This window comes from Pseudopipra pipra, chromosome 15, assembly GCF_036250125.1.
Source record: "Pseudopipra pipra isolate bDixPip1 chromosome 15, bDixPip1.hap1, whole genome shotgun sequence".
Classification (NCBI taxonomy): domain Eukaryota; kingdom Metazoa; phylum Chordata; class Aves; order Passeriformes; family Pipridae; genus Pseudopipra; species Pseudopipra pipra.
The window spans coordinates 11735147-11857042 of NC_087563.1; the positions used below are offsets into that span (position 1 = coordinate 11735147).

At 41.2% G+C, this 121896-nt stretch overlaps 1 protein-coding gene across 1 annotated transcript; it reads left to right on the top strand.

Annotated features, from left to right (window-relative positions):
- Window positions 1–66258: 66258 nt before the first annotated feature.
- CLINT1 (clathrin interactor 1) lies at window positions 66259–112799 on the top strand. The gene is made up of 12 exons (XM_064671921.1): window positions 66259–66404; window positions 90465–90569; window positions 91208–91304; window positions 92761–92869; window positions 93757–93921; window positions 96965–97139; window positions 101571–101811; window positions 102337–102418; window positions 106702–106779; window positions 109466–109746; window positions 110175–110376; window positions 111077–112799. The coding sequence occupies exons 1-12, from the start codon at window positions 66364–66366 to the stop codon at window positions 111436–111438; spliced, it is 1938 nt and encodes a 645-aa protein (XP_064527991.1). The 5' UTR covers window positions 66259–66363; the 3' UTR covers window positions 111439–112799.
- The last annotated feature ends 9097 nt before the right edge of the window (window positions 112800–121896 follow it).

Below are 121896 nucleotides of genomic sequence, written 5' to 3' on the forward strand. Positions count from 1 at the left end.
ATTAAAAACAAAACAAAACAAAACAAAACAAAACAAAAAGCTCTTGAAATGATTGAAGTGGGTTTTGCAATGGTCAAAGACTAATATTTTGGTAACACATAACTGTGCTTAGCCTTAAATGGTGGGAAAGGTGGAAGACTCTAACCCCAACATTAGGAAACTTCTGACATTTAGAGTTTCAGAAGTCTCTTAGCTAGGAACAACTTGTTTCCTTTTTTTTTTTACTGTAGTCCCTCCTCATTTAAAACATATAATGAATGTGAACAGTCATCAGTCTGTAAATACTGGTTTTAAGTTCACTAGAGCTTTGTTGAGATATTCCTCCTAGGTAACAAGTCTGTGGCTCATTAGTCCCTCATTAGCAAGATAGAAATAAAGACGCAAAAGGAAAAAAAAAAACCTTTCTCCAAAGATATTGTTGCAGTCTAATTGCCTGCAAGGAATTCTTAATAATGTTTACTAATGCCTTTTCAGCATTGCCAATTTTATAATGTTCCAGATGTGACGTTGCTGTTCCCTGCTGTGATATTACTAAGTCTGCTAAGGCACCTACAGTACTAAGTTTGCAAAGATTTTAGCCCCATCTTATGTCACTGCCATGAAACAACATCCATTGGGGCTTTCCAGCATCACATTTGTACTTTTGAAAAAAATTATCAGAAAACCCCTCTCTGATCCACTGTTTATACAGAACTGAGTAAGTTCAGTCACAACCCACACTGGCTGCAGCCAACAGCCTTACCCTGGACATCAGCAGGACTATCAGATACTCACAGTTCAGCCACGTTTACTTTTCTCTTTTTCTTTTTGTTTTTCTTTTAATATATTGGTTTAGCCTTTATGACATTAATTGGTTCCTTATTTATAGAGAAATATCTTTTGTTTGGGATATGATTTTATACTGTAAGCAGCATTTGGAATATAAAACAAGCAGATGTTTGCAAGGATCTGAAAGCAAGGCTCGCAGCATCAACAGCGTGTTATATTCTTGCTTTACAGTCAAGCAAAGGAACAAAGTAAGCAGCAAACATGCAGTTTTGAAACAACAGAGCTTTTAACCTAAATTTCTCTGAAGTTTCTTGGTGTTATGGGAACAAGTAGGCTCTCCACCTGAGTCAAATTTGTATGCCACTGGGAATATGTAAATAAATGTCTCTTTTGGCTGAATTTACTAAGGAAAGAAAGCTTGTGAGATCATCATGTTTGTCATTCTTTCCGTTTAACAACTTGTGTACCTGCTGGCCGACTTCAGCCAATCTGAAAACAGAGTGGAAATCTCCATGATATCAAATTCCTGGAAAGAAATGGGTAGAAAAAAGGGTAAGTATTAGTGCTTCCAGGAAGAAAGATTCTGTGGTGTGAGCACTCTGTCCATATTTGGAAGGAATAATAGAATTATAGAATCATTTAGGTTCAAAAAGACCTCTAAGGTCCTATATCTGACCTGGTTCATTGGCTGAGGGATGCAAAACTTGTTTCTTTTAAATTTATCGCCCTGCTCCTAAAATGGTGGCTCTGTCAATTAATGCTAAGGAGTTCCTTATGCCTGTCAGACTGGGGTAATATCATACCCACAAGGGCACCCTGCACTCCTCTCTTTTCCCAAACCCATAGAAGAGGGACACGCAGCAGTCTGACCACCTTGGCTCATGATGTTAAAAAGCTCTTGCTTCCAACTCTGAAGGTCCCCGGTTCATTTTCCCAGTATGTCAGCCAAGACGGTGGTCCTCACATTTGCACTCTTTTAATAGTTTCAAGCTTACATCACATTCCCCTCTATTTACTCTTTTTTCCAAGTTATATATATATATATCCTTAGCCTTAATCACTGCTCAGCCAAGGGCTCTTCAAGCAGACCCAAATCTAGTGATCAGTGGAGCCAGTGGGAATCTTCCTACGGACTCCAGCCGACTCAGGATCATGAAGTCCTGAACCCACATCTGCAAGATCTGGAGGCATTCCAATATGGATTCAGATTGGACATCAGCCACTCAGGCCCATCTTAATTCGTAAATCAACATACCCAACTGACTTTCTCTTCTCTGGAACCCCTCCAATTTGTTAATACGTTTCTGTTAACGAGGTGCTTAGAACTAAGCACAATATCCCCAGTGCAGTCACATGAGAGCTGTTACATTCCTACTTCATAATGTTATGTCTCCACATATTCCAGGCCAAAATTGCACTGACTTCACCAGCTACCATGTTTTGTTGCAGCCTTGAAACCCTTGCCCTGTCACTCTTACCCGCTGGGAGCTGCACTTCACCCCACAGGTAATCGTGGCACGGTCAGCAGGACTCCTCACTCAGCGCTGGCAGGGCGGGCAAGGAAAGCAGAAACTGGTCCCAGAGAAAGAATTCGTGTCTAGATTTTTGAGCTGATAAACTGAGACAGCAGAATAATTGTAACAATGCCATCCTGCTGCTTTCCCGAGCAATAATCTATTTTCCTCATTGGGATAAATGATTTGGCCATCAGTCTCCCGGTTTAGCCATTTGGGAACTGGATTATTGCTTCATAAACTGTGCAACGCACTCCTATTACTGTTTAATTGCACTGGGCAGAGAAAGGGGGAAAAAGATTTTGCAATTTCAAATGGAAATCTCCCAGAAGCACTCTCTTTCTGTGTTACTTTCCTCAATAGTTAAGGCAGTGAACTGCATTCCAATCCCAAATTTTCCTTTGAACAAAGAACATAATTTCTCTTTATACACTTCTGCCAGTGCAGCTCCTTTTTCCAGCACACTGCTCCTTTCCTGGACCTGGATGCCCAGTGTTCCTTACCACCTCCTGTAGTGAGGCAAACTCTAGGCTTCCAGACAAACATTTGCTGAAAAATCTCAGCTACATATTATGGCCTGAGTTTATATGCCAATTTCCTCTCACTAACAGCAGAAGCTGTCCTTGAACCTCTTCATTCCTTCCATTCTTTCTGTTTTGCTTGTTGCCTGCAAGCTGTTCAGAGCATTCAGTGCCTCCTATTACACAGGGAACCTCCATCCAGCACTTCAGCAGCGGGCGCTCCTGTAATTGAGGCATATCCTGTCTCCCAAAGCAAGAGCTGAGGGGGGAAAAAAAGGGTCTGGTCTGCAATTTTTTTATTCTTAGACAGTGCAGCATTCACTCCTGTCTCTAGCATGTTTTCCAACACTAATCTCCTACTCTGACACAGCATCGAGAAGTCAAGATGAGTTCAAAGAAACTCTGTTCAGTTGTTTGAGAAAAGGCTGAGTCCCTGTTTTCTAACTATCTAACACTGACACTTGTTTCTCTTTAGGAAGCTGGAGTAAATACATTTTAATAATATTTCTTTCTAATTTCAGGAGTTAGTGGTTGAAGTGTTTTCATCAGAATGATTCTCAGCAAAAATATCTTTCCAAAAAACATGGAAATTTTTGCCAGCCAAAGCATTTAACCTAGTCAGTTCTTTTTACAGACTTTTTTTCCCTATGAAAACCTGAGTTTCTGGGTGAAATGTTTTCCCTTACCAAATTCAATGTTTTCTTTTCAAAATGTGGCTTTGTAAGAAGTCTGAAAACTGATATCGAAAGATGAATTTTAAAATTTTGATCACTGTAATTTTCATAGGAAATACAAAACAAATAAAAACAAAGTTAGGAAACTTCTCTGAGCACAAATAAAAAGGAGTTTGATGGAACTAAATCTTAGTGTTTTAAAAATAAAGCTATTTTTTACCTCTGCAGGAAAAAAAAAAAAAAACCAAACAAAAACAAAACCAAAAAACAACTAGGAATTTCCTGGGCTTACTGTGTCCCAGACAAGCCTGAGAAGCTGCAAGCCAACTTCTCCCTTAAGCATTGCCATGTGTTCTCCCGCACAGGTCCACCTCTTTGTGCCAAAAACCTGTCCAATTACCTATCCCCTGGTAAACCACATCTTATCATTGACTCAGGCTTAGTGCTTACAGATTGTTCCCATTGCTTTCTATTAATCAGGCAACCAGACGACCTTTCTGTTAAACTCTGTGCATCCGATTGCAGTAAGTTTTCTCCAAAACACATCTGCCCAATTTGTCCAGTTGATCCATCACTACATGGTGGCAAAGAGCCTGTGAGCTCTCTGGGGCTGCACCTGCAGCACCTGGCCAGGGAGCTCCTGTCCCTACAGGGCTGCAGGTCTTAACTGCACTTCACTCTTCTAATACCAATAAAAAAAACAACCAACGAATAGGGGGAATCTGTGACCATGGACAGCTTGAGCAGAGGAACTGCAGACAACTTATATTTTGATTTTCAAAGCTGGCAGTGCCTTTCTACAGAATATTAAGCTGTTATCACAATGGAAGGGAAAATATTTGGCATTGGCAGTTAATTGTTTGGAGGTGTTGATTTTAACATGCTGCTACACTGTGACACACAGAGTGTCTTTAATCATAGACCAGGTTGGATGATCGTGGAGGTCTTTTTGAACTTAAATGATTCTGTGATAATGTGGGGAAGCAGATCCCTCTGAAAGGAGGCCCTGAGGTGGATGGAATTGCTGACTGCGGTATGGTGACAGCCCACTGTGCACACTGTGGTGGCAGGGATCTCCATGTGTTTCAGCTCCCTGGGATACCAAAGCTCGCTGGCAGGATGTCCGGCCAACAAGGAAACATGCTGGTATTTTTAACAGGAGGTTAGAGGGGTGAGAGGCCGAGACAGCAGCAGGTCAGATGAAAGGCTTGGCAGGCCAAGTTATCAGACATGCTTTCCTCCAGCGAAATTCCGGCTGGAGATCTCCTGTCAGGCTCTCTTCTCCTCTCCGCCGTTTCTGGGACATGCCCTCCTGCCTCCCACACAACTTTGCAGTTTCCAAGGAGACCGCATGCTGCTCACCCCGCACCTCGGCACCGGTGACCGAGTGACTTCACTGGGTCAGGGAGCCCATAAAGCAGCGCAGCCGAAGCGATAGCGCGGCCGCCTGACTCACGGCGGTGTTAGCGAATCCTAAAGGACACGCGAACCCAGTGATGGGCTGCCCGGTTTGCTTTTTCATTAGGGCTGTTACGATGAGACCTAGACATGGTGTCACTGCTTGGAGACAGCCTGGAGGAGAAAAAAAAACCTACCGAGGGATCGCAGGCTTCAAAGAGCCGATTCCAATAATCGTGTTGCTCAGTTTCCTGAAGGAAGATAAATATGAGAAGTAGATTTCATAATCGTGACGGTATAAAAATACACTAAAAATTCAACATTTATAACATCATGTAAGTTCACACCAAGATCAAAGATTAAAAATTGGCTACATTCCTACAAGTATGAAACGTATCAATTAGGTAGCGCAGCTCAGTGTCAGGAGATGTGAATCTGGTGCCTTTCTTAGTCGCAGACTTCCTGAAGGGTTTTGGAAAACCCATACAGGACATAAATTTCATAGGGTTTTTTTGCAAGGCAATACTTATCTCCACCTGAAAATTAGGCTCTGAAAACAGTTTTTCAGGCTTCAGTCCATAAAAATATATCAGCCTGTAAATTCTCTCTAGGAACCAAATAGAAACTGAATTTCTGGATGTCTCCATGTATGTAGCCCTAACTGTTTCTGTAGTCTGAATTCCCTACATCTTAAGTAAGAACAGTGGAGTTTGTCTGACCAGAATGGAGTCAAAATAGGAATTTTAAAGTAATTATGAAACACATATAGTAACACAGAAAACAGCTAGATAATAGAGTTTCTGTTGCAGCAGTGTTGGAGAAAGTCCTAACTCAGGACCATAAGAGAAGGAAGCAGAAATAACACATGCATGCAGCAGGATAAATCACAGGTACCAATTGCAACCCAGCTGATAAGGAGTGCTGGACATGGTATCCAATTTTCCCTTGACATTGTATCAGCCACGGCTACAGCGAGCAAAGGAGCAAAGGATGCCATTTACCCCAAGTAAAATCCACAGCTAGTTAGAAATTAAATACTTCAACATATCTTCCTGAAAAGTGCAATAAAAAAAACCCTTATATATCCAATATGGGAAAATTGAACATTCATGTTCAATCATGACAAATATGCTCCTTTCCTGCCGTTCAGGTTTTGTCTACACTGATGGTTGTAGGGAACCTTGAGTTCATCTTGCACCAGCCTTGATCACAATCCTCATCTACAGAACAGCTCACAGCCCTTGTCAAAATCATTCTTCTGCTGCTTCTTGTCTACAGATCAGGGCTGGTTTATGAACAGCCTTCCGAGCTACTTCTAGGCATGTCTTTATGGGGTGTCTGCTATAGCCCAGCACACTTTGACATGTCCCAGACCAAGAGATAAAATGGAAGCAGCAAGAGGCAGAAATTTGATAGAATTCCAATTCATCTGCCTGAAAACAGTGGCCAGCAAATTTATCTGTTCCTTAGGGTAATTTTGTAGTGAGTCCACACTGTCAATGTAGGATTGAAGGTGTGTTGATGGGCTATATAAACAAATATCAAAATTTTTTAATAAGTGATTGCAAGAAGCAGATCACAAGTGCTTCCATTTGCCCTTTAAGAGCTGTTTCTAGGTATTGCCCAAACACAAACCCTAAATGAATATTTCTCCCGTAACTTCAATCCTGACTGACTTGTAATCTACATTTTAATATTTTGATTGTTGGACAACTGCAACAACTCACAGTGGAGAAACAGGTGAGCAAAGCATGTCTACAACATCAATACTCCTTAGCTGTCATAGTAAAGGAGGTGGTTACAACGAGATATTGAAGGAAAAACACCTATTTTGAACTTAAATAAATAGAGAGTTGAAGAGAAAAACAGTAAAGACGATCTACTGCATTGACATAAAGACTAACCCGAAAAAAAACCCCTCCAAAGTATTAATTTATTCCTTTCTTCTCAAAGGATTCACTTTAAAAACCTATATCCTACACTAAAAGTAATGAAGAGGAAAATCCACTTCACTCTTCTGCCATTAAGGAAACAGTTAATGGGTTCAGCAAAAGGTGGCAGCCTGAGACCTCAGGAGCTCCGTTTACTTTGCTAGTGACTAACATGTCCTTCTCAAATTTGTTGGAGGAATTGTTTTTTTGAAGATAAAATACTTTTCTTTCCACTCTTCCAAATGTTGCTCCAGGAGTAGAGATTACCCAAAAAAATGTGCTGGATGCATTAGAAATTGCAGCCCCAGGAAAACAGCCCTTGATAGAGCAGATTTTCTCTCTTACTGTGAAGTTTCCCACGCTTCCCCAGCCAGATTCTGCTGGCCACGGCTCAGAGCCTGACTCTTGCTGTGAAAGTCCGGGAAGCTGGTTCATCCTTACAGCTCACTGACCTTGGGTGCCTGAGCTGGGAGGGGGTGCAGTGCACATCAGAAGACAGAGCCTTTCTCAGAACAGCCCCCCATAAGAGCTGGCACTGTAAGGTCCTCAGTCTCCTGGCACATTGGCCACTTGACAACCTGTAACACACCCATCGCTGTCATGCCTGTTTGAGGAGAGGAGAAATCTCACTGTCTGGATGGGGAATGAACACAAGGTCACAATGGAGAAGGCACAATGAAGAAAAGGGAGCCCTGTGGCTTGGAGTCCCACACTGTATCCAGCTCCCTCTTTTGTACATCAGTTTGCTCCTCCTCTTCCATCCACAAAAAATGACAGTGCAACTCAACTGCTTTGTCTGTAGGAGTCTTTCTGCTATGGCAACCAGAGGTAACACACAGTTATTCAGTTCTCACTGGCTCTGGAATCTGTTATAACCTTGTGGAAGAAACACGTCTTTATAGGGCACTTACATACCTGAAGGCACACGGTGCTACCAGCCAGGAGTGCAGAAGATGTGATCCTTGTCCTGCATTGTCCCTCTCTAAGAAACCAACTCATCCTTACTTTTAGGTCTTCTACCTATTCAGTGGAACCTTGTGAAATTTTATTACTTAGCTAATATCTTGCAAATTATTCTGGGCATTCCTAATGTTATCTGTGTAAGGCAGAACTGTCTGGAGCTCTTATCGTGAATCAGGATCCCATTGTGTGCAGAAAAAAATAAGACCCTATAAACAGCAGCACAATGGAACAAACACTGGCACATCTGCAGATGCAGCAGTGGATACCATTTGAACCTCACTTTTTTCTTAAGTCTCCCACACCACATTCAAAATATTCTGCAAAATCCCTCTTCCTGTCCTGACCCCATGGCAAGAAGGAACACGGAAACCAGGGAGAGCAGGAAATTCCACTCGAATTCCAGCTGCAATCATTTCTGTGAACAGGAGGGACAAAATGCAGCAGAGATCACAGCAGATAAATGTCACATGCCCAAAGAGGCAGCTAGTAAAGAATAAGCTCTGGGAGAGGGTGCAGGTCACACATGGAAGTGGAAGCAGACAGCCCTGTTCCTTGCCTCATAGATTGTACATCAATATTAATTAGGAACTGTCTTTACATAAATAAGACTAATATTGCCAAAGGTGTCTGGTTGAATTTCTTGTTCCCAATGACAGCTGGATAGACCTTCACCCCAGTTTTTAGGAGGTGGGAGGAGAGGCTGGAAATCATTCAAAGACTTTTTTAATCATTGCTGTAGATCTTACTGTTATAGTTACCAGAATGAAGTTGAGAATGCAAACCACATACACTTCTTGAGCACAGAAGAGGAAGTATCACAGTTTTGCTTTATGTCTTTCCTGGGCCCCTCTTGACCCACGAAGCTGCCCTGGAATACTTAGCCTTCTTCAAATGCAGGAAAAGTAAGCCCAGGAGCTTGAAATCAGTGCCAGCAGAAGACAATGTGTATCTTCTGATGTCACTAGAACGCTGATTTAACTTCATGGTTGCCTTCTGATATTTTAAACTCAGACTCACAAATATTTAACTTCTGTTGGTGAGCATGTGTGTGGAAGGCAGAAAGAGAACTGCCTGATTCTTGAAGTGATGTTTGCATGGGGGTTTGCCATGTTTTAAATAGGTATCTTATTTAAATCAACACAGGGGAATGGTGCAAACTAAACACATATGCAGGTCTGAGAGGGAGCAACCACCCTGACTGCACAAGAGATAATAAAAAATCTCTTACCAACTCTTCCAAGGCTGCTCCTTTGTAAACTGAAGGCAATGGAATCACCAATACCCCATGGTCAATTTATCTGCTGGAAGACAACCTTTTCCATCTGGCAGGGGATGTTGCCGGGTTTTCCTCTGCCCTTTCCATTTGCCATCTCCCCAAAGGACTTGCCAAAACAATACAAAAAAAGGAGTCAACATCACTCTGACAAGTTGTCTCCTGCTACTATGCCAATAAAAATTACCTTCCTTACACCACACTTCCCTGAACCTGACATCTGTCCTAAATTTCGAGTCATACATCCCACTCTTCCATTAACATGAGTCATCCTACAGACGTCCTTCTGCTACTCTTAGAGTCATGTCAGAAAGAATCATTGACTTATTGTCAGTAGATTCATCCTACCATGTTAATGGTGTCTGCAGAGCCCTCTTCTCTGATCATCTTGTTCTTTCCTCCCCAAAAATGCTGGAAAATACCTACTGAGCTGTAGGATGTCAGAAGCAAGGAAAGAATTGCCTGTCCTATACTGCTACTCTGCCTGGAGCATAAAGGCTAATTTGCCACATTTTGGAGTTCTCTACCTTGAAGCAAAACAGATAAACAGCTTCTTCTCAGGAATTCACACAGCCTCAAGCTGCCTAAATAAAAGACCTCCTGCTAGTGATACTTTTGAGAATTTCAGGAAACACAAACGACTTTCTGTACAGAGATTGTGGGCATTATATACAGGAATCCTAGTTCCAGATGTTTAAGGGTAAAATACCAGGAGTTCAGAGTGGACAGTTGCATAAGAATAGAAAAGACAATGAATGTCTTCTGCCTTCAATCATATGCTATTTACAACCCTTCTGTTTTTAAAGCAGAGACCAAATGGGGAAGAGGCTTCCTTTAAGGGGCAGGGGCCATGGCAAGTCCTGGTAGTTGTTTTCATTATTCCATCAACTTGGTGTCTTGAAAGATTTATTAACTCATTCTCTTTCTTGGTCTTTTATTTCTATTTTTAAGTCTCTGATGTTGCCTCTATTCTCATGCACTTCACAATGCCCTTTCTGCAAAGTCAGTGGAGATCAGTCTCGGCCTTCATCTTTTCCACAAATGGGAACCTAAATGTTTGCAGAGAGAGGGGTGTCTGTGGTTGTGCTAAGATCCAGGAAGTCAAGCAATTAAGCCAAATGTTTTCCTAGTGTAAATCAGCACTGAGACTTTACCTAATTTCTGATGGGAATAAGGAAATCCTTACAAAATCAGACTGCAGGTTAATATTACCCATTTTCAGCAGGGAGCTAATTCTGTGAGGGAGGTGCAAAAAAACTTTCAAAGTCTGCTTTTCCTCTTAGAATCATAGAATAGAATTTAAGTTTGAAAAGACCTCTGAGATCATCAAGTCACACTAACCCAGCACTGCCAAGTCCACCACTAAACCATGTCCCTAACTGCCACATCTATGTGTCTTTTAAATATCTCCAGAGATGGTGACCCCACCACATCACTGGCAGCCTCCTCCAGCGCTTGACAAATCTTTCAGTGAAGAAATATTTCCTAATATCTAATCTAAAGATTCCCTGGTGCAACTTGAGGCCATTTCCTCTAGTCCCATATGCCCATAACTCCTTTCAGTCAGAGCAATCTAAACACCATAAGACTGCCATGCTTTCTGCCTTCCCCAGTATCAGGGTTTTCTTTCTAGGGTGTTACCTTGGGGTAGTGGAATGCAGTCATACTGTATGCACTGGAATTGCATACAATAATCCCAGTGCATTGAGGAAGGGGGCTGCTGGAACCCCTCTGCCCTGTCTTGGCATTCACAGCATGGAAAGCAGCAGCCTGGAATCTCAGGAAGTACTCAGATGTGGCAAAAGAGGACCCCACTCAAGAAAAGCTGAAGATGGATGGCAGGAAAGAGGTCTGTGACTGCTGGGGAAGGATAAAATAGAACAATACTCCCAGCACACCTCTGCTCACCATGGCTCATCTTTGCTTAGGAGGCAATGATCCCTTACAGTCCTATCCCAGACACAAAAGCATATGGTTGGGGCAATCACTGTGGCTAATTGCACACACACACAGAGCTCAGTGCCCCGGGACATGCCCTCAGCCCATCCTCAGCCAGCTGGGGACTGAGGTGTCAGCAAGGTTCAGATGAACCAGTTCATTCCAAGCCCTCACGGCAGTGGACAGCAGGCTGCCACGAAGCAGTCCCGTCTCTGAGACAGACAACCACCTCGGCTATAATTAAAGATAATTATTCAAAGGCACCCTGTTCATGTAGCACTGCTCAGAAGCTCCCTGCATGAGCATGTAGGCAGCAGGGCTGTTTCTCTTCATAAAAACTTATGAGGAACGCTGAGCAGATTAACAGCTTTAATGACAAAAATTACCGCTTACAACACTGACTTCAAATCAAAGAACAATATCTGCAGACAGATATTTTCATGGTTTTCATAACAATTCATTATAGGTGGCACCAAGGGATTATATTTTTATTTCCCTTGTGTCATTTCTCTCAGACTCAGGTTCATTTCTCTTAATGAGGCAGTGGAAGATAAAGGGCAGTGAAGGCTCCTCCAATGCCTCTGCAGAATGTGAGGAGTTTAGGGGCAAAGTGATAACTGATCCTCTAAAGGAAAAGGGAGGGCTTGGAAGGGGAGGGGGAGAGGGAGAGTGATGGGGTGGGATGCTCTCTGCCATAATGAACTAAAATTAAGACATAAATTTTCCTACCTTTGTTCCGGCCAGATCTAACAAAAGGGAATCAGCTCTTTAATGAAGAATGGATCAGTAGCAAAATTATTATCTAATTAATTGTAAAGGAAAGGGAAAGAAAGAGGAAAGAAAAAAATCTTCTCCTTAAAGGACAGGACTGAAAGTTCTTCTCATGAGCTCCCAGAATAGGAAGGAGGACCCTGAAACCTGGAAGCTTTCACTCAAACAGCAAGGCCATTCTTCACACATAGTTCAGGATGGCAAGGCAAAGGTCCAAGCAAGAAGGAATAAGAACTAAGCAGAGCTCAAAATGGGGTCCAGGATTCCCCTGGTAGTACCAGGTTTATTAGGACTGAGCAGAGGTTCCCAGTGAAACTGGATGGAAACTCTCCTGTGAAATAGTTTTCTGCTGTAAAATAATGTGGAGACAGAACAAAAGGGTTCCTGGGAGAGGGGACTCCTGGCACAGACTCAGAAGACCAGGAAGCTGTTTTTTTTCTAAACCAAAAACATCAACCCAAATGCTTTAAAGTCTTCTGAGAACTAAATAAACTGGGGACTGGCATTTCCAATCCATGGAAAGGTTTCTCATTCCTGAGTTTTGTTCCAGCATTTGTTTCAACAATTTTGGTTTCCTGTGAGTGGGGTAATCTGTGTTTCAGCAAGTTCTGCCCATCAATTAGGGCCTCGGGGCCCCAAGCATTTGTGGGTCAAAGGGACCAAAAAAAAAAAAAAAACATAATTCAGAATTTCCTCTCTTTTGGGAATTCCACTGGAGAAAAAGATTCTATTTGAAAGTACTCAAAAGGGGACAAAAGTGAAATTGGGGCTATCAGAAAAACTCCAGTAAAGGGAATTTCTTTCTTTAGATTAATCTTAATTCATATCCTCCTTCTGTCTGCTCCAAGTAGTGCTTTCCTGAAAATCAGCATTTTAACCATTGCTAGAGCTGGGCAAAAGCCTGGGAGCCTGGATGGGTAACTATATCTGACAAGCCATAGAGACAGGAGACAAAGGGGCTAGACAGGGAAAGGAGAAACCGAGGATAAATGAGATACAGTTAGTGGCATTTGTGTGTGTTTGGCTGTGGGGGAAGACAATCTTGAGAAAGAGGAAAGATGTATTTTTGTCATAACCCTTTTCCCTCTACTTATTATCAGCTCCCAACTTTTCACCCTCTAAATGAAAAGGGAATAGCCATCCTTTCGAGATGAGTAGGCTCGACTGAAACAGATCATCACTATATGAAGTAATTATATATGGAGTATTTAGCCCACACTCTTTCTGCCTCCTTCAAATTATGAGGAATCTTTCATGCCTTGGCAGGGCCCTGAGTCACACAGAAAGGTGTTTCACACCTGCCTTCCTGTTCTGCACTGACATTAGGGAGCACAGGCTCACAGACTGAAAAACATGGGGCTGAGGACTTCCAAGATCCCTTCCTGCCCTGTCTCCAATGAACTCCAAGAAGCTACAAAGTTGACCTGCAAAAAAAAATTTAAAAAATTAATATATATATGTATTATCCATATATATCTCAAGATATATTTGCCTTCTTCCCATATTTTTCAGACTTTTCACTTGAAATCAACAGGGCTTGAATCATCTCTCTCATTTAATGAAGGCTGAGCTTCTTGTGGACTCACATGACAGCAGGAGGTGCTGCTCACTGAAAAGCCCAGGATGGTGGGAGACTTTGATAATATCACGAGAGTTGGTAACATGGGCAGAAGACTTTGAATAAAGCTGTCTGACCTCCTTGGCCCAAGTGCTTTTACAGCCAAGCAAAACAAGTTCTCTGGACTCTAATGAATAGACTTCTGTCATTGTTCATCATAATAATGCCCCGATCCTGGCAAGATTACCTAGATGCTACCATAATCCTGCTAATAAGTGATGATTATAAAACACACACTTGAGGAAAAGGAAAGGTAGAATTTGGATCTTTTGCCCCAGTCTCTTCCCAAAGGAAAGCAGGATAATAAATGACTTCTGACTGTGATATATGACAAAGAATCTTGCCACATCAGAGTCTGCTACAGCAAAATTCAGCCAGCTCACTTAGTTTTGCCCTTAAAAATACTGCTCTATTCAGTGTGAGAGGCCTGATAAATGGGGGGGACCATACTGAAGACAGCTAGTTGGTGTTTTTTTTGTTTCTTGGGGGAAACAGCTGGAGACAGAAAAAAAAGATTAATTGTTTTTTGTGAAATAAGCATTTTTTCAAGCAGCAAAACTTCCTTGTAGTGCTATGCAAATATATGATTCTCTTAGTATGTGTGACTTCCTATCCATTTTCAGCTAGTGACTTCTGTTTTCTGGCAGAGGCCAGGTCCAAATATTTTACCCACAGGCTAAACCAAGTTACTTAAGACAGCAAAGTGTGACTGAGCAGACTAAAAAAAAACCAAATAAATAATTAATTAATTAAATAAATATCAAGTGGGCAAATTCTAACTTTTTTTTTTTTTACAGAGCATATGTAATGCCCCTGACGTTCCACTCCAGCTCAGCTGCTCTTTCTTGACTGTAGAAGGTACTGGAGGCTACTTATCACAGGGGAAAAAAGTCTTGTTGAAAACATGAACATGAGAGTTTTTGTTTCAGAATTCTGTGCATCATAGCTGATGGAGGATGCACAGAGCAGAGTTCTTCATGCTTGCTTTACTACTTGTAAGTGTAACTGCTGCTTCCAATGTTAATGCAAGGGGACTGCTTCATTCGGAAGTGGTGTTATGCAGGTAAAAATCTTGCTGTATTCTGTAGCCTTAAAAGCAGGGGATGAGATACTGGTATATGCAATAAATAAAGGAGACTTATGTTCATCTGACTGGGAGACCTCCATAGGTACAGCATAAGGAGATCAGGGCAAATTCCATCCCAGGAAACATTTAGGTACTCATGCAGGAAATGTGTTTCTACAGCCTTCGTTATTATTCATTCCTGCTAAAAATACATGTCACCTCATTTACACACCAGAAGTAGCTGGTGTGCAAGCCTGCACGAATTCAGAAAGCCCAATATGTATTTGGAAAAAAACCCCTCTACTTTCACAATAAAGTTATCAGCAGCTCAGCTACCACCCGAGCTAAAAAAGCCTTCGTCTTAAGACAAGAGCCTTTCTCTTCCCACTGGATTAGATTTCAGTGGGAGCTAGGCCAGGAAATTGCTTTTATTTATATTCTCCACCCCTGGCAAAGTCAATGGCCTCATTAATCCGCTGATGGGCCAGCACCACGATGGAAACTAGAGATGCAGCAGGGAAGAGTGCCAGAGGAATTGCCGCTTTTCTTGTCTCCCAAGCCTTCACCTTGCTCCCACCCCAACCTCACCTTCAGATCCCTCCTGCCAGCATGAAGAGCTTTTGCCACCACCTCCTCCTTTCCATCTGGATCTCCACCCTTCTTGGAGACAGAAGGAAGATTACAGCCTCAAATTCTGTGGACATATCACAACTGCTTGGATGAATTGGAAAAGGTTGAAACTAGCACATTGCCTCTGGGATCAGGCCCAAATAAACCTTCACTTTCTTAAATATGCAACAGAATTGTAACACAGCCTGTAGAAAATTAATTGTAGCACTGACTATGGTGAATTCAGGGAACACTGACTCCCTTTCAGACCACAGCTTAGATTCTTTCTGCACCCCTTTTGGAGGGGCTGTCACCCTCGCATTTCTTTTCAACACATTTTTTTATGTTAAAAGTGTTTTTAACCATGGACTTTAACACTGTGACTGCCTGTGCTTTGACTTTTATTTTCCATATAATCTGTTTTGCAGTAGAGGGACCATTAACCAGTCAAACAATGTTCTATCCCAATAACATTATCACTTAAAGGGAGCACGGCAAGAATGGGCAGTAAATTTACTCTTCTAATAGGTTCATCTTTTATTAGGTATTTATTTCAGGAGGTTAAACCATAATTAGATTGCATTAGGAAGCTAAAAAAGAAAGGAATGGCGATTCCAGCCTGAGAATTTGTTTTATTTGCTCCTCAGATGTCCAAAGAAATTCTCAGCGCAATCAGTATTCCTCCAGATAGGGGGTTGCACAACTAAACAGCTCCAATATTTCTGCCAGGAGTTTGCATTTGTCTTTCCTGTACAAAAGTTATTGCCAAGCTGTAATCCTTCCCTGAAATACAGTGTGTGGAGCCAAGGCTGAACCCAATTTACTGTGGCAGATGAATATAGCCAAGGTGGTGGTCTGAATGTTTGGCCTAAAGGCACAATCCAATTTTCAACTGTTTCAAAGCTATTATGTCAAAGGCTGTTTGCATAAACATAACAATAGCTGCGAGCCCAGGCAGAGGCGGCAGCAGAGGAGACGCCTGCCCTCTCGTGTCTCCTGCCTGCATGTGCCTGGGAGCATCCACAGCCTCACAGAAACTCCCGTGCGTGGTCATGATGGAAAGAGTCAGAATTACGGGAGAGAAACAAGTGTATGCATGCACTGCTCTACACAGAGCCCATCTCTCGAAGGCAGAGGGGCCCTGTAGAGAGACCCAGACAAACGAGAGGGCTGAGCAATCACCAACCACTTAACAAAGACAAGCGCTGGATTCTGCTCCCGGGATGGGGCAACCCTGGATGTATGGACAGACTGGGGAATGAGATGCTGGAAAGTAGTGCCGGGAAAGGGACCCGGGGGTTCTGGCCAACAGCAAGTTGAATATGAGTCAGCAGTGCTCTGGCAGCCAGGAGGGCCAGTGGTGTAGTGGGGGGCATCAGGCAAAGCATCACCAGATGGGAGAGGAAGGGGATTGTCCTGCTCTGCTCTGCACTGGGGTGGCCTCACCTGGAATATTGTAGCAGTTTTGGGTGCCTCAATATAAGAAAGATATAAAGCCATTAGAGAGTGTCCAAAGGAGGGCTCTGGAGGTGATGAAGGATCTAGAAGGGAAGTCATATGAGGAGCAGCTGAGGCACTTGGTTTGCTCAGACTGGGAAAGAGGAGACTGAGGTGAGGTCAGACCTGCAGCTTCCTCATGAGGGGCAGTGGAGGGGCAGCTCCAATCTCTGCTCTGTGTGCTCAGTGACAGGACCTGAGGGAATGGCTGGAGCTGTGTCAGAGGAGGTTTAGGTTGAATATTACAAAAAGGTTTTTCACCCAGAGGGTGATCAGGCACTGAACAGGCTCCCCAGGGCAGTGGTCACAGCCCCAAGGCTGACAGAGCTCAAGGAATGTTTGCACAACACTCACAGATACATGGTGGGGTCATCTTGGGGAGTCCTCTGCAGGGCCAGGAGTTGGGCTGAATGATCTTTGTGGGTCCCTTCCAGCTCAGGTTCTTTTATGATTCTCTGATTCTCTGATTGTCATGCCTGCAAGAGGTGACTTTGTGCACATGCAGAAACGGGTGCCATCTGCCTGTGCGGAAATGTACACAACCACATGCACTCACTTGAGCTGCAGGAACACACGTGCATATACACAGACAATTTTTTCACATGCACACTTGTCCACACAGCCAAGATGCTGATTAAAAAAAAAAAAAAAAAAAAGAAGTAGATTCTGCCAATGATGGAAATAGGAGAATGTTAATGACTTTTTAAACTTTTCTCAAGCTTGAGAAACAGATGTGATTATTCAATTCATTACAAGGAAAATGTCTTGCAGCAGCATGCATGTGATGAGCTGACTGATGATGTGGGAACCTATGAGAAAGCTGTTTCCCTTATTAGAACTGGAGGATTTTCAAGTTGATGTTCTATTTCTCTTTCCTGTTGTGTACACACACATAGATGCTTTTTTAAATAATAGAAATATGGCCTAAACCTTTAAATTCATGATGAAAAAAAGCAAAATAGCACATTGGAAGATTCTGTAAAACCTGTATGATTTTACACATGGACTGGAACTGTCCCCAAATCTGTCATGTTCAGACAGTGTTTGGACTTGGGGCAAATATATAGACTGGACCCAGTCCTGAGGCTCATCTCTAAATTTAAAAGATGGGAAGAGGATACACTTATCAGTTTTCTGGAGGGTAGCTGGAGCAGGGAAATCGTTAAATGACAGAAGCTGCCAAAAATAAACATCCGTTGCTTTAAAAAATCCTCCTTATATAGAACCATCAATGCACGGGGATTATTAAGACATCTGGCAAATTATTTTTTTTTGATGGTGAGAATTCTCAAGGCCTCAAACACAGAACAGTAGGGAATTTCACAGAGAAACAGATTTGCAGAGTCAATGTCACACATACCCTGGCCATTTCTGGGAGTCTGAGCTCACTGGGGTCCCGCAGTTGAGATGGGGTTGAAGCCAAGGGACACAACCCCACAGCAACCTGAGCACAAAGTCCTTCTCATCCAGTACCTGATTTCCAGTCAAAGCAGGCATTAGACAACACTATCGAATATGATAGTGTGAAGCTGGATGTGTGTGACAGATACTGGTTCCAAAATCAAAATTCTTTCTAAACTCAGATGTCCAGAATCTCAGACTCAGCAACATAAGACTTTCCATTGTTCCAAATTTCCATTTCTGCACTGACTACCGTTAGAAGCACACGTTAGCTCCAGCTGTGACTGGACATCTCTACCACCTTTATACAACATGACCTAGAACTCTACCTTATTTTTGGCAAATTAACGAAGTGTATCTCATAGAAGTGGACTCTATTATCAAAATATCATCAATCTGAAAGAAAAAAGTGCAACTCATCACTATGATAACTTTTTTAAACAACCCAGTGATTAAACAAACAAAACTAACAAACACCCCACCACACCAAAGTGTTTATTCAGTCAAAAATAATAGGTAATGCAGAAGGTGAAGGGCCTGTCAGGGTTAGGGTGGGTGTTCAAACAGGGTATGTAATCAGCTAACAGACAGCAGACCTTGCTCTAGGAAGCCAGTTGCCTCAAAAAGATGAAGCAGATCAAAGCAAAGCAACAAACAGACAAGTAAGCATTAAGTTAGAAACAGGAAAATTGTTCTTTTTCTCTGTAAGTAAAAGCACATGATACATTTCATCATATATTTCCTTCCAGAACCAAGGTAGGATTTATAAATCTTGTCTCATGCTTAAGAGGCACCCAGGTTTCCTGAGATCAACAAAACACAGGTACAATACAGTAAGGTTTCCCCAGGGTTTTCCTTGCCTGTGAAATGGGACAATGACAACTGAGATAATTATATTTTTCATAGGACATCGTGATGATTAATTAGTTATGGAAGGAGCAGAGCATACAGAAATTAAGAAGCAGATATTTTTATGTGATTGAAAAATATTTTTGTATCTATGTAAACACTGCCTGACATTCAGAAGGGAGAGCAGTGACTTTTTGAGCAGTCTCCTCAAAAAGAAATTTTTCCTCGAAGATCCACTCTCAGCCTGCCCCTGTGACCCTCCTAACCCCTTCCACACACATGGAAACCCACCAGCTACAGCTGCTGTGATTCATGTACATGAAACTAAGCATGACCTCGGGCCTTTGGGAGTCAGGGGTGGTAAGAATCACAGGGCAGGCGCTGAAAAGGGAAACGTGACGCTGCTTTTGCCCGACTCAGTAGCAAAATTATGTCTCCCAACTCCCAGCCTGATGCTTCACCCACAAAAGCATCTGTCTTCCAGGGAAGGGCGGTAGGGGCAGACAGAAGTAGGATGCACTGAAGCAGCAGTGGGAACCGCTGAGAGAGACAGCTGAGAAAGGGTTTAATGAAGACCAGCTTTGCTACATATTTTTCTGCATCTTGTTGTTTTAAAGATGTATTCCTGTTTACATTGTTTCAGTTGCTGCTTCGTCCTTGGCTTTCCTGGGACCACTGTTAGATCCTCTTGCAGAGATCAGGATGTTTGGAATTGCAGTTCTGCCGCCGTGATTGGGATGTTAGAAACTGCTTAGGCATAAACAAAGCTTACAACCCTCCCTGTCCCTCCCCCAGAGAGGGCTGTGACAGCCCGAGAAGGACATCCAAAGGCAGTTCCCAGCTCCACCATGTTGCATTGGGCTCACCAACTTCAAACAAGGCATGTGTGTATCCTCAGAGTCATTCTCTGAAGAGATGGGAGATTCTTTGCAGACAGAAGTTTCAGTGCTCTGCTGAGTAAGGAAAGCTCATGTGCAAGTGTTTTGCTGAATTGCAGATTGATTAAATGCAAAGAAACGAGAAACAACTGGATGCAGGAGAGAAAATACACAAAGTTGCATGTTGTAAGGCTGGCATATTGTACTAGAGTCTCATAGAAGTGAGACCCTACAGACAGGCTCCTTCTCTCATGCGTGTCCCTTGGATGGTAGCTCATCTCAGGGGGACAACTCCAGTGAAAGCAGAATTGAAAGGATGTGGGTAAAGCCACAGAGCCAGGACTGGTTCTGTGTAATCAATAGTTCTGCTAAAATTTTCTTCACACTTGCTATCAGGTCGCTACACTCTACATGTTTAACAGCCTTCTGGTTCTAAGGACCCAATTCCTAGCTTTCTGAAGTACAACTATATCCATACCGTAGGAATCAAGAATACCCTTGAGCTCCTTTATCTGTGTGGGCCCTGCTCCAGTCGTACTCCCACACCCTGATTTTCAAGAGTGTGAGTCAAGCAGCAGTTAAGACAAAAAGCAACAGACTCCTATTCTAGATGGTGGAAGAAGGAGGCCCCCAAAACCAATTGCCAGCACCAGAAGGTCAGTTTAACAGTCGCAGAAACTCTGGAATGGAGAAAAGGGAAAATTAGTAAAAACTCAAGGATCCTGCAATCCCATGATATAAGCCACCATAAAATGAGAACAGCATCTGCCAAAGAGGTGCAGGCACTACAGCATCCTGTGTGAAGCCAGCAAATCCTCGCTTTGTCTCATGCTGGTATTGCAAAGCTTCCTTAACATTTGTTTGGAGAGCCTCAGAGGAAAGATGATAGTGGACAGCAAAGCAGCATTGTTCATCAGCGTTAGAATTAAGTCTGCGTGCTGACAGCCAAGTAGATGGAATGAAAAATGTCAAAAGCTCAGGAAAACTGCAAACTTCAAGATGCATAAAGGGAGCAGCCTGCTTTTCCCCTTCCCCCTCCTTCCCATCACGCTCAGATGTAATAACTTTCCCTGGTTCTGTGGCTCTCACATAGCTAATGCTGTGTTCAGTTGCTGGAGTCTTTACAGATGCAATGCATTAGCAAAGCCTGCCAGTCGGCATCCTGTTTTTCCAATCACTCTTCTGAAACTCCTCCACTTTTCTCAGAGGTTTTATCAGAAAGATGTTCCTCTGAAACATTTCAGCCAGGGGATCTGACAGCTCTTCAAACACCAGCTGAAATTCATTTGTTTTCCACTGCTTCCTGTTTTTACAAGTTCATTAGTGTTTCACCAAGATAGACTAAAGATTAGAAACTTTCACTAGCAATGCTGGATCCCTGACACACAAAGTCACGGGAGACTGAACGTCCACATTACATACAGATACACAAAAATGCATGGCCTGGATGCATGGACATGCAGACTGTATGCATAGGCATAAATATACATACAGGAATATAATAAAAACATGTGTGTGAGCATTAGGTATTTTTAAATCTCAAATCTCCTGCATATATTGAGGAATGCACGTAACCGTGATGTGCACACGTAAACACACCCACACACATCCATAGGAAAAGCAAAGGCCCCACTGTGGGCAGCCTGACACTGAGCCTTTTTTTTTTTTTTTTTAAATGGAATTTCTGAGGCCAACAAAGTAAATAAGAGCCTAAAGTATCTCAGCTGTGGTCCATAGGTCAGGGCTGCTCTCAGGACAAGCAGGACGCCGAGCATGTACAGAGACATTCCTGAGGACTCACAGGAGCTGAGTGTTGGAGCTCAATGAAGAAGGCACTGTGTGTGCTCAAGCATCCAGGCTTTTAGCATTATCTGTCTGGTACATTAATATGCTAATTGTAAGAGAAGAAACGTGGAACTAATTCCATGTATCGTTCATGTAAAAGCATCTAGGTAACAGTAAGATAGGGCTGTATGAAAACAGGCATAATCACATTACTTTTGATGTATTCTAGAACAGGAATACACAGCATGTTCTCCTATTTAAATAGGTTAACAGACTGTTTAGTTACAACAGCAGCAAGAAAATTGAAATCTATTTCTAATTTTCACACAGAAGCTGCTTTCTCTTGTATCCCTGAAATGCAGCTGGACAGCTTCTTCTTATAAATTGCAGTTGTGAAGCAAAGAGCAAGGAGCAAGAGAGACAGCTTTCAGATTAGTAAATTTGTTTATTCCAAAGTCATAAAACACCACTTTGCTGTTAATAACGATGATTTAACAGTTGGCTCTTAAACTGTCTCTCTTCTGTTTGGGTTTTATTACTACCTTCTCAAAATCTCCTATAATTGATCAATTCAGAAATGATGAGAAAAGAAAAAAGGTGAAGGGAAGCATGTTTGCTTTGGTCTAATGATTTTAAACAAGCCTGATGTGTCAGCCAACAGAAAGTGCTGTTGATATAATCATGAAAGGTACGGGTAACTTACTCTACTTTCACATTAAACTAAATCTGTATGATCCAGGAGCTGGAGCTTTCTGCTTGACTGCTAAGAAAATATCAAATAATGTCATATTTTTAAACTGAGTTCTGAGGCTGATGGTGATTTACAGCCAAATGTTTACGATAGAATCAAAAAGCCTTTCTTTGTTCATTTTTGTTGCAGGTCAGCTTCTATGATTTCTGAGCTTCATCACGTGAATAAGACCAGCCTCACTTTAAAAATGGTTCCCTGGATGACCGAAATATCAAATTCCTTTAAAATTGTCCTGAGCCCTTAACACCACAGAGCCATATTTAACTTATTGCCAGAGACTATAAAATAAAATATTACTGCTTGGTTACACACCGTACTTGTTGTTCTGTGCTCTCTTTATAAGGGAAGCAAAACAACTGCTGCATATCTGCCCACTTTGGAACTATTTGCCATTTCGTGCTATGATTAAAATTATTAATTACTTTTAATGGCTAATGAATATTCTATTATTATGTAGCTCAAACTTACTACAGTGTTTGGTGTCTCTTTGTGTTTCCCCAAAAGTCTTTGGACCTGCCAAACAGAGTTGGAAATATAATCAGGTGTTTTCATGCTATTTTCATTACTGGTCTCTCCCTGGCCAAACCAACACTGCTGCAGGAGTATTTTATTTGATGTGTTTCACCTTCGCCTTCAAGGTTGTGCTGAGACCACCACAAAAGGACACTGGAGGGAAAAGTATTAAGTAAAGTAGCAGAGGTTTCCTGGGCTGTGAGGAGGAAATGGCCTACTGTCAGTTCAAGCAATGGGTAAAGGTTTACCAAGTTTATGATAAAAGATAAGAACCACCACCATCATGCATCAATGTGAAGGTTTTTTCATCTGAAATCACTGAAAATTTTACCCAAACAGCACAGCAATGTAGCAAACAGACTGTAAAGTCTTTGGCATCCCACAAGCCCTGCAAGAGTATTGATGTTTTTGTTGATCATCTGTGCTGGGAAAAAACTACAAGTCTTTGCAAAGGAAATAGCAAACCTGAGCCTCCTACCTGCTGCCTTTGTTTAGTTCCAGCCAAACTACTTTATTATTCATGAGCTACATAATACAAGTAGCATGTTAGAATCTATATAGACAGGTGGAGAAGAAAGTAATACCAGAGGAAGCCAAGTTCACTGTTTACCTCTTCCTGGCTTTTTAGGAAGGTCTTTACAGAAACAGTGGGTTCCCCCATTAACACAAAGGATAGGATGTGTTGCCTTTTGCAGAATGTACTGGCATGGTTACTAAGAGAAAAAAACAGCCTTCAGCACTGAAGGAGGAGATCAAAATCTGTTCTCAAGTCAAGTTGTTAAGACAAAACTCTACCTGGCAGTTTCATCTGTTCATTAGCTGTTGTAAATGAGCAATGTATCATATTTACTTGAACATAATCTTTTTCAGTCTCCCAGGTTCTTAAGAAATAAGGGTCACCTTGGGGCTGGTATCCTCGAATCTGAGTAAAACCAATAGCAACTTGGGGGAAGGGGAGGGAGAATAGTAGAACTAGAAATGATAGCAAAGTGAGCATGTTTGGAAATGATTTCTACTGTTTCCCTTTGAAAATCCCCAGATATTTAACGTGGAGTGTTATGAGTGTATAAATTACCTTTTGGAAGGAATGAGTTTTAATGATGTACTTGACAGAGGGGAAGCACGGGGGCACAGGAGAAGCCACCTGGGAGCAGAGCACAGCATGAGTTTAAAGAAAAAAAGCCAAGAGCTGAGAGTAGGAAAATTCATCAGGCAACTTGGCCAAGGCAGCGGAAGGCAGTGGAAAGAGATGAGAGAATGGAGACAAGCTTCAGTAGATCTTCCTTCCTCATTGTTTTTCTGTTGCTGCTGACCCCTCCATCTCCTTTCTCTCCAAGCAGCCAAGGCAAGGTGAGACCGTCTGGCGTCTGCAGCCCAATTTCCCTCCCCACCCCATCTCAACACCATCTGGGAATCCACACTCCTAATGGAGTTTCCAGATGTTCATGTCATTCTGGTGTTTGTGTCATTCTGGATCTGCTGTTTCAGTTCTGGTCTCCCGTGTCTCCACCACGGCATTGAACATGCATCAAAACTTCACACTGCACAGCAGAAAGCACAGGAATCTCAGCAGGATGAAAGCCTGATGCAGGTAGGGATAACTGAGCCTTTATGACTGGTGTTCATGCAAGTAGAACTATCTTGCAGACAGCCACAGATGTGCTGAAGTATCTAAGGGATGTATCACCCCGTTTCCTGGCAGCCTTTAATACTGGTCAGCTTCCAGTGCACACCTCAATCATCACTACTGGGATGTCCATTGCCTGGAAGAGTTTTACAACAAGTATAGATAAATCAAAACACGAAATACCAGAAGGAACAACTTCACCACCTTGTTGGAAAAAAATTCATCTAATAGGTTGTTTGCACCTATAACTTCCATGCTGTAATCAGCAAAGTTATTCCACACAACGATATCGTAGGGATCCTTCTCAACTTTGCACTTGCACTGCTTAAGCCAGAGCTTCTCCAAGCCAGACCATATCCTTGTCATGGCTATAACTAACATTTACTGGGTTCAAAAACAGAATGATTACAAATTTTTTTCTTCAGACTTATGATTATTTCCTGCAAGTGTCATTCAGGTGAATGTTCCCATCAAGACCTTGAGAGATGCCGCCTACAAGGCAGGGGTTTTTTGAACCCTGAAATCTCATTGTCTCTTCTACTAAGAGAATAAGTTATCTGCTTTATTCTGGCCTTCTAAAAGAGTAAAAAATGCAAAATTCTCTGCAGCAACTCTAAGAAAGTACCAATGGTGCTCTAGTAAAGCCTTGACCACATAAAAAGGGAGCACAAAATAAATGAGAATTAAAATCGAAAAACCAGTAGTCATTTCACAAACTCCTGAGCCACAAGTACCTTTTCTGTAATTTAAATTAATCCACTTGGAAAGTTGCACAAAGGCACTTTAGTAGAGAAGAACATCTGCTCTGGGATTTAACACAGAACAGTTACAGTGCCTAAAACATACCCCCAAACTTATTCTATACTAACTTCCTGCTCAGATAAGCCCTAAGAGTTGAACTCTTTGCTCCTGATTTCCCCTGTGAAGCTGTGCAAAACCCAGGGCAGTGGGAGCATGTGCCTTGAAGAACAGGGGTCAGAACCAGAGAATCTATTCAATTGTTTTCTCACCTAAATGACAAGGAAAAAAAGGTTCCCTTAAACTCCCAGCCAAGGAAGAAAGTAACTTGGCAAACAGATTTCTTCTGAGTTCTTTTACTGGAAAGATTTATATTTTGCTCACCACAAATATACAGAGCAGACGTATAGCACACTGCGTACATTCCTGTGCTCCTTGTAGCAGAAGTTTTTGGCAGTCCTTTCTAGGGTAAGGCTTAGGAAAAATCACGCTGCTGGGGGCAACTTGGCCATTGTAAAAGCCAAAACCAGCTTTTAACTAGATATATTAGAGATTTAGGCTGTTGTGATTTTAAGCCAGAAGGTACTACTGATCACCCAGCCTTGTCTCCTGCACCACACAGGCCATAGGGATTCTCTAAATTAAATTCCACATTTGAGTCCAATAGCTGCAGACGAACTCAACTGTCCTTTAGAAAGCCATCCAATAGCAATAGGAAAGTATTCCTAACAGAGAACATGCCACATCACAGAATATCATATGTCCAAGATTTCTTGGACAACCCCACTCCATGTGTGGTGTTTACACCCCAAATGGCAACTCAGAAACTTTCAGAAAGCTCCAAGCCTGCTGTTCCCAGGCAGGAGCTACTGCAGCCCATGGCTCTTAAGAGGTCAATCTGCCTTTGGATGAGAGTCCACACCTATCTAGAGGCCCTAGACAAATGCAGCCATCCCTCAGATCAAAAACAATTAGGGTAAATGCCTTCTCTGTCCTCTGCAGAGGACCCTCAGAAGAAAAGATACCCTACTTACAGCCCCTAGTGCTTCCAGAACAAAATAATCCTGCTGTTAGAAGCATCTTAGAGACACTTTGAGGAAAGGCAAATAAAAGCAGAAAGAGAAAGAAAATGCTCACTGTGGTAAAAGAGTTCTGACAAAGCCCTTGACCTCTTTTCTTCTTTCTTTTTTAAGCTGCTTCTCTCACAAAGTCTCCTCTCCATAGGGCAGCTCCAGCTGCCCAGTCCTTCCACGCAGTTGTGAGCAGAGACTCTCCCCAGAGGAACAGTGTTAACCTTTTCTCTACTGACCTACTGGGCTAATTTATTCTTTGGGGTTTGGGGCACATAGAAAGTCTCATAAAGACTTGCAAGAAGTCAGCTGAAAACAGAAAGAAAATCATTGTTTCTCGAGGTTATGACAATATTGCTGGTTGCAATTGCTGGTGGCTATAAATTTTGCAAGTTAAGGTGCATTTGTGTGCACTGTGGGTTACTGAAAGGGGGGAATTTCAACTGCATGACCATGATTTAATTTGTTTTGCACTTCATCATGCCAAGTTTTAGTGCCTCTCCTGAGACTTCACATTCTGCCTTGAAAGCAAAAACCTAATTATTGTTGAGCTTTACCTGTTTCGTATTGTTACTCAAAAGTTTGACAGTGCAACAATCACCAGGCTTTCCAAAATGCATAGTGATCATGGAGACTTCTGTTCTGAGGGCTCCAATCACTCAGTGAGTTCTCAAGCAGAGTCCAGCATTCACTTTCTGAAATGTAGGCATTTTTCAAGTATTTCCAGCTGGACCAGGAAGTCACTTTGGACATCTCTCCCTAAGTCCCTGTCCTCAAGATACTTGGTTCAAGGAAAGGTGGTTCCAATGCTGCTGGTATTGGCATAAAGCTGCTCTCTGTGGGAATTGTTCTCAGCTCTCAGTGAGGGCAGAATGACAGCAATCAGCTTTTGAAAGGGGCACACGCCCACCATATAGCTCAGCTCTTGTGTTATGGTAGCAGCCACACAGTTCCACAACTCCTTTCCCCTTCATATCCCAGCTGCACCCAGCCCCAAGAAGTCTTCTGTTCTGTTATTCCTGGATTTTTAGAGCACTATAGATAGTTATGAGGCCGTGTTTTAGTTTGTGTAAAGCAGTGGCATACCCAGTTTAACTACAGCAAACAGATAATTGCAGAGCCCTACCACACACTATGCTATGGCCTAACACACTCAGTCTTTCAAAAGCATTGCAATGTAAAAGTTACATTATATACTTTAGAGTGAAGCAATATTAGCAACAAGGACAGGAGAGCAGGGTTGGTTTTTTTTTCTCTCCTTTTATTCTGTGTTCAGAAACAGAATTTTACAGGCCAACCAGCCAGCTGGTGCAACATCCATTATTTACTCCTGTTGGACTGGGAATCTCAGCAAGACTCAGCACCAGCGACCTGACACTGGCAGCACAGAGAGTGGAGGAGGCAAGAAAGATGCTCCCCGATGTCCCCAGCAGACTGTTCCTGCTGTCTCAGACAGATGAAGAGCACCGCATGTTGCTCTTGTTTGGAAGGTAAGAAAAAAGAAAATCTATTTATTTATTTATCCAGCAGCATCTTAGAAGATTCATTCCCCGCTCCTTGGGCCTGATTTTTCATTGCTGCCCTGTAAGATGTAGTTTGTTACACCCATGTTGCACTCTTTTTGCAGTGGTTCGAATGTTGTTATTTTATATAAGAGAACCAAAAAAGCATTTAGGTTGGAAAACACCCTTAAGATTATCAAGTCCAACCACAAAAAAATGGAATGGTGTAACACTCACAGAGAACAAAGACATGAAATTCCTCAACAGGAGGCATATGAGCTTTTCCAGTTTTAGATAAGAATTCATCTTCACTTCCCTTCAAGTATTTGACATGTACATCTCAACCTCCAAGGACTCAGAGAGACTTTTGCCATTGATTTGCCTGAGTTCAGTGGCCTATACAGCTTTTATTATTCACAGCATAAGCTTCACAGCCTTTAAGGAAAAGAGAAATAAAAGTAGAGGTTGGTATAAAAATAAAAGTCACTTGTCCATAGAACACTGGTTTTTTGTTTTCTGGGTCCAACTGGTGCCATAGCACAGGTTTTAATTCTCATTTATCCATTCCTGATGAAGGAAGAGAGAGATAAGCACACAATACCCTCCAAGCCAGTGGATATCACAGACTTCTTTTTTGACCTTACCATGGGTGGGCCTGGCCCTGCAGCTGGGCAGGAATCCCAGTGCAGAAACTGCACCCTGCAGGACAGCTCATGTGTGAGGTACCAGACAGCATCACTGGCCTCAGGGCTCAAGGACCCACACGTGCTGCCCAAATTCTTCCTCTGACTTCTTGTTCCAAGCCCACTCCAAACACACAAAGCACAAACTACTGCTGGTTACAGCCACACTTAGGTGTTTTCATTTCTGAAATGCAGAGCATTTATTTAGCAGCAGGATTAATCTGAGAGGGAAATTCAGCTCCTAGTCATAACCTTTTTATTCACTCTGTGCCACTCAGACCTTGGTAAGTCCTAAGGGATCGTCAAAAGTTAACAGCCAAAACTCCACCCTCCATGTACTAAATTCATACCTAGTTGTTTGCACTTCTCCTGAAAAAATTGAGAAGTTCGTGATTCCAAAAATATTTAAAACATGTTGCTTTTGGGAGTAAGAAGCAGAAAGCCCAAACCACAGCCATATACCCCCAATATATAACATGTTAACAAACATACATCCAATGAGCTCCAGAGTAAATATTCTCCTTTTTTTACCCCAGATATTTTGTCTCCCAGCCCCCATTTCAAAAAGGTTTTCTTGCAGAATGTGTCATTTGTGACCAGCTTTGGGTATTTAAAACATTTACAGGGGGAGAAAGACAGATTGATGCCTTTAGTGCAGCCTGCACTCATCAGGTCTAAAGACAGGTCAGGGAGATGACAGGAATGCTAAGCTTAAGGTGACGGGCTTGGCGCCATGCTACATTTGAGCCGAGACTGAGAGACCAGAATTTCTGGACATCATAAAGAATCTATTATCATTGTGGTCACTTTCAGCAACGCTGGTTTCATTACCATCTGTCTTCATCCACCGATGCTTAGGGAATAAATATTAAATATGGAACTTTTCCTGGATTCAAGTCACAGAAGGCACAAGGTGAAGCCACTCTCTAGTAATACAGTCTCAGACCACCTTTGAGTAGGTGGAGGAAGATAAAGGAATCAGATAAGATCATTAGCTCTGTCGAGTTGAAAATAAGGGTTCAGTTTTCAGTTGAGCAATAATTCTCTTTTCAAGGTGGGCAATATTTAAGCAATCATCCCTAGAAAATTGGTCATTACCACTGGCTAATAACCGATTTGTTAGTTAATAGCCCAAGGTGAAACCAAGGGCACTAAATGCTCTGGCAAACCACCACTGACTGCAGTATTAACAGATTTCAAGGGCATCATTGCTATTATAAACCATGTTCATTGATTTATAACAACACTAATATGTTTTATAAAAGAGCGGTGCAGTGTTCTGGAAAAATTAATCATTCCTTGCTAACCCACAGCTGACTGTCCACTGTTCTCAATCCTGTAGTGAACTGGATACCATCACATTTCATTCTGTTTAAGCTGAAGAGCACAAGAACTGAGCTTGAGGAAGACGGGGAAAGGAAGGATTCTTTTCTAGAGTAAGGCACATATATCCGTGTGATCCTGACAATGGCTGCCCAATGTCCACATCCACAACTGTGTATTTTTTCCCTTGATCTTGCTGGTATCACACTCACATCCATTTCTTCCACACTACCCCAAGAGCCATTCACAGATGAGGTCTCCTTCTGAAAGCTTTCACAGTTGTCCTAAAACAAGCAGACAAGAGGCTCAGATACGCTTTCACACCAGAAAGCACTGTGTTCTGCTGAACTACAAGCCCAGCACACACAAGCTCCAAGCAGCATCATCTGTGACGTAATTTGACCCCACTTGACCTCAGGGAAAGGCATTGACACCAAAGTGCACTCCTTAGCTGCTGGAGCGTGCTGGGAGCACAGGCAGGGGTATTACAGAGCTCAGCTGACGGGTTGTGTCTTGTTAAGTGACTGTAACTCCAGCACATCACTGAATCCAAATACTCTGCAACTGAAGAGTGCAGCTATCACAGAGCTAATCAGATCAGAGCAAAGCCTGAGCACGCCCACACACAACACAGGGCTGGAAGGGAAAACCTGCAGCTTCTACTTGACCTGTGTAGCAGTTCCCCCATCAGCATCCTTCCCCATGTCACCCCAGAGGGCTGTAGGTGACACATATGTACATGTAGTGCATATTATTCACTCTTCTTTACCATCAGCTGAAAGGAATCTACAGAACTGTACAAACGCCCACCTGTATGCACTTGACTCCTGTGAGCAAGGAGAGGAATTTCAAGAAAAACATTTTGTAGGAGTTTTACCTCTGGCTTAGTTCTACCTCCTGTCACACTGGTAATTCCAAGTGCTGTTCCAGCCCTGGTTGAGTCTTGACAGAATTCACTCAGAAAGAAGAGTAGTAAAAAAAAAAAAAAAAAAAAAAAAAAAAACCACCAAAAAAACGACTTTATGTTAATCATTCCCTGTGGGCAAAAAGCAACATTTTCCTAATTGCTGTACTGCTTGAACTTAAACTAGTCAGCTCACACAGGAAAACTTCAGGTGGGGCTATTCCTCATTTAGAAGGATACTGAGAGTTCATTTATCCCTTCTGTTTGTAAATCTGTTCCTTCTGCCAACAATGCCCATCAAGCCTGAAGGAACCTCCATGCTTTCAGGGGCAGGACATGGCAGTTCATGCAAGCTTTCCCAAGCTGTAGCATGAAAGCCTCAAAGAGGAAAAACTTGAAGGAGAATGAGCTCTGCTTCCAGATGGCCAGGAAAACTCCTGTGATTTCCAGTCAAGCAGCACTCTTTGAGTAGCTGCAGTACTTGAAGTTTCTTTAGAACTGAAGCTGGGATGCCCAGCTCCTCAGTGCACTTAGATACTCCTAACATTTCAGTGGGAATTTAGTGCCTAAATACCACTGAGTTCTGGAGCAAAGTCTTCAAGCAGACTAGGACTTTACAATCTCTACCTGTTTATTCCCGAAGGAAATTTGAATGTGAACCCAGTTCGGCCAAAAGAAACAGATAGATGAGCTAGAGCTACTATATGTACATACCTGCCTGTATATAGATTAATCATAATAAGGATCTGGTGTGGACATTTCAACCCAGTAATTTTAATGGAAATGAGGCTCTAAATCTGTATTATCACACCAAGAAAAATGGAGCTATTTTCACATCTCAGTTGCCTAATGGACTAGACACACATTTTCCTTTGTCTTGGGGAATGAGCTGTAAGTGACAGGCTCTCCCCTGGTTGTTAATGCTGTTTTTTTCTGTTGCCTGGCCCGTAACAGCCTGCTTGGTACAGCAGGCTGTAAATACCACTCTCTGCCCCTAAGCAGTTGGTGCTCACGTTGGTGCAGGAGGTGGAAAATGTGGACGTGTAGATGCACACCTTGGTCACCAACCCCTTCTACTTCTGAAATGGAAATCTCTGGTGAATTGAAATTTCACTTAAATCCAGCTGTGACCATTTACTCTGTGCAATAGTTAAGGACCCCGTGACTTTCTCAGAGGTGAGTTTTTCCACACAAAAAACTTGTTGATCTCATTGTAAAGACTGAGCAGAAATCAAGTCAGAGTTTTGGGAGCTGCCCCAGTTTTACCAGTCACTGGAAATGTGTTTCCATGTATTACACAGGCTCACTCTAAGATATGTTCTGAAGCTGGCCCTGCCCAACAGACCTAATAAAGATTGTCGACTGCAATAAAACTTCTTTGACAAGTTAGGAAGAACAATTGGAAACATAAATTCATGCTGTGGATCCAGCACCTCGGCAAACATTTACTGCTTCTTTTTTTTTCTTTCCCACAGAATGTTTAAAAAAAAAAAAAGAAAGAAAGAAAAATGACAAAGAATTAGCTGTATGTTTGTGGTTTATTGGTTTTCCTAGAATTTATTGCGATGCCAGAAATTAATTTATGAATAATAGCAAGCATGGGATCACAACGAACTTCATGCAAAGAAAAAAAACACCTAAAGAATGTTCCAAGTTGGCAAGAAAAAGCCCCTGCGTCAATTTGAATGCCAAAAAAGGAGGGTAAATCTCACATACCAGCTTTGGAAATCATTAGGGGTTTGTAAATTATGAGACAATGTTACATTGTCTTCCCAAACATTTTTTCCCATTTACTTCTCTGTGTGCCTAAGCTCACAGTGTCCTGGAATTTTATTGCTTTATGGCCACCGATACGCAGAGATTTGGGAAAATGTCACTTTTTTTCCCCCCCCAACAGTTGTTCTTTCTTTTCCTTTGAATGGAGATTGCTATGTATTACTCACTCCCGTGTCTCTTTGACAAGGATCATTACTTATGTTTATCATAAAAAGATGCTCCATATTACTGTCATATGGTTTCAGGATTTGTTATTATAATGTTGCAGAGTTCGGAAATGGCATAAAACAAAGACCAGTTTTATTTGGCATTTTTGGGATTGTCTTTCGCTGCCAAGCTCCTCCCTAGTTGCCCCAATACAAGCATCTCTAAGGTCTAAAATAGAAGAGCTCATTTTGCACAGGGAAATAAAAAAGGGGCCAATTCTCATCTAGGAAAAACAGGTAAAAAATGGTAAAAGACACATACAGGAGGTTACATTAGTTTATAGCACAGTTCACACTAGTACTGCATGGCCAAATACATCCAGCTGTCCAGGGCTCAGAGCTACTTAAACCCTACAAGTACCAGGAGGTCTGTTTCTCCATCAGGAATCCCCACCTTAGGACTAGGATCCTTGGCAGGTTGCTCAGCAGAGAGAGGAGCAGGAAGGTGCTGCTCTAATCAGCTTAGAGAGCAGAAGCAGGACTGAAAGTCATATGCATGAAAGGACTTTGCAGCCATATGGACTGTCCTCCATCCCACAGCCAGGAAAATGCCATGCACTATGAGGTCCTAAAGGAAGAGGGAATACAATCTCCTTTACATGTCCATCAATCTAAGAAATTCTTTCCAGAGAAAAACTCTCCCATCAATGTTTAGTTACAGAAGGACTGGAAGCTGCCAGTGTGTTGCACAACACTGTACTCGAGAAAAATTTGGGAAAGATACAGGAATTTCCCAAGTGCTGATGTCTAAGTTCTAAGGAAACAAAGAAGGAAAGGCTGGCTGGCTGGCTGGATAGAGTCCATTTGGTTCCTTCATGGCAATGTATCCACTCCAATTTCACCTGATCAGAACTCATAGTACTGGCACAGACACTGGATTGACATGAGATCATTTTGTACAACATGTTCTATAGCCATTAAATTAATATAATACTGACCTTACCTGACTGCTAGTCAGCCAGTGTTTATGGAGATCTTCACCATCACCAATCAATGTTGTAATCCCTTTATTAAAATGGAGTTTCCTCAAGTATTCCCAGATATGGTTACAGGCCAGTAAATGCAATATGAATCTTATTTTAGATATAGTCTTCGTCCTAATCACTAGGAAAAACTCAAGTAGTAAAACCTTGATGTAGATGTCAGTAGAATAAACATTTGCAGCTCGTGGAGAATATTTAAATTATTCAAAGCCTAAAAATGTGAAAAGGAAAATCAACATTTTTTAAGATGTGTCTCGTTCTGAAACCTCCAAACTTTCTGTTGAAATATTCTTCATTTATGCTGCATAAAAATGCTTTCCATCAGAAAGGTCAAAATGTTTTCACACTTTATTTCCTTTTAATTTAATTCATTTATTATAAGAAATTATATTGAAATTGAAATGAAACATTTTGACCCTTTTGGAATTAAAGGCCCTTTTCTTATCAAAGTGAAGCATTTCTACCTTATCTAAGTGACTTTTGAAATATCTTCCCACTAAAATGTTGATGAAGCTCTTACACTTGTGAAAATAATTCAGTTTTTTTAAATGGATCATTTTCAGTGGACTAATTCCAGCGCACTTGCCACACAGAAATATCTTTCATAGTAAAACAGACCTGAAATTGAAGTTCTTCTACTTTTATAAAAGAAAAAAATACACGATGCCTCTGATAATTGTTAATTTGAGAGATGCTTGATTGTATTCAGCAAAACAACAAAATTTGTACTAGACAGCAAAGCAGAAAACTGGTGAGGTTTTGAAGAAGTGTAACAGCAACCTCCAAGCTACAGCCACATAAAAATCCTCCTGTCAAAGCCCTGCACTGCAAAACCTCTTCAGCACTACATCTCTAGACAACTTCTGCAAAATCCTCTAAATATGGCCAAATATTGACTTGGCACGCACAAGGCCAGGTAAAACCCAGCTGGATTTTGAGCTCCACAAGGGCTGAGCTAGAGAGACTTCAGCTCATGTATCAAAATTAGGTTTCAGAGGCTTGCAGTCACTGATCCTGCAGCAGCTCTGCGGATGGCTGCTCGGGAAGCCGGGGTGCTAATGAACAGAGAGCACAGTTAAGACTTCCTGCATTGGAAGTAAATGACAGAGGTGGTTTATCTTATTGTTTCCAATGGGTGCATTTGACAGGAGTTCAGCTGGAGCACAGAAGGAAAGGAAAAAAAAAAAAGAAAAATGTTAGATCTGGACCAAAATAATAATGACTGAGAATCACAGCGCTTTCCTTTCAAGTACTGTCACCTTAAACAGGGATGTATCTTATCAGGAATGGAATGACAGCTATATAGGTGGCTGTAGTTATAAATGCTGGCTATAGAGTCACTGGAGTATAAAAAACACATTGGGAGGATGTTTTCATTACACATTTGCTTTTGTCTTCCTTTGTCAGGTTAGTGTTGCGTTTGCTCTGTTGTGTAGTAGCAGTGACTTTTATCGATTTGTGTTCTTTATACTGTAAATGCTCCTGGTCAGGGGCTGTCATCATTGCTTGGCATGACTACATTCTGTATGGTACTTAGCATGAAATATATCAATAAAAATGGTGAAGCCCCCGGAGGATTCAGCTGTGGAGTGCTGAGCATGTCCCTGACACATCTCACCTCAGGATCTACAAAATAAGGATTCACAAAGGAATTCAAAAAGAACATTTTGCTGCGTGTTGCTTTCTGAATGTGTCTGTTCCTCTGTGCATGAGGACAGGCACTGGCATTTGGGAAAAAAGCAGTCATGATTATATCAGGTTTTTTTTAACCTTCAACTCTAAGAATTATAAGTTTTTTAAAGATAGAGATAGAGATAGATAGAGATGCAGAAACAGAGAGGTTTCTAAAATCCCAGGACCCCGGAGATTAATTTTAAGAAAAAAGATCCATTAGCACAAGAGTGCTACTAACATAATGGAAGCCAGCAATGATCTGTTCAGGGCTTCCCTTATGAATCCTCCTTAGAGAAACTTTTCATCTTTACTACTTCCTCATGACCCACTTCAGGATTTTCACTGTTATTCTCTGGGGGCCTTTACGCCACTGCTACTTGTCTAATTCGGGTCCTGAGTCAGCAAGATACTTTATATCTCTGCCGAGTAGCCCCACTGGCTGTACTGGGATTACTCCCATGTTTAAAAGTAATATCTTGCTAAATTGAAATAACATGCCCTACTTAAAACTACATAAACCAGAATCTGCTGGGTCCAGACCCCAAAAACATCAGGTGTCTTTACACAACTATTACTATTGAAGGTCACTCATATGATCAGCCACAACTCAGGAATCTCATGTCGCTGTCTGGGTGCAAGAAATGTATATATTTAAGTCTATAGCTTTTCACTTTCAGGTCCTTGGGGTACAGAGGATGACAAGATTTTGCTGCCAAAAAGAAGAAAAGGTCTTAACTGCTTTAAATTTAAGAGATTTCAATCCAGTTATTTGTTAGAGTGATGGAAGGATAATGGAGCAATCCTGTTTTACCCAGATGAATTTCCCATGACAAATGATATTGGCTCATCATCTGTGGTCCTGATTGAATTCCAGTATATGGATAGGGCTGTAAAGAGCTCTTGTTTTCCTTGGGACATTTGTTTCCAATTTTGCAAACACTGAGAATGTGGTTATTTTTGTAGTGCTGTTATGAAAGCCTGGCATTTTCTTCTTCAAGTTGGAGTTAATTATAAATCATCAGAGTTGCACTGCCCACAACAAAGTTCTCAGACCCAGAAACCGAATCATTGCTGATCAGTGCTCTCCCACCCCTGCTCTCTCTCTCACTGTCAGTTGCTCTTTGAGGAAGGGAGGGGGCGTTATTTTAAGATGTTTTTATTGGCTTGGGAATATAAAGTGTCAGTTCCAAGGTCTTTTTTTCCCAGAACAAGATAAACTCCTTTGGGCAATATATCAGGGGGCTTTCGCATAACTTGTCAGGACCTCACATTTAAATGCCTTTGCAATACCATATCTGATGACTTATGGGAGGACTGTAGTTTTTCAGGGGATGTATCATCAAAAGCCCCTTTCAGTAGCATTGGGCTTAGTCCCAGGTTTGCTTCTTTAACACTTTCAATAGAAACTTTTCTTCCTTTAAAAAAAAAAAATCCACGAAAAAAAGGGTGCACACAAACACAGTTATACACACACAGGCACAAGTAATATCATCACAGGCTGACTGTGCACGGTCCTAGGTTGGGGTTTTGTGTTTGCTTGGGAGGGTTGTTATTGCTGTGTTGTTGTTTTAAATTAACAGCTTAGGTCTTTTGTGAATTTTACTGTCGGTTTAGGTTCAAGCATGTTCTTTAAAGAAGATTAAGCCTGAAAATTCAGGTCAGAGGATCACATCAAGTTCTGTTAAAGGAAATTTGTTAAAGATCCCCTCCCACTAACCTACTTAGTGTCAGGTCTGATTTGAAAGTAGGGCACTTATAAGTGTAAAGAGTTTAATCAGGTTTCTTTTTTTATTAGAAAAAAATGAAAATCCAGCTTCTCTTTAAAATAAACTGCTCTATTTTTATTTGAGTCTTGGTAAAGGCATTTGTGTTCATTCTTAAGGTTGAATGCATTTGCAGGAGCTGTTTGCTGCCGTCTTGTGAAAGGGGATTGTCTCTGGAAACAAAATAATCATATTTAACTTAATTGGGCCCTTGTTCAGTAAAGCACTTAAGCACAAGTATAAATCTAATCTTACTCAAGACAAGACTTATACAAGCACTTCAACCTGAAGTGCTTAATTTCCAGTGGAGTCAATGGAGCATTCCAAAATCATGACTCAGGTCCTAGAATCATTAGACTGGCATGACACCAGGGGGAGAAAAAAAGCATATCTAGATATTATTTTTTTCCTGTCACTATGGTGGCTAGAAAATTTCTTAAGAATAAAGCTCCTTCCTTCAATCTTAACAGCACACTTAACTTCAAGATATTTTTCTGAATTAGAGATATGAACCATGTCAATGCATTGCAGTCTAATGTCTCCTCAAAGGAAGATCATTTTGAGGCTGGAGAAATACATGTGTCATCAGAAGATGAATGCAGTGTATAAAGACATGTTTGTAGAAGACTTCACTGGAGGTGAGGTCAGAGACCAGAACCATTACATGGAGGTTACTGTGTAGCACAATCCCCAGTGGTGATAGTGAAAAAAACGCAACCTCTCATGTTTAGACTGATGTGTATAGTGGCTGGGAATAATTTACAAATCCACTACCTCCTTTCAAATAAAAGGGAATCAATGTTGAATGCAAATACCAGTACAAAATGCACAGCTATAGATGGTGCATTAAGTTCCCTTTCATTTAAACAAACAGCTCTGTGTTTGTGAAGAGGAAAGACAAAAAGACACATCTATTTTGCAGTTTCAGGTATACTGGTACTAAAATATACCTTCTGGGAAATGAGCCTGTCAGCTTGCATACATTGTGAATTAAGGAAATAATATATTCAGTGTTAAATTACTTACTGGCATAATGTATGGAATCCTACTGCTGGCCATACAGCTGCTTGCTCATTTAACCACTGGGCATATTGACCTTAATCCTACTGTTCAGCAGGCTCAGTTATTCCTATTTAAAAAGCTCAAACTCATGACAGTAAACCTGTGGTTGTAGTAATTATGTCTTTTCCTCACTTTTCCACAAGCCTAAGACATTTAATATTCCAGGCAACTCCCATAAGCTGTTTGCATCTGGGGTAAATCAGCTTGATTCCAGGGAAGACGAACAGGCAACAGCAAGTCCCTCTAGCTGAGAATCTGGCCTACAGTGCCTCCAACTTCTCTAGAGAGGCTAATGGGGAAAATGCCTGTCATTTTGCGGCTTCTTTCTCTCCACAAACACATTTAAGACAAGTTTGGTCAATTATCCCCATGTCTCCTATATCCATTTAGTGTAATTCCTATTAAGTGCAGTTCCACCTACAGCACTAATGGTAGAAATACTGATCAACCACAGGTCCCTCTTTGCTATATTTAGCTCACGCAAGTGCTTGTGATTCCAGCGCATTGCCAGGGGAGTGGGATCGTTATAGACTGTACCATTTCCATTTGACTTCCCGGGAGGATAGACCAGCATGGGTGAAATACAGAAACCTACTTCAACAGACATGCAAATAATAACAGGTGTAAGTGACTGGAGGCTCTGCAGTCACAACATCCTGGAAGCTGAGCTGAACTAACACTAAACCAGGCATCAAGAAAGCTCAGCTCAACTTCTGTCGCTACCCCGTTGTGTGACCCTAAGCAAGCTACTTCACCACTTTGTGGCTTTCTACCTTATTTTTTTCCCTTCTATGTTTTCTCTCTTTGCAGCAAGAACCACGCCCAGCCCAGAGTGTGTTTTCAGTGAGAGTCACACCTTGGTCTTAGTGCTTGTCTCAGCTTCACCCTCAGCTTTGCCTGGCAGGAAGTGGTTTCCAGGCTGCTCGTCATCTGCCCAAGCAGGCAGGTAAATGGGGTGTTGTTTCCCCTCAGGGACACGTCTCCCCTGTCTGCAGGCTCTGCATGTGCACCCAGGGAAACCTGGTCCTCTTTCACAGTGCTCTGGGCCATCACTCCTTCTGTAGAACTGGTGCCTGAGATTCCCTGTGGTTCTCTGGGCTGGGGCACTTTGGGATTACCTCTCTGATGCTGACAGGACTACTATGGTGGCAAACTGAGGGAGAGTTTTCGACGAAGAATCAACACACAATTGAGCTTGCTCCTCCTTGGAATGAGCTCTGGCATGATCAAAAGCACAGCTTGTGTTTTGACCCTTACATGTTTGAGTAGACCTGGGTACAAGTCACTCACAAGAACCTGCCTGAAGGCTCTGTGGCACAGAAAAATGTGGTCTGGCTGCACCCCACAAACACCCTACAATCAGAAGCAAACTAAACACCCCGTTACTCCTGATATCCAGCTTCATTAGGTCTGCCAGGTGGTAGAGTTCTGCTATGAGTACAAATAAATAAGAATACTAACTCAAACTACAGTCAGTTAAATGTGTGCTTACAGCCAGGGATATTTAAAAAGCTTTGTAGAGGTCAGCACTCAGGCACATGTACACATCCGGCTCCAAAAATGGTTTTTTATTGGGCAGGAAGAGGATGTAACAGATAAGCATGTAAAATCAAGGCAGTGGGCAGGAGGGAAAGAGATAAGGAATCAGACCTCTAGAAGGAGTGCAATGAAACTTGTTTTCAAAATCTGTCCCTGTATCTTTAGACCAGTGGAAGGCTTGGACAGTCTGTTCACACAGACACACCAGGATCCTGCACACTCATTCTTCTTCACTCTTACCTTCCCAGAGAGCAGTATCCCTGCTCATACATGCTCATACACTGCTGGGTACCTTCACATTTCCTAATTCACAGTGGGTTTAAGGATAGACCAAAAATCACCTGATGGAGGAAGTCAGACAACTTTGGACAATGTGTTGCTGCTGTTTGAGCTCTTGTAGGTCAGATCTTCTGCAAACAACCAAAGAACAGGACCATTAACAGACAGCATTGAGGGTGGGCAAGAAATCAAGGAATCAGAAACAGCTTTTTAGAGGAGCAAAGCAGATAACGAAGCTCAGTTCCCTGTAGCTTTGTGTTCCACGTCCCCTATGATCCTCTCTCTCCTGTCCCACACAGTAACTTCTACAGTTGCCTCCTCCATCCCCTGTTAGCTGAGCATGAGGCAGCACAAGCTGTGGGTGTTTTGTGGCATCATTTGTGCCCAGAGGTTGGCCATTACATATGATGACTGGCCAGCTGGCTGCTGCCTCTCTGGATGCAGGAGATGAGCTATAAATGCATTTCTCAGTGGTGGCACTATCTTGGGTCTTTCTTCTCTGCCCAGATGTTTTTCTTCATGAAGTTCTAGGAATTTGTAGCTCTGAGTTCAAATGTGATTGAAATTGGCCAACTGGCTCCCAAACTGTTGGGGAGGGGAGGATAGACAAACAGAAAGGCTGTACAAGCCCTGTTTCCCCAGGAAATCAGTCTCTGATAAGGGCTGGAAAGGATCTTGAGAGATCACCTAGACTATCTGGCTGCCTCAAGGCAGGAGCAGCTCTGGCTACATAAGTCTTGACAGATGTTTGTCTGCCTTGTATCAGGCATTGAACACTGGCTTGGGAGCGTGCCCAGGCGATGAGAAAACTAGCTATCTTCAAACTACCTGGCAAGCTTTTCCATGAGCTCGACACAGCATTTCTCAACACCTGGAAACTTGAGAACATCTGCTTCCCACACGGGCAGAGCAGGGCTCAGTTACATCAAATCCTCCCATCCATATTTTAATCTTGTGCGGCTGACTACACTGGGATCAGCACAGCTCGGGAAGACTGGAGCATCAGTGACTTCACAGTCCCTGCAAACATCCCTCAGTTTCTGCCAATGTGGCTGTTCTTCCTTACACCAACTGCCAGTGAACCCAAACGCATTTACCAAGGCAGTTCATTGCAGGGCAATGTCCCTTCTCCCCCACACTGCTGGAGTGGCTCTGGTCTAATGCATCTACTGGTGCCATTTCATCCCCACACTCCAACCCCAAATCAGTTCAGCACACCACAAGACCAATTCCTGTAATGCCACCAAAGAGTCTCTTAAAACACTGCACCTTTCTGTTGCCAGAACAGTAGGAGATGGGAGTTACAGCCAGAGGAAAGGAGGTTTGGCTGGGCTGTCCCTGGGCTGATTTTGGGTTTTCAGCACACCCAAGACAGACCACACATGAGGCAGCTCTGACCTGCCAGATGGAAGTGGCATTAGGATTAATGTGAGGAGAAGCTTTTCCAGATTACTAATTTGCCATTTATATTTTCTATTCTTCTGCACCCTGAAATACAGCTCAGTCCATTTCAGTGCTTGACAATTAAAAAGAGAGGAGTTCAGCCAGGACAGAGTAGTGACCTCTCTTTTTTCATGAGCTGCTATGAGATTGCAGGTCCAAATCCAGTCACATGCTGTGTTAGTTAGGAATCCATTTCAATCCCAAGTCCTCATTATACACATGGGTCACTCTGTTGTCAAAAAGTGACCTGAATAACATGAGTAACTCAGTACATGTCAGAAATATTTCTGACCTTATTAAACAATCTCTGTGCTCAGAAAAGAGGTTTTCACTCATCAATCACCGTTTTATTCACACACGATAACAGCCTCATTAAATCATATGAGAGTTGCAGGAGATTTTATATGCTAATTTAATACCAGTGTAACCAATTACACAAACTTCACATAATATTTTTAAATAATCAAGTGGGTACTCAATTAGCATGCAGTGACCATTTATTAAAATCTCAATTAATTCCTTGTTTAAGACTTGTGCAGTGATCAAACCGTGCAAATTCTAAATAAACCCACCAGGCAAAGCCCTGTCCCTGAGACAGCAGCACTGCTTTAGCAGCAGAGATGCCCCTGTTCTGCAGGAGCTCTCTGACACTGCCTCTCCCCCTACACAATGAGCACTCGGCATGCCCCTGGCACTGAATGGCACTGCCCCATTTGATGGAGAATCAAGTAGCAGACTCAAAGAGTACAAAAAGCTTTGGCTCTGATTCTACTTCAGCTGTCTCAGATCAGACTCGTAAGGTCTAGACACGCAGCCGAAAGCAGGTTATTAAGTTGCCAGCAATCAGCACAGCCCCAGTAATTGTTGGCATTAGAGATGAAGTAAGATGTGCCTCACAAGCAGAGTCAGCTGATGGGCAGTAACTTGTACCATGGTTAGAAAGTCACTTGGCCAGGTGCTTTGAAGCACATCTCTAAGGAGTGCTCCAACCTTGGGATAGAAGTTCCTGGGGCAATTCAAGGCATTCCTGTCCCTTTCTCTGAGCCACTATTGGAAGCCCTGGTGCCCAAGCAGGAGTTAAAGAATGAGGTTTGGCCTTTGTAAAGATCTGACTTGCATGTGGGAGGGCCACTGCCAGCCTGCCTCTGAGCAGGCATAAATCTCTCAGACCTGGACCTTCACAGGGCTGTCTGGCCACGGAAAACCCAGTTTATCTGTGCTGGTGATCAAGCACCACAAATGCACAGTCTCTAAATCTTATAAATAAAGATTCCTGTTGTAACTCAACAACAGCTGCTCATCTCTGTCGTCACTGTCATCGTAATGCTTTCAGCTCCTACACAAAGTGCATCACAAACATTCAACAGCCTTCCAAGAGCAAAAAACCATGTTTGGCCTCTCCAGCTGCAATGAGGTTTTCATGCATTTCCTTATGGAAGACAATTATGTGCATCACTTCCAGCTGAGCAGTTGAAAAATCTGGTTTATATACACAAAATATTTCCGTGCACTGAGAGCTCCTTTCTCACCTGTGAAAACAGAGTAAGGGTCACATGTGCAAAGTCGTACTTACAAGTGGCACAGCTGTGTTCTGAGAAGCCGGGTGGAAAATTTAGCCCATAGCAATTTTGCATTTTTCACAGGGTTTATTATGAGCTCTCTCACAGTTTTACCCTATGGTCTCCTGGGATTGTGTCACAGTTGATTTTCATTTAATGGTGTTAATCAAGAAGTAACTGTGAAACTGATGTTTGTCACTGATTTCAGTGAGACCGTTCACCTGGCAGCAAAGAGAAGTTCAGATTTGGAGGAAAAGATAAAAATGACTACCCAAAGGGTCTGCTCCTTGTTCATGTTGGGACCTCCTTCTTTTTCCCCTCAACAAATCCTTTAGCAGTATTAACTGCAATAAAAGAAATCATCATACAGACGAACGGTGCTCCATCGAGCCTTGCAGGGACGCAAACCCTGATCTTTCCTGATGAGCTCCTGAGATGCTTTGGAGAAACTGTTCCACTAGATGTCAGGGCCGAGCACGGAGCGACAGCCACGACCCGCCTCCCTGTTCTGCTGATTCCTCATCCCACTGGTCCTTCATCCCACACTGCTCACAGGCAGCGCTGCGGGATTCGGGAGTCGGCTCGGAAGGCAAATCTCCCGCTGGAGAAGGGCGCAGGGAACAGGAGGGGGCCCTTCCCTGATGGTGTCCTGCCTTCCTTAATCCGTAGAGGGGATTTGCGTGTATGATTGGCTTAGTGGAGGGAAGCAGAGTTAAAAGTGCTTGTGGAATGTGCTGATGTATTACTCCACGGTGTGCAGCCTGCCGATGTTTCTGAGGGTCCCTGGGAGGTTACTGAGGGTGCAGCTCTGCAGCAACTTAAGCAGATCTAACGAAGCAGGGAGGAAATGCTCCTGGGAAAAGTCTACTTGTCACAGTGCAGTGCAAGGACAGTTCATCCTACTAATCCTGCCATGCAAAGCAAGCTGTGACCTGCCACACATAGGAAGATGTGTGCTGTGTATCAGATCTCCACGTGGTGAATGGACAGAGCTCTCAGCTGCGGTGCAGAGGATTTTAGGGTGCATAAACTTCACTCCCCTCTCCTGACCCTGAGCTGCCACTCACATCCTCAGCTTCCTGCCATGACCACCAAGGTGTGAGGCTGAGAACATACATGGCAACAGGGTCCTGGTGCACAGGGCTGCTTGTGGGAGAGCATGGCAGGGGATTCAGTCATTGAGTGCAGAGCTCCATGCATGAGGCCTTGGGAGATCTACATTGGAGAGCAGTGGCTCAGGGAGTCACAGAGGGGCTGGGAGACACCCTGTGAGATCGGCTGGCTCTGTGTAAGACTCTGAGCACTGAGCTCTGAGATGCAGGACAGGACACTAAGGTTCACACACCTCAGTAGAGCTGCCTGCACTCATGGTGCCTTTAACATTGTGTTACCCTTTCACAACTACCCCTGGATAGGCTGGGAGTTACTGTGCTCCCAGCTGGAATGAGCAAAGAGCCCACACAAGGGTGTGAGGTTGGTTTTTCCTGCTAACTGTAGTGAACACGGGGAGGGGGCCCCCCAGTATGATCAGAGCTCCTTGCCTACAACATCTGGGTCAGGCCTGGGGGTAGGTGTGTCTGCTTGAATACATGAGCTTCTCTTTAAAAGAAAGGCAGAGCCACCCTGACTGGTTAGGCTCGTTTTTCTCAAGATTTCTGACAAATGCTTTGTATTCAAAAGGTCAGCCTAGCAATGGCACCTCACGCCCTGGAGGAAAGAGTCATTCCTCACTGTTTCACTCTGCTCACGGCTGGCTGCCCAAGCTGGCTCTATCTCCCTGCATCTGACATCCAAACTCTTCTCAATGCAGGGGAAATGTAGCCAAGTCCTGGCATAAACTGTCAGCTCAAACAGAGGGGAACAGCACAGTGATATAAAAAATGTGTTGATGGATATTAGCCCGTTACCCAAGTCCTGCCTGTAACTTCCCTGCAAGTGAATTTTTCTCTTTTACCAAGGGCCTTACTCTTTTGCTGCAGCAATAGTCTCACAGTCCTGGGTCTGAAAGGGAAACAGGGAGGTTGTATTGCTTTCCCCTACAAATCCTGTAGTAAATAGCTGCAGATCTTGCATAAGATACTTGTCATCTTTTACATATTATTGTAAGACAGAAGCAAGCAGAGACAGAGTGCTTAGAAAGTGGGTATACTCCTAAAAAGAGACACCTCCCTTCCCTACGGCAGTCTCTTCTCATGGGCTGAATTTCATGTCAGGAAGCACCCACCATGACTTAACTCTTTGCACTTCCATGGAGAAATCATTTCCCCCAGTGACCAGTTTTGATGACTCTTCCATTAGTAGGTGTGAAAGTGCCTCTAGCAACCCTCTTTTCTGTGCAATGGCAACCCTGGGGAGTCTTCGAGGACTCTCAGCTGAAGGAAATGCATTGTCAGCTGTCAGAGCAGGGAGCAGACCTGTCCCAGAAAAGAAAGAGAGGTGTTTAAACAAAAAAGCAAATACGAGGGTGTTTGCGAATATACTGGATAACCAAAACAGGAAAGTCCTAGCCAGGCTGACTCAATCAGATGTATTTCTCGTGCTGACAGTCTCATAGCCTCTTTGTCAAGGTCTGTCCTAGTAGACATTGAACTCCTGTGCACATTTCATTTCATTCTTGGCAGGGGAAAAGACAGTCTTTGGTCTCCCTCCTGCATGACCTGGTTCAGGTCACTAAGGTGGCAGAAAATTAACCCTACAAAAAGAAAAGGGTCATTAGTTTATGAACTCTGATCCAACAGTGAGTGTTGAAGGAATGCACAACTAAGAGCTGTGCCAGTCCCAGGATAGACCAGCTTAGGCTGTTGTGATCCTTATTTTTCCAAAAAGACCTGTCTCCAGACAGAGGTAGGAGGGCAAGTCCAGCCCTCTTGGCACTGTGGTGATTTAGATCAGTTTAAGGTAACTGAGAAACCACTCTCCAAGTATAACTGCTCTTCTATGATATTCAGGATCCTTCCTAAAGCTCAGTATTGGTTCATTCGTTAAAGAGGTATCTAAGCACACAAACCAACTGCCCTGGGAACAGGGAAGTGCCCTGTGTCCAAGCAGAGCTTTTAGAACATGGAAGGCTTTCTCTATAAAACAAAATTACTGTAGCCAAAGAAATGAAGGAGGTTAACCCAGACTTCAACAAAGAGGAACAAAGCTACTCACCCTTTCTCCAGAGGATTAAAGCTGATTGCTTAACAGGAATCCAACTTAGGCAGTTTATTTTTCAAAATAGTTGGCAGCTAGTTTTATTACACAACAGGGTTTGAGACACAGACTTGTTGAAAGAGGGAACCTTGCACCAAAATGTTCAAATGAAACCTTCAGCATCTTTCAGCATTGGCAATATTTAACAGAAAACATCTTATGCCCTTTAAAAATATTTTTAAACATTTTTCATAAGAAAGAAAAAACTCCCAATCTCTTCCTTTCTCTATAACAATACTTATTATACATGTGTTGAGAGACCAAAATAAGGAGAATGTCTTCACCAACATTCTGGTAAAAAAAAAATGGAAAAATAATATTTGTGGAGGTGTATAAGAAAAAAAAGGATCTTTTCAAATTCTTTGAAGTAAAGGATTTCAAATGCTATATTTTTTCACAAGAATATTTTTGTGAGATGATATAATGTACAGTAAGCCTTTCAGAATTTGAGATCAGGAATAATAACTAATGTATGTATAAAAACAACCTGGCATCATCTTTTTATTAAACATACACATTTTGCCCGATACTAAAACAAAACAGTGTAAGTATCACTGTTGTTACAAATTAATCTTATTTGATATTGTAATTAAGCTGCGACTCTCCCCCCCAATTATTATTTTATGTATCACTGAAGGATTATAATTAGAGTGAGATCTTATTTATAGTTTCCAATAACTTATGCTAAAATTTCATCCAGTACTTTCAGATTTCAGCTGTAATATCTATCTGAATACCAAAGACAGGTATAAGGACAATATTATTACAGTGCATAGGAAATTAATCTGGAATTATTGGACCCTTCAGATAAGTTACCACATGGCATTTTAAAATTACCCTAATTTCTCTTTTATATATATATAATCTTAATTGTTTTGTCATCTGCATTGGGTAAAAAGGGCTATAGAAATGTTGGGTTGTGAGATTGCATGAACTTATCACAGAGAACCTCTAGAAACCCAGAGTTTACTGATCCTTTTCTTATCACAGTAACATTACCACTGCAAACATCTAGGGCCACTTTAATTCTCATTAGTGAGATTCTCCTGTAAAACAAGAGATACCAATGGCACTCCACAAACCCACTATTTGAATGGTTCATCTAAACTCTTTTTTGTTTAACACATCAACTTTCTGAATTTAGAAGAAAAAGAAATTAATAAGAATGCAGGGTAGGGGCATACAAAATAGGGCCATAATGCTAGCAATTGGCAAATACAGAACTGACCAGATCTGCCTCTCAGAGCCTGAAATTCAGCCATTGGCAGAAGTCCTATGCATGTATTTTCCTATAGGCAAAACTACCACTCCTGTCCATCATCAAAGATAAAGTGTTGTATCTAGTTTTGTCAACCAACAGTTACTTTCATAAAATAGAGAATATGCATAAGAATCTTTTCTAAGAACTCAAGTTCTGGTCATGATGATGATGGATGGATGAAATCAGCACTTTTCTATCATTCCTAGGCAAGGTTTTCTTGAGACTATATTACACAGAAGTACTCCACCATGTGTCTGGCTCAGCGAAGAATAAACATTCCCATTTCTACTGTTCATCTCAGGCTCTGACGTACATGTGTGACCAGACCATCCTATTGCTTTGGCTGGCTTGGGCTTGCCAGAGTTGACTATAGGGTGTGGGCTTCCAATAGGCTGAGCACAGATGCTTAATGCATTCTTTTTGTAAAAAAATGCACTGTGAACCTCATCTTAGCTCCTTAAGAGCAACTCCTGTAGGTTTTACTGAAGCCAATCTCTGAAGCTTTTACAAATGCAAATGTCGAGGGTTGAAAATCATAATTATTGACATTCTTCATCAGTAAGATCAGTAATTGAACGACAAACTCAGCAGGCCTCCCTCAAATGCTTTAATGGCTTATTATATTTCCAGGCTGCCAATTTATTCTTTCACTCCATACTTCAGTAGTTTTATGTTTGTAGTCCACACATAAAACATTGTACTTCATTTTTTTTTTACAGTGTCTTTCTTTTAAGCAGTTCTAGAGCCATCAGGAACATGCTGCAAATGAGATATGACATCGCAGCGTGGCCACCCTAGGAACATATATTCAATAAATATGTAAATCAGTTCAAGTACATCTCTTCTCAAGTGGGAAAAGGTATGGGAATATGGTCAAGTATCACATTAAATTATCTTCTCAGTGGAAAACAATAACATTCTAAGGAACCAAAGAAAAGAGGAAGCAAGTAACTAAAATTAACTAGGTTTTTTTCTTAAAATGCAATGAACAGGCTGATTCAGTGGGAATTACCAAGAAGCATAAAAAACATCTCATATCTCCATGTTAAAAAAAAAAAAACAAACTTGTAAAACCAGAACAGCTGCACTGACCTCGTCACTGCCCACATGACTGAAATGAGTCCCTCGCTCAGTGGGACTGAGAGGGAGCAAATACTGGGGACTTTTGTTGATGTCCATTATTCCATTAATGGGTGAGATTCTGATATCTTCTTGTTGGCTACAGCTGCAAATGAAAGGCAGCGTTGTGCCCCAGAATTTAATGGATGTCTCAGATGAACTTAGTAGAACACAAGTGATATCATTTGGAAGCAGAATACTTGCTAATACTGCTGAAGAGTCAGTGGGGCTGATCCTGCTTTCAGCTACATCCCTGTAAATCCAGAGAAAATTTCACTCAGATAAATTAATTAGTTCACATTTTATTAGGATAAATGAGACAACTTCTGACAAGTCATTCACCACTCAGATATTTAAATATTTAAATAAACACATAATAAATGTGCACCATCAAGGCACATGGGAACTGAGTGCAGTGTGGTGGCCAACTGACTTGGTTTTCTCCTTGCCATACAGAGAGATGAGGAAGCCACTGGTGGGAACCAAGCAGCAAGGAGACATGCCAGGTCATTGTGCCTCTGCTCCTAATCTGCTGTATAATTTTAGAAGCAGTTTTTCCCTGCCCTGTGCCTCCATGTCCCCTTTTATCATGCCAATGGACTGACAATTATTTGGCATGATAACTTTAGGGACTCAGTTTTAACTCTAACCCATCAAACTTCAGTCAAATAACCTAAGAAATAACGTCCTGTTTTAAAAGAGAGAGAGGCTTTTATTCCTGAAAATCTCTCAGCTGTGACACACAGTTTAGAGCACATAATTTTGAGCAATTAACACCACAGATACACCAAGTCTCTAAGCCAGCATAAACCAGCACTGCTCCTGAAGGAAATGGCCCTTCCTTCCCCACACCCCCAGCCCACATTCCACTTCACTCCCTGCCTTGTGCCAGCACAAGTGTTCTTGTGGCCCCGCAATGAACCACATCAGGGAACTCATCCAGGTCGAAACTAACCTGGGGAAAAGGAAATTGTTTAGTTTTAAGCTGGCAGACTTCCCTGGCCTGGTTCACTGCACAATCATGTGTGTGCTGGTGCCAGCACAGGGAAAGGAGCAGCCCTGGGCCAGGAAGGAGAAGGCAGAGAATGGGAATGGTGGACTGCCCTCTGAAAGAGGTTGTTGCAGAGCTGGCTTATGCCAGCCTAGAGTGTTTGTACAAATGTGGCACATATTTAAAATCTCACTTTTCACAGAATATTTGTCTTCAGAGGATTAATGCTTCCCAGGATCTTCCAGCCTTGGACATCTGTGGAGCACTGCTTCTCCCTCTCTCCCCCCAGCCCAATATACTGGCACGGAATTAAAGCCTTGAGAAACTTGAAAGCGACAGGCCTGGGGATTTTGTGACAAATGCAAAAATGCTCATATTTGTCAAACCATTAGCAAAGGGGCACAGCTGTTGTGAGAGCCTTGCCCCCGTGCCAAGAATGCTCCAGCCTGCTGGAAGCTGCGTGCCTGGATCATACTCACTCTGGCAACTCCCATCGAGATCCCTTCTGTGGGTCTGTGGCAGGTGCCCAGACAAGCACAGTTGACTTCAGGATGTCCAGAGGAAGATTAGTGCACCCTACATGAGCCATAGGTATTTGCTAAAATGCAGGGCTGTTTGGGTGGGGCTACAGCACTTCCAAGGACAACTGGGCTGCAGTGCTGCAGCTGCTCTTGCCCACCGTGGAGCTGAAGTCCTGCCAGGCATGAGCCAGTCCCTGCAGGTCAGAGCAGGGCAGCTCTGTCCTGTGTGACTAGAGCCTGTGGTGCTGGAAAGCCTAACACCAGAACAGCCGAGCAGCTCTGGAGAGCAACAGCCCAGATCATGTCAGGCCCAGTGGTGGCCCTGCAACTGGAGGCTGTGGTTGCAATTTCAAATTTGGAAGAAGACAAAAATGAAGCCACAGCCTTTACTCCCCAGGACTAGGAACCAGGGAAGAAAGAGCAACCTCGAAGGTGTGGAGCAAGAAAAGAGGAGGTAGAAGTTGGTAACTCCAAGGGTGAGGAGCAGATGACAACAGGTACCACTGTGGCACAGTTTCAGGGTACCATATATTTGGTAGCTTCTTTCACTAACCCTGCTGACCCCAGGAGAGCTGTGTAAAGCACAGAGCAAACATCTCAGGTCTGGGTCTGATGGTCTAGGTTGAGTCTGCTAGAGACAGGCATTAGTCAGGCTTCCTGGCTTTGCACAGAGGTGATTGGTGTTCCACTCTCACAGCACAGAGCTCCAAACACTCTGCTAATAGCTAAGCCCAAAGCATTTCATTCTGACTAATCGTCCAAAGTTCAGGGCTGATCCCAAAGTCCTCGGTCAGCAAAGCTGGCTAGAAATGTCATGTGATTTGGCCTCCACCAGATTCCCAGAAATCTTTGGGCTGGAAATGCTATGAGGATTAGGCAAAAGTGAAATCTTTCTTTTAGATTAGGTAGATATTATTTGTCCCTGCTTAGTAGAGCAAATATGTTTGCTTTCCATATTGGCCCATTGCTTTGAGGCTTTTTTGTTACTGCTGCCAATTTTTGGGTACTTTAAAGCCTGACAAATCCTTCCTCTCTTCCATACCATAATATGTTTGCTGGGAACACTGATTAATCCCTTTCCACCTCATTCTTCAAGAGCAACCTTCATTGTATGTGTTCAGGAGGAGCGGCTCCAAGGCTACAACAAGCCAGAGAGAGCAATGTTTGAAAGTGGAGCTGCCTACTAAAAGTAATCAATTCTCATTCTGGCTGGTTTCCATGTTACTGTCCGACCTCTGGTCAGACTCTGCCACTTTCACTATTCTAAAAAGACATAAATTTTTCTTATCCCTGCAGTTTGTACTTCCATAGTATTCTGTTGAGTGGGATGAGTATAGTTTGTGTGCATAGAGAGATAATTCCACAGGTTCTGCTCTAACCAGCCCTGGTGACACAGGAAGAGGAGTAAGGAAGGTTTGTCATGACTTAAGTCAGGGAGAGATTTCCTCTTCTCTATGTCATTGTGTTGGTGTGAGACCTTGTTCCCAGCTATGTGACAATGACTTGCCTACCAGAGTACAGCATCTTTCCCTCTTTAGACGTCCCTCAGGCTCATGTGAGTGTGCTACAGTTTATTTCCTGCAAAATCATTTGGATCAGTTCATCCATCCATCCATCCACCTGGCATTGCTTGAACACAGGATCACCCGTGGGATGTTTCACTGGCAGAATGGCTGGGGCAGTAACCTCTGGCAAGGTAGATGATGACAATCTCCTGGGAACAGCAACATCTTCTACCAGAACAGCTGGATTTGTTCACAGCTGTGTAAACTTTGACTAGCTAAATCCAGCTAGTCAAAAATAGACTTCCAAATCAATCCCAGGCCCCTTGAGCTCAAGTTAAGTGAAGTCTCCTCTCTGTCACACAAGCTGCTGGGAAGAGCTCCAGCAGTTAAAAGCTACTGAACATCAGGCCTTGTAAAGCTTCTCATCTCTGTGCTCCTTTCTCTCTCTCAGAGCAATCTGAGTAAAAAGCATTAAAATGATCAAGAAATGGTGAGTAAAGCTGATAATTACAGATGCCCACACTGAGATCAAAGACAAAGCAGAACTCTCAAACAGCATAAACAAGTAATGTTATCAAACTCTCCCTCAGCCTCTCCAGCAGTGGATTTAAGACCTGTGGATAAGTAAACAGCTCTTTACAGCTACATTAAGCAAGTTTATAAAATAATGGAATGACAGAATTTTTTCCCCATATACAGTAACAAATGTCTTTGCAGTTGTCACTCAATGTGCTGTAATGTGCAGTTCAAACAGCAGAGCCAAGAGAGATGTTTCATGGACATATTACTCTCTACACATACATGTACATGCCCACATTCACACAAAGACACAGACCCTTCCCTGGGACTGGGTGGGCAAATCAACACTTTTTCAAGGATATTTTCCAAATAAAATCATGAAGAAAAACTCAGAACTGAGAAAACATGGGGAAATGAAACTGGGCAGGTTTCCACAGCTGTCAGTTAACTTTTACTAATTAAAGAAGGTGGTGGATTTAAAAAAAAATAAAGGAATTTAGGAAATATCCTAAGTGTGAGGTAAGAATACAGGTAAGTAAGAGGTAAATTCAGTGGGATGATTATAAACCCCTTGTGAGGCAGGAGAATTAGTTCTGTAGTTTGCCAGTCAAGACAGACAAAAGTCAGGTAGAGTGACAATCATTGCTGTGATCATTACAGGAGGGGAAGAGATAAGGTGAAACTAGAACCTGTGTCTCCTCTGTGTTGTGAATATATCTCAGTCAGTCTTGATGGAGTCACTAAGATGATGTCCATTCTTTTCAAGGGATGCTGAATTAGACTAACACTGAAAAGAAAATATACAGAGACTGGAAGGAACATGAACCACCCCAAGTAAAACTCATCTGGAGCACATACAGGGACAGCTGAAATTTCAGAGCCTTTTGTTGGAAAATGTCTACTGAAGGAGCAGGGGGCATTTAGTGGGAACTGTTTTCTCATGACAGTATTCACCCATTATTATGCCAAGGATGATTTCTTTTTATTCAGAAAATGAAAAAGGATCTAAGAAAAATTTTGATGAAACGAAAAAACAAAACTGTAACTGAAATATTTTCCACTGGAAATAAAGGAACTGAGCCATTTGCCTGCTGGCTGTCAGTATGCTCACTTATCCCCCTGGAACTAACTCTCCACATCCCACCTGATGCCTCTTCCCTCTGCTGCAGACTGGCCTCCCAGAGCTGCAGAGCAACTCAGCCCCCTCCCTGAGATCATAGGCAGAACAACCCAGTCTTTCCAGTCTGCCCCAGCTCCCCAGGTATTTTGGCACAAGTTCACTGACACAGGCCTTTTCACTGGCAGAGGAACTCAGAACTGGAAAAACTTGAGATATTTGAGGTCAGAAGCAAACATGTCAGCAAAGCTGAGCTGAAAGGAATCTTGCACAATGTCTGGGTACTCCGTGCCAGGAAGCAGTTAGTCCTAATGCCCCTCCAGTTCATTAGCACCAAATCGACTTACAAGAAAAAAAAGAAAGACAAAATAAAAAAAAAGAAGCTGGCTGTCCTTATTCCTGATGAATTGGCTCCTGTACATACATGTCCCCTCTCCTCCCTGGATTGCTGCATCCCCCTTGCACCTAAACGCTATTGCCTCTGGCAAGGGTGTCTCCTTCACAGGAGGGATTACGCTGTCTAATTGCTGTGAGCTATGGAAACCCAGCGTTCTGCTGGGGCTGCTGTGCTCCTGGAACATTCATCCCAGTGCTCTCTCAAGTGCAGCTGGTGTGTTTCTCAAGAGCCAGTCTGGGCTGATCCCATTCTCTGGAAAAGGACACAGGACACACATTGTTGTTCAGCAATGGGTGTGCTGGGAAGAAATTCTAGCTGTGGCAAGATTTCAGCAGTTGCAGTCTGCAGTAAAACTGAATTCAGTTGGCTACAGCCAAGCCTTGTGTGGGTTCCTGGTGACTGTTCAGACAATCATGGTCCCCAGTGCTCACTGCACCTCAGAACTTGCCCGTTTTCACAGGACATTCAGCTCTTTCTTTGTCTCAAGCTCTGTCAGTGGGCATTACAGCCACATTCAGTGTGTAACCTTTTCTGGTTGATTAAAAAACTATCTTGAACCTCAAGTGAGACAATCCTGTACAGCAGAGTGACTGTGTTCAGCTCTGTGCATGTGTAGATATGCTGAAATTGTAGGAGTTCTCTCCAGGAGATCAAGAAATTCTTCTAAGAATCATAAAATTATTAAGGTTGGAAAAGATCTCCAAGATTGCTGAGTCCAACCTTTGAGCAATCACCCTCTTGTCAACCAGACCAGAGCACTGAGTGCCAAGACAAGTAGTTTCTTGAACACCTTCAGGGTTAGTGACTCCATCACTTCCCTGGGCAGACTATTCCAGTGCTTAACAGCCCATCAGAAATTCTTCCCCATGTCCAACCTGAACCTCCCCTGGCACAGCTTGAGGCCATTTCCTCTTATCCTGTTGTCTGGGAGAAGAGGCCAATCCCTATCTGGCTACAGCCTCCTGTCAGAGAGTTGTAGGGAACAATAAGGTCTCTCCCAAGCTTTTCTCCAGGCTAAACACCCGCAGCTCCCTCAGCCCCTCCTTATCAGACCTGTTCTCCATACCCTACACAGCTTCCTTTACCTTCCCTGGAAGCCCTCCAGCATCTCAAAGTCTTTCTTGCAGTGAGGGGCCCAGAACCAAACACAGTACCATGTAGAAACCCATCCCAGCTTTTCCTCATTCAGACTCTTGTATGCTGACAGCACAACTCTAAGCATGTAAAGTTAAGTGGATAAACAATTATGAGAAGTTCAAGTTGGGTTTAAGGAAAACTACATCGTGTAGAAACCCAGGGAAACCAAGTTTTCACAGCTTTTGCAAAGTTGTATGGATAGGGAAATTTTGGTAATTGTTTGAGACCCAGCCTGACAAGAAAAAGGGAAAGGAATACTGTTGTTTGGTTTAACTCTGCACTGTAGCCTGTGTCTGGGTTGCCTGAGCAAAAGAGGGTAACCAAAGAGTCCTTGTACTGCCCAAAGCTGTAAATTCTCTCTAGCACCAGATGGGACTTAATTCAGTCCACGGAGCAGTGAGAAGATTCCAATGCTGCTCTTTGCAGGAAAAATGAAACCCTTTCAACTGGCTGGTCACAGCCTCTGGGCACTTATGATTTTGTTTACTTTACTACTTTGCTGTGAGTGACCAGAATTTTCCTTCACCAAGTCACTTGCATTTTTCACATGACATACATGAAAGCAAAGCTGACCAACACACAACCCCCTGGGAGCTCTCTGGGCTGGTTGCAGACACAGCAATATGAAGACTGAAGCCCAGTTATTCCTTCCTGACACTTCATATCATATCAGTGGCACACACCTATGCTTGGATTCAAGCAGTTTTTCCCTGAGCCTTCATACCAAGATCAGAGTTTTAGGAAATGAAACCAAGTATAATAATAATTCTATTCATTAAGGCTAAAGCTTGTAATGGTACTTAGCCATGAAAAGATGCAGCCAGTGGGATTTTCAAATTGCCTAAGTAGATTACACATCTAATTCCCATTGACAGCCAATGGGAATTAGGTCCCAAACTCCCTTAGGCACTTTTATAAATCCTATTAGGTGTCTGTCTGCATCTTTGTATGTTTAAATACCTTTGTAAACCTGAGCAAGGCTGTGCTCCCATGCTCCTTAGGTAGTTTTTCAGGGTTTTGGTAACAGAACAAAGTCTGACCTTCTAGCTTTTCTTGTAGATGTCAGGATTTGGAGGATGAACTACAAATCAGGTGATAGTTTTGCTAGCTTTGGAACCTCTAACATTAGAGCAGTCCTGCTGAGGTGTGTTCACAGGCTGCTCACTGGTGTTGACTCACTGCTGCTAGAGCAAGTCTTTTATGATCAGCTGCCCAGCTCAGCTCTGCCAGAACAGGTCAGGAAGCTCAAGCCTTGTGGAGTTGAACCAAAGACAGCTCAAAAAATGCTTCCTCTTTATTTCATGCTGCCATAAACAGGAGATTACAATGATAGCAGTTCACTTGAGTTTTGCCACAACTGTTTTGTGTGCTCTTGTCTGAAGGGCACATTAGAATAAGTGCATAGTGCTAATCAGACTAAGCTGATTCCCTGGAAGCACAATGGTGCAATTTTTTAAAGACCACAGCCATGGTTTTTCTAAGTCTCTGCGAATGCATCCTTTATTGAAATGGCTTTGTCACAATGTGAAACTAAGGAGTCCAAAATGAAAGCAAACATTCCCCCCCCTCTGAAAAGCTCCAGTGTGATCACAACAATACCAGTTGAACTCTACTCTGAGCTAGAGTAGTGCTGAGGACTATTTAGAAAATAATTAACTGAACTTTACGTGACATTCAGATGTTTCTTGGCTCCAATACCAGTCTATTCCTCTGCTGAATTCTAGGGATTCTGCAAACAATGGAAAATATTTCCTAAATGGTAGACTTGCATACTAGGTTCATGTTGTGCTGAGTCACTGTATCAGTGAAGACAAATGATGAAAAGAATGTTTAGATAGAGAAAAAACTTTGCTAGATAGACTTTGAGCGTGACGAAGACTTGTCATAAATATGAAGCAAATATGAGATGTTTTTATGGAAATGTGTTATTGGGTTGAAAGGCAGTTTTTCTCAGTTCCCCAAGGAGATTCTTCAAAGCATGTGGATTTTTCACTTTGTTGGGATAAAATCGCTCATGTCATCACTAGAAATGTTAACCAGTCTTTGGCTGAAACAAGAGTTAAATCCAGTACCCTGTTCATACCCACCTACAGCATATGAATAAAACTGTGCTAAATAGTTTTCTCCAGCTCTCAGCTCTGAGGTTGGGATTATGCAAGACTTGATGGTTTATGATCCTTCATTGCTGTTGCTTGACTTGATAGCTGATAACTCTCATCTTGAGAGCAGGCTCAAACTTCCATCAGGGTGACAGTGTAAACAGATGTACTACATTTTTCCCTGAAAATCTGAATAAGGAGAAGTTTGTTGCTTGGCAGCCCAAAGAATGTCCCAAGACCAAATCGCCAGCTTGTAAAGAGAAAGAGAAAGATGGACAGATTATGAAAAAAACTTGGTTGAAACAATGGGAGTAAGAAAGAAAGAAAGACAAAAAAATGTGTGTAGCTTAGTTGCGAGGACATTTTTCCCTGTATTGATGGGTGGAAGGGCAGATGTCTGTGAATGTCCACATATGTTTGTGTACACAGTGTTGGTACTGGAATTTCACATATCTGAGGGAAACTGCATTCTGAATTGTCATGAAAAACTGGATATTCAATTTATTCTAGAGAATGACATCCTCTGAAAAGCACCATGACAGATCTATGAAAACAGACACAGCACTGATTTAGATGGCTGGTAACAGAGGCAAAGGTTTCAAATCTGGCCATAGCAACTAAGTGGACTTACGAAATACTTGCACATAATATCCATGTTCTTAAAAGCATCTGTTGTCAGCCACTGTTGCCTGTTTTTTGCAAACAACAGTTGCAGTGTTTCAGTTTCACAAAGATGTTTCTGTTATGAAACAAATGCAGGTGCATCCTAAAACAAATGGCTTCGATGCCATTAGTGGAGCTGGCTTTCATTTGCAAAGCAGAAAATAAAAATTACACAAAATAGATCTTTTACTAAGAGGGATTTATTCAGATAATAACTGTGGACCTGTGGAAATCAAGAAGAAGGCAAATAAAAAGTACACAGATTGCACCAGGTATAATGTAATCTCAAAAGAAGAGAGATGGCACCTAGTAAATATTGGTACAGAAAGATAAACTCTGAGCAGCAGATGCACACTAGACACTTGCTCACTCAAAATGGAAGACTGTCTTAATGACTTGCAGCTTGCAAGCTCCTTACTTAATGGAGCCTTGACTGGGTTAAACCATTTAACACAATCCTTTAGGCAGTAAATAGCTTCTATTCCCAGTATCACAAAACATCTCTAAACACAAAAGCATCCTTCATACGTGCTAAATACAAACTGCAATTGAAAAAACTGTGATGTCAGAAAACTCAGAAGGATTTGAGAAATTCCTTTGAATGGCTTGTGCAGGATGGGTTTGTGCTCCAGATTGGCTCAGCGCTCCTGAGCCGCCAGTCGAGGAGCCAAGCGGGTTTGCAGGGAAGTACACACACGTCACTTACAGTGGGGACTCAGTGGCAAAGAGCTAAATAGTTTTTGAAAGATCTGATTACTGAACGGTTCCCTTTTATTGGCCATGTGCTTTCTCCATGGATGGATTCATTGGATGTGCAACAATAATTGAGTTTCATCCCATGGGTGAAGTCCATTTGGCGACTTAAGTGCAGTCACTTGTCAGGATGGATTTTTCCACAAATGTACATTTTTCAAGTTTGCATGTCTTTTGTCAATACCTCGGCTCTCCAAGGGACAGCATGTCAACTTCCTACACTCTTACATTTGACTGGTACTGAAAATCCGTCTGCTATGGTTCTCTGAAGTCTGTTTGATGGGGAAGGCTTTTTGACAACTCCTGACTCTCCAGAGCTCTTACCTCTTTGTTTCTGTTGTAGCTTGTTGGGTTTTTTTCTTTTCCCAATAACAGAACCTTTTATTCAGTCCAGCAGCATTTATACTCTCTTTTTCTGTTCCTGTCTTCCAAAACACCAAGGATTCCCCAAACTGATGAACTCTAATGAACAAGCACCTCAAAGCTTAAGGGCTGCTGCTACCTTCTCTCAACTTAGCCCTCAGCCTCCATCTAAAAGTAAGCATTAAGTTCATGACACAGGGGGACACAGTAAGTAAAAGTCACACCAATGGGAACAAGAGAGGAATTGAAACTATTGAAAATGAAAAAAGCAGTAGAACTAGTACAAAATTAACCAGGCCACTGTATTAAGGTCTTGTGCAACATACCTGTTTTACCAGGTGGTACTGCATGGAAGGCAAAATTTTTAGATCTGTCTGGGAATTATTCCAGAAGGAGGAGACAGGTAGTTGGAAATGAGCATCACTTTGCTCCCAAAGCTATCCTCAAGATCAGAGGAAGAGTAAATGGTAGTTCCCTCTTTCTTTGACATGATCTGAGAACTGAAGGTCCAGACACAGTAAATTCAATACTGAATGAACCTCAGAGAAGAACTTTGGAACTGGAGACGATCAGTATGTTCAATTCACTGTCTTTTACCTGATGGTGGCCAAATAATCCTAAAAAAGAAGCTGTAGTAAATGACTATGGATAAGGCTACTCAATGCTGCAAAAAAAATGTCCACTTGAATCCTAGTGGATCAAATTTGGTTCTTGTAGACAGCATAAGAAATACATGCTGTTACTTTATGATATTTTATCCATCTGACATTTCTTTCAACTTGACGATAAATCTCATCAGTTTCCCCTTTGAGATTGAGTTTGTTCTTTCAACTTTCCTTTTATTTCATTAAAACCTCAGTAACTTTTGTGCTGTTGATAGTGTTTGCTTTTGTAGAACACTAATAGTCATCAGCAGCTTTTAAAGTTCTATTTTTGTAAAAAAAAATAGGAAGAAAAACAACCAGATTCTGTGCAAGCAATGGAAATAGAAAAGAAGGAATAAGGGAAGCAGGGGAGTAAAAGTTGTTAAAACACCATTTTTTTCCCCTCTAACAGAAGTTATTCTGGTGGGAACTCTTCATGACAGGATTTGCATTTGCACTGTTTTCCTGTTGATCATATAAGTTATTATGTGAACTGATACAAAGAGAAGAAACTCATTAAATGGCACTTTTTTAAAGTATTATTTGAATGTAGAAAAATCAGCAGCACGTTCTTCCATTCTTTTCTTTGAAACATGACCTAATTAAAAATTGTGGTGGGGAAAAAAAAGGCAGCATTTTAAGGCATTGTCTCCCACTTTGAGATAGAAAACCAGTTTCTCTGACTAAAACTGGCTGGATAATTCCAGTCCAGAGAGTTCCAGTCTGCCAGTTTGTGAAAATATCTCTATCTACTGTGTTTCGATCCAAATCCAGCTAAACATTCTTAAAAAGGAATTTGGAGACCATCTTGTGATGTGTTACCCCAGCAGTTTTAATTTCCAGCCAGAATAAAATGAGACCAATTTTTGGTTTCTCAAACACTGCTTTCAGATCTCCCCATTTTTTGTTTGTTAGCTTGCATCCATGAAAATATGTACAAATGACCTTTAAGAGAAAAAGCTGCAGGGATTCCATTAACCATGCTTCACCAGCTTACCAAACAGCAGTTGCCCTGGACTACAGCTTGAAGATGATTCTGCTTTGCCATTTCCTTCAGCTGTTTTGGGAGCTATTTAGATGCATCAAGAGGGAAGCATGACCACAACTCTGTCTTCTCCATGTTCACAGCTGATGGAAAACCATAGCAGGGCTTTATCTGATAGGATATGTAAGACATTTATGGTAATAGTAAATCTACATGAGAGTAGCCAGACGAAAATGAAATGAGGTCTTCAGAGAGCAATAAAAGAGACCTGTTTTCCTGTAGTTTTGTGGTCAGATTCTCCTGTGTGTAAGAATGAACAATGTCCCGCAGAAGCAGGAACACTGGTAAGAATGGTCTCTGAGGGGATTCTTAGTTATCCAATGGAACTCCTACTGCAACCTTTCTACTCCTACCACAGATTTACAGGGGCATGCATATGTATCTCTCTCCACACAGCTGTGCATTTTCACAAAAAATAACTTCAAATCCTTAAGCCTGCCATCCCTGTATCTCATTTGATTGAAATTGGCCCAACAGTAATTGCAAGGGGACTGAGAGACACAGAGACAGCAAGATCTCATAAGCTTTGTATCCTTAGGAAATCAGGCAAATGAGACCTTTCTGGCTTGGGATCTGGCACAAAACTGAGTGACTTGGACTACAGTCAAACTGACAATGTAACAAATGGGAACACTTACAGGCTGCATCCATCCCCGAGAATTCTGACCTCACTAGTCTGGCATGTGCTTCTGGTTCAGCCCTGTTCTGCTACCAGTTTTCTAACCCTGGCCACTGTCACAGGCATTTTGGAACTTGAAACCCAGACTGCTAACCAAGACAAATCTGTCAAGGGCTGACTGCTACAAAAAGCAGATGACAGCCTGTCCTTTTCCCCTCCTACTGACAGTTTAAATGCCAGAGAGAGGTGAATTGTTGTCAGTGGACAAAAGATCTTACTGGAACACTGCATAACAGCAAAGATCAGCAGCAATCCAGGCTATAGGTTCTTAGAATATATTGGAGCTATAGCGAAAGACTGGTGAATCTGTAGATGAGTTTCTGTGAGAAGAATAAAGATCATGTGTGCTTTGTATGAGAGAATTCTATCCTGAGGATCAGTTCTCAAATTTCCCATGGAAAGTACCACATCCACTTTAAGGAGGTGTCTAAGGGCATGACAGAGAGAGCTGTGACATCGGGATCTAATTCAGAGGGGGTTTCCCCATATTTTACACTTCTAACAGTGAGAACATTTTACAAACTGTATCTCCAAAGCCCCCCTAAGAACAGTGTCAGATAATGCCATATCATCAGCCTGAAGGAAAGCCCAGGACATCTAATACCATCCATTAATTGGCAATCCCCAAAACCCCACGTTTCTATCCTAATTTGGAGACATACACACTCTGCCAGTTACTAATGTGGGAGAAAATGAGAAACCAAAAAAACCCCAAGTAGCTCTGTAAAAAGTGGAACTAATGAAGACTGCTTCCCTGGGGATATTTGTCTCACAGTTGATTGGTTTGATAATTAAATGGTAATATTTTGGCAGTGGGAATTCACCCCTTTCTAGACATCAGGGGATCCACAACAAAAAGCAATGCTGTGGATGCCCCAGGCACAGGAAAAGCCAGAATTTAGTGCTTGATGGACAATGGAGAACCCCAAGAGGAGAACCTTGACCTTAAATGCGTTTCATTAAAGGCTGAGCACATCTTGCACTTCTTTTTCAGGAGCAGTGACAATAAGGCCTCTCTTAGTCTGTCATTTATTTTCAGGAAACTTGTAAGAATTTTGCATAAATTTGTAATTCATGTGGAGAACAAACCACCTCTTCCTCATCTAAGCAAAATGGTTCAACTGTTTCAAAAGATTGTGAGGAGACAGAGTGAAATCCAGTGTGAAATCAACTTTCATTTCTTCAGGCTAGAAAATAAAGCAGCACTGGGTTGGATGCAACCTGATGTTAACATTCAATCCCTCTCTGCAGGGACTTTCTGCTAAAAACTGTCCGTGTTACCCTGGCAGAAGGAGCTGTCTGAGGGGCAGAGTTGTCCTCCCAGCTCCTGAGATAAATCATCACTTCTTCCTGGCACTCCCAGTCTTCTGCAAGCACAACATGGGCAGTTGTAGCCTTGGCTCTAAAGCTTAAAATAGAGTCATTTTCACTTCTTAAAAGAAGCCAGACTTTGAAGTTTGCTACCTACATTCCTTTGTAGTGAGTCAGACAGGTCCTGGACATGCAAATGCTGGTAGTAAATGGGTGTATCATCTCAGCAGGGCAGCATTAGGAGAGATAACATTGAAACATCACTATCAATCTCCTTTTCACTTCCCCCACACATTCCAGAGGGGGAATTCCCTTCCAGTATTCCCTGTTACTGCCTGCCCCCCAAGATTCTCTCCTGAAGTGAGTGTGATATTGGCTCAGGTGATGGGTAGTGGAAGCTTTACAGGCAGTTCTATGTCCATGGAAGTGACTGGAGGATTTTGCCAAAGGCAGAACAATTCTGTGGCAGAGCAGGAAAACAGTTTCTGAAACAGCCCACCTAGGGACCTTCAGTTTGGAACATGATATGTGTGTGTATCTATGGGATGTGTTACAGAAAGACAGATTTGGATTCGGAGAAGCTGCAATTTTTCAGAAAAGCCTGGATACTAACCAGTCTACAAACAGAGAACATTATCCCAGTGTTACTTCTGCCCTAGTGACTAATTCTTAAAACAAACAAACTTTACGAAATTCAGATTTCAACTGTGCAAGTGGGTAAAAAGTGGAGCTTTATGAAATCATGAAAACAAACACTGCTTTAAATGAAAAGTTTTTCTCAATCTGTGCCATTGCCTCCCTCCCCTGCCACAATGTGATTTTCCTTGACATTCCTCTCTCCCCCCCTGCATTTTAATTTTAAATTAATCACTGACTTGGATATGTCTCTACTGTGTGTTAATATGGTTGATATTAACAACAATATTGCTCTCCAGGTATTTGGAATGTGCAAGACTTTTTGTGCACCAAATGGCCCATATTAACGTCTGGAATAGCCAGGTGCAAACTCTATTGCAGTGTTCAAATTAGTTCAATTTCTCTAACTGCTTCTCCTGTAATTGATGGCTCAAATTATAATAAAGTACAGTTCCTCTACATGATATATGTTACAACTACTACCTGTTATGCTGAATATTGCATTGCTTTGAAACTGCATTACCCTCTCCCTACACTGATCAGATCTCTTTTTTTTAAAGGAATTACTTATGAACCAGAAAGTGTCTTCACATCATTCAGAAATTATACATATGCTCATGCACTTTATCAGTAGCTGACAGAATGGGGATGGTAAAATTACTGTCAGTCATGTTGCATTCAATGTCACATAAAGACCTGCTTTTTACTATACCTTAAAATTGACAATAAATGCCAGTCATCTCTCCTTGCCCCATTACTGCATCCAGACACAGCGAGCAACGCTTGAAAGATACCCACCTTCCTCTGAACTGCTTTTAAATTCCAGCTTCAGTCTTCCTTTCTTCTGCATACAGTGTAATTCTTCTATGCCTGGACCCAAAATACTCTGTACTATTCTCTTTTTTTACTGAAGTGTGCAATTACAGTGGGTCAGAATTTATTTTTTTTCGCATGGAAACAACAATTCCCAAAAACCAAACAAATAAACCAAGTCCTGGTGCCTTATCGACCCCTAACTGTTTCAGTTCAAATGTCATCCCTGACAGGAAAATAGTGAGGAATGGGTGTGTTTGTCTTTGGGGGTATGTGCACCTTGAGGTGTAGCTGAGCCTGGACCCTGGAAACTGCCTCTGGCAGCCCATCAGGAGTTGGCAGGTCTGGTCCAGCATGCAGAACTCTGCAGGTGCTCAAGGAAACCAGCACTAACGAGAACATCAATTCCACTGCACCACAGCAGAATCTGGGGAACTTGCAGTTCATCAGAAACGTATTTAGAAATTTGATTTTGATCCAATATGGACTGAAGCCAAACATTAAAATAACAACATTTCTAGCCAATCAGAAAAGTGTGTTTCTGCAAGCTCCTGTTATTATACTCTAAATTAGTTCTTCATTAAACAGACACTATAAACATCATCTTCTACTCCTGAAGATCAATGTCCTCAATTTTTTCATAGAAAAAAAAGAAGGCCAGATACTAAATGGCAGGAGTCCTCACCCAGCTTGCTTTGCCAGGTGTTACAATATGAAATTAGGGATGTCCCTTCTCCCAGTCCATAATGGAATGGCACATGGATATATTGGGGCAGCAAAACTGGTGCTGAGTTCAGTTACACACAAACCACAAACAGTCACCATAGGCGTTGTGCTGCAGATTAAAATATCACCTCAGTGTTCTTCAGCATTCAAAAGGCAAACTCTGTTAAGAACTCATAAAAGGAACTGAGAAAAAACTCATAAGCTATCGCTAGGCCGGTCAGTGTCTTCAATCCTGCAGGGTCAGCTCCTCCCCTTCACTTTCAGATTCAATACAGCAGAATTGGAAAAGTGAAGCACAATTTCAGAACATACAGAAATTAAATATATTTCAAGTCTTAGGCAGTGAAGAAAACAGTGCAGTGAGAAATCTACAGATTCCTAAATTTGCGACTGACAGGGAGAGGAGCACTAGGGAATTGTTATGTCCTAATTCTCATAATACTTGAACTAGCAATGCTATTAAGCAGACAATTTAAAATACAGAAAAGGAACTATTTTGTCATGTGACAGTTATAACACCGAATTCATTGCCATGAGGTATTGTGTAAGGACTCAAAAAGCAATCAGTTAAACTCTTAAAACAAAAGTGCTCCTAAACAGGAAGCTTTAGGATGAATACTCCAGAACCATGGCAGGGGGTTGGAACAAGATGATCTTTAAAGTCCCTTGCAACCCAAACCATTCTGTGATTTTATTCCATGATTCTATTCCATGATTCTACATTATTCTATTCCATGATTCTACAGGTTAACTACAATACCTGGGCACTCTGTTCATGTCCTGTCATGTACAAAGACATAGCCAACAGACTTCCACTTCTCTTCCACTCCCTATTGTGACTGGTCATTCAAAACTCATATCAAATATAAGTTGCTAGAAAACAAATGTATATAATGACACTCTCGTCAATCCTGATTCTAAAATCACGTCAATGACTTTACTGTTTTCACTTCACTGTTTATAGCCAGGGAGCTGTGATTTCTGTGATTGCCCAATACCCTGCATGAGCAATATTTGAAGATGGTCTTGCAATGCCTGTTGGCAAGTTATGTTAAAATAGGCAATATTCTCCTGAGGCAGTTTTAATGTATGTGATTGTTCCTTGGTTTTTGTCAATCAACCTGGTCTTTCTGGAGAAGTGCAGACAAGTTCCTGCATGTGCTATGCTCCAGCGGACTGTGGGGCAGCCATCAAGCTGCATCCCTTCCACCTCCTTTCCTGTGTGCCCCTGCTGCAGAAATCTGGGTCTTGGATGCAGGAGGAATTCAGGAAGTCCGCTGGAAATTCACTCCAACCCTTACACAGTGACCAGCAAACGGGTAGCCATAGAGACAGAATGCTGCTCTTAACGAGTCCCTCGCACTAAAAGCAGGGTATAAAACCACATTCTGGCCTGACATGCGTTTTACACCAGTGCTTTGACTTTAACCACCTATTTCATAGACGCTTTTCCCTCCCTGCCTCGCCGGGCGGTGGGTCAATGCTGGCTTTTACAGGGGTGTGAGGGCGGGTCTGAGCCGGGCTGTACCCGCCGCTCACACGGGCACGGCGCCCCGGTGCCATCACTGTGCGACAGTGCCCGCAGAGCCCTTACGAGACGGGCGAGCCCCACCCCAACCAATCCCATCCCATTCCCGCCCACCCCACCCTGTCCCCTCCCCTCCCCTCCCACCCCATTCAATCCCACTCCGCCCCCTCCCATCCCATCCCATGCCATCCCACCCCACCGCCCCCTCAGGACACGCCCCCGCCCTCCCGCTCCCGGCAGGCCCCGCGCGCGCAGCCGCGAACTACCAGTCCCGGCAGCCCCCGCGGCTCCCCACAGGCCCCGCGCCTGGCGCGGCTTCCCCGGGACTACAACTCCCAGCATCCCGCGCGGCAGCCGGACCCTTCATTTCCGGGAGCGGCGCCGCGTCCCTGGCTCGGCGGAGGCGGCGGCGGCCGGAGCGCGGCGAGCGGGGCCTCCTGGGGCCGGCGGCGGAGGGAGCGGGGCCGGGCGGGTCTCCGGGCGGTCGGCGCCATGCTGAACATGTGGAAAGTGCGGGAGCTGGTGGACAAGGCGTGAGTATGGCGGCGCGCGGGCGGGGGGCCCGGGGGCGGCTCGGCCGTGGCCCCTCAGCCGTGCCCGCACTCCCCCCGCCCCCCCCAACATGGCCGCGGCCCCTCCCCTGCTGAGGTGGCGGCCTCGCCCCCCCACCCCGTGCCCGGCTGACCCCGGCCCCGCTGCCCCTGCCCGCCGCCGTCCCTGTCCCCCGGTGGCTGCCCAGGGTGGTCCCTGCGCGTCCTCCTGGCGTGGCTGTGTGGCCCCTCCGGGGCTGCAAGCGGGCAGGGGCTGCTTTTCAGGTGCTCTGTGGCCTTTCCATTATGGCTGGCTGCTTTCCCGCCCCACTCGGGCGTATCTGGGACCCTCCAGCTCTTGGCGAGCAGCGCTTCTGCTTTGGGTTCCTCCTCCTCTGTCAGGGCTCCGTGGGGTCTGTGCATGTTTTGGTATGTGACCCCTTGGAATCCGTCTCTGCTGGATTTGCTCCCAACGTGGCCCTTAGGCCCCTTAGGAGCAAACAGAGAAGTCACTCAGAGAAGAAGGGGAGTAAAGAACCACCTGTACATTTTCTGAGTGCTCCCAAAGTCACCACATGCTCTCCCAAGTGTATCCCTGCTCCCTACGGACAGGTTCCCTGCTGCAATTGCCATTGACTTGCTACCCCGGGCCTTTCAGAGGTGGGGCAGAGTAGAGGAGTGAAATGCTCATTCCCACCCCTTAAATATTTAAATAGCTCAGATATTTGCAAGTTTATTTCCTTGACTAGAACCTCCTCACACTGAGAACTTGGCTGTGGTCTTGGTTGTCGTGATCACTGCGTTAGCAGCTTGAGAACATGACGTTGTTACGTGTGTCAACCACTCCTTCATTCTTGGCAGGAGAAAAATTTGACACGATGGAGATCTTAACAAAGATTGGTTTGTGTCTTTAAATAAGAACTCTTTAGGGGCACAGTTGGAGCACTTTTCCATCAGTCTTTTCAGTGGTGCCCAGTGACAGGACCAGGGGCAACAGAAACACACTGAAACACAGGAAGTTGTGTCTGAATATGAGGAAAAGCTTCTTTACTTTCAGGGTGACATAGTATTGGAACAGGCTGCCCAGAGAGGTTGTGGAATCTCCTTTCCTGGAGATATTCAAAACTTGCCTGGATGTGATCCTGTGCAACCTGCTCCAGGTGAACCTGGTTGAACAGGGGGTTGGACGGGATGATCTCCCTTCCAACCCCAGCCATTCCATTATTCTGTGATCTAGCTGAAGATGTCCCTGCTCATGGCAGGGGGTTGACCTAGAGTGTCTTTAAAGGTCTCTCCCAGTCCAAACGATTCTATGAATTGTGGAGTGCTTAGAGGAATAACTGGCTGGAGGTCTGTAGATTAGCATATACCAAATTACCTGACAGTTGTACCTGGATTTAGAAGTCAAAAGTCCTTCAAAACTGAGGTTCTGTTTTAAACATCTTTCAATTTTTGTTTCTCCAAACAAACTTAAACTAGTCTGCTTGATGTATGGGTTTAAAGATGGAAAACTGGAGAGAAATGGCAGCTTATTCATGATAATCATCTGTTTTGCTTATGGTACTGAATACCAGACTGAGACTTTTCTAGGCCAAGAATTGGATGACATTTAAAACCTACTGCAAATAAGACTTGTCCTGAAGAGGTTGTTTACTTTTTACAGCTTCTTGCATGCAAAGTCAGCCCTTGCTAAAGTAGCTTTAACAATGTGACAAATGAGGTATTTAATAGTAAACCCCAAATAGGCCTGTCTTGAGTTCCAGGACCTAAAAGGACACCTTCAGGGAAATCAGGTTTTCCTAAGTTTTGCTTGTGTACTTTTTTGTGTGTAGGTTTAATGATCATGTAGCATTATAACAGTGTCACTGTCTTTAAAATGTTTACTTTTAAGGATATTTCATAATTTTTTAAGTCAAACAGTACATGAAAACCTGGTTTGGAAAACACATTCCATTTCCAAAACAGGTGCAAAAAGTGAACATTTTAAATAATAAAAAATATTTTTTTTAATAGACTTCAGTTTGTGGGAATAACATTATCCAAATAATAAGCAGATTGTTTATTAAAAAAAAAAGGAAGGGGGGGCAGGAGGAAAGTGGAGCCTGCAGAGTAAATAGTATTTAGAGACATCAAGATCAATAGTCCCATTGTGTGTGGTGCAGATTTGTCGTAATGTCTTCTGTTTTAAGGCCATGACTTACAAAATTCTCTGCAGAGGAAGCTAAGTGATATAATCTGCCTCATAAATAACAGCTGATGCTGTGGCAGCAACATACTAAACTTCAACGAGAAACTGCCTTTCTTTCCTTAAAAAAGGAATATAATTATATGAGGATTTTGAAAATGTGCAAATAGCTTGAAATTTTTCTAGTTTCAACTTTGATATGTTTGTAATGGTTGTGAGCTCTGCATCCTGGCTCCGTATTCAGCTGATACTTATCTTAGAATTTCAACTTACTCATCTGGGGGTTTTTTATCCTTATTTGTACTTCAGGTGGCTGAGAGCTTGGTTAGGTCAGAGATATTTCAGTGTGGAGGACTTCTATTAATTTTCACATTTTTTGGTGTGTGAAAGTTTAGTAAGCAATGGTACATAAAAACCCAAGTAAAAATGGTAACCTATTCAAATTCATCACAGTCTTAGAACCTAAAAGTAAGTTAACAACAGCAAAATGCACAGGAAAAATTCAGATTTGTATTTAGTATAATTGAAGTATTTTGTTTTTATGTTTCTTGAGTGTGATTGAAATTTAGCAGTCGAGTTCATGAGGTCAATTTGCTTTGTAGTTCTCTTCACACGAGAATCACCTCTTATTTTTATGGTAGTAACTCCAAAGTATGTATCTGCATCCTGTTGTGCATGCAACAGTTATTTTGGATACTGAGTGGTAGTCCTATTGTATATGAAATTTAGGAGGAAGACTGTGTAGAGTATTAGATTTACTGTTCCAAGCTATGACGAGTTACTTTTGTTGTGTGTCTTGTTTTCCCTTTTGTTAACTTCATTCTTTTTAGATGCTGGTACAACTCTCCCACCTTAAATTTAAAGTGACTTGATCAGTTTTGATTGAACAGCAACATCTTGTTTCTGACTGGGCATTGTGTATAAGTTTGCAGATTAAATCAAATAACTAATAAAACCTGTCTGTGCTTAGTAACACTTGCTTGCCATAAGGTTTATTTTTATAGTTGCTAAATACACGTAAAGCTTCTTCCACCCTCCAATTTCTTCCTGGGTACTGCAGTGTGTTCAAGAGTTCTTCAAATGTATGGAATTATATTGAATTTCTGGTTAGCTTGTAGTTTAGAAGGTGCAGGTCTACATTTTCTTATTTCTTCTGGAGTATATTCTATTTCATGTTATTATGTGAATAAATAGACTTCAGAAGGCAGCTTTTCACTTTTTTTTTTTTTTGATGTTCACTTGTAGGAGTTCTTTCTCCCCAGTAATTCAAAACTGAATTGGAAAGTAAACAAAACAATTGGAAAAGAAATGCAGCCCTCTGTGCTGGGCTTGTTGGCTCTGGAACAGTAAACTGGGTATAAATGACAGAGGTTTCTGATGGCTCAGGTCCAGGGTGGTGCTTGGTGCAAAGTTGGTGAGTCAGGTGTCAGCTCTGAGTCACTCCTGAGGCAATGCAATAGATTTCTCTTTCGATTGAGTTTTGTCACAGACTCGGGTTGGGGCTGCAGTGTAAATGTGTCACCTCAGCATTACAGGACAGTTCTTGTGACCTGCTGAGCTGCAGACGCGGTACCGTGACACAGCACAGAGGCACACGGTGCACACTGGAGCTGGCTGGTGGGAGTGTGAGCTCCAGGAACATTTGGCAGGTGGGAAGTGTTCTGGTCTCCAGCTCTCCCACTGCTCTGCTGCACGATGGGGTTTGCAGCTTTGTCTCTGGATGATCTGGTGACAGTAGTCCTGATATTCTGTGGCTCCCATGGCAGAGGGTTCAGGTTACCCTGTGCCTGCTCTGACAACAGCCCTGTAGTTGTGATGAAACTTGAGGCCAAGTGTTGATTAGAACTGCTCGTGAGCTGCATGAGACTAAGGATCTGCAGGTTGGCTGTATGGAAGCAGCTTATACAAGAAGTATCATATTTTTATTGGTGTAGGTGTACATTGATAATCAAACCACCAAAGGCCCTAAACAAGTATCTCCCTGCTGTGTGATAACAGAACTGGCAAAAGTTATTTTAGTCGCTGAGATAGTTTGGGAGTCGTGGCTGTGGAAATCCAGAGTATTATGCAACTTGGTAACTTCATTTTTAAATCTTTTCAGACAAGTATATATTGTGCTTTGTGTTCCTTGTGAAACTTTTAGGGGAGTTCTACAAAGAAAACCCCATGGCTTTTTCAAAAGAAATCAAGGTATACTAAGAAACTCTGTTAAAACAGTTCCTAGCTTGGCAGAAACAGGAAGGTATTAGCTTGGCCTTGTGACCAAGTTCAAAAGCCAGGCCATCATCTCTCTCTAGTTCTGTTGAATTCTCTCTTTTTGAAGCAGAATCTGCTGATATTTCACTGAGGTGTTCCTGCATGTTAACCTGCATGAGGTGGCTCTGCTCAAAGCAGAGGACAGCGTTTGTGTGTGTTATGTAGTTAGCAAGGCTGGTTGGACTCCTCATAGCAATAATTCCTCTCTTAATATAAGATGTGATAGTAAGTTAACATTTTTGCTGACTAGTTTCCGTCACAGACACGTAGGACATGCAGTAAGCAGGATGAAGACCTTTGGGAATCATTGAGGTCAGATTGCTGCCTGTGTCAGTGTACTAAGACTTCTTGCCCACTTTCTTTAAAATACCATTGCCATTCTTTTGTGATCTTCTACATGCATGGTGTGAGAGAGCTCCTTTTAAGCACCTTCCACATATCAAAGGGTCAGAAACAATCTAATTAAAGATTTGGTGAAGGTGACAGGCCTGTGAGTAGTAAGGACAGTATCATCCAGCTGTTAATTTGTGTTAGTTAAGGTAGTTGTCACTGAGTTTTTGAACTTCTTGGATGTGTACTTAAAAAGAAAAGGAGGGAGCCTGTGAAGTTCTTGCCGGTATTAGGAGTGTGACAGCTGCCATCTTCCTGTTTATTCCATGCCCCTCCCAGTTCAGTTTTGTCCACCTAACTGAGCCCGAGCTTGTACTGCTCTTAGCCACACCTTTCTAGTGACCCAGCAGGAATGTATTTGCACTCCCTCGTGTTGTAGAGTGGGAGTTGAAGCATTACAGAGCTGTTTTCACACACTTTGCAAGCTTGATGAATTGCCCCAGTATGTAATATTTTAATCTGTTTTTAAATGGAGAGCAAATAGTCTTGTTTAGAACTGATTGAATACTTATATGGTTAATAAACGCTGGAAGCAGTTATAACACTTCAGAATTTATTTGCCAAGTAGGCACTTGGGTCCTCTGTTATTTATTCTGATGCTACATCTATGCAAGGAGAAAGGATTTTTAGTGTCTGTGGAAAAGGAAGTATTAAAGGAGCTGTTATCATCAGCTCTAATACAGCTAGGTAGGGGAGAAGTTCTTCTAGTGAATAAACAGTGTGTTTTCTTTAGTGCTTCTAATTGTACAATCTGTAGAGAGAAGGGTAAATTATTGGTAAAATAGAGTGAATTACTGCTTTGACTGCAATTTCTCGCTGTTGTAGCCTAAAGCATCTAAATTAGACCTTGCTCTTCACTCCCACTTCACGGATGAGGAAAACTAATAAGATAATTGTGTCAAGTAAACTAAATCACATTGAGCTGATAACAGTTAAAACTCTGGATTCTCTGACTTCCAGTCTCATGTCGTTGTGTGCTACCTCATGCTATGTCTGCAAGATATTTATTAATGTGGGAGATGTATACCAGTTATTTACCCTACAATTACAGGCCTTACAGTCAACTTTTGGTTGCTCATTGCCTGTAGTATCCTTGTGTTTGACCAGCACATAAACAGGATCTGATGTATACTCAGCTGGAGGTTTTAAGTCTTTCAGTCTAACTGCTTTCTTTTTTTAATATGCCTGGAATTGTTCTTGTTTACAGGCCATTTTCTTGTGGTTCATGGATTTGTCCACCCAGACTATTAAGCTCTTTAATGAAATGCTGTTTGCTGGTTTAGTAATAGCAGGTATTATGGTAAATGATCCATCATATGATGTGTCCAGCAAAGGGGTAGATAACTGTCCAACACTTGTCCATTGCTGTCTGACCTTCCTGTAAACTCCTTTACTTGACTTCCAGGATCATTTAGTTTTCTTTATATTTAAGATTTGTCTTGGTTTGCATAAGCAAGATCTTCAGAGCAATGAACACATCCATTGTTTTATGTAAGGGACAGTTAACCCTCACTGCATGAGTTACCCTCCCATTGCTACTTAAGAGATGTCCTGCTGATAACTGCTTTAAGAACAGCATTTTGTGTCATTATTACAAGCAAGGTGATGATTATTATCTTCAGCCCTCGAAGGACTTGTCCTCTCCCTGGTTACCAGAGAGTGAGAGAAGAAAAAGTCTTGGCAATACAGAGGAAGACTGCATTTGAACATGGCATTTGGCTCTGCAGCCCTGCATGGCTGGGTCTGCCAAGCACTTGTAACAGCTCTTATGTCTTAGGACTTTCCTCCTTCCCTTAAAAAACTTCCAGAAAGTTTATAAGTTAATAAATAATAAAAAGGCTTATAGTCCTTGGGCCATGTAATTTAGTATGGGTGATAAGCATCTTTGAAAGTATTATGCTCTGTTATTACATAGATGTGTCGTTCTCGTTTGAATATTCATCTGGTGGAGTAATCAAAGGTAGGCAAATATTACAAGCTATGGTGTATATTAAGGGTTGGCATGAGGCAGTTGTGGCCAAGCACACAGGGTTCATCAGCACACTCCAAGTGGTGCTTTTGTTAGTGCTCTTTCAAATGTGTTATTGCCATTTTACACCCCGTGGAAGCTGACAATAGTTTGTATTACATTGCGTAAGACTGGCTAAGGTGTTGGCTTTATGTATTTCCAGGGAACCTACATGATGTGTGTATGTGTGACAACTTCTGTGTCCTTCAAGTGTTTCTAAATTGTAGCTTGGCATTGCTCTGCCAGAAATAAGACTGGGCTTCTGCTTGGGAAGTGCATGAAGCTGGTCAAAGATAAGAGCCTTACCTACATCACTGCAGGTGTGGTCAGAAGGATCAAGGTGCTTAGCTCAGTTCTGTGCTAATTCCTCTTGGTTGTGTTGACAGCTACTGTATTACAAAATATTAGCTGATTTGTTTAATTATTTCATATACAAGTATAATTACTTCCAAACATTGTGCAAATGTGGAACACACTACTGCTTTCTCTCCTCAGGCTTTGCTGTTTCAGGGTGCAGCTGTGTAAGCACTGCAGTTGTCCTAAAATAAAATCTTGAAATTCCAATCTGATTCTGCTTTCTCGTGTTTGTCTCTGTTCATTTCATGTATTAAATGAATTTCTGTATTTATGTGAAAATAAAAAGTATTTAGAAAAACAGACTAGACATTGAAGAGTGAGTGGAACCTACATGATGGTAGGTTAAGAACACAAAGATGAATGGTGTGCTTCATTCTGGAACTTTTGGAATTTCTGTCATTGGTTTATTCTCAAGTTTGGGATACAGCTTGTCCCAAGTCATAGTCTCATTTAAACTCATCTCCAACATACAGAATGTGACCTGTTGCTTCAAGCACGTTTCAAATAGTTTGTTGGCATGTGCTTTGATAAAAACCTTCAACTTCCACATTGCCACTGTGTGCTCTGATGGTGATTTGGGTTGCTGTGCAGTGAACCTGACAGGGGTACAGATCCAATGGGGAGTTGTTTCTCTGCCCAAAGGATTTTGTAGTTTATCTGGTTTTTGGGGTAGGTTAGTTCCTTAGACTTTTTTTGCCATATAGCTGTATGTTTGTGTTGCCCATCTGAGGAAGCAGTGTTGGGATGGGAGGGGAGAGGAGAAGGACCTGCAGTGCTCTAGTATAAGTGGACGACACAGGAACACAGGGTTGAGTCTCCCATAGTAGTTGCCCTGAAGTCTGTAACTCCATCAGCACAATCACAATATGAAAACATAACCTAAGCCATGAAATCTTGGTTTGTAGTTTCACAGTCAGTGTAAGCGTAGGCTGATGGTAAAAGAGGTTTCACAGCCTCCCGTCTGCCACAGACTGCACACTTCTCTCCCTTTTGTTGGCACCAGCAGACTTTCTGCTTGATGAGAGAATCTCTGACTAACCAGTTGTTTTTGCCAATTTAGTTCTCCACTGGATCGGTTCCCTGGTATAGTTAACTCCATGGTCACACAAATATTTGTTCTGGCATAAGGGATGGAATGGTATTTGGATAGGAATAAGTGGCTGGGGGCAAAGTACAAGTTCAGTGCTTGAAGTACACCCTTAGCATGTGGTTTCACAAGCAGGTTAAAGAATTCTAATATTATTCTTCCATTAAAAGAGGATGTCCCACTCTTATACCTGACCATTCACTGTCTTTGCCTTCGTTATGCTGCTGTTGTGTGGTTCAGTATTTGCTTGTGCTCTCTTGCTGATATATGTGAAAAACCCCAAGGTTTTAGGGTTAGAACTGATCTGGCAGGTGCTGCATAAGCAGCTGCTGATGGCACCACAAGCACTTGTGCTGATGGGGAAAGGACAGGAAGATGAGCTGTGGGAAACTTTTTAGATGAGAATACATTTTTATCTATTCTTATTTGAAACTGCACTGTTAGTGGTTTGTTAGCTGCAAGTTTAAATTTTTTTAGGTTGCTTTTCTATCTTATATATCACTGCTTGAAGCTCCTCAGCTAAGCTTTCTGTGTTTGTCTCAGTGTTGTAATGGGGAGGGTAAGCATCAGTATTTTGGTTCCATGCTTGGGTCCCAAACTTCGGAGAAATTATGTGGATTGAAATAAAATTTTGTCTCGTATGGCGCTACTTTGAGTGACTCAGGCTGGAATTGATCCTACAGATCTTCATCTGAGAAGCTTTCAATTCAATTTGAAACTGCATATTATTATATTAGAAATGTTTGTGGTGTATATTGTGATTAGTCCAGAGTGGTGAGACTGGTATTCTATATATGCTGTTATTTTAAATAGATTAAATCTTTTGGAGGTGTTTGGTTTGCCACTAAAAATAAAACTTCTGTGACAACACTTACATTGTCAGTGTCTATTTATGTGTTTTAAGGAAACCACTACAAAACTGTTGTACTTTTCCCTCCTCTCATCCAAATAGTGTTATCTTGACCAGTTAAATATTGACTGCATGCTTAGTAGATATTAACTGGTTCATTGGGGATACAATTAGAAATATTAGTGTATATTCAACATGTTTAATGGGACTGACCTGCATTTTTTTTTAATCTCTTTTAATAATAATGAGACCTTTTGGGAGTTAGGGAGTAGGTTTTTTCTCTTCTCCATTCTGAGTCAGAGCAATAATGTTTTCCTCGGTGGTTACTCTCTCCATCCTGTCAAGCTGTTTAGAATCACCCTAATGTAGGTTACAGACTGCTCAGTGTTTCCTCTCAAGACATTACTTTAGTAAACAAATACCTCCCTGTGTGATTCTTGGGAGGGGTGTATTTTGTGTTCTCTGAGACTACTCAGTTCAAGATTTCTCTAAGACCATTTTGAATGTAAAGAGAAGAAAAAGGCTTATGATAACTTTGGATAATTTTATTGGAGTTGCAGTGGGCGGATGCATCTTCTGAAAAATAAATTACAGTCTGGGTAACTTAGGTCTGCAAATAGAGCTGATGTCTTAATGATTGCTGTGTCTTTAATTATTTGTTGTTTTGACAATTATTTAATTATTTAAACTGTTTGTCTGTATGATTGTGCGGGGGGGGGGAAGCCCTCCGTTCAAAGGTATTTATTGTCTAAATGAGTTAACTTCTATCAGAGTGGCTTATCTCTCCTTGCTATCAAACAGATGATTGCATTTCTTGAGACAGCTTGAAAACTTAATGCTAATAGACTCCTAATTGGCAAGTGGAGTCTCTCAGCTTTAAACTGCCAGCATCGTGTTTTTGTTAATTACACGGTAACTGTAACTCATGTAGCTGCAGACATTAGCTCAGAAAAATCCAGTAATCTTACCAGTAGTGAGTAAATAAATAAATAGTGCCTGTATTGAACTATAGTGAAATTGGTTTGTTGCAAATACACGGCGTCATTGGAAATTTATCATCTGTGTGTGGACAGGAACTGGAAACGGGCTCCGAGGCAAATGAAACGGCTCTTGTTACCTTTTTAGGACATAAGAGTCACTTGAGCTCCTGGAGGAACCAGTTTTACAAATGATACCTATGAAAGGAGAGGAAACATCATTATCCTCCACAAATAAACATGCCTTGGTATTTGGAAAGTTAATTTGTACATTATTTGCCAGACTCATTTCACAACAGAACACTTGCTTTGAGTCAAAATGCATGTTCATGAACCTCAGGGGTTTTAGTTTGTCAAGCTACACTTTTTCTATGATGTGAGCTACCAACTCGAAAAGTTTAATGAAAATAACGTTAATATAACATTGCTCTTGTAATTCTTATTCTGAATGGTGTGTTCTCACTGCTTGTGCCCATTTTTGGATACTCTGCTGTGAATAGCTATGCAAAGACACTGCCATCAACTGTAAACCAACGTTACTTTGTCCAGTTTTTTATACAGCAGCAGAGGTATTTCTAGGTTGTCACCTGCCTTCATAGAAAATTGAATGACTAAAGACAATAGGTACTAAGCTATTTAGGATTATGGTGACTACTTTTTATTCTTGGATAGTCTTGTAGCAGGAAAAAACCATGGTAATTCAGGCTTATTAACGGATGAATGATCTGAAGTAGGAAAATATTAGAGTATTTTTTTGTTAAACAGGGTTCTTTGTTTATTTCCTGGCTGCAGTATAATAAGCTGTAAAGTAAATAATTGTGCCATTTGTAGGAACTGGCAATTCAGGACTAAAGGTGTGAGGGCAGAGCAAGATCAGCAAGAGGACTCTATTGCTTGATGTCCTCCCACCCCACGTGGATGGCAGAGAGCTGATGTGGGCAGGAAATGTGATGGCAGTGGGTGACTTTGTGTCCCATGGAGGTTAGATGCACATTGCATCAGCACCTTGTAGTTTAGAAAATAAGATAGTTGGATGATAATGTGGTTTACTTTATAAAAGCCAAGATGAAGATAGTGGCCTCAAGTGTTTCTCAGTCCTCCTGAATACATCCTGCTGAGCAATTCCACTGCAAGACACTTGAATAAATGAAGGAAAATAATGGGTTGTGAACCTGCAATTTGATAACTTTCTCTAAACTGTTGTTTCCTCTTCCTTTCTCCTACTCTGAGCAGTGCAGTACAGCTTCTGCCTCAGCCTTAGGACATTTTCCAGGGCACAAGGCCATATTAAAAGTGCAGCTGAAGGTTTTCTTGTTTAGTTGCTTTGCCTGCTACTTGGACCATACTTCTGTTGATGATAGACGTGTCTCAGGCTTTCTTAGGTAATATGGTGGTAATACTTTGCTACTACACAGATGAAATGTGAAGCTGTACAGAGTCATAGCTCTGGAGTTAAAGGCAGGAGGAAGATGAAAGCCCTTCAAAGGCAGTCTGGGTGTTGGGAAGAGAGAGCAACTTGTGTTTTTCTAAACAAAACCAAGCTTAATGTGTATAATTTCTGTAGGGTTGGGATGCTGCTGCCCTGACTCTGGCTGCCTTGAGCCTAAAGGGACAGGGAGAGGAGCTGGTAGAAATTGGAGCCCTCGAACAGGCTGGAGACAACAAGGGTGACACTTTGAGCGGGACTCCAGACAAATCTGTTACCTTACCTGTACTCTGCCCGTGAATCTGATCAGAGAAGAGCTTGTAACAGGTGTTCACTGCTGGCTTAGAGGAGTTGTCTCTGCTCAGGTTTATTCCTCAAAATGATCGCAGAAGAGGATTGATATTGCAAAGTACAGGGGTACATGGGATGTCACAGTGCCAAAGTGATTATATAGTAACAGAGAATGATCAGTTTGTGTGTTAAAAGCTTCAGTGCCTGCTTTGTTTAAACTTTAATCAGCCCTCCCTGGTGGAACAGCAAGCATGTGTTTAGAGTAATGCTTAATTTGTAATAAGTTTGGAATTAGGGCAATGTTTTAATGGTACTCAACTTGCAAGGAAGGGATAGCTGGAACTATGAGGATTGTTAAGCATGGCCTCCTAATGTTGGGGGGAGTGTTTATGTGGTTTTGGCAATATAAAACTCCATGTTACTGCATGTGCATTCTTCTGTCCTCACCAAATACTCTGCCAGTTGACAAGTAATTGAAACAGTTCTTTGAGTATGTAAAGTTTGGATTATTTTGAATTCAGTGTGATTAGTAGCACTGAGTAGGTCTGTGCTGTCCGAGGTGCACTGACTGCCTGACAGTGTTCCAGCTTTTCCAAGTAAAATCCCTTACCTGTAACTATTTGGTTAATACACCTGAAGCATATGTAGCATCAGGAGCTTTCCTTGACCAGTTGATGCACTACTTAGAACTGTTACAAGTTCTTCATGATGTTAAAAAACCCTGGTATGACATTTTTTGGTGAACGTATTTCACATGAATAGTGAGTGAACAGTTACAAAGAGCACAGAATTCCAGAAGCTTCAGAGGTGAGTGAGGCTTATCAAAGGAGTGGTACATTTTGGGGATCATCCTAAAGCACTAATGCCAGGTCTTCTGACACTGAAAACTTGAGGTGTGTTCTGGGAGTGGGAGATACATCTTAAGTACAGAGGTCAGTACCGTGCATTCTGGAGGGTTTGGAGTATCATATCTACTGTTAGAGTATTATTTTTACTGCGAGGTTGGTTTTTTGTTTTCTTCTTTTTCCCTCCCTATCTTCCTCCTCCATTTAAGGTGACTCTCACAATTTTTTATGGTTAAATATAGGAAGTCTGAGGTGCACATGTGGGTTGAAGTTTCACAGCTTCAAAGCTTACTGTTGTTTCATGGTGAGCGTAGCTACAACTTCCTTGTCCTCTGAAAACTTTTACCCCTTTTATTTGTTGTTTTGAAAGAAGGATAAGACCTTATTCTTCTTGTAAATACTTAAGATATTTTGCCCTAATCCTGAAAACTCAGTGACTGGCAGTACTTGTGAGTCTCTTTATCTGTTGAAGATTTAAAATACTCGAGCTGTGGGCTTGAATGTGGTCTTTTAATTCTGTGTGCATACAAGGAAGGAAGTAGCACTAGATGCTTATTTGTAAGACAGCTTATGCAGCACATTATGAACACCTGAAACCGGCTTTTTATCTTCAGAGAAAGTTACTCTTTAAGTTATATGAATGAAAAAAAGGGCAAAGAAACACAGTTGATTGGAGGCTGTAAGCTGTGGGGAGGAGTGCTTCAGTCTCCTAAAATAACGTATTTAAATTTTAGTTTTATGTTATAATTGTCTACCAGTGTTTATTGGGATTGACATTTTGTGCTGGTATTTTATTCATGTAAAAAGCACTCTAGAGAAGCGTGTCTTTAATTATTAGATTTCACTTGCTCTTTGTCCTCCTTGGTTAAACATTTGTTTCCAGCACAAGTCCTGTTACCTGATTGGATAGCAAACATGGAAAAATTAAAGATAAAACCTGTGACGGCAAATATGCGATGTGGCTCTTGCTGACTCTTGAAGGATGAAGTGCAATCTGAATTCTGTAAACAAATGCAGTTAATTCTAAAAAAAATATTTTTAAAATTGTTGCGGCTTATCTGTTACAGAAGAAAAAAAAAGCTGAAGTATAAGAAGCAGAGTAGCCAAATAAGTCTGAGGATTGAGCAGCAGTAAACTGAGCCATGTGATTACAGAGTACATATGGAAATCTCTTCAGTTCTGCAGTTACAAAAGGTTACCCAAATTTCATAATTCCACTTCTTTTTTGACTGTATAGCCACTATTGTTTGAACATAGCGTGTTGAACTTTGAAAGCAATTAAATCCACAGGAATAGGAGCTGCAAAGCAATGACTCCAATCCGATGTGCCAGATGTAAATTCACATGAGGCAAAGAGACTGAAAACTTGCACAGGGCAGTAACAGTGTTGCCTTTATGTCTGAATCAGAAACAGAGTTGCTGTTTTAGGGTGTAACTGCCCCACCAAAATGTCAAGTGCTGCCTAAAAGGCAACTTTTTTCCACTTGTTTGTGAAATTGGTTTTTATGTTGTTTAATGGGATTTGTCACAAGAATGGCTTAGGTGTACTTGTCCTCTAATTTCAACTAAAATTTGAACTAAAAATATGACCTAAAAACTATTACTGAAAAACAGTGGAAAAACTATTGTGTTCTTACTATGTAAGTTAAAAGGAAATATTTTGATTCATTTTACTTGCTGGAGTGTAACATTTATTTTGGTAAGTCACCTTTTAAAGAATGTTTTTTGAATTCAGTATGCAAAACAAAATGACAAAACATACTAAGCCTTTAAAAATGAAACTCCAAAAATGTGTATTTGAAGGAAAGATAGGCTAATTGGTGAAGATTAGAGGATGGTAACAAGAAGATGAGGGTGGGCACTTGGAATTAAAACTTCCCATAAAAAATGGGGAATAAAGAAATGGGTCTGAGCTTTAGACAAAGATATTTTTTATAGAGAGGTGGTGCAAAACCACAGTCATTAGTATTAGCATGGCAAAATCCTTGGTGAGTTTGAGAAGTTATTTACTGCCACATATTAAGATATATAAAGCAGCCATGTATCTGTTGGTGTAAACCACAAGGGATTGTTTTATACAAGAATATGAAAATATTAACACTGACATACTGCAGGGAATCTGCAGTAGGAGAGGTGAAATCAGTCTTAAATCAAGCGGGGGAGGAAGTGTTTGTTCCTTGCACAAATATGCTTTAAAATTGCCATGTTCCCAAGCTTCATGTTCCCAACATCTGCAAAAAATAATTCAGCTGTAGAAAGCAATTACAAAACCATTTAGAATAAAGCTTGCTGCAATTGGGTCACTTTTGGCAGGGGGAGACTTTGAAAGGAAAGATTTCAGTAAGGTGCAGTGATGGTTTCTGTAAGTGAGAGAGCTTCTGAGTTCTCTAACAGGCTGCAATTTAATTCTTAAAGTCACTGTTGTTTTTGAACGTGTGTGTGGTGGATTTTGGGTTATCTTGTTTACTTGGTAGTCTTTTGTGATTAGAAGTTGTAAGGCACAGGAAATAGCTTTATAGTTCCTTCCTCCCACAAGTTGTAATTCATTTGTGGCCATCAGGATGTTTTTCTTGGCTTATCTCTTTCTATGCAGTTTGCCTTGCACATCTGCCACATAAATTATGAAACTGAACTTGAAAAGCTGAAAATGTATTTCAGATCCTCCTGTCCATAATGCAGATGGTATCGTTGGTCAGAAAGAGCATGACTGCTACTTGCATGGAAGGTGTGGAATAATCCCTGGTATTCATGGACTGAATTGGCTGGTGTCGTATTTGTAATGGTTCTGAGGAGTGACTGGAAAATAAAGAACTTCAAACGGTCAAGTACCTCTAATGTTGTGCTGTTACCTCTCTGTAACCTGAGGTATCTCACCAGGCATTTTGGCAGATGGGTCCCCATCTGTTTCTTCGTTCAGTGTGGACTGCTGGCTTCATATTTGGTATCCATATGTTTCATCTGTAAGGCTCTAAATCTAAGCTGCATGTTTTATAACAAAAGTGACATTACTGACAGGAGCAAAATGAAAATTCATTAAGTTTGTTACATGTTTTTTAGTTAGTTTGTCTTCACTCAGCAAGGAGAGGGATGCTGGTTGAGACTGAATATATGAGCTCACTGAGGGCAAGAACAGCACCATCTTTATTTTGAAGGCAACTAATGTCTTTTTCTCTGAATAATTATTGGTAGCATTAGGTACATAAATTCCTGAATGTCCATTATATTGTTTGGGATAACAGGTGGATAAATGATGTCTTATCTTTCTGCCCTCTGTCTGTGAAACTGTTTGCATGTTGAGCTTTCCAAGGTAGTGACAGACCGTCACAGGGCAGCGAAATCTGGTCCTGAAGTGCATCTTTCTATTTGATTTTCTTAAATCCTTTCAGTTGCTTGAAACACAAGTTCGGACCAGTGATCAGAGCCTGAAGGAAGGGATGCTCACAGAAATAAGTGGAGTTAATAGATGCTGCCCCTGACTATGGGGTACTGCTTGCACCCTGGCCTGGCCTCTGGTGGTTTGGGAGGCGGTGCTGTGTGGATTGGGATCGGTTCTTTTTTAGCTCACCAATTCAAATGCTCTGTTGAAAGTATTTCGTGCCCAGATGGATAAGTATTAAATGATTTTTTTTAATTGGCAAAAGTGTTTCTGGAAACTAATTAACAGTTTAATAGATGCCAAGATTCTCACACCTGGGAGTGGGGGAGACATATCCTGTACTTAGACAAGTTGTGTAGCTTTTTATTTACTGTGTGCTCTCAGTAGTTGAAACTAACTTCTGCACGTGGTTTAAAAATGGATCATTTAATATTAAAGCAACTTTTTTTGTGTTCTCAGAAAGCTTTCCCTCTTATTTCCACTCCTTCACAGGAACCTTTTAATCTAGATACTAAAAATGGTTTAGATGCATGACTCATAGGAGTTGAATGGTGAGGATGAGATGGTGTGTTCACTCTTCTCCAAGGGCTTCATCTTAAATGCACGTGTGTCTGTAGGTGGAGGTCTTCTAGATAACTGTACTGTGAAAATATTCCCAAGGTCTGCCTTATCTCTTCTCCAGATGTTGAATGTTCAGTTGGCTTGTTTTATAGTGCAATAATTAATTCATTTATTCTTCTTTTAAAAAACAATTATGCATACAATCTTAAAAGTCTAGAAGCAAAGCTACACTATACGTTGGGGTTTTTACCTTAAGTTGTCAGCCCCATACTGATTTTTGGGAAATGTGAAAGCAAATTATGGCTGTTGTGTTTGGATAATATTCCTAAAACATGCACCATGGATGGGATGAGCAATAGCTCGTGGGTCCCTGTGTTGTCCTAGTGGGTGACTGCTGACTTCTCAGCTGAGAGGGACCAGGCAGCTGAACCAATTGGAGAAAATGAGCTGCTGGAAGACAAAGCCAGGGCTTGAAGTGCAGGAGCAGGGAGTTGGCTCAGCCTCCAGGTGTGAGTTACTGCTGCCTTTGTTCAGTTTATGTTGGAGCTACCACTGTGCTGGTAACACACCATCCGTACGAGAAAGTACTCCTGTTGTCATCTCTGTGCCTTCCCATAAAAACAGTAGGGATGTGTAGATGGAGAGAGGAAAGGCAAATAAGTCAACCATCTGCATGTGTTCTTCTTTATTCAGTTCAAGTGAACTTTCCTTGTGCTGTAACTTAATGTTTATCTAACTATTTTATGTATTTTATGGTCCTTTCTGATTGGATAATGCAATTTATTAACTTAAATCCAAGAAACACCAGGACAGAGCTGTGCAAGTGTATTCTGACTTGGTTTGTCCATGTGGACTCTAAAGACTGTTACTGTAACAGTCTCCTTTGCTATCTCACCAAGTGAAGTGGTAAGATTTTATTCAGTCTGTAACATCTGTTCTGTCATGGACCAAACTTAAAGTCACAGGAAACATGAAGACTTCCTAAAAATAAGGAAGCTGCTAAAAAAATTACAGAAGGAATGAAATTAAAGTATTAGTATGTGAGAATTGCTTATTGAAAGGATAATGTTAAATACCTTATTCAGAAGATAAAATCATGTTGTGCCTGTTTTGGCATGTTAAATAACAAAAGGTTAAAATATTTGTTTCTTGTAAGAAAACTTTGGCACCAGACTTCAGAGTGCTGTACAATAACAGAGCTTCTCTTCTGTTCATCCAGACCCCTCCTGCTGTAACAGACTAATTTCTTTCTTTAAAAAAAATAATTTCTTTAGTGTTGCTGTTTGTTTGAATAACATTATTGTTCATGCTGCATGTATGGCACATACATGTAGAAGAAAAAAAAAGTTCAAGCTTTACTTACATTTAGTCCTTAAACAGATATTTGCAGAATGGGGTCTCATTGGAAACTCTTAATGGTGGTAAAACGTACAAAGTTTCTCATCTCAGCTTTTAGGATTTTAGCGTTCCCAGTAGTAAAATTAAAAAAAGGAAAACAGAAGGTGCATAATCCAGTGGTGTCCTTGGAGTAATAGTTAAAGGCATAATATTATGCACATAGGAGTCCCATGTATACATGATATTGTAATTGGTTTGAAATATACATTGAAAAATATTTGACTGTGTAACCAGGTTCCTTGCTGCAGCTGCCGAGTCCCTCAGCACAGTGGGCAGCTTCCCAGAGGTTTGAGAAGTGTTTCTAATTAGGCTTCCCCTGTCCAATCCAATACCTTTATCATCACTATAAAGAAACTGCTGTAATGTAGCCTGTCTGTGGCTTCTGGTTATTTTAGTTTTCATAAAATTAGACATGGCATTTCACAAATCTTCTGTGGATCTAATGTCCAGAGATGTACTTGTGTCCTCAGTGACACCACCCACATCAATAGCAACGCTAATCCTGATGGTGCTTTTAATGGAGTGGTCTGACTCTTGCCCCAGGGCTTATTCAGGGCTTTTAAGTTTGTGCAGAAACATAGACTAAGATCTGTTAGGCTTTCTGATTCCTTAATATGCTTTTCAAGTAAGTTCCATTCTGAATGAATGGATGGATAGATATTTATTATTCTTTCATTACCTTTAATGTATAAATACCTTCTTTTCTCATGACGCTTATTTTCTCTAGTGCAGGTTTTCTAGGCACATGCTGTTGAAAGGTTTCTGCATATTTGAGACTGCTGATATTTGAGCATTCATACAAAGTGCTGAGTATGTGATGTTTGAAGGTCTGAAACTTTGAGATATAACTTTATTCCTTTCCCAATGAATGCTTATCTTAGGAATAATTCCTTCATTGCTCCCAAAAAATCTAGCTATGAACTGTGAGCTTCCTTTACAAGTTGTGATTTCCTACTTGAATGTATTGTCAGGCTGATGACAGCAGAGCACCACTGACTATGGAAAAAATCTGAAAAATAGAGGAAATGCTGGGAAGCATGAAGTGGAAGTATCTGTGATGTTCTTTTGGGAAGACCATGGAGACTGAGCTATTTACACTTTCTAGTGCTGTAGGCTTCCTCCAAGGTTCTGAGCAAAGTGTTAAATCACATGGACAAAGACAAAAATTGTTGCATTTTTTTCTTTAGCAGGTTTGCTACCATTGTATTTAAATCACTGCTGTTTGAGGATTAACCTTCAAGTTTGGTGGTTAATTTTAGAGCAGAGATTAGCTGAGAGAATACTATTCCATTTCTGTTGCTGACTGTGCTCAGAGCCTTGCGTTTCCCCGTCCCCGTTTCTGAAGAGTTTCTGGTTCAAGGGATATGATTTAGAGAAATTTAGGGTGGGATTTTTTTCAGTATGGAACCAGCAGTAATGATGTGGATAATCAGTTCAGGCACAACAAAACTGATTGTAATGTTACCAGTTGGAAGCTATTACTAGAAGCAGTACAGTTATAGTTGTGTATAAGTGATTGTAATCTCCTAACAGATAATTGAGCTGATTTCATTTACAGCATATGAATTTTGGTCCTGAACAGTGAAAAGTCTTCACTGTGAGACAAAACATTTCAATTCAGGATGTTGTGTTTATTTAATTTTTTTATTAAAATGTTGGCTGGAAATAAAATAACTTTGCTGGCATAAAAGTAGTTTTAAAAAAAGAATTCCTTAGTCTAGAAAAGTATTCTTTTTCAGTGCTTATTTTGCGACTATTCTATAGAAAACCCACTGAAGAAGTGCTGATGTTGCTGAGAGGAGAATATACCTCATGCTCACTAATACTGTCCTTCTGATCATTAGTAGCTTGATTCATGTGGTGTTGTGTAAGATCAGAAGCCTGAGCAGAGTGGCCGGATACATCTCTCAGAGCCTTACACTGGAGTATGTTGAAATCAAACACAAATAGGAGTTTTCTGCAGATATTTTTATCACTTACTAGTGTTTGTGTGTATTTATGTCCACATTGTGGGTTATGTTCAGTATCTGCTGGTAGGGAGGAGGAAGACAGGACTCCTCTTAAAATCTGTCATTGTTGTATCTCACCTGTGAAGTGCTCCTGCAGTGTGTAAGGTAAAACCTTTTTATTTTCATGCAGGCCATCCACAAGCTGCCTTTCATTTCCATGTATTAAAGATTGCTGAGGACAATCTCAGACCTATAGGATTTTTATCCTCTTATGCCTGAAAGTCCAGGTGCTTTCAGGCTGTTGAAACTGTAAAGGTTGAATTGGCAGGTAATTGGTAAACTTTTTGGCTGGACCTTGATAGCTTCTCTGATCTGAGTTTTATATGGGCAGGTACAGAACTTCTTGTTCCCTCTTGCTCTCCTTAACACCAGCTAAACATCATTCTTACCTCAAATAATACATTGAGGTATGTGCAGTGCTGCTCTCACCCCTTTCATCCCTCTCCTCTCCCTGTCTTGCTTAATTTTCTGTTGGTTTTTTTGGTTTTTTTTTTAGCGTGCTGCAGGATGTGACACTTGGATCCGGGTGACACCTTTATCTCAAATGCACAAATCTCAAAATGTAACTTTGAATAAAATTTGAACTATTTGCAATTGGTTCAGTTCTTTGAAAAATACAGACAAAATTGTGGACAAAGTAGTGTTTTGGAGGTACATGATGCATCTATTAATTTCCAAAATATGTTAAAATATAGTTTATAAAATACGTGTAAAACTTTTTTTTTTAAGAGGAAGTGTGTCTTATTATCTGATGCAGTTGGAGATGATCAGATATTTGCAACTACTACCTACTGACTTTTCATTAGCAAATGTCCATTTATTCACATAGAGGAATTTAGTTTCAGACCTGAGCTACCTATTTAGTGTTGCTATAAATTGTGGATGCAAACATTTAAAGCTGAGCTTTCTCTTCCAAGAAATTAAAAACTGTCATCGTGCTGCCTGTTCCACAAAGATCTGACAGTGCCCTCTCTTGGCTTTTCCAAACAGTTTGGTTTTCTTCAAAAAAAAAAATAATACTGAAATAAAATAATTTGTTAGGGGTACAATAAAGATTAAAAATCATCTGTTGACACTAGTCTGATTTAATAAACTTGAAATAAATGTAACACACAGAAGAATGCAACAGTTTGTGATGTTTGTCAACTCCGTTATTGCTGTGCCTTTATTTTGGATGTAACTTTCACAATATACTTTTCAGTTCGATGTCTTTGTCTGTGTCAGAAGTTCCTGTAAATGTTCTTGTCACAAGATTTCAGTTGTGCAGGTTTCAGTTAACGATTTGGGGTGAATCCAGTTTGTCTGGCAGATACCGGGGTGTTTTAAACACTGACTGCGAAGTTCCTTTCTGTCAGCCTTGACTGTTGTAGTCGATTTGTTTGCAGAGCAGACCGTGTCCATGCAATCCAGCACGATTCCCTGGAAGCTGCCCAGGACAAACCAATCAGAGAGCCCCCCCTGGTGTCGGGAAGTATCCTCGGATATTAAATTTATATCAATCACAGGAAGTCTTGGCAATCAAGCTAGTCACATTTTCCCTTCACATCTGGACGTAAATTATTTTTTTGTTGCAAAGGTCACAGGAATCATGGGTAGGGCATGGAATGAGGGCCATAGAAAACATGGGAAAGGAAGAATAAAACTGTATTTCCACCTTTTTAGAAATGGTTATTTTTAAGTGCCCTGGAATGATGCCAAACTATACAACAGTGGTGGGGTTTTTTTTTCCTTGAAGTTTACATTTGTTGCTGAATTAAATGCGGCTTAAAGATGCTTTGGTTTGGAACCTTTTGTGCCATTAGATCTCAGCTTGGCATTTATAAAAGAGCTTTCTCCTAGTTACTGAGAACAATAACTTTTCTGCAGGAGGAGTTCAGAAATAGAGCATGTTTCTGTACTTAGGGAGGCTTAACTGCACCTTCTTTCGTTTGGCATTACTTAATTTCCCTTGTTTTCCTTCCGCTTCCCCCTTCCAACCCTGCTGCTGCTTTAGCCATGTGCTCTGAGCTCTTCCATAGCTAATGCTGCCGTTTATTTTTTTACAGCAAATTTGCATCTTTTCACGCATTTTCCATTCTTAAAGTCTTTGCTCTAAGAAATTAAGGAAATGCTTCATTTTGTGCTTCCCCCTCCCAATCCTCCATCAAGTCTCGAACAAATGCTTAAGGAGGGGTTATAAAAACAAGCAGAACCTTTCCATTCAGCTCCCTGCCTTTCCTTGCTCTGGACAAGGGAACCAGTGTGCTGGAAGCTGCAAATCCTGAAGCCTGTAGCTTTGGGGTTGTGTTTTTTTCCACACATAAGGGAAATAAAGATGGTATTAGTTCACGATTTTACATCTGGTGAAGAAAATATCAGAAACAGAAGCTTGAGGTGTGTTTGGCATAAATGAATTTGTAAAACCTTAATGGCTGTTGTTCCAAACTGCTGCTGTGTTCCTACATGCTTTTTTTTAATATAGATAGTCTCTGTTAGCTTGCTGATTATTTATTCAGTCATGTACCTTATGCTCTCTTTAGACACAAAGTTGAATAAAATCATACATCAGGATCTGACAGCAGGAATTCTCATGCTGAGAATCCAGGATAAGTCCAGGAATTTTATTCTGTTTTAACAATTACCTTCTGTGTCCCCTTTCAGACTTAAGGGGATCTCATTCTTGTTTCTGCTGTTTATAACTCCCAGTTCCAGGATCTTTACTATCTTTATGCCAAATAAAATTGAACAGGAATTGCTTGAATGCTGCTTTGTGCCAACTTCTACATGTACAGAGGGATGATTATTGAGCATCTTGATGTTTGTTATTTTTTCTTCTTTTAGATATTTCAGGTTCAGAAGAGGTTTTTAAGCAGCAAATGCCTTCTCCACATTGCATTATAAATCATTAGAACTTTCTTACAGTTTAATTAATTTGACTTTGTGGGATGGTTTGTGTTGAAAGTCATCACCTTACAGGGTTTTTTAGCTTCTGAAACCAGTTGTACGATGTACTTTTAAGTAAACTTTCAAACTTCTGACATGATAGGTGTAAACATGTTATTTCAAATACATTCCGAGTATGTAGAGAAAGCAGAGGCCACCAGGGCTCCTTTCAGTGATAATTTCATTCCTGTTGTGGGCTCTTGCCCCAGAACTGGAGAGCTGGTTTTCAAACATTCTCTATATGAATGAGGCTTTGGGACTGTTCACTCACTTAAAATATAAGGAAAATTATTGTTTTATCAAATATATCTGGATGCTTTTAGGGGCACAAAGGACGTTGCTGGTCTTATAGGTTACCCCTTTGAGAGATTAATTAAAAATCCCCCAAACCCCATATTTACTATTTTAATGTAAACAGCATGGAAAAATTGCCTCCTTTTTTCCAAGTGAGGCTTTTCTGTGACCTCTTGTAGAGACAACCTGAGCTCCTTACAGTACTTGCACTGCTGTAATTGTAATTGAGTGCTCTGCAGCTTTTCTTTTGCTGTTTTGCCTTAATTAAATAAATAGAAGCTGGGAAACAGGCCTTCTAGTGAATCTCCTCTCCCTTACTTCAGTCTTCCATGTGATTTTTTGTTTGTTTGTTTTGTTTGTTAGTTTTTCACCAACACCTGTTTAATAATGATATTCTTGAGTTTCCCTTGTAGCACTCATTCAAAAAGAGCCCAAACTGCTCCTGATTGAGTTATAAAGCCTCTTGCAAATAACTGTGCACTGTTGCAAACCATATCTAGTTGCAGAAGCTATCAGCTTTGACTGTAGTGGTTTGGTTTGGATTTTAATTTGACCAACAGCCATTTTTACTGGACTAAATCCAGCTGTAATGTAATCCCTAGTTTCTCATCTGTATTCTTGAAGACTAATGGAATAGTAAAACCCTCCTAAAGATAACTTAAATATGTTGTATGGTGTCCTCAGGGTAACTTGTGCACTAAAGCTGTTTTCTTTCCCACTCTGTAGAGGTATCTCATTAAGTGAGATACGCACCAGTGTCATTATTAAGTTTTCATGTGTTTCTCAGTTTTGATGCTAATCTTCATGTGTGTGAATTTTTTTCCTTTGCAGCACCAATGTGGTTATGAATTATTCAGAAATAGAGTCTAAGGTTCGAGAAGCAACCAATGATGATCCATGGGGACCTTCAGGGCAACTCATGGGAGAGATTGCCAAGTAAGTGATAATTTGACTCAGTGATGAAGAAAAGAAAGGTGCATTTTATATAAGAACGTGAAATCTGCTGCTAAATCAACTCTGTGGTATGCAGACTGATAATGTTGAGAAGTTGCTGTAAATCAAGTCTTGTTTTTTTAATGAATAATTTTAGAATGTATGGAAAACTGTCAAACAAAAAATGAAGCCCAAGTATTTTTTAAATTCTTGATTTTCCATTTATGTAGCCTCAAAATTATTTCAATATAGCTGATGTTTTTGGAGCGTTTATTTTCAAAGTGCCTTTTTGTGACTTATCCAAATAGAGCAAAACATGTCAAATTCTTCCTTGAGCTTTTTTGTCTGTTAAAATTAATTTGGCTAGTTGCAGTGGTTATTAGGGTATTCATATTCAACGTTATTTTGGTTACAGATTAGTGAAGGTTATTTTACTGCCTCAGATTTTTCGAATTACTTTTTTTTTTTCTTTTGTAGTCCTGGAATGTAAATAAGTAAAACCGGGGATAGCTTTTTCCCTTGTAATGTCACCCGACGTGCCTGGGCTTAGATCGCGCTGCCATCTACTGCCAGCCCTGAGTCTGAACAAGCCGTTGTGGCAAACCACGGAGAACATTTACTCCTTTTGTTTAATTCTTTAGGGCTACGTTTATGTATGAGCAGTTCCCAGAACTCATGAACATGCTTTGGACTCGAATGCTGAAAGATAATAAAAAGAACTGGAGGAGGGTTTATAAGGTGTGTATGTCTGAGACTTCGTCTTGGTGCTTGTACCGTGTAGTGCCTTGTTTAGATACTCCTACAGCACTTATTCCACCAGTAACCTTTAATTTCTTTCTTAACTGTTTTGTAATTCTGTTAGTGAAGTCAAAGGTGTCTTTCAAATGCTGTATGTGAAAAAACCACAAAATTTCTGGTTTTAGAAGAGTGTTTAAGATCCTACTTAATGAACGTAACAGAGCAATTACATTTTGCTGATATTCAAGTGTTGGAGTAGCATTCGCAGTTTGAATCTACCCAAAGGAGTTGTTACAGAGCTCCGTGAGAAGGAGGTAAGTTACTGTGCTGTCAGGAAAACATTTTTGAAGGAGTTCAAGAGTACCTGAAGTAAAATGCAAACTAATCTTAATTTTCTGGCAATTCGTAATTCTTTAAAAATTGTAGTTTAACTTTGAGTGGACCGAATTTTCTTGCAGATCTTATAACACTTTTCCAAAACACGATTAGGACGTAACTGAGTCATTTGCATTTTTCTTGTCTTTGGTGAATTAACATGGTACAGAAACTTTTTGCTTGAGATTGTATCATGCTGCACTTGAAGTGGTGTTCAGTGTTCACTGAATTATGCAAATATAACCTCATTTTTTAGATTTGATGTAACAGGCTAGCTTATATTCTGTTTTTCTTGATGCCAGGATTGTAGCAAGACACAATTAATTCTAAAGCATGGTTTGTGCTTTTCACAGGTGCTTGATGTTTTGTAGTCATAGTAATTGTTTTCCCTGAAGTACAATAGAAATTAATATTTAATGCTATCACACGTAGCTACTTAATGTTATAAAGACTTCTTGGAATTGCTTATCAGGTTTGGATTGGATGAAATATGATAGTTTTAACTGATAAAGGCACTTCTTCAGATCAGGTACATTATTTTTTTTTTCTAGATAGAAATCCTCAACATAAAGAATTGAAATTAAGGTATTATTTAAACTTCATTTGTTTTGTCACTTGCTTAAAATTGTCCTGAAATGCAGTTTTGTATATCCATGGAATCCTGCAGAAGGCTTCTTAAATTCCTGTAAGAGTTACTTTTCAGTGAAAACCATTGGAAAATTGTGAACAAAAGCGGCAAAAGAAAATGCTTTGTTTTGCAGGGTTAACTTCTTCTCTTAAATTGTTACTGCTTTCTCTTAAAATAAGCAGTAGCTGATAAAGGTAACAACTTGTTATTTAGTAGTAACAAGTTAGGGTTTCACAAACACAGTTTTGATAGTCTAAAGAGCAAAAGGTTCATGTGAGGAAAACATGGTTTTTTTCTTTGTGAACCATATAATAAGCATTTATTTTAAAAGGGAAAGTCTTATTGCTTACTAATTTGGGGAGGGGGGTAGGTTTGGTTTTCTATTGCCTATTTAAAAAAAAAAAAGATAGAGCTTTTGTTCATGCAATCATAAGGTGCTTTGTATTTTTATAGTCTTTGCTGCTCCTAGCTTACCTCATAAGGAATGGATCAGAGCGTGTTGTTACAAGTGCCAGAGAACACATTTATGATTTGCGATCCCTGGAAAATTACCACTTTGTAGGTGAGCAATAGAAAAATCTTATAAGCAAATTAAAACAGTAGTTGGAGTTGTCAGTCACCTGAACCAGCTTAGAAGCTTCCCCAGTCTAATTAAAATGTGACTGTTGCCAGTTGTGTGAAGAGTGCAGAATCCAAGACGTGGGGCCCTAGAGTATTAATTAGTGAAGACAAGAACTTGCAGAAAAGACTGGCTAATAACAACAGAACCAACACAACATGAGTGTTGGGGTTTATATTAAAATATGCACTAGAGACTGGTCCCCTGTGGTGTCCGTAAAGGAATAGCTTTAATCATATGGGAAGAAAAGGTTAGAGCTCCAAAACACACACATCTGTTTGAAGCTGGGGTTTTTTTCCTCCCACCAAATAATATTTACAGTGCAAAGGCAGCAAGGCCAGTGTGTGTTTTGAATGTGAAAAAGGCTGGAAAGGAGCACATTTAGCTTATACTACTTCCCAACTGAAAGCAGTTTTTCAAAAAAAACAGTTTTACAGTGAGACAGTTCTTGCAATGAAACTTGCCAAAACTGTGCTAAAAAGATTGAGGGGAAAAGGGGGATGTTTTGAGGGGTTAAAATTGTTCAAGTGGAGCATATAAGTTCTGTCTCAGTCTTTATTAATCTTTCCAGTGTTTCAGCAGCAGTTAGATGTTTCTAAGTACACCGTTCACTGAAAACTCATTTATCTAAGGATGAAAATTGGTGTTAAAGTGTTTGGTCCCTTTTAAACAGATGCAGTGGGCCTCAGTAGCCATAAAATCTTTGATTGCTCTGCTCATAATTCAAATTTGCTTATCATTTTGATGTTCAGTATTGCTACCTCTTATTTATTTTTTTCCTTTTTCCCCCATCTTCCATCCATCATCTCTATCCTGCATTACCTATACAGATGAGAATGGCAAAGACCAAGGGATAAATATCCGCCAGAAGGTAAAAGAAATGGTTGAATTTGCTCAAGATGATGATCGGCTGCGGGAAGAGAGGAAGAAAGCAAAGAAGAACAAAGACAAATACATTGGGGTTTCCTCGGATGATGTTGGAGGGTTCAGATACAGTGAGTACTGGGCTTCCTTGGTCAAGGGTTGACAATCCCCACTTGGCTTAGATCACCTGAATAACTAAAGGAATTTCTAATATGTTCCTGTTTATGCTTTTTCTTTTATGTTTCTTTAACTGTCAGTGTTACTATTATAAAGGAAATCTTGCGTATTTCCCCCCCATACAAATTTAAATGAATTACTTTAAAAAGCATAAGTTAGTCTTTTCTGGTCATAACTAATTAGCAACTTACACAAATAACATTAATGCATTGACTTAATCCAAACTTAGCTGTATTGTTTTTATCCATAGGCAGAGTCTCCTTGTGAAATGGATGCTGCTGTAGCAGAAGTAGATAAAGAAATGCCCTTGTAAGTTAGGGTTTCTTAGTCAGTCTTTTAATCAGAAAAATAAAAGTGATGATGCTTTGCACCCACCATGGCACAAGGCTTGCTTTGCCTCCTCCTGCCAACCTCCTTTAGCACCACTAGTTAATTTGGGTTAGGGCTTTTTAGGTAGTGATCCTGTTTGGGTGGCACAGCATAGGTAGATAGATGCCATTAGACATTTTGGTTTTCCAAGTAATACTTGAAAAATACCTGTGGATTTTCCAGGGTCTGTCAGATCTGACTTAATATAGGCACTACGTACCTTGCTTTCTCCTTGCTCCCCAGTCCCTGTCATAGTGTGTAGCAGAGATCTGAGCCTGAACTGGCTTTTATATCTGATCTATCCCAGCATGCCCTCCATGATCCAGCTGTCAGTCTGTGTTTTCTTTGGCCTGAGTAAATCCTTGGCTGCTTTTATTCAGGGATGAGTACCAAAGTCCCAATGGCACAAGGCTCTGGGTTGCTAGAATTGGGGAGTTCTTTGAGAAGGGTTTGGTGTAAGAGCTGAGCAGTAACTGTGCACAACTTAAAACTTCACTTGTCCCTCTCTGGTGCTGTCTGTGTGGTTTTTTTACTCTTCTTCACTGGGAGCCTTAAGCTTAGATTTACTCCCTTCTGGTTCTGACAGATTATTTCTGTGTTCTCCCTTTTTGTCATATGAAGACTAGTTGAAAATCTTTATTTCCATGGCAGGATATATATTGTTTTATTATATTCCTTTAGGCTTTTGCTACCTGCTTGGAATTCTGGTGATTCTCTTTTTAGGAAATACTTATGAGTCACTGTATTTGTGCTTTGAGTACATGTCCCTCTGTTCTTTCCCTGAGCTTATCTTTTGACTTGCTCTGTAAAGAGTCGTGATCTATCCTTTCATCCTGGGTAGAAGCCTTTCTCCATATGCTCCTTAGTTGTCACTTGGGCTTTTTAATTTGAAGAACTAGTTTCTTTGTCTTGTATTTAATTTTTTTTATTATTCCTTCATTTGGTGAGTAAAGTAAAAAATGAAAAAAACCCCAAAAAAATCTTTCTAGCAGCAGAAAACAAACCTTTTCCCAGGTGAGATTTGTAATCAAAAAGATTCTAGTTATTTAGACATAAATGCTTGTATATTCAGATTTTTCCTCAGTTCATTTTATCCTGAAGATACCGAGGTCTTAGTTGGTTTCTTTTTTAATTTTCAAATTTCTACTGCACAAGGAAACCCTTCTAAAGGAATCTGCATTAAAGTGCTTGAGAGCCTGGCATAAACTGAAATAAGGCCATTTTATTCTCCTGCAAAATTTAACAGCCATACATTTCTTAGCAGTGTCTCCTTTTCCAGTGATAAAGATCTCACTGAGTATCTCAAGGATTTGTAACAGATTCTCTACTGAAAAAGTTTGATTGATCTGAACAACTATCATTGGAGAGTTGCACTTATGTCTTTAGTAAGGAAATACATCCTCTATCATACGAAATTATCAGACAGGTATAACTTAAATTTTGCACCTTGTAGTGCTGGAATCCATAATTTTCTTTTTTATTAAAAATGGCTTAATTGAATACATCTTGAACGTTGCCTGAGCTGCAGTGTAATTCCTGTGGAACTTGAAGTAATGATTTTTTCCACTGTTCTTCCATTCTGCTACTCAATTTTACTCAGCTTAAGTAAAAAAAAGTATAAAAAGTGTCTTGTTTCGTGTGTGTGATGGCCTGGAATGCAAAATGTTTGTCTAAAAATGTTGTCTAGAAACTGAGCTGTTTTCCTTGCTTTATACACCTTTATGTTTTGGGTAGAAGGTCTGAGAAGATCACAATACAAGTTAAAGTGTGATGTGCTCCTGATAGTGAAGTCTTTGTTAAAATGTTGGGGTCTTTTTCTTTTGAATTAAGCTCAGGTTGTCTCTGTGTGTATAAGTAACTCAGACTTAAGTGTTTTAACCTTCCTCGTTGGGATTGTACAGCAAATGTGCTTATTTCAAGTAAAACCGACAGCTGTTTGTAATCTGAGATACCAGTATGGAAGTCTTGAATACTTGATTAGGAAAAAAAGTTTTTGATTCCTTGATAATAATGTTCAGTGAAGATGTTCAGGGTACTCAGTGGCTGCTGAAAAGGTGAATTGCTTTACTGCCTCTTTTTTTTGTTTGTTTTCATCTCTTTAAAAGGTTTCTTTAACTGCTAAGTGTGGAAAAGAAAACAGAAAGTTGCCATGCATTGTACACGTCTTTTGAGATTTTGTTACTGTGCTTTTCTGTATTCCTGAATGTCAGTGTGTAAAAACCCAATGATTTACCTCTGAGCACACAGCTTGGCCAGAAATGGAATATTCTGCATTAAGTGACTGTTCAGAACTGGTGTGTCCCCTTTTTGATCAGCTGCTTATGCAGCCAGGGTTGATGGTGCTGCTTGTGCTTCTCCAGCAGAGTCCAACAGGATCCTGATTAGGATTGTGTCATTCTCATAAACAAAAGTCTTTGAATCTGCATTTCTGCCACTTAATGATTGGCATTCCATGCTGTGCCTTGCTGTAATAGTGTTGATTCAGCACGGTGGGAGCTTTCAGATTGCTTTGAAAACTTGCAAGGCTTTATGTCTGTGGGGCAGGGGAGCTTGAGAGGGATTCCTGAAAGACCACAGGCATTTTTTTCTTGTGTTATCTTTAATATTTCTTATCTTTGTCTTACACAGGTGAAAGATACGATCCTGAGCCCAAGTCCAAATGGGATGAAGAGTGGGATAAAAAGCCAGCTTTTCCATTCAGTGATAAGTTAGGTGAGCTTAGTGACAAAATTGGCAGCAGGATCGATGATACCATCAGCAAGTTCCGAAGGAAAGATAGAGAAGACTCTCCAGAGAGGTGCAGGTACTAACTGGAGTTATTTTAACACAAATTTATCTGTGAAATCACTATTATAGAGCTGTTTGACATTGCTGAATATTCCTTACAATACTCTGCCATTCCTTTTGTCCATAAGGAAGCCTGTTTGGGTTCAATACCTGCTTCCTGGACTTCTTATGCAGGTCTTCCTGGCCTTAGGGAATAGTGTAGCTCTGGCAGTAGTTAACTACTCTTGGCTGCTTTCCATTATTGCCCCAGCTTAGAAAGCTGCTGGCAAAGCAGGGAATTTGGCTGAAATTTTGTAAGCTTTTCCTTGTCTCAGCAATTCTGTGGTCTTATGCCAGTGTACTGAAGGCTGCCACTTAATGCTACACTTGCTCTGAATGCTGAAGTGCCAAGGAAGAGGAAGATAAAAATTGCTTAGACTTAACTTGACACAGGGCTGCTTCCCTGAGCTGATCTCAGGAAGAACAGCCTGCAGGTGGCTTCTTTAAAAAAAGTCCATTTCAATTGAACCTTTTCAAGGAAGTTCTTGTATTTTACATCTGGTCATTAAATTTTTTCAGTAAGGAAGAAAACCTACCCTGCTTTGCCTCCAGAAAGAACTTTACATACATCACACTTCAACAGGTGCATTGAATTTAATTATCTGGAGATCAAGTTCGTACTTAACAGAATCTGAAATTGCTGTAGAGAAAGTGCTCAAGTATATTGAAATAATTCCCTTTTGGGAAACAACTTAAAATTCAAATTTGCACTGAGATTTGATTAATATTTTTTACAGGAATGTCTTTAGATACAGTCACACACATATATACATATGGGTATATATGAATATAAAAATACACATGCACACATGTCTGTGGTGCAAGAATAAAGCAATTTTGTACAGAAAGAAGATATAATGGTAATGGTAGCATTTCTGGGGAAAAGGCTGGTATGGTCTTCTTGCTGGGGCATTAATAAATCATAAAACTGGTATTCTTTGCACACACATCAGGGTTTCCTCTTATAACTTACTATCAATGGACTACAAAGAGAAGGGATCAGAAGGAAAGTAAACAATTTCAAATGTAACAATGGTATATTGCTGTGTGCTTTTCTGTTCTTACCTTTCAAAAGCAACTTGTCCCCTGATGTCTGCAAAGCTCATTTTTTTTTATCTTTTTTCCTTTGCTTTATTTCTGAATGGCTCCTGGTCTCTTACACTGGATAAATTCTTGTACTTTTCAGTGGTCTAGGCAGGCCTTTCTGAAGTCCAATCTTTATCAAAAGCAGCTTATTTTGATGACTTCTTCACTGTACATCTCTACCCCAAGTGACACTGATCTTTCTCTCTGGCTAATATTACATTTTTCATTTTTGTTTTGCTCTTGTAACCCTTGTCCCTTCTGTTTTATTTTTCTTCTACTTTTTGGTATATGTCACTTGGGGAATTTGTCTTGAAATTTATGAAAGGACTCAAAATAGAAGGAGTTTTTTTTGGGGACATACACAAGCAAAGCCAGTTAGGTAATTGCAGGTTATCCTGTTCTAAGAAGAATCCAGGTTACAGCAATATGGTTGCTTCAGTTCTCATCCTGGAATTCCTTTTGGCTCCTCCTGGCATGGTGATTAGATAGCATCAAAGCTATTTTATCAGAGTGTTCAAATGAAGGGGCTTCTTTCCACAGAAGCCATCAAAGGATCCAAGAAGATTGAACTCAAGGTTATAGACTTCTGTATTTATACTTAAAGATACTGTAACTACAAGCCTTAGTGGGTGCTCTATTAGCAAAATACTGTATTTAAATATTGAAACGGAAGGAAACATGAAATTTTAATTATCATATAACTTAAGCTCAAAATAACAACATACTTTTGTAAATACCTCACAAAATCAGTGCATTTCTGTGTTTTCACACTTCAGTAATTTTTTTCTAAAAAATTTACTGGCTTATTCATAGCCTGCTGCTATATAATAACAATTAAGTTGCCATTTCACTTGGAAAAGTGACTAAATGGTGATACTCACTCAGCTGGCAAATGTGCTGTTATGTTCTATTGTTTCTATTATAATAAACATTATTACTTGAGTACCGTAAAGCCACTAAAGGCCTTGAAGCACAGAGAATGGGACTTACACATCTTCACTGTGGTTAATGGAACTTGGAAGACATGGTCTTTATGTACCAGAAGAACTTGCCCAAACTTCTGGATTTCTGGCTTTACTTGCAGAGCCAGTAGTTTGTAAAAAAAAAAAATACTTAAAGTAATGAAGAACTTTAACAAAGAGCTAAGAACTGTGATACAGACTGTTGAGTGTACAGTAGATTTCAGTGGAACTGCTCTACACAGCAAGCTCTGGAGAAGCTGGGTCTGCTTAAGTCTCAGTAAACTACTTTTGTTGCCTTAAAGTATGTTCAAAAAAAAAACCCCACACCACAAAAAACTTCAGGCAAAGAAAGAGATTGTGTCCATACTTTGATTCCTAGAAGTGGTAACCATGTACTTTATTTGCAGAAGTGTTTTTAATTATTTGGTACACTGCTAGCTAGAATTTTTATTTTTAAGTTAATTCTGTAATTCTCAGAAGAAGCACTGGAGTTTTACTGAGCACAGTAAACACACTTAAAGTGAACATTCATCTGTAATTATTTTTTTGTTAATGTGACCATGAAAGGAAAATAAAAGGTGGATCTCCTGAGAGGGTTTCAAAGCAGTAGAGGTTGTCATAGAAAATTGAGTCTTTAATATTTATTCTCCTTTCTGGGATATATGTTTGATTTCTTTTCTCAGAAGCTTTTAGTCCTTTATTTTGCTGTATATCACCAAAGGCTCACTCTTTCATCCTTGCATTAGTGAGATTGATCTGTAGCAGTTCTGTCAGGATCAGACTTCGGTTGTCAATCATTTTCTCAACCCACAGAATGTGTATGTGGACTTGGTGGACTCAGTAGTGAGGACAAGAAACGTATTGCAGCAGGTTTTAAGAGACTAAGCCTTACTTTATGTTGTCCTAGCCTTGAAGAGGCTTTAAACACACATCTGAAAGGCAACATCATCCACACTCCTCTGAGGCTTTTCGGATGGATGTACCATGTGCACCATCTAATGTGCAGATCTGTCTTCTCTGGGGGCTTGTGTTAAAATCCTGATGTCACAAATGGAAATGTGGTGAGTGGTCCCCTCTGTGTTTGTGCACACAGGTGGGTACCTGCACAACTCCAGAACTGGGACAGTGGGACTGCTGTCACATGTCAGGGTTGAGGTGCCTTGGAAGAATAAGGTTATGGTGGTGCCATTTGAGCTCCCTTGTCCCAGGAGTTGCTGACTGGCCAGCAGCTGTGGTATTTACCTTTTTAAAAGTAAAAAAATTGAAAAAGGGAGGGAGCATTTGTGTTCAGTGATGTTACTGAACTGAGGCATCCCCAGTGGTGAGTAGGTAACGTGTATAGAGGAAATGACACAGGCAACATGTTCCAAAAAAGCCAACCATTGTTAGCAGAGAACAAAGGCTCCCCTCCAGAGTATATTGCAGTTACTGTCATATTCCCACTGACAAAGGGACAGCCTTTCTTAAATCTTGCAGTTTTAGTATTCTAATGCATTATTAAAATATAAAACCCTTCCACTTTCAACTCTGTTGCTAAGGGAATTACTATTCAAAATGTTTCAATGTATTTAAGCTTGCTTTATAGCAGTTCTCCCTGCTATGTACAAATCTTGATTGTAGCAGGCAACTTGACTGTTGGCTGGGGCAAGTTGGTTTGTTTGTGAAAGACTTAAAATGTAAAAGTGGAAAATGTAGCAGATTAAACAAATAGTATGCAGTGGCATCCAAAGTTTTTGCCTAAAAGGGTGACATTTCTGTTCTTTTACATTTTAAGAATAACTGTGTGTGCTCTGATAGAAAGGGAATAGTATTGCATTGCATAATTCTGTAAACATTTTTTCCCCACGAACATTTTAAAGAATATAAAAACCTGTTTCTCTGGAAAAGGAAATGAGCTGAAATACCAATGGAGCTGTTGAAACCTGAAAGATAGTGCCTGTATTCGGTTCATTGCTTTCTGTCTCTTGGTGTAAGTGCTGAACAGAGCTGCCAACTTCAGTTTTTCTTGCTGAAGTGTTACATAATGTGTGGAGGAGTTCCTGTCAGAAGGTAATTCCATGTACTGGATTTAAACACTGATTTCCTGTTATCCTCTGCTGTGGACTTGCAGTTCATGTTTAACAAAATAACCTGATTTTCTTCATCACATCTGTACAACAGGTGCAATGCTGTGTGATGTGATGGGTTATGTAAGGGGGAAACATTTCCTTTCTCAAATGTAGGAAGAAGCAATATTTTTATTAGGAACTGTTGCTACAGGAAACTGCAGTGACCAAAACTCTTGTGGCTTTAGCCAAATGTCCACTCAAGGAACTGAGAAGTTCATCATGAATGTTGTGCAATCACTTTTGTTTTTCTAGTGACAGCGATGAGGAAAAATCAAGAAGAGGTAAATCTCCCAAAGCTGAATTTAAAGATGAAGAGGAGACTGTGACAACGAAACACATTCATATTGCACAAGCTACAGAAATTACAACCATCAGACAAAAACGCTCAGCAAATCCTTCAAAAACCATTGACTTGGGAGCAGCAGCACATTATACAGGAGATAAAGCAAGTCCAGAACAGAATGATGCTCATCCTGCACAGCCTGCAACAAAGGTGAGACAGCAGGAGGGCACAGTAAAACATGATTTTGGAAACTGCTTGAAACTGCTTTCTTCTGACCTCAGACGATTTCTAGTTTAGGGTAGAATTTTTGTTATGCAGTGTTCAAGGGAATTATTTTATCAGAAATGTTTAGTTGTAGTTTTCAAAGTGGAACAGTTTAATCTATGTGATTGATTTAAAATGTAGAATATTTTAGATATAGTCCTTACTATGTTTTACTCTTCAGAAAGGCAAAGAGAAAACCTTGGCCTGAAGTGTGAAAGATTCTCTGGAACTGCACAGTTATTGAAAAGTCACCAAATTCTTCAGTTACAATAAAAAAACCCAGACCCTGAGTCATGAGTTTTTCTAGTAGTTGATTTTACATTTAGCCACATTCCACTGATTGTTGGCTTCAAAGACAAATCTGTTATCTCTTCAAAGTAAAAGAAAACAAAGCCTTCTAAAACCTTGAAAACTTCGCAATGTCATTTGATTGATGACATCATGAGATCTGTTGTGTAATTTCTTCTTCAGGCTGCTGTACCCTCTGGCAGCAAGCCATCTAATGACCTGGTTGACCTGTCATTTGATGGAGCCAGCCAGCCAGCTTCTACAGGTAGGCATGGTTTGTTTTTATTTCAGTAATGCATATTTGGAACCAATTCTGTTTAAAGCTTGTTCAAGCTTGTTTGTTGCTGTGTAGATAGAGTAGTAGATAAATGGAGAAATGAATACTGAAAAACAGTTTAGAACTGCCTAGAACCTTTTGTAGCAAGGTACTCTGTGTGCTATTGTGTGGGACTAATAAATGTTAGCAGCACAAAGATCAACTGCCATATCAGTCTGTCAGAAACTGTGTATGTAATGCAGTTATTTATAATTAACTCTAAAAGCAAGTGGAATTCACTCACATTCAGGCATTTCTCATAGTGCAGTGCAAAAGCTGGAGATGGATGATCTCCATAGAAACTTTCATCTCAAGTATATGGCAAATTTGTTTCTTTATCTTTTCTCTTGGCACTTAGTTCATCCAAACCCTAATACCAAAAAGAAATTACTACCTAAAAGTAAAATTACTGTTTTTAAAACACATCCCTTCACTCTGTAAATGTGCAAGTATGTTGACCTTCATATGGACTTACCCTTAAGCTCTCAAAATGCACTTTTTAGGAGTGTGTTTAATTTTAGTGCATTGCATACAGGATTGGTAGAGGCATTCAGGGGGTTGGTGGTTTGCTTTTCAGAACCTAAGACTTTAAATTTAAAGGTATGTTATTGTGCTTACCAGTTCTTTGTAGGAAGGGGTTTGGTTGTGACATGGAATAGAAAAAGGGCTTTGTGCACTTGTGATCTGCTGGTGCAGTTAACTGTGGGCAGAATTTTTTTGTTTAAAGATCACTTTGAGTAGCAAATAAAATATGAGCATGTGCCTTTTTGTAGGAAGGAACCTTTCACAGAACTTCTCCCGTTTATAAATAAGCAGTGTCTCATGATACATGGGTTCGTATTGACATTGTTCGTAAAAGTGTATGTGTATATCTTAGGCTGACCTGAGTGTCTGCTGTCCCCTTGTTTTAAAGACAAGGTAAAATCACAGAGGCTGTATCAAAAAATGGCAGTCCAGAGGGGCTGGAGGCCATGTGTGTGGCCATGTGGCTGCATTCAGGTGTTTGTAAAGACTGCTCTTACTCACTTCTAGCTGAAGTTACACCAATTCTGGGGTTATTGTAGGGGGAACCCCTGATTTTGTATTGTAAAATATGAGCACAGTACTGTGACCACTCAGAGAGACCTTCCTTTCACCACTATCTACCAAAATGCTACATCTGTAAGTATTCAATGCACTATAAAATATATCAAAACTCTACTGGAGGGGAGGGAAATTGTCATGGTAATTTAGTATCAGACATCTGTCTTAGTCCTTATTTCGAGTAGATCTTTAAAACTTTTTTCACTTTTATTTTTGGGAAAGTAGACATTCTGTTCTGGAATGTGTTAATTCCTAATTGTTAAGAAATAAAATTAATTTCATGTGCTTTGTTTTTGTGCACAAATGCTTAAATTTAAGGAACAACTTATTTTGTACTGTTTCCTATTTTGTTAACTTCGTGTACAAAGGTGTTCATTGTACATTGGAGTTACCACAGTCCCATGAAATTTTAATATCCTGGAGCAGAGCCACTACCCCAAAATCAATACTGAAACAACTTCTATCCAGTTCTTATGGCAGAAGGGATTAGAGCCTTTTTTTATTTTTATATGTGTGTATGTTTTTACTTTTATAAAAATAAAATCACATTGAGAATAGATGTTTCCACTTCAAAGCAAACCTACCCATATTTCAAACAGAACTATGGCAGTTTCCATATTACAGTGTATTTAAATCTTTCATCAGTTTGGCTCTTTGCTGTAGTAAGTCTTTTTTTCTTTACCTTTTTTCTTCTTTTTCCAAAGCAGCATTTAGAAATGGTGCTGAGAAGAGGCATATTACCAGCTGGTCCTGCTAAATAACCTCTGCTGACCTGAGCAGGCAGATGGAAAGGGTTCATTTGTAGTGACAGATCTCGCATGGGAATCTTTGAGGCCAGCTCATGTTGAGAAGATTAGCACTGTCCTTCACGTGCAGGTCACTTGTTATGACCACTGCTCCTTGCAGCACAGGGTGTGGGAACATTCCCAGTGTCAGGCAAGACACAGGGAAAGGGTCAAAGGCAGCCTTTGATCTGTCCTGTGAAGGAACTGGCAGGGAAGTGATGTGAATTCAGGGAACTCAGGATTTGCTTATCTGTGTATTTTCAGGTGCAGAGATGTGGAAAAGGTTGCTTGGGCTCAGTGTTACATGTTACTGAAGCAACACAGTTTGTACGTGAGGGGGTTGGTTTATTGCCATAAAGAAGACAGAATCCATGGAAATGGATTTCCAGACCTGCTGGAAATAACTTTCTGGTGTTGCTGGAACTGAGGTTTTTAACCTTAGCTTGTGATACCTTTCTTTATAGAGTTACTGCATCCAGCTTAATCTCTGTCATCTGGAATTCAATTTCGTTTGAGAACAGGCAAGAGAGGTAGAAGAGAAGTTTACTTGATGGAAAATGTTAAGGGGTTATTTTGGGTTTGAACCTTATTCTGTTTTTAAAATTAAATTAATCCCTAGACACTTAGGCAGAGGCAGCCCAAGGATAATGGGTATAGCATGAGAGCATTAAATTTTATTTTTTTTTTAATTTTTTTTGGGCAGGTGGTCAGCAGTATGTCATCTATGTTGCTCATTTGTCATATAAACTCTCAAACCACTAACCTGTTGTGAACTCTGGAAGCACATGGGTGATGAAAAAAATAGTTTGAAAATGTTCATTGCAGTAGACAGAGTAAACAGGATCAGAACAGGGTTTTTTAGCTTAATATTTTACCAGCCCCTTTTCATTCTCAGGTTTCAGTCAGAATAAAACTTGTATATAAACATAGGTAAGATGCTTATTAGATCACTTCAGAATTTATCTAAGAAATTCCTTAACTTTGTGTGAAATCTTCTCCCTCTTGGAAAGGTGGTGAAAGGGTTTCAGTAATGCTGTATTGGTGAAAATTCAAAGAGAGCATCCTTGCATTCCCTGCTCGTGTTTTATATCCAATATTACATTCTCAGCAAGAAGACATTTCCCCTTGGAAGAACGGTCGCCTTCCTGGCAACGTCTACAGTAGAATAACATTATAAAGAAATACAAGTACACATGTATTAGGAAGTGAATGGTTCCTTTTATTACTGCTGGCCATTTATTAAAAAGGAGATGGTTCTAGTTTAATTAACCCAGTTGAGAGTAGCAGATGGGGCAGAATGTCTTGCAGCGATAAGACAATTCCGAAATGGCACCAGATGTTGGAAACTGTCCCTGGTGGTGTTTGAGTGCAGCACAGATGTTCCAGTCCCACCTGGCTGGTTCCTAAGCACTGCAGGCTAAGCAGCTGTGATGTAACCTATATAATGTAGGCATAACACTAAAAGCAAAATAATTGAACTGCTGCAGCTTCTTCTAAGGGTGGGACTGCTTGGAGGTGAAATCTTTGAGGACAAACAAATAAGGTCAACTTCTTGGCTTCCTCAGGTCAGGAATCCCTGCTTAAAAGCAGTACCAACAATAACTGGGTAACTTTTTTTTTTTTTTAACTTTTTTCAGTTTATTTTTTAAAAGCAGTTTTACAGTATGGTTTTTAAATCTTCTAATTTTATACCTTTGCTGTATCTTTTAAGTGAAAAATTGTTACTCTGCTGTATTCAGAAGTTAATAATTTATATGCTGTATACAAATGTCTAGTTGGAAAACTTAATGTTCTCCTTGTAGAAAGGGAGCAAACTTATAAAAAAATGAACACAAATGCAAACTCTGTCCTTGAAATCCCAATTCAAGAACATTGCAGAATCATTCATGCTTTAAGTAACACAAAAACTAAATATAAAGTGACATGTAATTTTTCATAGGAAGCATAATAAATTAACTTTTATACAGTAGGAATGTTTGGCTTTTTATATAATGCTCTCAAAGTTTTAATTTTACAAACTGCCAAACTAGTAGCATTTCTCCCTAGTTAAAATCTTGTTAATCTTTTTAATATCTCTACATTTATTTTTAGAGGTGACAAAAACTTGCATATTTTAGTTCTTCCCTAGGAAAACAAAACTGCAAGATCTGCCAGGTAGTTGGAAATAATCCAGTTTATTGTTGCTCAGGGTTGTATAAATATAGTATGGAGATGAACAGGAAAACAGAGCTGACTTAGGGAGCAGAATCAATAAATCCATCGTGTCAAGTACAGAACAGCTTTTCTTCATAAATCCCACATGCAGTTGTTGCAATGGATCTTTGCACAATCCTGTAACAGCTTTTGGCTTCCTTCTGTTTCTAGGTGGACCAACTGACCCATTTGGAGGATTTGCTGATTTTAGTTCACCTGCTGCTTCAGCAAGTTTCCCATCATCACCAGGTAGGATTAATTTACAGATTGATTTAAGGGTCAGAAGAGGGGAAGAGATGCCACGTGGCATAATTGAAAGTCACCTCCCTTTGCATGGCAAATTGTGTGTGTAACTGGACCACAAGTGCTACAGGAGTAAGGAAGGTACCCACTGCCTGGCACAGCCTGTTTCTCCAGGGCTGGTTCAGTGCATGTGCAGTCATTTTGCAGGCAAACATACAAGCTGTTACATAGACATGACCACCATCTGAACAAAGTTTCCCTTGAAATTGGACTAGAAAAAAAAAAAATATACTGGGGGGCCACCTAAAGCAATCAACTTCCCTTTGGTGGAATGTTTTTGGGAGCCTGCAGTGCTACCCAGACAGAAGAGGGCTACAGACAAGCAGGGAGTGGAGAGAGCTGGCTGTCTGTCTTTTGTGAAGTTAATTTGGGTAGGAGTGTTTGTGACTGGGGGTTCTCAGGGTAGGATTAAGTACAAAATGAGAAGCTAATAGCAAAGAGGTTGATCAGAAAATCTACCTGTGAGCCAGCTTTTAGTCAGTGTGTTTATATCTCTTCCTTTATTTTGCTGTGTTAGGAAAGCTGTGCTACCTAGATTAGTTAATACACATTTAATTTGCTTGGTGGGAAAGAACTGCTCTAATTTTTTTACAGGCTTTCTTAGTCAAACCCAAGTTGTTTTGCAAACACAAAGCCGCCTACTATGCAAATAACTCCTGAGTTAATACAGTCTAAATTGATACAATCCTTTATCTGCATTAACATGATTAATCTATTCCAATCACCATTATGCAAGGGACAAGGAGTCCTGTGAGATGATTAATCATTCCTGAACAGCGTAAGCCCCTCTAGAAATCTTTTCCTTCTTGATTAATCATCTTTGAAGTCCTACTGAAGGGGCAAAACCTTCTCCTTTTACCCCCACTTCCATTATTGGTGCTCAGTGCACAGGTCTGAACATAGAAGGAGCACACTCAGCATTTACTTATCTATCAAGAATATTTAAAGTAGGTTTTAATTTTTAATATGTAATACTAATTGAAACATTCTAATATAGGCCCCTCTTTGTGAGGAAGATCAAAGCAAATGTTCTAGTAAGGCTCTAAGCTAATGAATATTAGCCCACTTCATGCACTGAAGTTGTTGGCAATACTTGAATTTTGTGAACAAATTTACTCTCCTACTATTCTTTAAATTGTAATGTGTTGGTAAAGATGGAGAGGACTAAAGGTTCAAGGTGTGTGTTGATAAATATTTACATGAAGTGTGACAGACTGCTGCAGTTACACACGAGTGGGTGGAATACTGATGTAGAAAATGGCTATAGGTGGCCCTTATGGAACCAGCCATTGGATAGAGCAGGAAATGGAAACTGGCACTAGATTAATCTACCCCAGCTCTGTGTGTTTGAGTCTTCATTCACTCAGCTAAAGAAATTCAAGAGATGATTTAAATGTTCACTAGCATTCAAACGTCATTGCGTATGGCAACAATGTTGCTTGTGACTGCTGAAGTACCGAAAGTGTATCAGTGAGATAATCAAAAAGCTGACCTAGACAGTGGCTCAAACTCAGAACAGGATGCATTGTGTGGCATGAGAGCTGTTTAAATGCTGTTACTTTGTATTCAGCATCTCCTAGAGATGATGTTTTTTAGCTTTTCTTTCCCCATCACTCCTGTGAAGCAACACTTTTCTTGTTAATCCAGAAACATGTGTTTTTAAGGGAGGTAACATCTCCTCCTGTTTGACTCAAAGGTTATGACATGCTCTCAGTTCACTGGTTTGTGTCTCAACATCTGTGATGCTTAAATAGGTGCTCTTGCAGGTGTCTATAAACAGCTCATACTATTGGATCTGTCCTCACAGTGGGATACAGTGAGAGCTCTGTGTTTTTATTTAAATACTTGTCTTCCAAAACCTCCTATATTGAAATGAAACAATGTTTAAGTGATGAACTAAGAGTTCAGCAAAGCTGCTGCTGAGAGAAATGCTAGATCCAAGAGTGAAATTCTCCTTCAAGCCAAGGCATTTCGTTCAGGAATCAGATTTAGAAAACCTAATGTGTTTTACATGAGCACTTCATGGAATGGGAAGTGCTTATTCCTTGTCTCAAATAAGCATTCTCTGACAACCTGCTTTCAAATTTCTGGTTTTTACTCCCCTCAGCATGGTTTTATACAAAGAGCTACTAGTTGTATACAACCAAATTTTGTTGTCTTTCTTTTATCGTGATGGAATTTGCTTTATCAAGTGGCTTGTTCCTGACAACTGCTCTCTCAGCAAATAACAGAATGCTTAGATAAAATGTTGATAAATGTTATGAAAGTTCTAGGTGTTGTTTTGACTGTAGCCTCCTGTGTACCCCTAAGTTATCTTCCGGTTGTACTTCAGCCGAAGAAAACCTGTCCCTGCTGGTCTTGCATCCACAGGTGACATGTTATCAAACATCCTTCTACTCTGTGTATGGGTGTTTCATATTTCCTTTCCTACCTTGTTAAAATTGTTGGAATATTCATGAGAGGGAATGATGTCCAGATGGAGGTTCTACCTGCAGATGTTAATCTGGACGGACACAGATCAGCTCTCATTTGTTTCAGTTCATGGAATATGGCATTTGCTCAGCGCCTTTCTCTAAGTCTTCTGCCTTTCTTCTCTCTCTTCCTTCCTCCCACACTGTTGCCTTTCCTTCAGGTACAGCAACAACTGGAAATGGAGACTTTGGTGACTGGAGTGCCTTCAACCAAGCTTCTCCTTGTCCCAGTGCTTCATCTGGAGAGCTCTTCAGCAGAACTGCACAGCAGCCGGCTCTAGAGCTCTTCAGTAGCCCCCAGCCAGCTTCGGGCCAGCCTCCAGCTGCTTCAAATGCTACAGATCTTTTTGATTTGATGGGTCCCTTTCAGACAACCATGACCACCACCCAAAGCATGAATTTCACCATGATGAGTGCCAGTTTACCCATGTCCAGGTCACAGGTATGCTGCTCTTGGTGCTGTTTGCTAATGACCTACCTGGATTAATCTTTTTTCTTCTCTTTAGTCACAGCATTGAAAATTAATCCATCTCACTCCTGGAATGCATTAAACCTGATCACTCAGATGTGATCAGCATGTTGTAAGGAAGTTTTGTCCATAAATGTTTGAATAGCCTACTAAAAAGAAAAGTCCTTTTATAAGCCAGTGTTCTCAGAGATGGTCTTCATTGATCTAGGAAGTGTTGCTGCTTTTTTGGAGAAGTTGAGGTTGATATTTTAAAACCATTTTCCACAGCTTGTTACAGGTTTCCAGCCTGTTTTGTTGGAGGTTTTTTTGTCTTCTGTGGGAGAAATTAACACCTCTTGTTTAGTCCAGTTTCCTACTGGTAAATTCTTTCAAGTGAATTCCAACAAACTTCTCTTTTTTAGCCTCTGCAAACCATGAACACGATGATGCCGAAGTCTAACTCTCTTTATAATGCGACAGAGATGGTCCAGAAAAATGCAAGCAAAACTCTACCCTCAACTTGGTCAGATCCCAGTGTAAATATCAGTTTGGACAATTTAGTACCTGGGATGCAGCCTTCAAAACCCCAACAGCCATCGCTTAACGCCATGATGCAGCAACAGAGTAAGTGATCATTGCGCTGTTTTGTGTGCACACCGAGCCCTGTGTTCAATAGGCTGGCCCTGAGATCTGAGTGCTCTAGCCTGCTGTTTTCCTGCCTTTAGTCACACTGGTTCCTGAAACTGCTGCAGTGTTGTGACACAAGTGATGTTTTCTAAATGGAGATTATTAATGTGCCAGGAGGCTGTATCTGTGCAGGTTCTACTGCAGAGCTTGCACCGTTGCTGTATCTTGATTTCAGGCTTCCTAATCCTTAGAACTTCTCTAGAATATGCAGAGCAGCATGTACTGGTAAAAAATTATATTTAAAATTTTTATAGAAGTTTTCTGAGTCTTCACACAGAAAATAGGAAACAAACAAAATAAAACCACAGAATCATTAAGGTTGGAAAAGACCTCTATGAACATCAAGTCCAACCTTTGACTGATGACCGCCTTGTCAACTGAGTGCCATGTCCACTTGTCTTTTGAACACCTCCTCAGATGGAGACTCCATCACCTCTCTGGGCAGCCCCTTCCAATGCCCGACAACCTTTTCAGTGAAGAAATTCTTCCTGATGTCCAAATCAGGAAATAGGTGTGGGTTTGGCCCTTGTATATCCATGCTCACAGCAATTACCACATAAGTTTCTTAAAATGCCTGAGCACCTTCAGTGCCATCAGATCTGATCAGTGCTTTTTGTGTGCTTTCCCTTTTGTGCAGATATGCAACAACCCGTGAATGTCATGACTCAAAACTTTGCAGCCGTGAACCTCAGTCCTCAGCCCAACGTGATGCCTGTGCGACCCCAGAGCAGCACGTTGATGGGAGGGCCCATGCCCGTGGGGATGGGAATGCCCAATGTGATGACAGGTACAATGGGAATGACTGCCATGGGACCCACACCGATGATGAACCAGGGAATGATGGGAATGAACATGAACATGGGAGTGCCAGCTACAGGAATGGGTTTGACGGGCACAATAGGAATGGGGGTACCCAATATGGCTATGACCACTCTGACTCCTGGGACTGTACAACCCAAGCAAGATGCCTTTGCAAATTTTGCCAATTTTAGCAAATAAAGATTGTAAAATAGATAAATAAAATGAAATTAAAATAAAATAAAATAAATGGGCAGGCTGAATGAAGGATTTTTAGCTGCACAAATATAGCTGAGGAAGGGATGGAAAACACTGATTAATACTTTTTTTTTCTTTATCAGTTAAAGTGTCTACATAAAGAACCAAAAGCTATTTTCTAAATGTTGAAATAACTAGTGTTCAAATTCTGGAGAGGTGAAAGATTCTTCTAAGGAATGTGTTGGATGATTTTACAAAATAATTTGTATTAAGACCATCAAAAAACCTTTCCTATGTAGAAGAACCAATTTTAACTTTGAGACTTGATGGAAGACTGGATTGGGGACTGGATAAAAATGTTTGAATCTAATTTTATACTTTTCTTTTTTCTTGAAGAGCTTTGACTTTCTTTTCCCCCCTCTCCCTGATCGCTTTGTCATAATTGGATCATTCCTTTTACTACCACTGAGTCCACAATTGTGAAGTCACTCAAGTACTATGATCAGTTTTTTATAAGAATATATATTTTTGTCCAGAAATGGCTTACATAAGTGACTATGGCTAATTCAAAGGGACCTGGAATGTATATATACTTTTGCTAATGTTCCAGCCACGCTGCTGTATTACCCAAATTTTTATTGTAAAAATTCTCTCTCAGCAATTTGGTAATCAACAGATTTTTGGGGTCTTAACATGCTTCTAATGTTATATATGATATCCCATGGAAGGTCTAAGAGAATCTTTATCCAAGACTGCTGGAAGGTTTCCTTTCAGAAAACTCCAGAAAATGCGCTTTCTTGGAGTTCTTTTTGCAGTGGCACTTGGTGTCCTTTGTAGCACCAATGTCCCTATGGAGCCACTGGTTTAAGGCATCAGCAGCAAGTGAATCACACTTCAGTGATGTAAATCTATAACCCAACCTAATCCAATGGCATTGGATCTTGGCTTTTATACAATACTTGGTGATTCTTTTGTGTAAATATGGCATTAGCAGCTGTGGAATCCAATAGAGGAGTAAAAAAAAATATATATATTAATAAAGGAGACCTGTAGCAGTCAAAGATTTTACTGATTTACTGAAAGCAAAAGAATGAATTAAGGTTTTTGGGGTTTTTGTTTTTCCTTCTGTAATTCTGCATTTAAGTTCACTTGAATCAAGATTTTAGAATCTGGAACACAAAGACATTGTTATATTCACAAGCTGGGAATATTGTTAAGAATAAGCACTATACTATAGGTATGAAATTTATTGCCTCCCTTTTCTTATGTTGAATTTCTTTTTTATTATTAAATTGATAAAACTTTGTTTCCATTGTATTCATAATGTTCTGTTATACATAACATTAAAATGTTCATTAAAATCAGTGTTGGGCTGCTTTTCCTTTCATTCCATTTGACGTTTATGAGAGCATTTGGGGAAAAAAAAATAATTATAATTTGGGCAAAGTAATTTTTATAAATAATTTAAAATTGTTTAATGACTTCTTATCTGAAGCCTTTCCTATCTGGCTCTACTGTTAGGAATTAAAAATGAAGCAGGCAAGATATCCTGACCCGCTCCAGCCTTGCTAATGCTCCATCTACAACATTTCTAATTAGGCAGAAATTCATGTACTTCAGCTAAGTGGTAATGAAAAGTGATTCATTTGCTGAATAAGAGATGAGAGTGAGTGTAATTAGCTGACTGCGGTTTTTAATCTTTCAACAATTCAATGTGTTTAAATTAGTTTCAAAGAATAGGAGCTTTCAAGTGTTGTTACATCAAAGTAATCAAGGCAGGCTTCAGCGGCTGGGTAGGAGAGATCACTCTGGTTCCTGTTCTGAAACCTTTACACTTACTTGGAATAATCATCTTCAGACCCTTTAGTTGGAACAGATGGCAAGACTCAAACTGGTTCAATCTATGCAAAATTGTGGTGGGAAGAAAGCTGGTTCCAGAGGTGGGAGGTGGGGGGGCAAGGAAAACTAAACCTGTAGTCAGTGTTATCCTGTCGTGCTGGAGGGTTGCAGTGCAGCTCTGTCCTCTGTGGAAGGTTTTTGGATGAGTAGGATGGGTATTCCTCGTAGTTTTCTTTTAAGGTGGGTTTGGCTGGTGAAATAGTCAGCTTTGAGTTGAAGGATCATGTCCTTGTTCAGGTTGTTCACATCTCACAGAGCAACCAGTGATTCTAATCAAGACAGTGATAATGAAGCAGATTTGTGGGGGGTTAGAGTGACTCTGATGGAAAACATGTGGCCACTTTGGAATGGATCATTTGGATTGTGCCAATTACACCTTAGTCAGGGGTGCAGAGGCTCAGGGAGCAGCTGCAGTGCTGAACTGATCCCTCTTCATCCTATGGATCAATATCCTCATTACAAAGTAGGATGTATGGAGTGGGAAAAGCAGCTTTGTCAGCCAGCCAGGTCATCTGCAGGTGGATGAAAACAAAGTCCTTTGATCCAAAATAAACATCAGAAAAAAACCAACAAAGATTCCTTCAGAACATGGACCAGGGGCATCCCTGTGCATCTTTTCTGCAGTGGGATAGGTAGCCTGGGGCATGGAAGTTTTGTCCCATTCTCTCTCCCAGTTCAGGCATGCGAATCACAGGTAGTAGTGCTTAGCAGAATATAGTTTACATTTTTAGATAAAGATCAAATGTAAAATGGGTTGGTTTTGCTTAAAATAATATTGAACTCTTTTAAGATAAATAGCATAATATATTTCCATTTCTGATATTTCAGGTGTGAGCAAAACAGCAAAATAATATCTTTAAAAATTATCTTTCCAGGTGCAAAAACAAATGAGCTACTGTGGGAATGGGGACAGACATGCACCATTTATCAGCTGCTGCCGAGTAAAATTTGAATATAACCAAAATCATGCCACTATGTTACTTAGTACAACTGCTTTCTTAATTTTTAAAACTGGGTCCAACTGTACCTGTGATCTCTGGATTTGGCTGGCTGGGTGTTGTGTAGCACTTGACTGTATATGTATATAGAATCATGGAATTCTATATATATAATTTTATGAATTAACTCTGTGTCTGTTCCTAAGAGTTAAACTTTTACCACCTCTGGATTCTGTAGCTTCTGAAATCTGTAAGAGTTCACTTAAAATGAGTGAAATTCTTTGTAAACGATATCTATACTTTAGAAGAGGAGAAAGGGGCAGCAGAATCCAACTCTGTGTTTGATTTTTTTTTTATAGAATCATTTAAAAAAAGGCATCTTGATGTGTACAAAGGAGTAATAAACTCCAGAACAGGTGCAGGTTCAGTGATAACTAGAGCACCCACCATGTTCTACAGAAGAAATTATATTCCAAACAGCTAAACAAGGGTATTTATAGCAGCATCTGTTTCAGCTCTATCTGTCAGCTAAGAACAGTCTGACACAGCTTAGGGGAGGTGGGGGAGGGATTTATCAATGAAGTGTTTACATAATGCAGGCAGGCATTGTATACTCAAGGTGATACCAGCTATAACAGGATAACAAATATCTAAAGACACTTTTATTCTCAGAGGCCTTTGCTCCAGGAGTCGCTCTACAAAATTGCCTCCATGTTCCTCTGTGCATGACTGTAAACACTTTGATAGCAGATGACATTTTATAGTACCATCACTTGGTTCTGATTAAAGCTTTTAATGCACAAGGGTTTGGTTTGAGGGGTGCTTTTAATTTTTTTTTTCCCTTGACCCCAAGTTTTATTTCAAGATGCTACTGACTAAAATTCAGAATTGTTTCAGGTCTGTTGGGTTTGCAAACACATTGAAACTCTTTATTTTAGGCAAAATTCTTGCATGCAGAGGGAACGTTTTTGTTAATACAGAATTGTCAGCACAGTAAAAAAATCTCTCATTGTGCAGGGCCAGGTACTTGGTGACAGACTGGACTGAGGGAAACTAAAAGTATGAATGAGAGATTTGGAAACTAAATCCTGAATACCTGCATGCTTCCTCTTATCCCCCCTGAAGCTCTGCCTGCAGCCAGGAAAAAGTAGTTGCCCTCTTCTTTCTCTCCTGGTAATGGAAGTGCAGCTCCCTGGGACAAAGCAGGGCTGATGCTCCTTGTTGGCTGGCACGACTGAGGGGCTGTGCAGTTCCTGCCCATCAGCCAGGAACAGAATCCTCATGAACCTTGCATTTGGAGCTGACTTTAACATTTTAAACATTTCTGTGGCCAGAGCTTCCTGGAGGTGGTGGCAGGAGGGTGGTGGTTGTTCTAGCCCTGCTTTTGGGAGCTGCTTTTAGAGCTTGGAGGAAGGAAGTTGCAAAAAATAACTCAGTGAATCAGGTTAACATTGTAAGACTGAGAAGGATGCCCCATGGAATTTGTAAGTCAACCTGTACAGCCTGTTCAATGATCTGGTCACAGTTTTATCTAGCTGGGATGTCATGGAATTTTGCTTCTCTGTATAAAATGACCTTTAAAATCTGAGATGTGTCTCATTTTCATTTTTCCCTGTGTTTCTATGTCCATTATTCACATAAAGAACAATAAGAGGTAAGAGAAATTCTACAGAATGGGGAAAATGAAGAAAGATGCTTTTCCAGAACTCAGTGTTTCCCAGGATTCTGCAGCTGGGGGTTCTTTACATGGAGTAATCCAGTCTCTACATCCTTGTAAATTCTGCATGTGTACAGCACAGCGAAGGCTCAGTTCATCTCTGTTTTTAAAAATGTCTGTACTCACAAATTTGCAGATTTTTTTTTTTAATCATGCCATAAGGTACTGGTTCAGTAATTAACTGGTTCTTTAATCGAGCTGCAATTACTTTGTTTCATGAGAAGGGAAAAAAAAAAGAATGTACACCAAGACAGAGCTACTTTCGACATCTGGGAACCTCCTAACAGCTGGCTATCTAATGAATATGCATCTGCTTAAGAGGCTGTAGGCCATTAATAAACCAATAGATATAAAACAGAAACAATCTTTGTCAGCTTCAAATGAGATTGGATGCAATGTGCTGTGAAGTGTCACTGTCACATTGAATCCAGCCGGGGAGGTTAATCCAGCGGCTCCGCGGTACCGGCGGCTCCATGGCGGAAAAGGCGGATGCAGGGAGAGGGCTGGGCCTGCCGAGCTCTGCGGGTGGTTTTTGCTGCATTTTGCCTCCTTATTTCTCCTGGTACCAGTTGGGTTTGAGCCACCGGTGACCTTTTTATTTGCCATTCCAGCTAGTCTTGTCTTTTTTGGTCTGACAGAGGAGGATGTGGGGTTTCCCTCATAGTTTGATTTGAGCGACACGGAAATCGATCACATGAATAAATGACGGCGGAGAAGTTACAGGAATGTGATAAAAATGCACCTATTGACTGAGACCTGGGGCTTTGTAAGGAGGCTCAGAACAGCCCCTGAGCCATGTTGTACAACAGGATTGTTGCAGGGTGAAATAAATACTCTTAAAACAGTGACAACGACCTCATGTGACTAGAGATATCTCTGACCCCTTAAGAGTTCTATCTCTACTTGTTCCAAGGTGTATAGCATTGTATGTTGTCCCGAGCTGTGCCAGCATTTGGTACCTTATAGCTGTGTTGTTCTGCACCTTTGTTTCCTGTGGCAGCTCCTGTAAAGTGTGAAATAGATTTATTTTAGACATTTATTTTATCCCTTCTGCACAGCTCAGGTTAGTCCAGTGTGTCCTTCCTTTCAAGGGATGATCGCACTGACCAGTAGCCTCTCACAGCAGTGAGAAATGTTAACTAGGTGGCATTTTCCTAAGTGAAAATCCATGATTTCCTCTCAAGCCCCGGTAATGGAACAAGGCACTGTCAGCTGCAGAAGAGCTGGGCTGCAGATGCCCCTGGGACAGGGGTAGGGACAGCTTTTATTTTTGGTTTTGAGGAACTGGAGTAGCAGTTTTGTACCTCACCTGGACCTTGCTTTAGAGCCAGACTTAGACCATATACATTTCAGTTCTCAGGTAACTCTTTAAATTGAGATTTGGATTAGTTTTCTATGTGGCTGAGTTGTAAAGGGCAGTCTTAGTTTTAGCAGAAAGATCACTGTAACATTAAGCGTTTCCCCCCCTAATTTACAGGTTTTCATTATGAGAAAATAGAAGCAAGAAAAGTTAATATGGGAAGACAAGTGCTCTGTAATTACTGCAGATCTTCTCTAGCATCTCCTCAAGAGAGAAAATTATTGCACTTTGTGTCATCACATGGATATAATTTAAACCAAAATCTGTTAAAAAGATGACTTAATTCTTGAAATAGTGTTTGGTCTTACCCTTAGTTTTAAAACAGAAGATTATTCAAAATCTGTTTTAGAGTTGCACCCACACTGGTTCAAATTTAACTTAAACTCCAGGTTTTACATGAAGGCTTGTTGGTGCAGCTGAGCATCTTCCTGGCTTTTCCAGGGGTGGAATTTTCTCTCCTTGCTTCAGCTGCAAGTGCTGCTGCTCTGCCACAGCCCCATCTCTGGGCAGCAGCACGTGCTTGTCCACGTTGAGTGGAGCAGGTTGGTCACTGCTCAGCTGCCCACCTGCCCTCCCCCCGAGCTCTGCCTTTCATCCCAGCATTAGCAGGACTCTCAGATGCGACAGTTTTATCTTTTTTTGAGGCAGACAAAAGAGCTCTCTGCAAAGGAGGGCTGTCCTTTTAAATACTTTCACTTTTCAAGGTCATTTGTGGAGCTTTTATCAATCAGAAAGCTAAATCCATACAAAAAGCATCTATAATGAACCAAGCATATCTCAAAACTTATCCCTTCAGTTGAATACGAATTATCCAGGAAGGTGCTTCAGTGGCCACGTTCACCAAGTTCAGCATCCCTGTGAACATTTATAAAGTAAGCAGAGAAGCCACTACTATTGTGGTTTGGCATCTATCAATTTCTTGTCTTTTTTTTTCTGTAATTGATTTATTAATTACAGCACCTTAATGATCTATTTAAAATAAATAAACCATTTACACCATTTCAAAGGTATTTTGTGATGTTCAGCTGATATTAAAATAGCACCAGCCTTATGTGCTTTTTCAGCAAGTGACCTAATTAGTTAATAAAGTAATTGAATATTAAAAAGGATGTTGCAAGTGATTAAAATTTAAGAGCCTTCAGAACATTATTAAAGCTATAAATCATACATCACTGTTTTAATTTGCATAGCTACAGAATTACTAATGGTCCCACATGCATAAGCTACTTGGCAATTAGTCTTTTAACAAACTGTTGGTGATACTATGAGGTTACCAAAATCTTTCCCCATTTTTGATTTGCAAACAAATTCCCGGATTGGAGAACACTAAGGGTTAAATTCCTAAAAGCCAGGAAATTTGGTTCTTTCAGTTGTCTCTCTACCTGCCTCTATTTGCCCCTTGTCCCTTCACCTTCCCACCAGGGGACCACATTCTCCCAACTCCTACTGAGGTGTGGCCTCCAGATGGTTTTCCAGCCCAGTCTAATGCACGTGAATCTCCTTACCTCGTGCTGGAACATTCTCCATTTTTATCTCATGCCTACAACTGTCATGGCACCACTTTCCTTCCCAGGACTCCTGGTCCCTGTTGGTGCTGGGCAGGCTGAGCAGAGAGAGTTGCTGACAGCCAGCAGTCAGACCTGAGCTTTGTCCTGTGGACTTGTCTTTGGGCTGTGGGAGAATCACACCAGGTGCTCGACACCTCCCACTCCCTGCACGGGGGCTTGCAGCTCATGGGAAACCTGAAGTATCTGCAAACATAAAAAGGGTGGGAATATGTCACTGATGGGATCTTCCTGCCCTGTGCCAGCTGTAGCACTGAGGGGCAGCTGCCCACGGCCTGGGGCCAAGGCTGGTGCAGGCAGGGGGAGAGACAGGATGACAGTTTTCACCTTAATTAGTCACAAACTGCTTCGGCCAGATGAGCTGCCCTGATCTCCTCTCAGCAGCATCCAGCATCTCTGGATAGCGATGATTCCTGGCCCTGGGAGTTATGTCCAGCGGAGCATGGTCCAGTGCTCAGTCAGAGAGCGGGTCTGGCTCTGGCTTCAGGACTTGGAGCCTGATAGAGGAACAACAGTGCTGGGGGCAAAGCCAACGACCTGGTGTGCAATGGAGCACAAACCCGGCACCAACAGCTCTGCTGGAGCAGCCCAGAGCTGGGGAGAGGGAAAACAGCCGGAGCTCCGGCCATGCCAGGCAGCCACCAACCCCCTGTGTGAGCTCCAGGGCCTCTTCCCCAGGAGCAGTGCTGTGGATTGCACCACATAGCCACCTCCTCCTGGGGCCACACAGCCCCCGGGCTCCTCTGGGCCCCCAGACTGGTCTGGGCCCCCACTCCAGGGCCAGAATCACTGCAAAGGTGCCCGAGCAGTTGCTGATTTCCCCACTGTTTTCTTTGAGGCAGGGTCTGCATAGAATCACAGAACCATGGAATGGTTTGGGTTGGAAGGGGCCTTAAAGATCATCCAACCCCCCTGCCATGAGCAGGGACATCTCCCACTAGACTAATTTGTTCCAAGCCCCATCCAACCTGACCTTGAACACTGCCACAGATGGGGCATCCACAACTTCTCTGGATAACCTGTTCCAGTCCCTCACCACCCTCACAGCAGAGAATTTCTTCCAAATATCTAATCTCAATCTACTCTCTTTCAGTGTGAAGCCGTTCCCCCTTCTCCTGTCACTGCATGCTCTTGTCTTCTCTCTCTTTGGGAGCTGGGATTTCAGCATCCCAACCCATTGCAGGGACTGGAGCCTGGGTGGCTCTTGCTCCCCACTCCTGCCCTCCCACCCTACCTGGCTCAGTTGCTGCAGGTGGTTGAGCTGGTACCTTCACCTTGTCCTTTTTCTTTTTTTTTCTTTTTCAGTGGAACAAAAAAAGAGACATTACAGAACAGCATTTACATGCAAAACAAAGATGTTGTTTCATCCAGTCAGCAGAAGCCTTGATGTAGTTTTAGCTATTAAAGAGCTACATTACCTGAAGAATTTCTTTTTTGTGCAGCAAAAACTTTCCAGGAGTTTCCTTTGAAGCCTTTATTGAGGTCAGGGGCTGCAGCCTCTTGCAATCTTTCCACATCAGCCTACAGCAGTTTTTGAAAGCCCTTACACTGGATATTGTGACAAAGGCCCGCTCTTTGTTCATTAGTTTACACTTGGTAATAGATGTGAGGCCAGGCTGTAGGATGCTCTAGGCAAGCAATTCACACTCTGCTGCACTAACCTTTGTCATGGCTAGAATAGCTGGAGACAGTACAACCCTCTTTTAAGGGTCTGTGTTTTTAATTAAAACACCAAGCTGAGGAATGGGTGGCTGTGGAGCATTTTGACCCAATAAGGAATGACAAGCACATGTCGGCTTTTAAAATAAATTAATTAATACCCACTATCTTACCGGTATAAAACTGTCAGCACTCGAGGAGGGTGGGCAAACCCAGATGCAAAGCATTTCTAAACTAGGCTAGGCAGACACAAATGCTCCTGCAATACCAGCAGCACACCGAGGCACACGCTTTGGAACACCCAGCTCCAAAGGTGAGCTGGAGGGGACTGGAGCTGCTTCCAATTCACACCACTGGGCTGATTTTAGGGCAAGTTACATACACGACCTGTTTCAGTGCACCTTAACTCCACCACCCAGTTTCACTTCAACGTTACAACATCACACACCAATGTGGGGGGCGGGCCAGGAGCCCACGCTGGGGTGACACAGGGGTCCACTCCTGCTCGGGGCCTTTGGACGAGCATATTCTGCCCTATTGGGATATTTCATTTTTAAACACCCAGTTTACAAAACACTACAAACACATGCAATTCCAGAAGCAAACACAGCCAGTGCTTCTCACCTGATAACTCTTTCTCAGTGCATGGCAGGTAACTGTGCCACAAACCACACACAAGCTTTTCCTTATGGGAAAAGCCCATTCCACATGGGACCCCTTCCCTGTGGGAATCTCCTCCAAAGGAGGACAACTAAAAACTATTTCCTTGCTCTCAGATTTAAACACTTTCATGGTTATGGTAGTGGAAAGAGGGGACTTGTCTCACACACCTTCAGCTCAGGCTCTGCTGAAAACATTTGGGAGCAGCTGGGCACGAGGGCTGCCCATCCAGCCTCTACAAATCTGGGAGGTGGCACCAGGATATTCCCTTGAGCACTGTTTTGAACCTGTTTATCCCTGTGTTTGAAAGAGCCTTCTACCAAAGCCCTGGATGCAAGGAGGTCCTCCTGAGAGTCCCCCATACACCATTTTTCAGCTTCCCACTGTTCTGATTTTCAAACAAATAAGTTTTCTCCAGTTTGTTCTTCCACCAACTTTGGGATGTTGCTTAACAGTTGCTCACTTTTCCCCCAAGGAATCAGCGAAGAGCCCTTGTTCCCAGCAGAGAAGTGTAAGATCAGGAATGTTCTGCTTTCTGGTCCAGCTTGTCCCATGGTCCCAATAAGGACCCCGGCTGACTCCAGCCCCTGCAGCTCTTCCCGCCGAGTGCGGTGCACATCCTGTTTGCCATCCTTCCTGCTGCTCAGTGCCATTAGCACGATA

Coding starts and splice junctions, on each gene's coding strand:
- CLINT1 (XM_064671921.1), top strand. CDS start 66,364: ATGCTGAACATGTGGAAAGTGCGGGAGCTGGTGGACAAGGC. Junction 90,570..91,207: donor CTCATGGGAGAGATTGCCAA/GTAAGTGATAAT, acceptor TTAATTCTTTAG/GGCTACGTTTATGTATGAGC. Junction 91,305..92,760: donor ACTGGAGGAGGGTTTATAAG/GTGTGTATGTCT, acceptor GTATTTTTATAG/TCTTTGCTGCTCCTAGCTTA.